The sequence below is a fragment of the Lotus japonicus genome, chromosome 4, assembly GCF_012489685.1.
Source record: "Lotus japonicus ecotype B-129 chromosome 4, LjGifu_v1.2".
Classification (NCBI taxonomy): Eukaryota; Viridiplantae; Streptophyta; class Magnoliopsida; order Fabales; family Fabaceae; genus Lotus; species Lotus japonicus.
Genome location: NC_080044.1, coordinates 635,216 through 776,451, shown reverse-complemented (window position 1 = coordinate 776,451; position 141,236 = coordinate 635,216). Strand labels below are relative to the sequence as shown.

The 141,236-nt window shown below is 35.8% G+C and overlaps 14 protein-coding genes, 1 long non-coding RNA gene and 2 pseudogenes across 31 annotated transcripts in view; 10 read left to right on the top strand and 7 right to left on the bottom strand.

Moving 5' to 3' along the window:
• LOC130711924 (uncharacterized) overlaps positions 1-1,477 on the bottom strand; it is a 1,589-nt gene extending 112 nt beyond the window's left edge. The window contains exons 1-5 of one of the 10 annotated variants that reach the window (XR_009010830.1): positions 1,262-1,474; positions 998-1,013; positions 774-896; positions 249-670; positions 1-106 (exon numbers count right to left, since the gene is read on the bottom strand). The exon at positions 1-106 is cut by the window's left edge and continues 112 nt beyond it. Coding sequence is in view for 5 of the 10 variants with exons in the window: in XM_057561708.1 (XP_057417691.1) it covers positions 1-106; positions 214-310; positions 1,262-1,439 (381 nt within the window). In the remaining 5 variants the exon portion in view is untranslated. The other 9 variants (XM_057561711.1, XM_057561709.1, XM_057561712.1 and 6 more) reach the window with 9 other exon arrangements.
• Positions 1,478-3,058: 1,581 nt separating this feature from the next.
• On the bottom strand, positions 3,059-12,804 carry LOC130713689 (glucan endo-1,3-beta-glucosidase 5-like). The gene is made up of 3 exons (XM_057563484.1): positions 12,189-12,804; positions 4,196-4,697; positions 3,059-3,891 (listed from the first exon to the last, which is right to left on the bottom strand). Exons 1-3 carry the CDS (start codon positions 12,530-12,532, stop codon positions 3,283-3,285), a joined length of 1,455 nt encoding a protein of 484 aa, XP_057419467.1. The 5' UTR covers positions 12,533-12,804; the 3' UTR covers positions 3,059-3,282.
• An 11,952-nt stretch (positions 12,805-24,756) lies between these two features.
• LOC130711561 (uncharacterized) lies at positions 24,757-28,689 on the bottom strand. Its single transcript, XM_057561241.1, has 2 exons — positions 25,422-28,689; positions 24,757-25,333 (listed from the first exon to the last, which is right to left on the bottom strand). The coding sequence occupies exons 1-2, from the start codon at positions 25,599-25,601 to the stop codon at positions 25,031-25,033; spliced, it is 483 nt and encodes a 160-aa protein (XP_057417224.1). The 5' UTR covers positions 25,602-28,689; the 3' UTR covers positions 24,757-25,030.
• Positions 28,690-28,814: 125 nt separating this feature from the next.
• LOC130711559 (ATP-dependent 6-phosphofructokinase 2) lies at positions 28,815-30,888 on the bottom strand. The gene is made up of 2 exons (XM_057561240.1): positions 30,276-30,888; positions 28,815-29,862 (listed from the first exon to the last, which is right to left on the bottom strand). The coding sequence occupies exons 1-2, from the start codon at positions 30,840-30,842 to the stop codon at positions 29,041-29,043; spliced, it is 1,389 nt and encodes a 462-aa protein (XP_057417223.1). The 5' UTR covers positions 30,843-30,888; the 3' UTR covers positions 28,815-29,040.
• Positions 30,889-39,762: 8,874 nt separating this feature from the next.
• LOC130710596 (uncharacterized) lies at positions 39,763-43,212 on the top strand. The gene is made up of 6 exons (XM_057559923.1): positions 39,763-40,189; positions 40,778-41,222; positions 41,323-41,524; positions 41,652-42,261; positions 42,352-43,060; positions 43,155-43,212. Exons 1-6 carry the CDS (start codon positions 39,763-39,765, stop codon positions 43,210-43,212), a joined length of 2,451 nt encoding a protein of 816 aa, XP_057415906.1.
• Positions 43,213-47,204: 3,992 nt separating this feature from the next.
• LOC130713624 (uncharacterized) lies at positions 47,205-48,074 on the top strand. Its single transcript, XR_009010941.1, has 3 exons — positions 47,205-47,327; positions 47,544-47,726; positions 48,020-48,074. It is a non-coding gene; the product is annotated as an uncharacterized LOC130713624 (long non-coding RNA).
• Positions 48,075-49,753: 1,679 nt separating this feature from the next.
• On the top strand, positions 49,754-54,656 carry LOC130710588 (subtilisin-like protease SBT5.4). The gene is made up of 11 exons (XM_057559910.1): positions 49,754-49,840; positions 50,049-50,158; positions 50,241-50,338; positions 50,435-50,599; positions 51,410-51,515; positions 51,676-52,225; positions 52,553-52,647; positions 52,781-53,026; positions 53,114-53,228; positions 53,411-53,624; positions 53,877-54,656. Exons 1-11 carry the CDS (start codon positions 49,754-49,756, stop codon positions 54,410-54,412), a joined length of 2,322 nt encoding a protein of 773 aa, XP_057415893.1. The 3' UTR covers positions 54,413-54,656.
• Positions 54,657-61,193: 6,537 nt separating this feature from the next.
• Positions 61,194-68,990, top strand: LOC130711031 (probable galacturonosyltransferase 4). The gene is made up of 10 exons (XM_057560465.1): positions 61,194-61,353; positions 61,470-61,649; positions 61,763-61,797; positions 61,905-61,949; positions 62,067-62,145; positions 62,283-62,518; positions 66,529-66,785; positions 66,969-67,326; positions 67,568-68,143; positions 68,360-68,990. The coding sequence occupies exons 2-10, from the start codon at positions 61,547-61,549 to the stop codon at positions 68,633-68,635; spliced, it is 1,965 nt and encodes a 654-aa protein (XP_057416448.1). The 5' UTR covers positions 61,194-61,353; positions 61,470-61,546; the 3' UTR covers positions 68,636-68,990.
• Positions 68,991-70,079: 1,089 nt separating this feature from the next.
• Positions 70,080-74,722, bottom strand: LOC130714950 (snRNA-activating protein complex subunit-like). 2 transcript variants are annotated; one of them, XM_057564935.1, is made up of 12 exons: positions 74,521-74,722; positions 73,905-74,057; positions 73,761-73,816; positions 73,620-73,686; positions 73,479-73,531; positions 72,959-73,019; positions 72,419-72,507; positions 72,254-72,341; positions 71,663-71,758; positions 71,390-71,515; positions 71,047-71,307; positions 70,080-70,520 (listed from the first exon to the last, which is right to left on the bottom strand). In XM_057564935.1, exons 1-12 carry the CDS (start codon positions 74,536-74,538, stop codon positions 70,236-70,238), a joined length of 1,353 nt encoding a protein of 450 aa, XP_057420918.1. In that variant the 5' UTR covers positions 74,539-74,722; the 3' UTR covers positions 70,080-70,235. The 2 variants fall into 2 exon arrangements, with proteins under 2 accessions (XP_057420918.1, XP_057420919.1); XM_057564936.1 differs by having other exon boundaries at positions 72,959-73,016; positions 74,521-74,721.
• Positions 74,723-80,536: 5,814 nt separating this feature from the next.
• On the top strand, positions 80,537-85,143 carry LOC130714660 (myb family transcription factor PHL7-like; annotated as a pseudogene).
• Positions 85,144-86,604: 1,461 nt separating this feature from the next.
• LOC130711427 (uncharacterized) lies at positions 86,605-95,344 on the bottom strand. Of its 3 annotated transcripts, none has more exons than XM_057561038.1 (14): positions 95,209-95,344; positions 94,491-94,669; positions 93,629-93,710; positions 93,403-93,506; positions 93,099-93,225; positions 92,328-92,422; positions 91,589-91,712; positions 90,241-90,321; positions 89,922-90,020; positions 89,642-89,821; positions 88,945-89,079; positions 88,793-88,864; positions 87,541-87,678; positions 86,605-87,089 (listed from the first exon to the last, which is right to left on the bottom strand). In XM_057561038.1, the coding sequence occupies exons 2-14, from the start codon at positions 94,529-94,531 to the stop codon at positions 86,835-86,837; spliced, it is 1,533 nt and encodes a 510-aa protein (XP_057417021.1). In that variant the 5' UTR covers positions 94,532-94,669; positions 95,209-95,344; the 3' UTR covers positions 86,605-86,834. The 3 variants fall into 3 exon arrangements, with proteins under 3 accessions (XP_057417021.1, XP_057417020.1, XP_057417022.1); XM_057561037.1 differs by having other exon boundaries at positions 94,491-94,690; positions 95,209-95,334; XM_057561039.1 differs by lacking the exon at positions 95,209-95,344 and adding an exon at positions 95,089-95,204.
• A 3,447-nt stretch (positions 95,345-98,791) lies between these two features.
• LOC130710358 (uncharacterized WD repeat-containing protein C2A9.03-like) lies at positions 98,792-102,364 on the top strand. Its single transcript, XM_057559579.1, has 10 exons — positions 98,792-98,948; positions 99,357-99,524; positions 99,762-99,929; positions 100,020-100,106; positions 100,317-100,451; positions 100,533-100,643; positions 101,014-101,105; positions 101,253-101,358; positions 101,589-101,675; positions 101,768-102,364. The coding sequence occupies exons 2-10, from the start codon at positions 99,381-99,383 to the stop codon at positions 102,176-102,178; spliced, it is 1,341 nt and encodes a 446-aa protein (XP_057415562.1). The 5' UTR covers positions 98,792-98,948; positions 99,357-99,380; the 3' UTR covers positions 102,179-102,364.
• A 1,313-nt stretch (positions 102,365-103,677) lies between these two features.
• On the top strand, positions 103,678-107,524 carry LOC130710359 (glutathione S-transferase zeta class). Of its 2 annotated transcripts, none has more exons than XM_057559581.1 (11): positions 103,678-103,838; positions 103,942-104,053; positions 104,220-104,276; positions 104,399-104,484; positions 104,556-104,627; positions 104,872-104,925; positions 105,037-105,112; positions 106,070-106,131; positions 106,361-106,420; positions 107,068-107,188; positions 107,329-107,524. In XM_057559581.1, the coding sequence occupies exons 1-10, from the start codon at positions 103,836-103,838 to the stop codon at positions 107,164-107,166; spliced, it is 681 nt and encodes a 226-aa protein (XP_057415564.1). In that variant the 5' UTR covers positions 103,678-103,835; the 3' UTR covers positions 107,167-107,188; positions 107,329-107,524. The 2 variants fall into 2 exon arrangements, with proteins under 2 accessions (XP_057415564.1, XP_057415563.1); XM_057559580.1 differs by having other exon boundaries at positions 107,065-107,188.
• Positions 107,525-109,493: 1,969 nt separating this feature from the next.
• On the top strand, positions 109,494-111,887 carry LOC130714299 (pentatricopeptide repeat-containing protein At5g11310, mitochondrial). Its single transcript, XM_057564202.1, has 2 exons — positions 109,494-110,146; positions 110,344-111,887. The coding sequence occupies exons 1-2, from the start codon at positions 109,552-109,554 to the stop codon at positions 111,573-111,575; spliced, it is 1,827 nt and encodes a 608-aa protein (XP_057420185.1). The 5' UTR covers positions 109,494-109,551; the 3' UTR covers positions 111,576-111,887.
• A 2,870-nt stretch (positions 111,888-114,757) lies between these two features.
• On the top strand, positions 114,758-121,443 carry LOC130712122 (transcriptional corepressor LEUNIG-like; annotated as a pseudogene).
• Positions 121,444-136,850: 15,407 nt separating this feature from the next.
• On the top strand, positions 136,851-139,206 carry LOC130714348 (F-box protein At5g42460-like). Its single transcript, XM_057564244.1, has 2 exons — positions 136,851-137,069; positions 137,664-139,206. The coding sequence occupies exons 1-2, from the start codon at positions 137,061-137,063 to the stop codon at positions 138,837-138,839; spliced, it is 1,185 nt and encodes a 394-aa protein (XP_057420227.1). The 5' UTR covers positions 136,851-137,060; the 3' UTR covers positions 138,840-139,206.
• A 1,175-nt stretch (positions 139,207-140,381) lies between these two features.
• LOC130716091 (uncharacterized) overlaps positions 140,382-141,236 on the bottom strand; it is a 2,495-nt gene continuing 1,640 nt past the window's right edge. For 3 of the 4 annotated variants that reach the window (XM_057566282.1, XM_057566283.1, XM_057566281.1), the window contains 3 exons: positions 140,996-141,154; positions 140,748-140,894; positions 140,382-140,652 (listed from right to left, as the gene is read on the bottom strand). In XM_057566282.1, the coding sequence (XP_057422265.1) occupies positions 140,530-140,652; positions 140,748-140,894; positions 140,996-141,154 (429 nt within the window). In that variant the 3' untranslated portion in view covers positions 140,382-140,529. Of the gene's footprint in view, positions 140,653-140,747; positions 140,895-140,995; positions 141,159-141,236 lie in introns of all 4 variants that reach the window. The other variant, XM_057566284.1, reaches the window with a different exon arrangement.

Genomic DNA, 141,236 nt, shown 5'->3' with positions numbered 1-141,236 from the left:
TTTTGCAAGTTCAACAACCACTACAGGCTTTCCATCGAAGTGAGATGATAAGTAGTCATTTATAACAGCAACGTATTCACCGGATACAGTCAACTTAACCTTTCCCCTGTAGATATGGTCAAAGTTCAAATAAGTCAGACATCAAGTTAAAAATTTAAACTACATCAAGTAAACCATATAATATACAAACAAATATTATGTTGTAAAGAATACTTGTCATCTGTTAGCTCTAAGGTCAAAATCTTCACCTCCTTCCCTTCCTTCATGTAGGAACGCTCAGTAGAGGCAGCAGACACCAATCCAACCATGTCTGCTCAATAGGATGACACTTGATTAACAAAATAAACTTTGAGCCTATGCACACACTGTCGTAACCACAAAGACAGATAATTAGATGTTGAACTAACAACCTAAATAATCAGTTTGGACATCCGGAGCATGAACTTGTTCATAAGTCTTCAGAGTTAGCCCCCACATGGGGATTGAGCTACTTTCTGAAGGCACAACCTTCGTTTTCCCAGTAAATATCATCTTGTATGGATGCTCAGGGGTATGAACCTAGATTGGGAATCAGGTGACAAGTAGTTATTTTGTACACAATGCCCTCCATGAACTTGCCTGACCATCTTTGATACATTCCTTTCCTTAGTGATGCTTGAATCTTACCCCCCTACAAATATAATATCAGCTATTAGTCAACAATCAATACATAAACATCTGTCGATTTTAAAATATGTAAAAACAAACCAAATAATGAAAACTGCAAAAAGTACCTGTTGGTCCAAGAAGATTAACTCTAAAGATGATGGAGTATCAGTTCCATCAAATGATGGAGAAGTCCACATTCGTATCACCCGCACCTTAATGCTCCAATTCCTACTTGGGGGGCAGAGATCCTTCACATTGTTGATTGCAGCAGATGAATTAGCCATTCAAAATGATTCAGCAATTCTTAGTTGGTCACCGTGGTATGAATTGATTGAAATGTGTTACTAACCATTACCACTATCTGACTTTTATAGACCCCATTGGGTGGGAATATTGAAGTTTGAATCAATATTGAGTGGTGATAACGGGTACAATTGGTACAAAAGTAACAAAAAGAACACCCAAGTGTAAGTTATATCCAGTTCAATTGTCTAAGTGCTTTATTCCACTTTGCAGAAACTTTCAATTAACCAGAAAAGCAAGAATTGAAGGTACAGAAGCCCTACACGCATAATTACATATAAAGTTTAGAAAATGGTTGAGTATCTGTTACCTAATATTTGACAGATCTTGTGAAGTTCAGGAAGAAAGCAAGTAGATCCCATGGCATATCGACAACGCATACAATGAGGACAACAATCAACTTTATTATCTCTGATTGAAACGCTGGTCCTTCCATTTGTTACGGGGTTGAACACGAAGACGACATTGCTTGACCAGACTACACGCATCCATTTTATCAATACCACCAAAACCCTATATGTGTAACCATGACTTTTTGGCCCAAATTAGCCATTTCGAATATAAGTCCAAACAAATATAAAATTTTGTTATTTCAGATAATGTCTCAATGTCAATTTTTTAATTTTGAAAGTCTCAATGTCAAAAACAAAAGACCTCAGCACCTACCTTACCAATTTTTTACTCTCTTCGTTCTAAAACTATTGTAGTTTTAGTTTTTTCACAAAGTTTAAGAGTTCATTAATTGATGTTATAATATGACTGAAACACCCTTATTTAATATCAGATATATGAAAGAGAGAGAATGAAAATCTTGGCCAACTAATTGGTGAGAGTTGTGATTGATGGAAATAAGATATGATACTTGGAAGATACAATATTAAATAAGAGCATGAATGGAAGAGAATGAGATAAAGAGTCTTGATTATGTAAAACAACAATGGTTTTGGAACAAAACAAAAAAGCTAAAACTACAATAGTTTTGAAACGGAGAGAATATTTCGTTAAAAACAATTGACTATCTATCTGTTAAAGTCTAATGATATTTCTTAATTTTTTTTTGAAATGATTTTTCTTAAAGTTATCCGTGGAATCTTTTGTGGTCTAATTTTGTATACAAAAATCATTTGCATATCAACAAAGTTATAAGACATTTCAAAAAAAAAAGTTATAATAACTACTTTCTTTTCGTTCCTTCGGAAAATAAGTTTTTTTTTGAACCTGGAAAATAAGTTATAATAACTACTAATTAAACAATCATTTGTTTTTCTTTTTATCTTATTTTCTTAACACGTTACTAAATAAGAAAATGTATTTTAATATATGAAAGAGAAACCATCACAAAATTAATTCTGTGACCAATTTCAGATTTTGTTTATGTCGTAGAATCAAGAATTTCAACCCCTTACTTATCAGATGATATTTCCATGACATTCCAATGATGTGTTTAACCTTATATTTCCAAATGATATAAGGATCAAAAGTAATGACATATACACATATCAACCGCTTTTTCACATTTAATTTCTACCTATTTATTTCTTTTTTATAAAAAAGTTATTTATCACATCTTTATTTTTTTTCTTCTTTTTTTCTATCTCTTTTTTCTTCCACCTATCCACACCTAAAAATTAAGTGTGGAAATATTATTATTTAAGGATCAATTATGTGTACATGGCCTGCAATTTTTTCTCCATCTATCGATACACCTTTGTCCTAAATTTTTTTTAAGGTTACACGTGTACAGTCCTATATACCAATCCTTACCGTAGTCCCGCGTTCCACCAAATAAAATCCCTTAGCTACAATACTAAATAGTAACCTTGGGCCTTCCCTTGATGTAGTTGTTATTGATGATTAGTTTCCTTTTCTTTGGACTTCGGCCTTGACATTAATACAAAAAGGATTGTGTACATCTATAAGTTTATTGACTTGGAAATCACTTGACTAATATTCATTTATGTGTCTTTCATGTTTATATGTTGTGATTGCCAAATGGTGATATAGATCAGACAATCAACCAAGGTCATAATAAAAAGAGACACATACAAATTTATGAAATAGCGATTCAAAATTTGGGATCATATCCATAAAATATGAGGTTAAAGAACTATGATTTTATAATTCAACATAGGTCAACAGAACAAACATAAATGATAAATCATGCAATAATTTCATATGATCCCCTTCTATTATGATACATAGACTAAATCATATGCTGGGTTAACGTTTTTCTGAATATCTTCTAATATATTATCACATATATCACCACGTATTCTTTACCTTCACTTTCTTGCTACATCTACTTCAGCCATTCTACTTATGAAACCTGAGTCACATTGAGTGTGAAAAGATCGTCTGTATAACTAAAAATGCTGCTAGCACCCACCAATGATATACTATTTGAGAACCAGATGAACCCGAGCCTTTATCTGTAACTCCCACAACAAAACGACAATTACCAACTGAAGGGTCTCGAGAAGTAACCACACCAAGTCCATCAAAATTGCAGCTTCTAGAATCTTGCATTTGTAGTTGATAGTAACTGTTAAAAGCATATGAGACATTACCCTGCACCCCAATTTCATTACATGAACCACCATAGTCAAGGGTCGTGCAATCCGCAACACTACATGCAATTCTTATATGGTTTGCTACATTATTCAAATCACTGGAAGGGCTCGCCACACACCATCTAGATGGAAGATACTCAACATTCTTTGCATTCTTCAGCTCCTTGTTTCCAAGGCCAAGGTTTAATGGATACTTAGCTTTCCCATCAAAGTAGAATATCCCCCAGTGTCTTTCGAAGCCTCCTGGAAGTGTGCTCTTTGCTCCTTCATCAAGCAAACTGAAGAGATAGATATCCAAAGGAGAAGAACCTGGCCTCAAGGGGGTCCCTTTGTTGTTAAGAACATGGTTGATGAGACCTTGATTGAAAACCTGTTAATGAGTTTCTATCAGTAAATCACATTCTATCTTTATATTTCATATGAATATACACGTACAAACCCAAAAATGCTATTCACAATTACTCTACAAATATTCCTAAAATGTTTTCATAGATTTTCATGCCTAAATTACCTCCTATATCAATCCCAATAGTTTGGATATATGGTTGTATAAATATCTGATAAATATAATATCCAATAATATCACAGCTGCATCAATATCTCAGTAATATACCACAAAAATCTCATTAATACATGCACTAATATCTCAGTATTATGTCACAAAATCTCATTACCTTTGCTGCAGTGATATTTGCACCAATGGCTCCATCTGAGGGCCAACCAATTTCCCCAATAACTATAGGCATCTGGCCATAACCAAGTTTACTGAGGGCTGCAACTAAGGTGTCATAGTTTCCATCAAATGCATTGGTATAAACATTGGAACCATCTGTGACAGGATGAGTAGTTCCCTCAAAGAGTGCGTAGTCTTGTGGGAAGTCTCCATCACCATACAGGCTGAGGAAAGGGTAGATATTGACCATGAATGGGGCACCATTTGAGTTGAGGAACTGAACTATCTGAGTCATGATTTCAGTCAGTTCCGGACGGAATGCGCCTTGTGAAGGAACTGTGGCCTCGTAGGCGTCTGCATTGCACGGGACAACAAGTTTAATGGAACCAGCAAGATTTGCTTTCACTAGAGACTGCTGCAGAATTTGTATAGCAGGCATGACTAAGTTCTCAAATTGACCATTATAACTCTTGAGAAATGGCTCATTTCCAACAGCAACATACCTATAACAAAAACACCAAAAGGAATTAGAAAATCAAATCTGTATGTTCTGTATACTACCAAATATATAGCTATAACACACATGGTATGATGGATTGATGGTACTATCATGTAAAAGGTCAATCAGACACCAAGACTTAAGTAGTACCTTGCCCCTTCTAAAATTTCACTCACATGAATATATGATAATTTTTGTTAAGAGAAACATGCAAACAAAAATACTCTTCAGGCTAGCTATCCTGGCACAAATACTTGAAACTATAGCAGTCTTCTACTTAGCAGTTAGCATCAATGCAGAGAGCAAATTCAACAAATAGCAAGGCTATAGTAAATACTTACCACTGATGAATATTTTGAATTGTACATAATAACTCCTACTAAAGAAAAATACATGTTGCAGACTTGCAGTATTCAGAAAGAAAATAAAATTTATACAGTGGCCATTTGGTTGATACATCAGTGATAACTGAAAGAAAAAAAAAAAAAAAATAGTAAGTGGAACATAATAAAGTATGGGTTGCTACAGTGACCATTTGGTTGTACTAAAAGATTAAAATATGAGTAATGTTACTTGCACACCTCTCTTTTGAGGTGGAAGAGGTGGAATGATGAGAGAGATAGGAAGAAAAGGAAAAGTAAGAGAGGGAAAATATGAGATGTGATAAATGGTAAGAGGAGAGAGATAGAAATAAAAAGAGGTGGAAATGAAGTGTTTTAAAAATGAGGTTTGTATATATCATTACTGCTAAAAGATAGCTTTACTTATACAGAAAACTTTTCTCCATGTTAAATTGATGCTACACATTCTTAAGGTTGATCTTGAAAGAGGAAGAAGGAGATAGAAGCACAGCCAGATTAAATGTTCCAACAAGTTTGTTTAAAGTTTAAACCAATCCAAGACATGTTTGTTAGAATTTTGGATCACAAATGTAACTTTTAATTGTGTTAGGGTCATTATTTAATTAGCCAAAACTAAAGTGGTCTATTTAATATTGATCTTATGGCTAAGGGCATATGTGTTATGAAAAGGTATTGTGCGGATACCATAAGGCAATATTCTAATTTGATGAGGGGCCAAATTAGAAATATTGAAAACATAATTGTAACTGATGCAGTTACTTATAGGGTTATGCTCCCCAATTGTAGAAATAACAACGTAAAAAGTTTCTCCTCATCCCCATCAGAGGAGAACATCAGGAAACCCTAAGGGTGATCTACAATTGGAAGATCACAACCCCAGATCCTTCAGCGATTCCCATGGCTCATTCAGGTACGCTTCCGCTCTAGATCTTCATCATGTTTTTCGGGTATGGGTTAATCAAGTGTGGTTTAGGATTATGCTCCTATTTTCTATATGGGTAGAAAAGCATGTGGTTAGGAACAAATCCTTATTTATTAGAAACCTACAAGTGGTATCAGAGCCACCCATGCCTGATTCATGTATGACTTTGGTAATTCTAAAAAATTAGGGTTTCAATTTTTGGTTATTAAATCATGTCTGCAGTTTCGGTTTTTATGGATTCACGTATATTTTTTTTTTTCGCCATGGGTCATCACATGTTTCGTTGATGAAGTATTGGGTTTAAAGAAACGAAATTGGTAACAATTTTGTATTAGCATTCACATCATATTCATGCTTCAGTGGCAACTTCCATTGATGTTTCAATATCTAGTTTCAAATTCAGTTTCGTTTATATATATATATATACATATATATTCACGGATTATATATATGCAAGTGGTTTTTTTTTAATGTATAAATTCAGTTTCGGTTTCTGTAATTTATTCATACTGTTCACACAGTATATGATTTAAGCTGCAAAATTTGGTTGAATACATGCCATCGTTCTCTTGTTAAGAATGAATTCTGGGCTAAAGAAAAGTAAAATTTTTAGTATGTTTTCAAATTTTGGTTATGGTTTGTATTTTTATACAATTGTTTGATATTTTAAATGAGTCAATTAAAATAAGAAAGTCACAAAAGTGACCTCTTTTTATGGAGATTACTCATAAGAAATATTAAAAGTTTGTGAGTGTGTATGTTTATCCATGCGAGTATTAATGGACCCCAAAGGAAAAGTTAATGCTTGGCCGGATTTCATACACACCTGTGATGATAAACATGTGATAATTTTAAGGGTTTACATGTGAATGATAAATCAATCCAAAGAAGGGTTTGTTATTTGACATGATTTATTATCAATGTTTGATCATTACAACAAGAGTACCACTAGCAATTAGTATTACTGTCAAAAGACATGATATTGATGGTGCACTAGGTATCTTGAGATGGGTTATGCCATTATTTGAACGTATTGATGATTCAATTTTTCTTAATGTGAGTATATTTATAGCATTTGTTTTTGTTCTATTTTCAGCTACTATCGGTTCGATATCTGCTAATCTGAATTCGGTTCCGATCCTTGATGGAACAAATTTTAAGGATTGGAAAGAGAACATGGAAATTGTTCTTGGCTGCATGGATCTTGACCTTGCACTAAGGGTGGAGAAACCCGCTTCTCCTACGGAATCTAGTACCTCTGAACAGAGGAAAGATTATGAGAAGTGGGATCGCTCCAATCGCATGAGTCTTCTGATCATTAAGCGCGGCATTCCTGAGGTCTTTAGGGGTACTATCTCGGAAGAGATAAAAGGTGCCAAAGATTTCCTTGCTGAAATTGAAAAGCGCTTTGCAAAAAGCGATAAGGCGGAAACAAGTACTCTTCTTCAGAACTTGATTTCCATGAAATATCAGGGCAAAGGAAATATAAGGGAATACATTATGGGCATGTCAAATATTGCTTCAAAACTTAAGGCGCTAAAGCTTGATCTGTCGGATGACTTGCTCATTCATTTAGTATTGCTTTCTCTTCCTGCACAATTCAGTCAGTTTAAGATATCTTATAACTGTCAAAAAGAGAAATGGTCTCTTAACGAGCTCATTTCATTTTGTGTGCAAGAAGAGGAAAGGTTGAAGCAAGAAAGGAAAGAAAGTGCTCATTTTGTTAGCACCTCTAAAGACAAGGGCAAAAGAAAGAAAACTGTTGAGCCCAAGAATGAAGCTGCAGATGCTCCAGCACAAAAGAAACAGAAAGAGGATGATACCTGTTACTTTTGCAATGTGTCTGGGCATATGAAAAAGAAATGTACTAAATATCACGCTTGGCGTGCAAGGAAAGGTACATTTTTTGCTTTGGTCTGTTCTGAGGTCAATTTAGCTTCAGTACCTAGAAACACTTGGTGGTTAGACTCTGGTGCAACTACTAACATCAGTGTTTCAATGCAGGGTTGCCTAAGCTACCGGAAGCCAAATGATGTTGAAAGATACATCTATGTTGGAGATGGCAAGACGGTGGAGGTGGAAGCTATAGGGCATTTTAGATTATTATTGTGTACTGAATTTTATTTGGATTTGAAAGACACTTTTGTGGTACCGTCATTTAGACGGAATTTAATTTCAGTTTCTAATTTGGACAAATCAGGTTATTCATGTTCATTTGGAAACAGTAAAGCCGAGTTGTCTTTTAATTCAAATATTGTTGGAACCGGTTCACTTATTGGATATGATAATCTGTATTTGCTGAGCACTGTAGCCACCTATAGTGAATCCCTGAATGTGGAATCACGTGGTACTAAGCGTAAAATTGATAATAACAATTCAGGAGCATTATGGCACAAGCGCCTAGGTCACATCTCTAAAAATAGAGTTGAGCGGCTAGTGTCAGATGGAATTTTGGATTCCATTGACTTCACAAACTTTGATGTTTGTGTTGAATGCGTTAAAGGTAAACAGACCAAAACAAAGAAATTTGGTGCATATAGAGCTACAGGCGTCTTGGAATTGATACATACGGATATTTGTGGACCATTTCCAACACCTTCTTGGAATGGTCAACAATATTTTATATCATTCATAGATGATTATTCGAGATATGCATACTTATTTCTTATACATGAAAAGTCTCAATCATTGGATGTGTTCAAATCATTTAAGGCTGAAGTTGAGAACCAACTCAACAAAAGAATTAAGAGTATCAAATCTGACCGTGGTGGTGAATATTACGGTAGATATGATGGTTCAGGTGAACAACGTCCAGGGCCTTTTGCCAAATACCTAGAGGAATGCGGAATCGTCCCACAGTACACCATGCCAGGGTCACCTAGCATGAATGGTGTGGCTGAAAGACGAAACCGGACTCTTAAGGTTATGGTAAGGAGTATGATTTGTCATTCTACTTTGCCAGAGTCACTCTGGGGAGAGGCACTAAAGACTGCAGCTTACATTCTAAATAGAGTGCCAACTAAAGCAGCTGCCAAAACACCTTATGAGCTTTGGACTGGGCGAAAGCCTAGTTTGAAACATTTTCATGTATGGGGATGTCCAGCTGAGGCAAGGCCTTATAGGCCAAATGAAAAGAAATTGGAATCCCGAACAGTGAGCAGCTACTTTATTGGTTATTCTGAAAGATCCAGGGGCTATAAATTTTATGATCCCAAATTAAAGACAATTTTTGAGACGGGAACAGCCATGTTCTTTGAGGAAATTGAGTTTGGAGGGGAGAACAAGATTAGGGACTTTGCTTTAGAGGAAGAGTCGGTAACAATTCCAAAACTGATTCATACAGTTGCTTCTGATGAAGCAAGTACGGAACCTCTACAAGACATTGTTGTTGAATCTCCTCCTACTCAAGATGATATGGTGGTTCATGAAGAACAAACTCAAGATCCTCAAGAACAAGTGTTACAAGAACCAATACCTTTGCGGAGATCCACTAGAGAAAAGAGAAATGCTATTCCAGATGATTACATAGTCTTTCTCCAAGAACATGAGGAAAATAATGGTATGATGGAAGCTGATCCAATCAACTTCCAGCAAGCCAAGCAGGATTCCAACTCTGAAAAATGGATTGAAGCAATGAAGGAAGAGTATAAGTCCATGCAAGACAATAAGGTTTGGGAACTTGTCCCATTACCGGAAGGTGTGAAACCTATTGGTTGCAAATGGATATTCAAGACCAAGCGGGATTCTAATGGTAATGTGGAGAGGTATAAGGCTCGTCTTGTGGCTAAGGGTTATCCTCAAAAGGAAGGGATTGACTTTAAAGAGACTTTCTCTCCGGTTTCATCGAAAGACTCTTTTAGGACAATCATGGCTCTTGTTGCACATTATGATTTGGAACTCCTTCAAATGGATGTCAAGACAGCGTTTCTCAATGGAAACATTGATGAGACAATCTATATGGTGCAACCAGAAAACTTTGTGTCAGGAGACCCAAAGAATACGGTTTGCAAATTGACAAAATCCATTTATGGACTAAAGCAGGCATCTCGTCAGTGGTACCACAAATTTCATGAAGTAATTCTCTCATTCGGTTTTGAGGTGAATGTTGTTGAAGATTGTGTGTATCACAAATTCAGTGGGAGCAAATATATTTTCCTGGTTCTGTATGTTGATGACATACTGCTTGCCACTAATGATATAGGCATGTTGCACAAAACCAAGAGATTTCTATCAAGAAAATTTGAAATGAAAGATCTTGGTGACGCTTCCTTTGTATTAGGAATTCAGATACACCGAGACCGATCTCGGGGTATTCTGGGATTGTCACAAAGGAGCTATATCGAAAAGGTACTTAAAAGGTTTGGCATGCAGAATTGTACATCAGGGGATACTCCAGTTGCTAAGGGAGACAAATTTAGTCTCAGTCAATGCCCAAAAGGAAACTTAGAAATTCAGGAAATGCAAAAGATTCCTTATGCATCAGCTGTAGGGAGTCTTATGTATGCTCAAGTTTGTACGCGTCCAGATATAGCGTTCATAGTTGGGATGTTAGGCAGATATTTGAGCAATCCAGGAATGGATCATTGGAAAGCAGCCAAAAGGGTTATGAGGTATTTACAGAGAACAAAAGATTATATGCTCACATATAGGAGGTCAGACCAATTGGAGATCATTGGATATTCTGACTCTGATTTTGCTGGATGCCAAGATAGTAAGAGATCCACTTCAGGCTATATCTACATGTTGGCTGGTGGTGCAGTTTCTTGGCGTAGTGCCAAGCAAACTCTCATAGCTTCATCCACCATGGCAGCAGAATTTGTAGCATGTTTTGAGGCATCTAACCATGGGATTTGGCTGAGGAATCTTGTCACTGGGCTGCGAATTGTGGAAGGAATTGAAAGACCGCTTAAGTTATACTGTGACAATAAATCAGCCGTCTTATTTTCCAACAATAATAGGAGCTCGACCAAGTCAAAACATATTGACATCAAGTTCCTAGTTGTTAAGGAAAGGGTACAAAGTGGACAGATTTCTATAGAACACATAGGGACAAACTCCATGATAGCGGATCCTCTTACAAAAGGTCTTCCGCCTAAGGTCTTTCATGAGCACACTGCTCACATGGGTGTTTTGCAGTGTGAGGAATGCTTAGTTTAGTGGGAGTTACTCATATATAAATTTTGTGTTCTATGTTTGGTATTATGCATGCATACTCTAGTATTTGGATATTTTTTGGTTAATTATAAAGTTTGATATTTTGTTATTTATGCTTTGTACAATAAGGTTATTGAATGATCTCACTAAAGTAAAGTAGGACCAGTTGAAAATTGACAAGTACAGGCCACCTTCTTGTGATTTTCATGCTGCACATTTCATAATGAATCTATGTCATTTAGTTATGTCAGTACTAGTAATCATTGATGGGTTTAGTTATGATTGATATAACGAAAATCACTTTGGTTCTATGTACTGGCATGGCTAATGGACGAGATTATTTAGATATGCTTAAGGTATATAATGGCATTTTTGAGCTCATAAAGTCTAACACATGTGTAGAGTTACATATGTGACCAGTGGGAGATTGTTAGAATTTTGGGTCACAAATGTAACTTTTAATTGTGTTAGGGTCATTATTTAGTTAGCCAAAACTAAAGTGGTCTATTTAATATTGATCTTATGGCTAAGGGCATATGTGTTATGAAAAGGTATTGTGCGGATACCATAAGGCAATATTCTAATTTGATGAGGGGCCAAATTAGAAATATTGAAAACATAATTGTAACTGATGCAGTTACTTATAGGGTTATGGTCCCCAATTGTAGACATAACAACGTAACAACGTAAAAAGTTTCTCCTCATCCCCATCAGAGGAGAACATCAGGAAACCCTAAGGGTGATCTACAATTGGAAGATCACAACCTCAGATCCTTCAGCGATTCCCATGGCTCATTCAGGTACGCTTCCGCTCTAGATCTTCATCATGTTTTTCGGGTATGGGTTAATCAAGTGTGGTTTAGGATTATGCTCCTATTTTCTATATGGGTAGAAAAGCATGTGGTTAGGAAGAAATCCTTATTTATTAGAAACCTACAATGTTTCCTCAGAAATTCATGTAACTTACATAACTAAACAAGCTATAATACTTATAGCTTCTAACTAGAAATGATTGGAGAACAAAACATGGTAGAAGAAGGAAAGGAAGCAAATTAACCTGATATCAGCACCGCCTTTACCCATGTAAGCAGAAACATTCTGGCGAACCCAGGAATCAGAAGCAGAAGAGGAAGAACTCAAGAGGGGCAACATCTCATTGGGAATCCCAAGCATGACTTGAATCCCACTCCCCATGAGGGCCTTCAGAACACCATGCTCTGTCTCAAACAGCTTCACTTTTGGAATCTTGTTATCTCTCAACAGATCAACCACAGTGGAAGGTTTCAACTTGCGGAAAGAAACGGTGCCCCAGTTGACTCCTATTGCTGATTCCGCCATTGGAACACAGTTCCATGCCAACATCAACAGAAAAACAGCACCACCCAACCTGGGCTCTAACATTGCTCTGCCACTGAAGAAAATGCTTATTCGTTGGTTGGTTAACAAAGTTAGAGACTTTGCGCAGTTTTCAGAGATTTTGCAGTGCAGTGTTATAAGGCAGAACCAGTAAGGAGTAGCACATGCAGTGATTGTGATCAGTGAAGGAAGAAAATTAGAAAATGAAAGTGAATGAATAAGAAAAGCATTGTCAGAACGAACAAAGATTTGTTTTTAGTGAGATTTATTATTACCAAAGGGTCCCTGTCACATTGTACATGAGAATGTTGCCAGATTTTTTTACTCCTTTTATGTCGGCATTAGTAGATGGTCAATATCCTATTTGAATTACTGTTATTGATATGTTCAAAAAACCTTACTTCCATTTTCAAATGAGTAATGATATTGATGTATATACTTTTCACTTTCTCTTTCATTTTATTTTTTCACACATTTTTCTCCTTATTTCTTTCAGCATTTCCTGTGACATCACAAATTATATACTCATTTTTATCATATCTCATAAGATGGAGGTGGATTGGTTTATAAACTAAACATCAGTGGCGGACCCACATAGGAGTGAGGGGGTTCAGTTGAACCCCCTGAAAAAATAAAAAATTCTACTTACCCCCTGTATTAATTTTTTTTTGAACCCCCTGAGATTTTTAATTTGCACCCATAACCCCACTTGTACCTCTCTCTCTCTCACAAACAGACAGGCTACTCACGCAGTCACGCCCCTCACCCAGTCTTTCTCTTGCTCTCTCACAATCTCATTAGATCTGGCCGTCAACAAGCACTGAAGCACACACGCAGCCCACCACCGGCCACCAGCCCACCACCACGCCATGCCACCACCGCCGCGCGCCTCTCAAGTGAGTGAGGGGGAGGGATGCTTCAGATCTGAAAGGAGGGCACAGAAAGCAGAAAGGGATGCTTCAGATCTGAAAGGGACTGAAAAAAAGAATGGAATTCCTTGACCTGGACCGTCGTTATTCTCTCACTCATCCTTCACCTCCCATTGCAAATATTATAGCACCTGTTCGGCTGTTCTTAAGTTATTTTGTTTATTTTTCCATGCTATTGTTAGCTTTCATGGGAAGGATGAACGTTGTTGAAATTTCTTGTGTATTATTACTAATAATTTATTAGCCTGAGGAATCAATATACATTCATTTTCTTCTCCAAAAAAAATAAAAGGCTTAAAAGCATTTCATGCCCCTCATGTATTACATTTGTGCAAATGTCGACCCTATTCTTTTTTCGTCTATGTTTGTACCCTTCATGTTTCGTAAACGTGCATCGTTTGCCCCTCCGTTAAAAAAAGGTGTCCTTCCGTTAAAAAAAAGACGACGTGGCTGTTAAATGCCACGTCAGCATCCTACATGTCACGCCATGTCATTAAATAAAAATTTAGAACTTGAAAAAGGAGAGAGCAAGATTCGAACCCAAGATGTTGGACGGGCAAAACACACACATTACCAGTTGAGCTACCAAATCAATTGGAAAAATAATAACATAATATTATTAATATCATACTTATTCTTTATCTTCTTCAAATTCATCATCTTCACGTTTCTGGGTTTCCAACTCTAAATCTTGTGTTTTCTTCTCCCCCACTCTCCACAACCTTCCAACTCTCTCCAAACTACAATGAATGAATCAAACCCGTACTATTCTTCAATTCTCTTATCCTTATACACCAATTCCATGTTAACCAAAACAGAGGCCTCTTCTCGCTCCTTTGCTTCCCGCTCTCCCTCGCCGCCGTCGTATCATCCGTCCACGCCACGATCTCATCTTTCAACGGCAAGCACGCCTCTGTTTCCTCCGCCGCCGCCGCTGCTGTTGAGCTTCACAACTACAGGAGGGAAGCGAATGGATTTGAGGAAATATGCAGGGATTTTCGTGGTTCTAGATCCTTTCTATGCTCCTTTGTTCCAGAATCTCAACACCCAAACACCTTCAAATCGATTCGGCGAGGGAGAATCCGGGCGTGATGAAGCACTGTGGCAGTAGCAGCTTATGGGAATTGGGAACAGAGAGTGACTGAGTGAGTGAAGGGTTTGAATGTTGAAGAAGGAATTAGGGTTTCCGGATACGCAATTAAGGGTTAAATACCAAAATCTTGAACCCCGAGAGTTCCTATTCTATGGAAGTGGTGGACTTGCAGCGAGTGGATTGATAGTTGGAGGAAGGATTTGTGGGTTTGGATCTGTGGGTATGGAAAACTGGGGAAGATAATTTTGAAGAAGATGAAAAATAAGTGTGCTATTAATAATATTATGGTCATTAATTTACCAATTGATTTGGTAGCTTAACTGGTAGTGTGTGTGTTTTGCCAGTCCAATATCTTGGGTTCGAATCCTGCTCCCTCCTTTCCTAAGTTCTAAATTTTTATTTAATGACATGGCGTGACATGTAGGATGCTAACGTGACATTTTTTTTAACGAAAGGGCACCTTTTTTTAACGGAGGGGCAAACGGTGCACGTTTATGAAACATGAAGGGTACAAACATAGACGAAAAAAGAATAGGGTCGACATTTGCACAAACGTAATATATCAGGGGCATGAAATGCTTTTAAGCCAAAATAAAAATAAACGTGAGAGTGATTTTTCAAGTGATTTTTGGCAGAAATGCAATAGGTGGCTAGGCATACTATCGGTAATACCGGAATCGTGTTGAGCACATTTCCTACAGTTTAGGGGAGAATTTTGGACAGCAAATCAAAGGAGGGGTGCAAAATCTGTGTGGCATGCACTGGTTTGGATTCTATGGCTCTCAAGAAACAAAATCATTTTCAGAAACGGTGATAAGGATGTAGAAAAGATTTTTGACTTGGCACAAATGAGAAGAGGTTTGTTTTCTCAACATATGATTGGATGTCTAACCCAAGATATTGTTTGGGTCGATGCTTGTGAAATTTGCCAAATCTGCACCCTTGGCTTTGATTTCTTAATTGCTGATGCTGTTAGACAACTACTATTATGTATTTATGTGTTATGTCTTGTGCCTAAAGTGATAGAGTTTTATTGACTTTTGCATAGGCAGGGGAAGGTGAGATTTAGAATGCAGGGAGCTTTTTGTGTCTGCATAATTCACTGGTTGTAGGATCGATTTTTGCTTTCTGTACTGATCTTGGACCTGCTTGTTCTGTTTTTTTTCTTTCTATTTACCTTTCCTTCCCTTGTAATTATTCTCTTGTATCCCTTAAGTTAGAGTACCCCTAATACTCTTATTTAATACAATTTTGCTTACAAAAAAAAACCACATGTTTTTAATTATATTTTTATCAATGTGCTCATTTGAAAAAAAAAATTGAACCCCCTGACCCCGGGTCCTGGATCCGCCACTGCTAAACATTATTCCTTATTTACTCTTATATCAATCCTATTTTAGCTGTTTGTGAAAATTTATGTGGGATGCACTAAACTATATAAAAGAGCAATAAAATTATACGGGTTACATTTCTAATTTCTAATTTAGTGGTCCTACTCCTACATGAAATATATTCTTGTAGCTTGAATTGAACATTGATGTGGTTGTAAAGGATGATCAACACGAAATCAAAATGTGATCATAGAGTTTGAAAGGATGATGTTTTCATTTCATTTCAACAGTGTAATGAGTACCAGAAGGATCAAATTCAGATCGTTGATCACTTGGGAATAGGGTATGCCCTTAGATTTATATATGGAGGTAAATGAATGATAGATAGAATAAAATAGAAAGGGTGCAGAGCGTATAATTGTAATTTTAAAGGCAAGAGAGCCTAAACAAAACAAAAAAAAGCGTGGCTTGGATAATGTTGTTATTTGTCGTTTAGTAGAGAGAGTCAGACAGATGGAGAGAAATAGTCGGAGAAAGTGAACACCTGTGTTTTTCAGTAACCGACCTCAACTCGCGGGACCTACTCAGTTCCATATACTGTCAATATACATGATGATGATGATATCAGATCTTTGTTCATTATATAAGATAACTTACTTTTAATGTTTTGAAAGGCCTTGCAGTAAAGCCAGTTTATAATAGGGAGGAGAACATGTTAAAAATGAATAGGCTTGATCGTGATGAAATCATTTTCCTTAAAGTATTTCAAGCACTTTTTAATTTCGTCTTAGAGTTTGGATGCAAGAATACTCAGGATAATCAGCCTTGCTTCGAGTTTGCACAAGACTAATGAAAACTCGAAATGAAGGGAAGTGGTTTTCTGGAAAATCAGAGGATATAATTGTGTATGGAATTCTGAACATGCACTGTATTTATAAGTAAAAAATAGAACAATATATAAGGTTGCGACCCTTCATATATTGTGTCTGTTACCAACAGATATGTCTGTTCCCAACAGTCGCAAAGTTCAAATTCAAAACGAGCAAAAAACAAACGGACGTTACGACAACCGTGTTGCCGTCGCCGTCGATGCGTCGTGCTAAAGTGCCTCAAGCGTCGTTGCTCCACTTTCTATGTGGGACTTCATTCAAATCCATTCAATGCAACACATTTGTCATTTTGGAACACTATGTAATTATTACTACTTGAGTAATTATTACAACAATCCCCCACTTGTTCCATAAATGATAATGCCAATTCCGGAAATAGAAACACCTGAGTGTTAATACAGTTTAGTATCTTTCGATTTGAACTAAACCTTAGTAAATATTGTGCAAAATATAATCGAAATATTAGGTAGCTGTGCTTTGAACCTATATTCCTAATGATCATACCGGCATAAAAAATACACACACTCGTTTGTGATCCTTCGCCTACATTTTCCTCGCCTAGCACTTTTTATGGCCATGTGCTTTCCTGTTTTCGTGAATTTTTATGAGAGAAACTCCAACTCTCATTTGAGACGGCACCATCTCGAAATTCATATAGGTGAAGTTCATATCGTATGTGATTTTCGCAAAAACACATATTTCGATCATGAAGTTCATTAAGAGTATATTGATACTCAACCCTCAATATCTAATAGTCAACATTGTTGCTTAATGTTGCATTGTCATCCAAATCAACGATTTGTTGTTACCCGTTGAATCTTAGGTTAAGGTTTTCTTAACTTCAGATTGGGTTGCTACCGTTGTTGGAACTCTTACTCAAGGAGTTTTAATCCCATACCTCTCGAGGTATTCTTTACTGAGTCTCTGGCCAGTGGCTTAGTAAAAAGATCTGCTAGATTATAGCTTGTTCGTATATAAGTCAGTGAGATAATTCCATCTTTAATCATCTTTCTCACAAGAGAATGTCTCAGACCTATGTGTCTAGATTTCCCATTATATACTTCACTGTATGCTCTGGCTAGGGTGGCTTGGCTATCACAATGTATCAACACTTTTGAAACATTTTCTTTAGCCAATGGAATTTCCAATAGGAGATCTCTTAGCCATTCAGCTTCTTGTCCTGCAGAAGCTAGAGCCACGAATTCTGATTCCATGGTGGAGAGGGTAATACACGTCTGTTTCTTGCTCTTCCAAGAAATTGCTCCTCCAGCCAATGTGAATATCCACCCAGTGGTGGATTTATGATCTCCAGCACTCGATATTCAACTAGCATCATTATATCCTTCTAGTATTGCTGGAAACCTATCATAATGAAGTCCAAGATCTTTGGTTTTTGAAAGATAACCAAATATCCTTGTAACTGCCTTCCAATGCTCACCATTTGGATTGCTAGTGTATCTACTCATCTTACCAACAGAGAATGCAATGTCGGGTCTGGTGCATTGCATTAGATACATTAGACATCCAATAGCGCTTGCATATTCCAACTGGGCCACTGCCCTTCCTTTATTCTTTTCAAGTTTGACGCTAGGATCAAAGGGAGTATTTACTTCCTTAAATCGTAGGTGTTTGAACTTATCTAACATTTTCTCAATGTAATGTGTTTGACTAAGTTCATAACCCCCACTATTTCTTTTAACTTTAATCCCTAAAATGGTATCAACTTGTCCAAGATCTTTCATCTTGAAAGAGGACTTTAGAAAATTCTTTGTTTCTAGAATTCCATCCATGGTATTGCTCATGATCAACATATCATCCACATAAAGACAAAGAAATATTGCAGTATCGTTCTGCACCTTTGTGTATAGACATTTGTCGCAAGAATTCGGAATGAATCCATTTGAAATTATGACCGAGTCAAATTTCTGATGCCACTGTTTTAGCGCCTGTTTTAGGCCATACAAAGATTTTACTAGTTTGCACGCTTTCTGTTCATTTCCAGGAAGTATGTAACCATCTGGTTGTTCCATGTAAATTTCCTCATCTAGATCTCCATTTAAAAATGCAGTTTTAACATCCATTTGATGTACTGCAAGATCATTTATTGAGGCTAATGCAAACAATACTCTAATTGTGGTTGTTCTTGCAACTGGTGCATATGTGTCAAAGTAATCAATACCTTCTTTTTGTCTAAATCCTTTGGCTACTAATCTAGCCTTATAGGTGTTTAATGTTCCATCAGTATAAGCTTTTTCCTAAACACCCATTTACATCCAATAGGACTTGAACCTTTTGGAAGATCAACTAGTTCCCAGGTTTGATTAGACAAGATTGAATCCATTTCATCTCGGATTGCATCTTTCCAAAAGGAGGAATCCCTTGAAGCCATGGCTTCCTTATATGTTTTAGGATCATCCTCTAATTGTAGAATAATAGGAATTTTATGCACATCATTCTTACAATTACCTTCAACAAGGTAAAAGGAAATGAGTTGAGAATCGATTTCATCTGAACCTAAGTTCTTAGTCTTTCGAATCCTCTTACTTTTTCTAGGTTCAGGTTGTATTTCTACAACTTCTTGAGAATCTATATCTCGAGATTCCTCATTAGTGTGCGTTTCATAGTCTTTATTCTTTGTTATAAGATTTTCAAAGAATTCCACATCTCTGGCTTCGACTATGACATTAGACTCAAGATTTAGAAGTCTATATGCCTTACTGTTTGTGGCATATCCGATGAACGCACATCTAATTCCACGGGGACCCAATTTTGTTCTCTTTGGATCCATATTTTTGTAATATGCTACCCACCCCCACACTCTAAAATAACCAATATTGGGTGATCTACCCTTCCATATTTCATGTGGAGATATTCCGGTCATTTTTAGGGGTATCCGGTTCATTATATGACATGCGGATAAAAGTGCCTCGCCCCATAAATTAAATGATAATTCAGAATGCATTAGCATGCAGTTTATCATTTCTTGATAGGTTCGATTCTTTCTTTCAGCGAGACCATTTTGTTGTGGTGTACGCGGTGCAGAACATTCATGTATAATGCCATGTTCTTCACAAAAAGAATCGAATTATGTAGAGAAATATTCTCCACGCCTATCACTTCTCAAAACTTTGATAGTTTTATTTAATTGATTTTCTACTTCTGCTTTGTATGATTTAAAGGCATTGAAGGCACCATCATTATGCTTCAATAGGTAAACATGAGTGTACCTAGAACAATCGTCTATGACTGTTATGAAATATCTATTTCCCCCACGGGTTAGCATGCCATTAAATTCACATAAGTCAGAATGTACAAGATCAAGTAAATTAGATTTTCTTTCAACACTTTTGAAAGGTTTCTTGATCATTTTAGATTTAACACATATCTCGCATTTTTCAAATTCATGAATGTTACATGAGATTAATTTGAATTTAATTAGTCGGCTTAATACATCAGAAGGCCCCTGTAATTGTAAAGGGAATCAAATCCAGGGCCTAGAAAATTTTTGCATCAAATTGGGTCCCTAGAAAAAAATTTTTAATTCAATTAAGGCCAAAGTGTGCCAGCTCTCAATTTTATCCCAGTCAGCATTTCCACGTGGCTTTTATTATTATTTTTTAATTTAAAAAAATAATTAAAAATTATTTTTAATTCCATCTCAGTTAAGTAATCAGAAAAAAAAATTAAAAAACTTAATAAATAACCTAATCTAATAATCTAACTAATAAACTAATCTAACCTATTCTAATCCCAAATCTAATAATCTAACCTAATCTAATCTAATAATCTAACCTAAAACAAAGCATCAAATTGAACCCAATCCCAAATTCCCAATTGAACCCTAACTGAGGAGAACCAAGAACACGACTGAGAGAGAGAGAGCGAAGAACACCTTGATAACATCGAAGAACAACCATCACCATCACGATCGAAGAAGGCAAAGAAAACGAACTCCAACCGAGAGAGCGAAGAAGAAGGTGAAGATCAACAAACTCGAAGAAGCTGGTGCTGTATTTAGAAAGGTCGAACCAGGTATTACGAATATAGTTGTTGATTTGCGTATTTAAAATGTTGTCTTACTTCTTGGTTTGAATACTTGCTTAGTTGTTATGGGTTTGACTACTTGCTTACTTGCTATGAGTTTGAATACTTACAAGTTAGGTTTTCTTTTGCAGGAATGGCAGAAGGTTTGATCAAAACCAGAATCCACCATAAGGGTCATTTCAGAGGCATACCTTTGAGATATGTTGGGGGAGAGTCCATTGAAATTGATGGGGATGTTGATTTATTCTGTTACTTTTCCATCAAATCTACTGTGAAGGGACTTCTGGGATATCCTGATGATGAGTACAAATTGTGGTGGTCCTCAGAAGTGAATTTAGCAAAGGGCTTGAAGAAGATACTTGATGATAAGGATGCTATGGAAGTTGCTAGGTATGCAATGGATACTGGGGGGGTGGTTGATATATACCTGGAACATACTGTGGAATTGCCTGAAGTTGTTAGGAATGAGATGCAAAAAGAAGATGATGTGTTGGATGATGAAGATGATGTGTTTGTGGAAGTGACTGAAGTGGAAGTGATTCCTATGACTCAGGAAGCTCCTACTGTTGCAGTGCCTGAAGTGGAAGTGCCTGAAGTGGAAGTGACTGAAGTGGGAGTGATTCCTATGACTCAGGAAGCTCCTCTTACTGTGCCTGAAGTGGAAGTAAATCCTGCCACTAAAGAAGCAAAGGGAAAATGTCTTGCTGACAGTGATTCTGATGACATTAGGATAGTATACTCTAGTGACAGTGACATTGAATGGAGCGGTGCTAGCAACATAGACAGTGAGGATGAAATCTGTAAAAACCTGGCCAATGATGGGTTTGATGATGTGGATGAACCATTTGATGTACAACAGGATGGTGATGGAAGAGATGATGTGAACAGAAACAGTGGGCCCAACAATGGTGTTCAAGATGGTGATGAAAGTGATAATAATGTTGGTTTCATTCCCTCTGAGGTTGCAGCCCAACATAACATTGATATGGAGTATGAGAGTGATGACCTTCTGAGTGATTATTCTTGTGATGAGGAAGATAATGGTTCCAGGGTCAGATACCAGAGGTTCAGGCAAGAGGACTTTGACAAAGACTATAAGTTCAGACTGGGAATGGAGTTTGCTTCCACAGAAGAGTTTAAGAAAGCTATCCTTGCACACTCTGTGATGAATGGGAAGGCTGTGATATACAAGAAGAATGACAAGAATAGGGTGAGGTTTGCTTGCAAACAAGAAGAATGTAGGTTCATTGCATACTGTGCCAATATAAAAGGGACTTCAACATACAGGATTAAGACACTTAATCCTGATCACACATGTGGAAGAACATTCAAGAATAGGGCAGCAACAGCTAAGTGGATTGCAAAGGTCATTGAGGACAGAATGAGGAACTCTAATGGGGTAATGCAAGTCAAGGAGATTATTCATGAGATGAGGACAAGGTACAGTGTTGGTGTCAGTTGGGGGACTGCTTGGAATGCAAGAAAAATTGCTAAGGAGGCTGTTGAGGGAGATGCCCTAAAGCAGTTCACCTTGATAACATCTTATGCAGCTGAGCTCATGAGGGTGAATCATGAAAACACAGCAGCTATCATTCTGAGATATATTCCCACCACACTTCAGCCTAGATTTGGTTGTTTTTATATGTGTTTGGAGGGATGCAAATCTGCTTTTAAGCTCGCTTGCAGACCATTTATTGGGATTGATGGATGTCACCTCAAAACCAAATATGGTGGCATCCTTCTCATTGCTGTGGGAAGGGACCCAAATGATCAATACTTCCCACTGGCATTTGCAGTGGTTGAAGCTGAGTGCAAAGAATCTTGGAGATGGTTTTTGAACCATTTGATGCGGGATATTGGGGATAATGGTGAGAAAAAATGGGTGTTCATCAGTGATAAGCAAAAGGTAACCTAAATTAACATATTATATTTACAGCCTATATTAAACCCGAGTCATCATGCCTTACTTAACTTACATTACAATCTGATTGTGTTGGCTAGGGGTTGCTACAAGTGTTTGCTGAGGACTTTCCTGGTATAGAGCACCGCTATTGTGTGAGACATTTGTACGCAAACTTCAAGCAGAAGTTTGGTGGAGGAACTGAGGTTAGAGACCTGCTGATGTGGGCATCCAAAGCAACATATAAGGAGCTGTGGGAGGAGAAAATGCAAGAAATCAAAAAAATCAATGAAGCTGCTTACTGGTGGCTGATGGCAATCCCTACAATACATTGGTGCAGGCATGCTTTTTCTTATTTCCCTAAATGTGATGTAACCATGAATAATTTGGCTGAGGCTTTCAACTGTACCATTTTAGTTGCTAGGGACAAACCCCTTATCACAATGTTTGAATGGATTAGGAAGTATTTAATGACCAGATTTGCTACTTTGAGAGAAAAAAGTAAAAAATGGAAGGGTAATGTGATGCCTAAACCTAGGAAGAGGCTAGATAGAGAGATAAAGTATAGTGGTAATTGGGTAGCAACTTGGGTTGCTCAAGGTCTATTCCAAGTTGAGCATGCTGGTTTTGAAGACCAGTTTATAGTTGATATAGATAAGCAATCATGTACCTGCAACTATTGGGAATTAAATGGAATTCCCTGTAGACATGCTGTGGCTTGCTTCAATGATAAGGGTCTTAAGCCTGAGAATTATGTGCATCAATATTACCTTAGAGCAACTTATGAAATTTGCTATGGGCACATGATTTCCCCAATTAATGGTGAGAATAAATGGCCAAAGATGAGTCAAGATGACATCCTTCCTCCTGAGATTAAAAGAGGGCCAGGAAGGCCCAAAAAATTAAGGAGAAGGGAACCTGATGAACCAGATAAGAAGAATCCAACCAAATTAAAAAGGGGAGGCAGTTCTTACACATGTGGTAGGTGCCACCAAAAAGGACACAACCAGAGGAAGTGCCCTTTGCCTCCGTCATCTCCACCACTTGATGATGAGCACATTGAAGAAGAGAATGAACCACAAAGAGAGGATCTCTCACAGGTAATAAAATTAAGCCATGTTGCATCTGATTGTTCTTTTGTTGTGTAAAAATGTCTAAGTATGGTCTTTGTTTCTGTACAGGTCTTTGGCTCTATTACATCACAAGATGTGTCTGCTTCTGCTCCATCAACTCAAGAAGCTCCACCACCTCCACTGCTAGTGCAACCTGATTCAAGGGCAAAAAAACAAGCTCCACCACCTGCCACTGGAAAAGCCAAAAAACAACCAACACCATCTCAGCCTGCTGCAGCTGCCATAGCTACAAATCAAGCACCACAACCTCCACCATCTCCAGCTGCAGCTGCCAGAGCTAGACATCAAGCACCACCACCACCTCCAGCATCTCCAGCTGCAGCTGCCAGAGCTAGACATCAAGCACCACAACCACCTCCACCATCTCCAGCTGCAGCTGCTAGGGCAAGACATGAAGGAGAACCTGCTGCTAGATCTGCATCACAACCAAAGAAGCCTGCTGTCCAGCCCTCAAAGCCTGCTGCTCAGCCCACCAAAAAGCCTGCTACTAAGCCCTCCAAGCCTGCTGCTCAGCCCTCAAAGCCTGCAACACAACCCAAGAAACCTGTTGTTGCTGCTCCTAATCAAAGGGGAAAAAAGAGAGGGCCAGACAATGAGATTGGTCATTGGATTCCAGGAGACCAAGGAAAGAAGAGAGTTATCAAAAGGAGAAGATGGATCTGAAGAAAAAGAGGAGCACATGATGCTGCAGGACAACAAAAGATGCTCATATCTGTCTTTTTTTGTAATAGTTATGTTAGATATAGTTATTTAGTGGAACATGGGACCACATCACCAACTATTGTAATGAAATGCTTGGATGACATTACTTTGGCTCCATTACTTTTGTATTAGCTTTATGGCTCACATTTGCTATGTTCAAGACTCACATGTTTTGAGGTTGTGTTTTCTATAACAATTTGGCTTTTGTTTATTAAGCATTTACTTTACAATTATGCATCATGTGCATATACTGCCAAAACAGGGCAGCAAGTATACTTTATTGTGTGCATGAGTTATGGAACATTGCAGGGGAAAACATAACAAAATTGAAGACCATACTTTATGTTCAAAACAACCAGAACACATTGCATTTAATCATGCTGGATGTTGCATTCATTACATAGGACCTTTTGCATTCAATTCAATCCTGGCAAAATACAAAAGCCATACAATGCAGACAAAAGAAGTTCAACTTGGACAACACATAAGAACCTAAGCCCTAAATCCACCACACCCCATTCCTAGAAAAACTTTGACACTGCTACAGCCAAAGTAATGCCTAAAAAGAACAAGAGCACATTAATCTTCAATCCCTCTGTTTCCAGCTTCATCTTCATCATCTCAATTTTGTTGTCCTTCTCATTCATGTCTTCACATAACTTAATAATTGCCCTGTGCACTATTTCCTTAACATCTTCCCTCAAACTAGCAATCCTTTTTTCCATAATGTCATTTATGTCTTCATTCAGATTTGAAGAACCCTGCATACCATCTTCAGCAGCAACACCTTTATCCCATTCGAAAAAACCACAAGTCCCTTTCTCCTGGAACAATTGAAAAGTCAAACATTACAAGCAGAACCACAGCCAATCAGATGAATAATTATACATGAATCAGTAGAGAAGAAATTACCTTCCAATCAGGGCACCTCCAAAATAGCTTTCCTGGGTTATTCTTGGAATTGGATCGGTAGAGAATTACCTCTTTCCCACAGCCACAGGTCTTGCATGAAAGTGAGGGTGAAGGACAAGATGTGGATGAACGACCACTGAGCCTTGGGTTCTTCGATGCTTCGTGGTTCTGAGAATTCATCTCAGTCGACCCAACAAGCTTCGTTCGCTTCTCTTCTTGTCGTTCTTCACCCTTCGCTCAGCTCCTTCCTCCCTCCTGCAACTCTCTCGTTCGTGGAGCTGTCTCTCAATCGTGTTCTTCGTTCTCCTCAGTTAGGGTTCAATTGGGAATTTGGGATTGGGTTCAATTTGATGCTTTGTTTTAGGTTAGATTATTAGATTAGATTAGGTTAGATTATTAGATTTGGGATTAGAATAGGTTAGATTAGTTTATTAGTTAGATTATTAGATTAGGTTATTTATTAAGTTTTTTAATTTTTTTTTCTGATTACTTAACTGAGATGGAATTAAAAATAATTTTTAATTATTTTTTAAATTAAAAAATAATAATAAAAGCCACGTGGAAATGCTGACTGGGATAAAATTGAGAGCTGGCACACTTTGGCCTTAATTGAATTAAAAAATTTTTTCTAGGGACCCAATTTGATGCAAAAATTTTCTAGGCCCTGGATTTGATTCCCTTTACAATTACAGGGGCCTTCTGATGTATTAAGCCTAATTAGTCTATTCATAGTACTAATACCAATATGTGCTAATCTAGAATGCCATAAGGAAACAGAACAGGAAAAATGAAAACTTCACAATAAGACTGTCAAGTAAATAAATACATAACGTTTCCCAAACATCACAATAGTTTCCAACTGTCACAATGGTCCGTAAGCAATCTTGTTCCCAAAATGTAAGCCTCTTAGGATTCGGACACACAACATACAGGAAATACATAACTTCCCCAACCGTTGGGCTAAAGTAACCGTTGGAAAATTTACTGACAATCATTATATTTAATTTAAACTAATCATCCCTAAAAGGAACGCATAGGATCAGACATTACATATCTAACATGAATTTGAACATCAATTATTCACATTCACATGTAACAATTACATTGAATTAAATAAGGTAGAATATCAATCTAATAACCTGCTTCTCTATGCTTATAAATACAATTGAATGAAAGGAAGACAAATAGATTTTCATACACTAATTGGTTTCATAGAATTTGACTAAGACGAATACATGTCACCAATTCACATAGAGGACAAGAATGAAAACAGTACGCATGTAAACCAAATTCAATTTGGAAAACGGAACAAATAGAGGTATATATATGTACCACACTGCATGTCTAACCAGTCACACAACAAATAGCGAGTGTGCATCCAAAAACAGAGAAATGATTTGAAACAACTTTTCCACAAACATTTCATGCTAGGACACTCTAATCTGTTTAACTCAGATATCGCAACCAGACAAGTGAAATATATAATTTAAACACAAAACTCATGCTCTGATACCAATTGAAAGAACTTTAATGGTGTTCACAACACGCACAGCGAAATAAACTTAGATCTATTTGTGTTCAAGATTATATATGTCATTGAAAATTGCAAATAAATTGCGTACCCGGTTGTAGTTACTGAACCTTGAAAGTTTTCTTCAAATTTATGAAGATTCTACGCGTGTATCCACACCGAGACCAACCTTTGCTATCAACCCTTCTTCCTCAGCCTTGAATTTGAATTCCAATGCTTTCTATATTTCCACTGCGGACTGAGTGTCTATGTATAAATCATAGAGGCGGTCGGAGAGAGTGTTCAGAATATGTCCACGGCACAACAACTCTTCCTCTCTGCGCTTCTTTCTTTCGGTCTTAAGTTCATTAGAATCATCATCTTGTCTTGCCAGCGAGTGAAATTTGTTCCAACGAAGCGATCAAGTTTTACCAGATCTTGGTTCATGACTTTGATACTGGAGACAGAAGCATCAGTAGCCATTTGTAAATACTTTAAGATTGTTAAAAATGAATAGGCTTGATCGTGATGAAATCACTTTCCTTAAAGTATTTCAAGCACTCTTTGATTTCGTCTTAGAGTTTGGATGCAAGAATACCCAGGATAATCAGCCTTGCTTCGAGTTTGCACAAGACTAATGAAAACTCGAAATGAAGGGAAGTGGTTTTCTGGAAAATCAGAGGATATAATTGTGTATGGAATTCTGAACATGCACTGTATTTATAAGTAAAAAATAGAACAATATATAAGGTTGCGACCTTTCATATATTGTGTCTGTTACCAACAGATATGTCTGTTCCCAACAGTCGCAAAGTTCAAATTCAAAACGAGCAAAAAACAAACGGACGTTACGGCAACCGCGTTGCCGTCGCCGTCGATGCGTCGTGCTAAAGTGCCTCAAGCGCCGTTGCTCCACTTTCTATGTGGGACTTCATTCAAATTCATTCAATGCAACACATTTGTCATTTTGGAACACTATGTAATTATTACTGCTCGAGTAATTATTACAACAGAACAAAGTTAAAAATGTAAAACTTACAGCAGCAAAATGAATCAAACAGATTTCATTTTTAAGTAATCCAAACAAAGAAACACCCTGCACAATGAGTAATGGTACTGGTACATATACACCTCATTTTTTCTTCTATTTTTTTCGTAACACATTTTTATTGTCATATCATAAATCATATTACTTATTTCTCTCTCATTTCTACCTTATCTCATAAAATGGAGGTCTCTAATAAAGTGGAGGTGGAAAAATAGTGTACACAACATTATTCGAGTCAAATTATTAGAAAACTTTCATACACCAGTAACTATTGGTGATTCCTCATTAATATAACCTTAATCCTAATATTCTCTTCCCTCAGCTTTCTCACCACTTTGGGAGAATCGAATATGAATTTGGCATCTATGCATATTAGCCTAGAATGTTGAAAGCTTAAGAAATGCTCATTGTTGAGTAAGTTATCTGCCCACTAGAAAGCGAGACCTAAAAGCAGTAGTTGCATTTTGAAGCTTATCACTTTCTGCAGGCACTAACATAACATCTAGAACTATACAACTTTCCAAGATTCACAAATGCTAAAGATATCTACGTCCTTTATAAGTTATTCTGATTGAACCGGCCCTGACCCCTAGAACTATACAACTTTCCAAGATTCACAAATGCTAAAGATATCTACGTCCTTTATAAGTTATTCTGATTGAACCGGCCCTGACCCTTTTACTTAAGAGAATCAATATGATAACTTTTAAATTTGGATGGACCTAGAATAAAGTCAAAACCAAGGAATGCCAAATTTCCATTGTATGTATGTATGACTAGTGGGCACTGTGATTCAATGGCCTCTGCATCTGATTCTAGGAAAACTGGAAAAGTATTGGAGGATAGAAATACTAATAAAACTCAACTCGAAAAATACGTTTAAGGAAGTTGATTTATACATAATTATAATAGCCAGCCTAAAATTTGTGTCACAAAATATACACAAGTTGGTACATCTGCATCATCATCTGCATATACCAAGACCCTTCAGAGTTTTGTGTTCCAAGAAAGATAATTGGAATTTCTGATACTTGAAGAAAGTCTAGCTGAAGAAAGTCTAGCTAGCTCCTTACAAAATCAGGCTGATTGGTGACAGATCTCACCCATGACCACCTATGATCTTTAGTATTGACAGGGTTATTTGCACATGCTACATCTTCTAATGGGATGTATGCATAGTTCCCATTGATAGGACCAGCAACAAACCCAGTATACCCTGCCATGACACCATGAATTGCAGAGTGCGCTACGAGTGTACAGTACAAGTTATCAGTAGCATTTGCATGAACCGCACGAATCATGTATGTAGGATCAATGTACTTCACAGTGAACAACTCACCAGGGTGGTCCCTATCCCACCAGTCCTTCAGCTCAGACTTCAACCACGCACCAACATCTAAAAACACCATGTTACCAGACTCATCCCGGTCTTGCTTCTGTGATTCGCTTCTGGGTATAAGGTCCTGGCCGGCGCCCTCGGCAACTACAAGCACTGCATGCCCATTTGACTTCAGTCGTTGTTCAAGAAACTCAAAGAGCCCTCCTTTTCCTTCCAAGTAAAAATCCATCTCAGGAATCAAGCAGCAATCGACGTCGCGGCTGCTGAGTGTTGCATGAAGAGCAATGTGACCCGTGCTTCGACCCATCAACTTCACCAGGCCTATGCCATTAACTGCACTCTCGGCCTCCACATGAGCAGCACTGATTGCCTGCTGAGCCATTTCAACTGCTGTTTGGAATCCAAAAGATCTGTCAATTATTCCAACATCATTGTCCACAGTTTTAGGAATTCCAACGACTGCAACATTCAGTTTGCGGTTCCGTATTTCGTTGAATATCTTCACAGCCCCTCTCATACTCCCATCTCCACCTATAATGTACAACTGTGGATGTGCACAAGATATATGCATAAAGAACCCAATAATGTATTTGTATGATTTTTTCTAGTCAGGTGTTAGTCACAGGCACACAAAAGAAACAGAGCTCTAAAAAAATTACATGATTCCAGCTATAGACCTGGCTTACAGGATATCTCTGAATTTTTGATTGCATTTTAGAAGAAAAGTCAAACACAGGGATAATAAGCAATTCCAGTCTAAAAGCTCAATCAGATTACACCTAATTTACCAATCACAGTACACTAAACAGTCCTTTTAACCATATATATTTCCCCTTATTACACATGATATATATACTGATACCATATTCATGTAACTCAATCAATTATCTACCAAAAAAAAAATATGTAACTCAATGAATTAAAGCAAGAACAGCATTAAAAATGATGATTAACTACCTGATTGAAGCGGCGATTTTGGATAGCATCAACGATCTTGTGGAGATCAAAACCGCCTCTAGAAGTTTGAAGAACGGTGCCACCCTTGTTGTGCCAATCGCGAACAACGTTTGGGTTAAGAGGAACGGGCTCGGTGGAGTAAAAACCTCTGTACCCAGCGGTGATGCCGGAAATTTGACGCACACCATAGAGGTCCCACAGGCCAACGACGAGTTCCCTGATGACGGTGTTGAGACCGGGGCAGAGTCCCCCGCAGGTGACAATAGCAACCCTGACATCGCGCGGGTCGAAGTAGACTTGTTTGCGGGGACCGGCGCGGTGGTAGGCGAAGCGAGGAAGGTGGTCGGAGTAGGAGATCTGGCGGAGAACGACGTCGGATTGTGTGAAGTAGAAGCCTTCAACTTGGTGGGCGTCGAAGTATGGATTCTGGTCGAGTGGATTGGGAAGGGATTGGAGGTTAGGGATGAAGTCAGTGAGGTGAGGAAGCTCCTTCAGGTTTATGGGTTCGAACAATTTGGTTATGTCTGAAACTGAATCTGAATCTGAAACTGAATCAGCCATGGCCATCACATTCACAGTGTGTGTGTGTGTGTGTGTTGTGTGTTCCGTTCTGTATTTCAAACATCAAGTGCCGCAAACGTGGCGCTCACTACGTTTGACATGTCTGACTCTAGTGTGTCGTGTCGTTTGTTTATTGCACCAAAATGTACCAACTCTTGGACACGTATGTATATCATACATACACGCACGCAAACACTATATCTATATGTAAGGTTCCATAGAAATATTATTACCTTAAATACACTTTTGATCTCCTAGTAGTATTAGTATCATGTTAAGGTGATTTAAGTCCCCCTAATAATTTTCCTCCTTTAATTTTGTTAATCAATTAATTGTATCTTTCCGTTAAAATATAAACCGTCAACGTCTCTCATTGTCCGCTTGTTAAGGGTAACATTGATTGTTAATATTTTAACGGAAAGATAATTGTTGGACTAAAATTCATTGATCAAAAAGATAGAGGAGCCAAGTTGACCAAAACAAAATTAGATGACCAAAATCACCCAAATATGATATTAGGAGGATCAAAAGTGTATTTAAGTTTATTTGTAAGACCCGTGATTAGAAAGTGAAATAAACTCGGTTGATTTCTCGGGTTAGTGTTTAATGTTTGTTTTAATGTGATCTTTAAGTTTAACCTTGTGTGATGGATTTAATCCAATAAAAATAATATTTTGATTATTAATATCGAAGTTATTCTCCAAGTGTTTCAGTCTTCGTTCGTCGAAGAATTCGGCTGCACTTCGAAAAGCGGTCGAACCGACGCGTTTTCGCCATCGAATTATAATTCGAGTGTAAAGGGGGAAAAACTAAAAATCTCTTTTGAGTTGTTATTCAGAGGATGGTATGTGAAGAAGATGAGAAATTGAGAAGATGACAGATTATAAATTAGGGATTAGATGGATTTTTGGAATTTTGATTTTCCTCTTTTTAGTAAAAAGGGGGGGAATATTTATGTAGTTCTTTTGATTGGCTGCATTTTGCTCAAAACATGATGTGCAACCATATGTTCCAACATCTGGAACAACATGGTGTGTTTACGTATGTTGGTGGTTCAATCGCTGAAATCAAGTTATTTGTTGGGCTGCTGACTGTAAGGGGATTCAGAAGATTTATCCTATGCTATGCGTTTTATCTTCTGAAGGCGTGTTTGTTTTAATCTTGGCTGAAGTAACAAGATTGATAACGTGTGAACCAAGTATATCTCAAAGTTTGAATTTAAACTTACTTGGTTCTGTTATTTTATTCTGGTAAGAGTTGATTCCTTGAAGATTCTTTCCAGAAGTGCTGTTGTGGACTCTATGACGTTCGGCCCATTGAAGATCCAAGCCTCACGTGAACGTCTATATAAAGGAGTTTATAAACCCTAGCAAAACAGGGATTCTGAGGGTGATATACTGATCTTAGGGTTTATTATTTGAGTCCTGTTGTGAGTATTGTAACAACTTAGTGATTCCTGTGCTATTGCAAGTACTAAGTTGATATGTTTAGTTGAGTTGTAATCTCATCAAACTTGTTTATTGATAAACATGTCTTGATCGCTGTGGCAGTGGTCTTTAGGGGTTAGAGAAAGTTTTCTCATAGCTTAGAGGAGAAGGGCTAAGCTAGATTCACTTGTTGTAATAGTGGTAGACATTGAAGAGGCTCTATACTAAGGGGGAGTACTTAGGTATAGGAGGGACTTTCATGTATGACCTGAGAGCTATTACTAAGATAGTGGATTGACTCCTGGATTGGTATCCTCCAGATGTAGGTGATGTTGCACCGAACTGGGTTAACAATTCCCTGTGTTTTTTTTTTCGTTGATTTAATTTATGTACTGTTGTGCAATTGTCGAACCGATTGTCCCAACATCGCGTTCGACATCTGTCCTTTGCGAGAACCAGAATTTCAATTTAGTAAACTAAAATTTGACTAAGGTCATAATGTAAAATAGTGTAAAAAAGCATCCAATCTGAGACTCCACATGGCACTTCACGTGCCACATAGACACTTTTGTGAAGTCTAACTAGCTAATGAAAGTGGTGTTAGAGATTGACGTGCCTAATGATTGAACATTTAGGTCTTTTTCATACCATTTCCTTCTTTAAGAGACGAAAGTGTTAGCAAGTATAACTTTCAGGGACGATTGATGGTTTACTTAAATAATAGTCCAGACTAAAAATGACATAAGATTCACAACATTCTCATATTCTTATCTTTCTTAAGAGAATCATAGGCTTCAAAGTTTTTTGGCTAAGTATAAAATTTATTCTCTTTGGTTTCGTTTTACTTATATCGCAATAGATCCAAAATTTGTGCCCTAATAAACATGTTGTAAATAAACAAGCACCTCACTCCCAGTTGTAAATAATCAAACACCTCACGACTCACTCCCAGTTGTAAATAAACAAGCTCCTCACTCCCAATCAGCATGACATATTTTACCCTCCAAATGTACACAATTCAATGAAAAATTGAAAAGTAATTTTCAATGGGAGTCTTGGAACAGATTATAGACATTCAGATTAATAGTTCCAAGACTAGCAACAATTAATCATGGTGATAATCATACTCTAAGCTAGTACTCAGTATACAATGGAGACCCATCCTTTGCTAGGTGAAGTAGGGCAAAACAGTCATCACAAATATAAGAAGGGTTTTATGATGTCCATCTGTCATCAACTGTGACCTTTGTTGCTCTGAATCTATATACTTTATAAAAGAGAATCATTATCCAGAACAAAAACTGAGGTGGCGTTCCAAGATTGTCTCTCACCCACCCCCCTCATTTCATGACAAGTGTCTCCCTTTTATTAATTTGGACCAGAATTTTCGAAGCCCATTTTTAATAGCATGTGGTAATGAGGCCCATTCGAAATCGGTTTTAATGCAATAATTTTGATTGAAAGTTATTGCAATATTAATACGGTGACTTTTAGTAGCCATGATTGCAATAATAAATTGACTCACCTTGATTTGAATATATATGCTTGACTTTAGGAATTCATGATTATTAGTTATTGCAATTTAAAACGGTCGTGATTGCTTTAACTTCGAGATCATTCCACTCTTGGCAAGGTTTATTGTCACTCAAAATCTGAATTAACAAGCATTAAAAATTATAATTTGACTTTTTTAAATTCAGAAAACAAAATCACATGTAAGTTGGCTTATGTTAATAATTTATGGGCTATATTCAATTTCCTTTTTATTCTTTTTATTTCCTATTCAGACAAAATTTAATATGGACATTAATTATGAGTTATTGATTTTATTTATTTGATTTTATTCATTAAAAATGAAAATACATAAATTGATTCGTAAATGAATATTCATTTGTTGATGAATATTTTGAATAAAAACTTACAATTGTGTAACACTGATTCTGCCATTAAGAGTTGAAATAATAAAACGGAAATTGTGGATGAATTTCGAAATAATAAAAATTCAAATTTGAATGAAAAAATTAAATTAAAATTGATTCCATTTAATGCTTGACATTTATTTATACCGATATTAATTGCGAGGGATTTGATTTGATTTATTTGATTAAATATTTTTTAATTCTCTAAAATAAAAATTCAAATTTGAATGAAAAGGTCAAATTAGCATTGATTCTATTTAATGATGTCGAATTTGAGCATGTTTGAATGGAAGAAAAAAAAACGGGCCTTGATATTTATGTAAAACGGACATTCTATGTAAAAATATGGCATTGATGAAAAAAACGGGCATTTATATTTATTTTGAAAAATTCAAATAAATTCGGTTTAGAAATTAGAATAAAAAAAATATCCGAATCAAATTTGAATGAAAAAGTCAAATTAACATTGATTCTAATTAAGGCTGTTGAATTAAAGCATTTTCAAATGTAAAAAAAAAAATTAAATTTGAATGGAATATTCTTTTCATCTTTTCTCATCATTAACCCTAATTCCAACTCAACTATATATACTCCCTTAAGTTGCACCTCTCCTCCATCATTCCAGATATGATGGAATATTGTTGTGCTTCCCTCGACTGAGAAATGCTATTCAATTTGATACATCTTTATCTCTTATTTTAATTTATAAATATTGCAATCTTTTAACCTACATGAACTTTAGAACTCTAAACTGCAATTTGTTCACACTTATCTATCTTTTTTATGAATTGAATTTAAGTTCAATGTACAATGATGATATCATTGTATTATTTTGCTTTACATTGATCTGTGACCCATGGTACTCTTATTGCAGATTGTAATTGGAGCTGCGAGTTTATATGGAAGATTCTACAAGTGTGAAAAACAACATGTGAGGTTTTCCCCTCATTACTTTCTCATAGATTTTGCTGTAATTTTTTTGTTTTGATGGTTATCACGACCATTACATTTTTATTTTTTCTTGCTGTATTTTTCTGACATGAAAACATTTGGATTATGTTCTGCAGTTCAAGAAGTCATGGTCAAGGAGAATGTTCACATTTACATTTTCGACATTCAAGGTGCCCCTTTATTTTATCAATGGGTATGTTACTTTCATTAAGCATCAAATTTGATTGGATAAAAAATGGTAATGTTCATGGAGTGTTGTGCTTGAGTGGGGAGTTTTTTATTCAGGTTCAATGTGAAAATTTCTTATGATTTTTATTCTCTTTAGATTGTTATTACTTCAGTTGTATTGGACATTATTGATTATGATATCAGTTTGGAATATATCAGTTTCTATGTTGTCATCATGTTAAATTCAGACATAAAAAATTAATCGGGTTATGTTTACTTTTTTAAAATATGAATTAAAAAAAGTCATGATCCCATAGATTAAGGAGTAGATATTCAATTTTAGTCAACATTTTTATTATTTTTAAAAATGTCAAAATAATATAGAGATTTGATTTTGAAATTTAAAATTTAAATTTGGCATTAAATATTAGTAATTAATGTAAACTTTTAGTAAGAATTATGATGTTTTTTTGTTTTTGTTTAAAGAAACTCATGACGTTGACCTGAATAAATTATTAATTCAATTATGCTTTTGCATTTATTTTACATGCATTTAAAATTGAATTTTTCCCTAAATCATGTTTAAATTGTTTTCCGAGTTTAATTTTGATGCACCGACGGTGTAAAGTTTTTTTACACCGTCAACCAATCAGATTTCAAGGATGTGACATGTCAATTAAAGAAATTAAATGAAAAGAGAGATTTGCTCACATCCTTGAAATCTGATTGGTTGACGGTGTAAAAAAACTTTACACCGTCGGTGCATCAAACTTTTTCTCTTCTCATTGTTTTCCATCATATTCAAATCAGTTTTAAATGTTTAAAACACATTTTTTTAGTAAAATTGAAATCATATTCAATCGAGAAAGAAACAAATTAGTGGGTTACGTTTACTTTTTAAAAAAAAAAAAAATTAAAAAAAGTCATGATCTCATAAATTAATGAGTAGGTATTCAATTTTAGTTAATGCTTTTATTATTTTGAAAATTGTAAAAGTACAATAGAGATTTGAGTTTTAAATTTAAAATTTAAATTTAGTATTAAATATTAGTAATTAAGGCCAACTTTCAGACAGAATTTATGACATTTTTTTTTGTTGAAAGAAACTTATGACGTTAAACTTATTAAATTATTGATTAAATTATGCTTTTGTATTTATTTATATGCATTTAAAATTGGAAGTTTTTTTCCCCCTAAATCACGTTTAAATTATTTATCATTATATTCAAATCAGTTTTAAATTTTAAAAACACGTTTCTTTAGAAAAAAATGAAATCAATATTCAACCTATACATAAAAAAATTAATGGGGTTACGTTTACTTTTTTTTTTTGGTAATTTCAAAAAAAAAACTTTTTGGAAAAATAAATTAAAAAAGTCATGGTCTCATAGATTAATGAGTAGATATTCAATTTTAGTAAATGCTTTTATTATTTTAAAAAATGTAAAAATAATATAGAGATACTATAGTCAACTATATTATTGTTGATTTGCATGCCCTTAGAGTAAGTAATTTAATTTAAACTTTTTTATTTTTCAAATTGAATAACTACCTATTTACTCTAGCGATTAAATTCCAGCGGAAGTGAAATCTTGCGGTATACACTATGGGAAGATTTCGCTCAACAATTTTTACATTATGTTGCCGAAGGACACGACGGTCCAGTGGTTTCTTATTCTGCAATTGGCTAAAATGAAAATATACAAAGGTATTATGTTGTAATTACAAAATACTACGTATTTTTCAAATGAAAACTAATATAAAAATGATTTTTCATATGACTTAAGTATTTTTAAAAAATTTAAGAGTAAATATAAGTAATGGTATGATAAATTAAAAGAGAAAATATGATTATATATATAGGGAAAAACATTTTACATAAAAAACTTCATGTAAAATCCAAAAATTTTTACTAACTATTCATTTCCCTCCAACTCTTATGTCGTCTTTCTCTTACCAATTTTGCTAACTCTCGGGAACATATATTTAGGATTAAATATATATGAGGTTGTTGTCAAATTTTGTAAGTTTTGTGACACTTATTGTGATTTTGTTTGGTTGAATGCTCATTTTTTTATATTCTAATTTATTAATAAATGTCTAAATAATGAGATCAATATTCACCGTGCAACGCATGGGGTAAAAACGCTAGTATCTTGCAAAGGTAAATAACTTTTTTATCAATTCAATTAATTATTACATATCCACCATGTTATCTAATAATTTTGAGACCTCACTCTGGAAAGTGAGGCACTCAAAACCCACACCTTCCTCCACAAATTTCCACGTCATCTTTTCCACAAAAATATATACTCTCTCTCTTCAACTGTTAAGTCGTGTTCCTCACGCGCACAAAACTGCTTCACTTATGTCCACTTCTCACTTTCGACATTCACTCCTCTTCCTCTCCTGAAATTTCTCCCTTCTAAATCTGTTATTCCTCACTCCTCACATCTGCTCCAAAATCACATATTATGGATTTGAAATTGAATTTCAATTTCAATTTCAATTTTCCAAAAACAGCGCTCTCTACAAAAAATTGGTGTTTTTTTTGGGAGAAATTTACGGCTTTCAAATTCATGTGCGTAGGGTTATCGCTGCCGAAACTTACGGGTATCAAATTCATCTGCTTAGGTTACCGCTACCTACTATCATTCTGCAGTTCTTCATCACATAGGTATGAAAGTGTTTTTCCAATTGTTATTTTTGCAGAAGATATCAGCTATTATCTTTATGGTTTCAAATTCCCATTCAAATTTCTTTCATGTACAGATTTGACAAGTTGGAGGGGAGGCCCTTTTCAACATCAGATTCTTCCTTGAGGTTCCATATAACAAGGTAGCCTAAGCATTGTGGTTTAGTTCTTTATGCATGCTTTTTATTTGCTTATTTGCTTATATGACCTGAATATCAATGCCAAGTTTGAGGGGGATTTATGGGTTTTACCTGTTTGCCAAGCTTTACTGTGTTATAAAGTTCCAAACTTGAAGGTTGTGTTGTAAAGGACCTAACTTCCCAAAATTGCAGGCTGGTTATAATAAGTAGTAGTTTTAAGGTTCAGCACCAATATTACTTTTGAAGAGACTCAGTGAGCACCAGTTTTACTTTAGAGTTCAATGTTTATGGGTTTTACCTGTTTGCCAAGCTTTACTGTGTTATAAAGTTCCAAACTTGAAGGCTGTGTTGTAAAGGACCTAACTTCCCAAAATTGCAGGCTGGTTATAATAATAAGTAGTTTTAAGGTTCAGCACCAATATTACTTTTGAAGAGACTCAGTGAGCACCAGTTTTACTTTAGAGTTCAATGTTACTTTTGTATGGTTCATTCTTTAGTGTTTAAATTTTCATTTGCTTGGCCAATTTTAATTGAGAAGCACATTCTATTTTGCAGACTTACAAATCTGGTCCAACACATGTAAGTTAATTTACTGTTAGTCGAAACAAGCAATATAATTTGAATGAAATATGTAGTGCTTCCTTCTCCAAGGCATCATATCAGTGTGATAACCAGAACTATAACCCAAACTGTGTATACTTTTTAGTGCTGAATGTGGCTTATTAATTTTCTCTTCTTTACAATCAAAGTAAATCTTTGCCATATTTATTCTCTTCTTTATCAGGAAAACATGTCTTTTGTTTATATTTATTCACTTCTTTACAAGCAAAGCATGTCTTTTTCTTTTTTTACTTTAAGAAGTCATGTTTGCCAAAATCATCTTTATAACTGAATTTTCTTTTTTCTGGTTCTCATCAATCCATAATTTTAATATCTTTTATAATATGGGTTACCTCGCTTTGTTTGTTGTAGCACAGAGAAAAGCTTGCTGCGTTCTTTGTTATCTGCGACGTAGAGAAAAGCTCATAGAGTGGAGTTGACTTCAACCGAGTAAGCTCCATTCATTATCTCTATTCCCTTGAAATATTTACTTGATTTGACAAATATGATATTCTCCATTTCATGCTATTGTTTTAAGTGCCTGCTTTCTATGTCTATTTGTATGTTTTGCAAACGAAACAAAAAAGGGGCCTAAAGAAAAACTATATAGTATACATTATGCTAATTACCTTTTTTATATTTTTTAACAGTTTTACACAATTTGTTTAGTGCTTTGATGTATAAAAGAAGATGTGAAATTTATTGTTCTTACTGTCACTTATTGCATGAGGAACCAGCTATGCTTATAGTAATGCATGGATACTACTTCCTAATTTTTATACCATATTTATTTCGAAAATTTATCTCAAATATGTTATAACTTGATGATATTCATCTTTGTAATTTTTAGTAAGTTTAGTTGTAATACCCATGAACTCTACTATAGAGTTCGTGCAATTTCAATATTGACTTTTTAGAAATACTAACCTATTATATAACTTTACTTAAGTACCTAATGGTTAACCATCAAATGATGATCAATGAGTGTCATTATAAAAATGATGATTTATGGATATCTACACAGCCATGAGTTTTAGCAGTGGAAACGGATCACATGACAAAACTCATCACGATATTGCCGAACAAGAGAGTGCTAAAATTAGAAGGCTTAAAAGGAGATTGGTACTTGCCGAGAGAAGACCAAATAAGGCACATAAAGTTCTTACACCATGTAGTGGTTCACAAAGTAATATTCTTCAAACTAGCTTTTCATGTGATAAGGACTACAACGGATATGGCAAAAGATCACTAGACGCGCAAGGGAGTACAATAGTAGGGAGAAACTTTGTTGGCAAAGAGAACATATATGGTAGAGCCATCAATGATTGTGTTGTAAACTTAATGTCCTCATTTGATGATGTTGCAAGTCCTGTTCTGGAGTTCATGGAATCTACCCAATCTCATGTCTCAAATTTGACTCAATCTACACCTCTAAATGGTCATATGTCTAGAGGTATGAGTATGAACTATTTTTTGTTATTGGACATGAGTAATATAAGGTACATGATAAATATTTAAAATATATCATGACACCAATCTTGCAGAGAAATCTACTACTTTGGATAACAATCAACAAAAACATAGGGAGGCACGACTGAGAAGAAAAATATTAGTATCCCAAAAAAGACGAGAACGACAAATGGGATCTCCCAGCACCAATGTCTCCCATTCTACCCTTCTAATAGATCATTCGACAATGGGTAAGAAATCTTCTTAATTATTTAGCATTACAAAGATTTTACCATGCTAAATATAAATATTTATAACTCAAACCAATATTGCAGAGCAACCTACCCCTTTTGGGATTCATAATAATCGACCTCAGCCGATGGAGGCAAGTCAAACCGATTCAATACATGTCAATGAAGCCAACATGAGACACAATGAGCAAAAGCAAGCAAGGCTAAGAAGAAGAGTGATCTTATGGAGGAAGAGAAATGGGCTGCCTCCCTTAGGTATCAATCACGTTCATATCTTTTAGGAAGTTTCTTCATATATATTAGTCGCGCCCTTCTTTACTAATTTCACATATTTGTTGTAGTTGAGTACTTGGATATAGGGGATCCTACGTGGAAGTGTGAATATTGTGGAGCATTAATGTGGTATGACGAAAGGACTGTTAAAGCAAAAAGACCTGATGAGCCTGAATTCAGCCTATGTTGCTCATCTGGAAAAGTACAATTGCCTCTTATGTTGGATCCTCCACTAACATTGCGTCACCTTCTTTTTTATAAGGATACGAAACAGAGTAAGCATTTCAGAGAAAATATCAGGGCTTACAATGCAGCCTTCAACTTCACATCTATGGGTGCTAAAGTGGATAGGGAAGTCAATACCGGTCGTGGTCCACGTGTGTTTAAAATTTCTGGCCAAAATTATCATAGTATTGGTGATCTAACTCCTCCAGAAGGTCATCGTCCAAAATTTGCACAATTATACATATATGATACAGCCAATGAAGTTGAGAATAGACGAGCATTATTCAGGTATCATATAAATGTATAGCATATTCAAATACAACTTCACTATTCTATATAGTTCAACCTATTTATTCATTTGAAACATCTCTTTTTTAATAATTTATAGGACAAGTGACTCTGAATTTATGTTGCACTCCAACATAATTCAAATGTTGAAAGATATGCTTGACAAGGATAATGTTTGGGCTGAAGCATTTCGGATGGCAAGAGATGTTTTTGATGTACATGAAGATGAAAATTTCAGCTTGAAGTTAATCTTTGACAGGCAATCTGATGGGAGAACCTACAATATGCCTACTGTTTTAGAGGTAGCTGCCCTTATTGTTGGAGATTTTGATACTTCTTTTAATAGAAGAGACATAGTGGTTCAGAAAAAAAAAAAATGGAAGACTAAAGTTTGTTAGTGAGCTTCATCCAGCCTACCTTCCATTGCAGTACCCATTGTTGTTTGCTTATGGAGAGGATGGTTATCGAAGTGGTGTTTTACATAGAGGTCTTGATCTTGAAGAATGGATATCCAAACCTGCCTACAACACTGTTACTATAAGGGAGTTTTTTGCTTTTAGACTACAAACGAGGGAGAATGAACCTGAAACCCTTTTACATGCAGGAAAATTATTCCAACAATTTATTGTTGATGGTTACACAATGATTGAGGCTCATAGAATGTGTTACTACAGAAGGAATCAAAAAAAATTTAGGGCTGGTTCATATAAAGATGTTAACTCTGCTGTTGATCATGGCATCACTGAATCATCATCTTCTGGAACCCGGATCTTGCTTCCATCTTCATTTATTGGTGGTAGGAGATATATGAATCAACATTATTATGATGCAATGGCTATTTGTCATAAGCTGGGCTATCCAGATTTATTCATAACTTTTACGTGCAACCAGAACTGGGTTGAGATTAACAGATTCTTGACGAAGAAAAGATTGAGGCCAGAAGATCGCCCTGACGTTGTAACTAGGGTATTCAAAATAAAGTTACAACAACTAATGGAAGAATTAAAGAGCGGAACTTTGTTTGGTGACGTGATTGCCGGTAAGTCAACTCTCATCATTATAATATATCAAAATGGTTTGGGTACTCACTAAATTACAGACTAATATGTTGTCATTCATTTTCTTTCAGTTGTGTATACCATTGAATTTCAGAAGAGAGGTCTCCCTCACGCGCATATATTGTTATTTCTTCGGAATAAGTCTCCAAATCATTCTCATATTGACAAAATAATTAGTGCGGAAATACCAGATCCCAATCAACAACCGCTACTTTATGAAAGAGTGAAGACATCCATGATGCATGGTCCTTGTGGCTCAGATAATGTAAAATCTCCATGCATGAAAGATGGGAAGTGCTCCAAATTTTTTCCAAAGCCTTATGTGGAAAGCACTACACTTGATGAAGAAGGATTTCCGGTGTATAGAAGACGTAATGATGGGAGAACCGTCAAAAAAGGAAACATAGAGTTGGATAATCGATATGTAGGTCCTTATAATCCCACATTGTTGCTGAAATATGACTCACATATAAATGTGGAATGGTGTAATCAATCAGGGTCTATAAAGTATCTTTTCAAGTACATAAGCAAGGGCCATGACCGTATTATAGCTGGGATACATGACAAGAACAAGGAAGTAGATGAGATCAAAATGTATTATGATTGTCGTTACTTATCACCGTGTGAATCAGTTTGGAGGACTTTTGGCTTCGAGATTGTGCATAGGGAGCCGGCTGTTGAGAGATTATCATTTCATCTCCCTGGTGAACAAAGTGTGTTATATGAGGATGATGAGCCTCTTGATGTTGTCTTAGACAAAGTTGGATCTAAGGGAACAATGTTTACCGCATGGCTAGAAGCAAATAAAAAGTATCCTGAAGCGAAAAATCTAACATATGCTGAATTTCCGTCTATGTTTGTCCTTAATAAAAAGGCAAATAAATGGGAGCCAAGGAAGTCCGGTAGAAGCATTGGCAGAATGCATTATGTAAAGCCTACATGTGGAGAGCTTTTTTACATGAGAATATTGCTCAATGTTGTAAAAGGGCCTCAGAATTTTGCAGATATTCGAACAATTGATAATGTAGTTCATGAAACATATAGAGATGCATGTGCCAAATTGGGATTTCTAGAAGATGATGGACAATATGTTCGAGCAATCAAAGATGCTTCTTTTACATCCTCAGGACATCGTCTAAGGTTATTGTTTTGTGAGATGTTAATTGCAAATAGCTTGACAATGCCGTGCAATGTTTGGAACGAAACATGGGAATATCTTTCTGAAGGAATTTTAAGAAGGGAACGACAAGTTTTAAATTTTCCAGGTATCATTCTATACTTTCAGATTAAGCTTAATACCTTCATTATTTGAAGATACGTTTTAAGTCATTACTCTATTATTTAAATTACAGGTTTGGAACTGAGTGTTGAACAACTACGTGCCAAGACTTTATTGGAAATTGAAAAGATACTCAAGGGTCATAGTAGAAGTTTGGCAGATTTTCATGGAATGCCATGTCCTGATGAAATCTTTGTTCGTGAGGCAGAGAATATTCTTATTCATAATGAAATGAGTTACGATGTAGAAGTGCTTAGATCTGATTTACAAGGTCTAATTTCTTCTCTCACGGATGAGCAAATGAAAGCTTATAGTAAAATCATGGAAGCTGTAGATGGAAACAAGGGTGGTGTTTTTTTCCTTAATGGTTATGGAGGAACCGGAAAGACATTTGTATGGAGAACACTCACCACTGCTTTGCGTGCTAGAGGTGATATTGTTCTTATTGTGGCTTCTAGCGGAATTGCAGCGATCCTTCTCCCAGGTGGAAAGACTGCACATTCAAGATTTGGCATTCCCATAGATGTGGATCAACATTCGACATGTAAAATCAAACAAGGGTCAGACTTAGCTGAGTTAATGATTGTGGCTAAATTGATAATTTGGGATAAAGCTCCTATGACGCATAAGTACTGCTTTGAAGCATTTGATAGGTCTCTTCGTGATATTATGAGTAGTTCCAACCCGAATAGTCTGAACGAAGTATTTGGTGGAAAAACTATTGTGTTTGGTGGAGATTTTCGGCAAATTCTCCCGATTATCCCGGGAGGGGGGCGCTCCGAAGTTATTTTTGCAACAATTAATTCATCCTACATATGGGATAGTTGTCATGTTTTGTCCCTAACAAAGAACATGAGATTGAAATCAAGCACCATGGGGCAGGATGTTGATCAGTTAAGAGAATTTGGCGAGTGGATCCTAAAGATAGGTGATGGTCTAGCTGGTGGTCCTAATCATGGTGAAGCTGAAATTGACATCCCAAAAGATTTGATGATAGACAATTATGATGACCCTATTCATGCTATTGTTGAGAGCACATATCCTGACTTGATGAGATATTACAAGGATAAGGAATATTTGGAAGATAGGGCTATCCTTTGTCCTACGTTGCGCATTGTGAGGAAGATCAATGATTACATGTTGTCTTTGATTCCTGGTGAAGAAAGAATTTATTACAGTGCAAAAAGAATTTGCCCTACTCAAAGACAACATCATACATTGCAACATTTGAATCAGTCTGAATTTTTAAATGGCTTGGAGAGCTCTGGACTGCCAAATCACGAGTTGAAGCTCAAAGAAGGAGTCCCTATCATGTTACTTAGAAATATAGACCAGACACAAGGTCTTTGTAATGGGACTAGGTTAATAGTGACTCAGATGTATGATACTGTTATTGAAGCCAAGGTGATTACAGGAGCATATAGTGGTAAAAAGCACTGGATTACTAGAATGTTGATGGTTCCGTCCCAAAGCAAATGGCCATTTAAACTTCAAAGAAGGCAATTTCCTATCGCCGTGTGTTATGCAATGACCATAAATAAAAGTCAAGGTCAATCATTGAATAACGTTGGGTTATATCTTCCAAAACCTCCTTTCATTCATGGACAATTATATGTTGTTGTATCGCGAGTAAAGAGCAGAAAGGGATTGAAGATATTAGCTCACGATAAAGATGGTGAAGTATCCAGCAAGACAACCAATGTTGTATGGAAAGAAGTATTCCAGAATGTCCATTAGATATCTATTTTTTTCAAGTCCAATGCAAACTTTTCTATAGAAAGCATTGAGTCGTGATTAGAATTCACCTATTAGTCATATTTATGCATTTATGCACTTCTGATTGTAGGGAAAATTACGTGTTCCCTTATATGACTTCAATTAATAAATTCAGTTTTAAAGCTCAAAAAATTTATATGATTGAGATGACATTGTTATGTAGTTGTTGTTATCGTTGTGTTTTTTTTGTTCTAATTGTGATTTTGCAGATATTACCATGGCACGTAGGGTGAACATGATCTCGGAAATAAATGATAGTATATCAACTTTGAAGCTACAAGTCAGAGTAATGAGTCTTTGGGAAGTCATGAAGTTCGAAAATAATGCTGAAGTCCAATCTCTCGAGATGCTGCTCATTGATGAAGAGGTTTATATTTAATTTTTAATCTATCTTTATCCTATTTTTGTGCACTAACTCAGCTGGTATTAACTTTAATCAGGGAGATAAAATTCAAGCAACTGCTAATGACTCACACATTAACAAGTATCGGTCAAGCATCATTGAAGGAAATTGTTACCTGATTGGAAACCTGACAGTTTCGAAGAACAATGGAAGATATAAGGTTACTAGACACAACTTCAGACTGTTTTTCCAGAATACCACAGCCATGAAGGAAGTCAACTCTGAAAAGATTCCCAAGAGTAAATTCGATTGGGCTTCATTCACCGATATTGGGAGTGGAGCCATTAATAGAGACTGGATTATAGGTACTGTAAACCTCTCAATTCACTTTCAATTACGCTGTAATTTAATATATGTATATCTAATATTAACATTGATGTTTTCCTTGATAGACATCATTGCAAGAGTGGTGAATATTAACAATGATAAGTATGTTCATCGAAGTGGAAATCCAACAAGAAAGATAGAAGTTGAATTAGAAGATGAAAGGTAAATTCTAAAAAGAAGTGTGTTCATGTTCATTTTTTAGATGATAGTTTGTATTTTACTAAATATTCTTTTGTTTAATGCATATGCCATGACACAGAAAATCTAGAATGAATTGCACATTATGGGGGAGATATGCTGAGGATATATGTTCAGAGTTGGATAAAAGTGTAGATAATTGCTTGGTTATTGCATTACATCTCGCTATCATACGAGATGTGAAGGGTGAGTTTGTTGCTAAGTACTTATGCCTACATTGTTATATATTTTTTTCCAATTATTTTCCAAGTTTAAAGATAAAATATGTATACTCTATTGCTATGCAGGGAACCTTGAGTTATCCAACTCCATGTACGGAACTAAGTTGTACATAAATCCTGATTGGGAGGAAGCGAAGGAGTTGAAAAATAGGTACTTGACCTACATTATTTTCCTTAAGTTTTTCAGTTTATTTAATCTTAAAGATGCATCATTACATGTTAAAATATTTGTCTCATTTTTCTTCATTATAGAACATATCCTGTAGATGGGGCTCTATCTCTTAAATCCACACAACTTTCTGCAAGCTCTAAACAAACACCTGAAGAAGATTGGTTGAGCCTAACTAATAGAAAGACCATTGCAGATCTTAAAACAACAAGAGAGGTTTAACAGCTTTTTTGATATCTAAAATTTAACATATTTCATCTTGTGTTTAAAGTAATTGTGATAAATTCAATATTGTCATAGGTTGGAACTTGGAATGTTCTAGGAACAGTTCATAAACTGGTGACAAATTATGGCTGGTCATATTCAGGGTGCTCTAAATGCACCAAGAAAATTGACTGAGAATAATATTGCCAAGTGTAAAAACTGCAAAGGAACTGTTTTTGCCGTTCCAAGGTGAGAATACTCATTTTCAAATAAAATAACAGATTATATGTTCCTTAATTCAACATTCCATATTGTAAAGTTGCAAATTAATTCACTTGAAAAACAATAGGTATCGTGTCCAAGTTGATGTGCGAGATGATACCGATAGTGCTGAATTTGTGATATGGGACCGAGAAGCTTCTTTGTGGATCAAAAAGTCAGCTGCAATTGTTCAAAAGGAAGCAGATGAGGTTTAAGATCATGAATTAGTTTTATATTATTGTGTTCTTATGATTTATTAAGTTTACAATTCATGAACTTTATGATTTGAGTGTATTGTGTGTTCTACCTTTTTAATGGACATACTGTTGTGGTCCTTTTTCCATTGTGTATAACAATGAGTGTTGCTAAAAATATGTGTAACGGTAACCAGAATTCTGTATGCTGAATTGTTTTGTTTTATGTAGGCTGATGAGTTGCCGGGTATGCCTCCTGTTGCATTGGATATTTTTGTTGGGAAAACTTTCATATTCAAGATAAAAACTGATGATAGTAAGAATGGAAAATATGCGAAGAGTTATTCTGTGTACACAATGACTGATGCTCCTGATATGATCAAACTTTTTACCTCAAATGATGACACAGTACAGGTATGTCTTAGTCCTTTCATGTTATTCTTTTTTTAATGTCCTTAAATGTTATTATTATTTTAATTAGAACATGTAAACTCAATTCCAATTAAACTAATATACACCAAATGAAAAACTGAAAAATTTAGAACTCAGACTTACTTCAAAAGGTCAATGTCAAGGATCACTGTATAAAGGCTAACATCTAAATAGAAATCGAATTTAGTCAACCCAAATATTATCTTAAATGTCATTATTAACGCTAACTGTCATTTTATAGCCTTCTACTCCTTACATGTGGTTTTCTTTTTTAGGATTCGTTGCAAATTGGTAGTATTGATGCAAATAGTGAGCTATCTATTCAAAAGCCTAAATCTGATGATACTGTAAGTTTTTTTTTTCATTGATTGAACATATATACTTCATTTCAGAATAATAATTATTTGAAAAAAAAAACACTGACAATATGTGGTTTGTACTTGCAGGGTGACATTTCTATTACAAGTGAAAATGAACTTGAATCATATTCTCAGCAGAATGTTACTCCTATGAAAAGAATGTCACATCAAAATCTTGATTATTCTGACATAGCGGAAAACTCTCCAGCACAAGCTTCCTCAACTAAGGAGATAAAACGTGTTAAGATAGAGAAGTGAAATAAGAACTTGATTACAATGAGACTTCTACTACGTTAGTATATGTTGCAAGTTTGGCTATTTATGGTGTTTTAAAGAGTTCATTACATTGTTTGGTTTGGTATTAAGTAAACTCGGATGACCAATTTTAATATTATTCATGTGTCTATTTTGATTTTACTTCTAGCATTTTTTTTAACTTCGAGATGTGACTAAAATACATTCCTAAATATTATGACAGGTTTTAAATATTTATTATTCTCATAAAATCACTTAAAAATTACTAAAATAAAAATAATATAAAGAAATTACCCGTGCATTGCACGGGCTACATACTAGTAACAATTTATTGCAAAATCGATCCATAAAAGGATGTGATATTTGGTCTAAATTGATTGTGTTGTTTGTTGTTGTGCAATTGGATGCATTAATATTTCCTCTATAATAATCTATGAGGGTCTGATACTTGCTTCAATACACTAACCTGGTAGCATGCGGTTGACAGGGTTAAGAGTGAAGTTGTTCCTCTTCTCTTCAAATCAAGGTTAAGATGAGTTAGCGACCACCAACGTTGTAGTAGTTTCTAGCTCCATACACCTCAAGTAGAAGAAATAATGCAATACTTGACCCAAATTGATCATATTTTTTTGTTTAGAAATTTAATGTGCTACTTGATCCAAATGACCTATAAAAGTCATATTCTTTCTTATTCGGTTGTAGTAGCTTCACTATACATTCATAGTAGAAGAATGGTGCACTAGGATGAACTACTTTGTTGGTTTGTCCAAACTGATCATATTTTTTTTTGTGAGTTTTGATACGTAACTCAGTCCAAAATGATCTATAAAGAAAATCTTCTTTCTTATTCGGTAATAGCAGCTTCGCTATACACCCTAAGTAGCAGAAATGATGCACTACTTGGTCCAAAATGATTTATAATTGTCATGTTGTTCTTTCTTATTGGACCTGTTACCTGTAGTTCGTTTTCAAATCAAATGTTGGAATAAAACTACCGATTTTTTTGTTCTCAAGAGAGCATTGATCACTAAGGTAGGAAGAGCTTCTTTTTTTCTCCAATTTTGTGTGTGTAATTAACAGGATATTTATGAGCAATTTGAATACCTTATATCAAAAAGTTCCTGATATATATGCTATCACTTACACGGTTTAGCAGTTAAATTTGGCTAAATCACCTCAATTATCTTAAACTGAAAATCATGATCACAATGAAATTCCCTCCATTTGCGGCATGTTATTGAGTAGCTCATCTTATAAGAGGAACTTTTGTTGCAACATATCAAATATCATTCTACTTCAAAACCACCCCACCATTGCTTGTTTTCTCTCTTCACATTCTCTCTATCTTTTTCAATAATATCTACATTTCACCATCACTACCTTTATGAGACCAGAATGTGGTCTCAAAAGCATGCAATTCTACTCTTGTTTTCAGTCACACTTTTTTCTCTGTTCCATTTCCATGTTTCTGCGGTGAAAAAGGTAAAACCTTTATGTCACTACTATCATCTCTTTCTCATATAGTTAAATGGGTTAATTCCAAATTTTTAATGCAAGCGTCACACACTGATGTTATTTTCATTTTCTCTTCAATTTACTTCCAATTTTTTAAACTGTGTTTGCATCAATAACATGTATGTAACTACTAACTAGTAACAACATCTTCAATTTTCTTTGTAAAAATTAACAGTCTTACATAGTGTACTTGGGATCACACGACCATGGTGAAGGAGTTACCAATGCTGATTTTGAACGAGTGTCAGACACTCACCATGAATTCCTTCAATCCTATTTGGGAAGGTACACATTAACACTATTTGAATGCACTAGTAAAACTTGACTTGCAATTTGGTATCTGTGAATTAACGTTGTAATAATGCAGTTTGGAGAAAGCGAAAGATTCAATGATATATTCATACACAAGGAACATCAATGGCTTCGCTGCAAACCTCGAAGAACATGAGGCTGCTGACATTGCAGGTGAGGATACAGCAAAAACATTGTTTTCAGACTGATATGAATAAACAAAGTTCCAAATTAAACCTTACTAAATTTATTGGTTGGTGTTTGGTGCAGATCATCCAAACGTTGTGTCAGTGTTCTTAAACAAAGGAAGAAAACTACACACTACACATTCATGGGAATTCATGTCGCTGGAACAGAATGGTGTTGCTCCCTCTAGTTCGCTCTTTAGAAAAGCCAGATTTGGTGAAGATACTATTATTGGGAATCTTGACACTGGTAATTATGATTTTGATTCTGTAGTTTAAAGTCTCTGTAATCAATTTTGAGGATAAGCTATATAAAGTGTATGTTATGAAATTACTGTCCTATAGGTGATAGGTATATATATTTTGTTTCTTACTACCAATTTTTGTACCAAAAAGCTACTTCCAAAAATTTGAAAGCACCACTTGTCAAAAGCATAAAATACTCTAATGTCTTGTTTGCAGCCGTGTAAATCACTTTGGGGTGGACCCTCTTCATGGTGACAAATTACCTGCGAGTGTGACACGTCATGTTTTTCTATAACCTATTTCAAATAGCAATTTGTGTCATTTTTTCCCAGTGAACTCCTAAACTGTTAGTTCTCTCACATTGTTGGGATACACCTTGTTTTTTCCTGCAATGTTTTGGGGTCTTAAGTTCTATCATTGATGTTTCATAAACACCAAATTTTAACCTCCATTAGAGTAAGAAAGGAATTAAAGAGAAGTTAGAGATAAGAGGAGTGACTGATATGAAAAGATAAGAAGAAAATAGAGCTGAAATGAAATTGGGATGTAATAAAAAGCAGAGTGTAAATATATTGAAGTTAGAATCCTTCTGTATCATATCTTTTATATTTTATCTTCTTCTTTCTTACCCTTTTAAGGTGACACCCATTTTTTTCATCTTTACACAAAGTAACACAAATATTGTCTATTTTATGACAACTATTTTCAATGATCCATATCCCTCCTATGAAGTTTCACTGCACTTAAATCATGTGCAAGAGACATTTCTGTTATTTGTTTTCATTGAAAATTGATTAAAATCTATGTTCTGTAGGTGTATGGCCAGAATCTCCTAGCTTTAGAGATGAGGGGATAGGACCCATTCCTTCAAGGTGGAAAGGAACTTGCCAGAATGAGATCACTGGCTTTCCTTGCAACAGGTGATTAATCTTTTTCCTCAAAATCAATTCTGAAACTCAATAGCTATATAACATGTTTTGATCAACTTATTTTTACTTAGAATTAAATAAGACTAAATCCAACATTTATTTAATTTAAATTTGAAATGTCTAACTCTTGCACCTTTTGACAATTGATTAGGAAGCTCATAGGAGCAAGGTACTTCAACAAAGGTTATGCAGCCAATGCAGGGCCAGCAGCATTGACAAACATTACACTTAACACTGCAAGAGACTATGAAGGTCATGGATCTCACACGCTATCGACTTTGGGAGGAAACTTTGTTCGTGATGCAAGTGTCTTTGGCTTGGGTAATGGAACTGCCAAAGGTGGTTCTCCTAAAGCCAGGGTTGCCGCTTACAAGGTGTGCTGGCCACCATTAGTTGATGGCGGCGGTGGGTGTTTTGATGCAGATATCTTGGCAGCATTTGACATGGCTATCCATGATGGTGTTGATGTTCTGTCCCTCTCTCTTGGAGACACTCCTTCTGATTACTTTGATGATGGTGTTTCAATTGGAGCATTTCATGCTGTGAACAAGGGCATCACTGTGTTGTGCTCAGCTGGGAACTCTGGACCAATACCAGGAACTGTTACAAATAATGCACCTTGGATATTAACAGTCGCTGCAAGCACCTTGGATAGAGAGATTGATACTGTTGTTGAACTCCAGAATGGACACCAATTCAGGGTATGTTTCTTTCCATCTATCCATTGTCCAATTTTTCTTCACAAAAGTCAATCTTTATCCATGATAAAGATCATTGATAAGGTCAATTTTGTTACAAGTAAAATATAAGATTATTCATGTATATATACAAGTTAAGCTTTTGGGATAGTTGATTCATAACACTCGTATCAGATCCTTAAATAGGAACTTGCGGGGAAATATAATTTAAGATCATTTATGTGTCTCATCCAAGATCTTAAACTTCTGTGATAGTTTATTCATACCAATTTTTTCTCTTTTTTTCTCCACTTCCACTGTCTGATCTAATATTTCATTCTTGAATATCAGGGAGCAAGCCTTTCTGAAGCTTTGCCAGAAGACAAGCTTTACCCTCTCATTAGTGCTGCACAAGCAAAAGTAGCAAACGCATCAGTTGAAAATGCGTATGAATTGCTTGCAGTTTATTTTGTTTGAATATCTCATTTAATGAAGTGTTAAAACTTTTCCACTGATTTATTATATTAAGTGATTTTGAATGAACAACATGGTAACATAACATGCGTGCCCTTTGTGTAGTACTCTCTGTATGGTTGGATCAATTGACCCACGGAAGGTGAAGGGCCAAATATTGGTTTGTCTGAGAGGTATATCTCCAAGAGTGGAAAAGAGCCTTGTTGCTTTTGAGGCTGGTGCAGCAGGAATGATTCTTTGCAATGATGAGCTTAGTGGTAATGAGCTCATTGCTGATCCTCATTTCCTGCCTTCATCCCAAATCAGTTATGAAGATGGTCTTGTTGTCTTTGCCTACATCAATTCAACCAAGTAACTCTTTTTGCTCTCTCATAAGCATTTATCTGATAATGTGTGTATTGCTCCCTCAACATCTTTAATGGGGATATCATATAACAGGAATCCACTAGGATATATTCATCCACCCACAACCAAGTTGCAAATAAAGCCTGCTCCATCCATGGCAAGCTTCTCTTCTAGAGGCCCCAACACAATCACACCAGAGATCCTCAAGGTTTGCCTTTCCATCCATTATTGCTTTGAAATATTGTGTTTAATTTATTTGCTCTATTGCAACTCATGAGTCGCTTTTTCTGTTTTGTTTCTTTGTATAACAAGGATTTTATTCTTTCAAATGCTCCATACTAATTTGTGGTTTTTGATGAATTCATGGTTTCTTGTTTTTGACGTGTTCAGCCTGATATCACTGCTCCTGGTGTGAACATCATTGCTGCATACACAGGAGCGGCTAGCCCGACAGAGTTGGATTATGATACGCGTAGGGTTCCTTTTATCACCATGTCCGGAACATCCATGTCCTGCCCTCATGTGGCTGGAGTTGTTGGCCTTCTCAAGACCCTCCACCCTCACTGGAGTCCATCAGCTATTAAGTCTGCAATAATGACAACTGGTAACAGCTTTATCTCGGATTCAAGTCTTGTGTATTGAAAGAAAAAAATTGCTAGGAGAACTAGAACCACCTGGACGTGGATATTACTGGCTCAAACAAGATTGCATCTTGTAGAGTATACCTGTGCTCAAACTAAAAAATATCGTACATAGTAGTACTTTTGGTGCATCTAAGCATGTTTCCTAGTTTTTGTGTTTGGTTGTTACACTACATATGACTACAATTTTTGTTTTGGTGTATGTTGTATTTCAGCTAGGATAAGGGACAACACTGGAAAGCCAATTCTTGATGGCAATAATGCAAAGGCAACACCATTTGCATATGGCTCTGGTCACATTAGACCAAACCGTGCCATGGATCCTGGCTTGGTCTATGACTTAACCATCAATGATTACCTGAACTTCCTTTGTTATCGTGGTTATAACCAGACACAGATAAAGATGTTCTATGGTACTCCTCATCACTGTCCTGATAGAATCAACATCCTGGATTTCAACTACCCTACCATAACAATACCAAAAATTTATAGCCCAATTACATTGACCAGAAAGCTGAAAAATGTTGGTGCACCAGGGAATTACACTGCTAGCCTCCGTGTACCTGCAGGCCTAGCAATATCTGTGGAGCCTAATGTCTTGAAATTTGACAAGATTGATGAAGAGAAGAGCTTCAAGTTGAGTGTTGAAGTTACAAGACCAGGTGCGGCTACAGTGTTTGGAGGGTTAACTTGGTCAGATGGTAAACACTATGTTAGGAGTCCAATTGTAGTTGGAGGTGTTAGAGGTTAGGTCATTAGATGTGGATTAATTGGAAGCAACTAGGGATGAGAATTTTTTATTTTTTATTTTTATTGTTGAGAGATTGGGAAAAAGATAAGTAAGTGCATGGCTTGGAGATGTTGATTTTGTAATTTTCTTCTTATTAGACATAAATTCCTGCTCAGGAAATTGTAATTTGTGATTTTTGGTCCTTTTACTTTGGACTACGAGTGATTTGGTCCTCCTATTTGTTTTTCGAGTTGATAAAGTCCTTTATTTTTAAAATTAAGTAAATGTGATCATTAACTTCATTTTTCTAAGTTTAAAATCATGAAATCTTCGTAGCAAGATTAGTGGTAAAAGGACTTCAAAATTAAGGTTTTGATTATTCTGAGAAAATTTCACCAGTTGTTGAACCCTGATGTTAATTCTTTCTTTAGCTATTTCTAGTGGTTGGCCTTTTCCACATTTAGATGTAAATAATGTCTTATGTCTTATTTCATGGGCATTTGAAAGAAGAAGTGTATATGACACACAACCTCATGAGTTTGAAGTTGTTGATAAAACTCTAGTTTGTAAACTCCACAAGGCTTTATATGGCCTACCTCACAAGCATGGTTTCTAAGGTCAAAGGCTGATCTACTTCAGTTTGGGTTTCAAGCTAGAAAGTGTGATCATTCACTATTTACTCTTTATACATATTGATGACCATATACATATATATATATATATATATATATATATATATATATATATATATCTCTGATTTCTGTTGATGATCTTATAATCACTAGTGGATCTATGAGCCTTATTCAACAACTTGTAGACAAATTGCATTGTACTTTTGCTCTTGAGCAGCTTGGCAAGTCTAATTTGTTTTTAGTTGTTAAAGTTCATTACTCAGAATAAAGTGGGTCAATTTTTTGCTCAACCCCTTTAAGATCACTAGAAAGCAGTAACAAGAATCTTAAGATATCTCAAAGGAACTATCAATCATGGTTTACTTCTAAAGCCATGTTCATTTAATAGACCTTTTTCTCTTCAACCATTCTGTGATGCAGATTCAGGATCAGATCCAAATGACATGAGATCCAACTCTAGATCATGTGTATTTTTGGACCTAATGTAGTTTCTTGGACAACTAAGAAACATAGATTGGTGACAAGATCTAGTACTGAAGGAGGAGAGTATAGAAATTATGTAAATACTATACTACTGAGTTGCTATAGATTATATATCTCCTTACTTACAGAACTTAAAACCCAATTTTAGATTCCAACAATTTACTGTGTGACATGAGCACAATTGCATTGGCACACAAATGACACAATCCAATTTTGCAAACAAGGACAAAAGCAGAGTTAGATATCTTCTTTGTTAGAGAAAAAAAATATTGAACAAAAGATTGATTCTTCAGCATAATACCATCATTGGACCAAAGAGCAAATATTTTCACTAAATCCCTTTCATCATTTCGGTTCAGTTGTCTAAGAGGCAAACTCAATGCTGCTGATAAATTTTCATTTCCCACACCACCTTGAGTTTGAGGGTGAATGTTAGTGTATATATGTTCAGCTGTTATGTTTCTGTTAATTAGAATGAATAGCTTGTATCAATTTGTTGTGCTAGTTATATAGATAGAGCCAGCTACACACAATTGTAATTTTCCTTAGAGGTAGTTATTGTAGTTTCCTAAAAGATTAGTTAGCTTCTCTTGTAGGCAATTCATTCAGCTCTTCTTTATACATAAGAGCTACACCTAGTAAATACGAACAACAATGAAAAGAGGTAAGATTTGTTCATTTCTCCAAATCTATTTCTCTCTCCTTTTCTCTTTATACCTATCATCTTAACTGACATGATAACATGATTCTCTCGTGGTTTAACGAAAAAAAAAAAGTTCAAGCCAATGCTAATCTGATGAACATTCTCTATTTATTTTGGTGTCTCATTTTATGTCACACCAATAAAAAAAAATTTAAGTTAATTAGATGCGTGTATGACAATCATAAACTTAGTTGAGTTATGACGTATCAGAATTTTATTAGTGAAATGGTCATAGAATTTAGGTCATCCGTATTTAATCAAATAATAACCTCAAAATTTGTAACTTATTAATAAAGTCTAACAAGCTGTTATATATTTGAACTTTTAAAACATTTAGCTCACATATCGATCTGGCGATATGTATGGAGAATTATTTGTTGGTAAATGTCTACCCATTTAATGTGATCTTAGAAACTCGATGAAATTAGTTTCATGTCAAGTCTGCCGCGGATACAAAACCATACAAAAAAACATAAAATGTATAAAATAAAAGAAGTAACTCCAAAAAGTGGGTAGCCTCAAATGATAGTCACTTTCCAGTTTCCACGGCTAAAATAACTGTAAAACCATAAGATCGAAGGCAGAGTTGGTTGCGTTAGAAGGCACAACACACCACAATTTCGTGATTTAGGAGTCTAGAGCAGCAAGCAAAAAGTGCAAAACCCCTTTAATTCACGTTCTTTGTTAAACCAAATTAAAACCAGAGACGCAAATTAACCTCCATCTATCTATCTCAAATTCCTTTCCTTTAATTTGTTGGTGTGAGAGACAAGCTAGCTACATGCATGTCATTATATTGCCACGAGAGAGATCAGAGGACGGTGGTGGATGCCATGAAAATATTGTGACACACTCTGCGTGTTTCTTGTGTGACGATCGACTTGAGAAACAAGCGTGGCGTGCCTGGAAGAACGATCACCATTTCTAATCTTTTTTCACAACATAGAGATTTATTATATATACGTAACATGCCTAAGCCCCTCTACACCACAACACTCTCAAAGGTAAGTTCTCAAACATGAATCAACAATTTCTATAATCTATTACATTGTTTTTCACTTCTATAGTAATTAAATTCTCTTCATCCCATGTGCATACTCTTTAAATGTTCTATATTGCATGTGTTCAATTTTAGTCCCTCTTACTATTTTTTCTGGTCTGATCGCGATGATATGATTTCGCGATGATAAATTGTTTGTGAATATTTGGCAGAAAAATTTATAAATGGAGCAGGACAAGAAGAAGAAGAGAGTTAGAGGAGAGGGTGAAACTCAGAAGCAAGATTTTGAGAATGAGAATGCGAAGAGGAGAGATGTCAATGGCGTTAACTTGGAGAAGGAGTTGGAAGAGAAAGAGGGTTGTTCTTCAAGTTCAGAACCAGAGGAGGCACTTGGGGTGTTTGATTTCCCATGGCTGAAAGATGGTGTCATGTTCAAAACAGAGGAGTATTTGTTGGGTTTTGAAGACAGTTTCTCATCATCTTTAGAAAAAGAACATGTTGCTGCTGCTGCTGCTGCTAGTGTTGATTTCTGCAACGAATATGGCTTGAATGAGATTCCAGAGGCATCCATGATTCATGTTCCAGAAGCCAAGTTGGAGGATAATGCATGGCACCCAATTGAAGATGCAGGTACGTTGGAGCTGAAAGCAGAGGATGTGGATTGCATTTGGAGCTCTCTGCTCAATCACCCTCTTTAGTTAATTAACATTGATGCATGTAATGGTGTGTATAATTGCTTCAGGTTAATAGTTCATCTCAGATGGACTTTGCAGGATGGTAAATTTGGCTTAGATGTTTAGTATTTCAATTTCAATTATGGTCCCAAGCTTAGTTCATGATTTTCTTCTTTATTTTCCATTATCCGCCTGTTTGGATTAGTGTTCTCATAATTGATTTTGCATAAAAGAAAAATGAGTTTAACAGAGCCAAAAATAAAATAATTTATGTTTGAATATAATTATGAAAACAAATTATTATTTTAGGATTATATTGTAAAATAATTATTTCAAAATTAATTATATTTAACATAGAAGTTATTCTCTAACTTCCATGCATAATTAAGTTGGTAAATTCTGTGGCGCCTCTAGATTTTTGTGGGTGTGGTACTTCCATGCTATCTTCAAATAAAAATATGACATGTGTATTATTTTTTCCAGTTTTTTCATTTTCTCTATTTTTAATTTAGGGAAGGGTTTTTTAGCAAATGTTTGAAAGTTATTTGTTTTTTACCATGAGTGAGATTTTTAGTTTGAAGGTTGAAAGTATGAAACAGACAATGCTGATTCATATTCTCTTTGGTTCATCTTCAACCTACCAGGAACCCTAACTTCACACTTCTTCATCTTTGATTCTTCAAAGGGAGGATGAATCCAAATATCACCTTCTTTCTTCTTCAATTTTCCCTTCCTCTCATACCCGTGGCAAAACCCACTAGAGGAAGCTTCCATATAACCACCAGAAATCGACCTGTGTGACCGATCTAAAGAACGCACTGTCGTCGGAGAACTACCGTGAAACCATTAACGCGACCACGACCCATAAACACCGGGAATCCACCGCTGAAACAATGGAAGCGTCAATTTGTGGTACGAGGTTGCACAAAACACTTACATCAAACTCGTTCTCTGCCGTCAACGACATCTTAATTGGCCGCATCTCCCCTTCCAACGACACCGTCGAATTCGCCGACGCCGTCCCTCTCTTCTATTCTCACATCCCTCTAAGGATTCCCGTCAAAACCAGAGGACCCAAACTCTAGGGTTTTGTGGGCAGAAATTTGGGTTTGTTCTTCTGGTAAAATTTTGGGGTTAACTTCCCTTTTTGAATCTGGATCTTTCTCAACTTGTGCTTTTCTTCTCTGTGTTTTTTGAAAAATGAGTTTGGGTTTCAATTTGCGTTTTTTGATCGTGCGGCGTTGAACCTTAAAGCTTGCTCGCAGTCTCGGGTTCATGGCCGAACACAGTGATTTCTGGGTTTGGGTTCATATATTCTGGGTTTGGGTTAAGGAGGAGGAGGGAGGAGATGGATATGCATAAATCCCAGAAGAAAAGTGGGAGAAGAAGAAGAACAAATATAATTTCCAATTGAGAGAGAAGATCGATGGACAACTTTTTTTGACGTTGATGGACACTAACTTTAACAGTTACCAAGGTTAAACTCTTATATTTAGGTGAAGGGACTAATTAGCAAAAAAAATAATAACTATATTTTCAAAAAAAATATTATAAAAAAAATATTATAGGAAAAATATACTTGCTGACTCATATAAAACATGGTACTTTTCTACTGGTCCAACTAAGCGGCAGCACCATACCTGCATCTGGGAGGAGGCACCACAGCAAGCACCAATTAAGTTTGAGGCCAATATGAGATTATTCCCACATCTATAGGTTACCAAAGTAATTTTGCATTCCCAAGAGTTAGCTCAAGTGTAAGAGCTATAGGACATAAGGGTTTGAGAGGATAAAAGGTGAAGGGTCCAGGGTTCGAACTCTAAGATGACTAATTTACTAACATTACTAACAACTAACATTTACCTATAAAAAAACCAAAGTGATTTTGCTAGATGAGAACTTATTTACGCTTTCTAAAAAAAAAAAAACAAATACACACCATATATATCATCTACGTTCTGGCTCAACTCTTTTTTGTGCTTAAAGCCACCACCGATTTTGTCACACCTTTTCATTGATTGTCCAAACTAACTCACATATACTAACTTGTACTAACTTGTAGTCTTGTACGGTGATCAATGAAACTTGTGTTAAGGGTGCTAGTTCTCTTTTTGGTTTAATTTGGTTTTATGAAGAAAAAAAAATTACTTGTCCATTTCTGCTATTTTATAGGAGTTGGTGTCTGTTTGTTTTGTTATTATGCTAGTTGATGTATTATATGGTGCTGGGTAGAATATGTCTATCTTGATTATATTAATCTCATCCCCGAGAAATGTTCTCATAAATTATATTTTAATAGTCTCATTTTTTTCAAAAAAAGAACTTGGGTAAAGGGTGTTGTCTAAAAGTGGACATTCTGGTTTAGTTAAAATACAATCTTAAATATAATGATTTAAAACTAAAGGATTGATTGCGATAGAAGTTTAAATTTACTAAATTATCCTTCAATCTAGTTAGCTCCTCAACCACACTGACCATGTTGTCATCGACTCTCCGCTGTCGTTACCAACCACCATCACCGCGTCTCCCTTCTCCCAAGCCTTTTGTTACCCCTCACCACTCATCACTTTCCTCAACCTCTCTTATTGGAAACAATACTTGGGAAGGGGAAGGTTCTCGACAATTAAATTTTGGGGTTTGGTTGGATCGGTGGATGGTCAAGAGTGGGGGCTGATATGGTGGTTAACGGTGTAGTGTGGTAGCTGGCGTGACAGTGGCTATGTATGGTCAGAGGTTGGGTCGAGAGTGAGGGCCGGTAGAGTGGTTGACGATACCCCGAAGGTTTGGTACGGTTGTGGTTGGGTAAGAGGAGAGAAGTGTATTTGTCTCATCTATAAGAATTTAAGGGCATTTTTGTCTTATGACTTACAAATTTGAAATGCATCATTGTTGTTTACTTGTTTAGAAACATATGATAGACGTCGCATGAGCTAATACAAATGTGAAATTTAACAAGCTGGAGAATAATCAAACTATTATCGACCAAGTTTAACAGAATTTCTGAGCCTAAAGTTCTCCGATACTTGATCGCAATTTTCAACCAATACCGCCACAATTTACAAGGCCTACTGACTACTGAGTATTTATTTGGTTATACTTTAAATTTTGGTTAAAAAATATTTTGTGACAATCATGGTTAAAAAAAAACCTACTCCCCCCACCAAGAGCAATATGAGTGAAGAGCGAATATAGTCCCTTTCTCTTAACAATCATGGTTAGAATTTAATGTAAATAATAATAATGGCACTAAATAGTGATTGACCAGACAAAGTAACAAATGATAAATGCCAAAACTAAAATAGATTTGGTATGGTTTGATTTGATTATCTCTCTCTTGGTGCTTCTCTGTCTGTCTTTTATAGCAAGTACAGTCACTACCACAACCACAAGTAGTGTTTTTCTAGAAACGTTCAAATAGGGATTCTGTAGATTTCAGGCCACATTTCTTCACTACAATCGCGTTCTTCCATGTAAGTGATTCATTCAGATTCGCTTCTCCACCTTTTCTGTATGTATTTCTCGGATTTCTAAGAAAATTAAATGGGTTTGTTTCTCTGCTGAAAAAGTTTGTTTCTTTTTTTTATAGAATCTGCACGGCCTCGTGGCTTTTTCTGGAGAAAGTGGTCGGTCATACAAATTTGAAGCATTGTGTATTCACTGGATATGGCTGCTACCAGAAATACTGTTCTTTTGTTGCTTTGTGTTACTGTTGTTGCTCCAATTCTGCTCTACACTCATCCTCTTAGCACCTTCAACTACTCCTCTGGTGTGTTTCTCCTTTTAAATTTTAATGATTGTTCATCATGTATCTCCTAGAGACCTTTGCAGTGAGCTAAATTCTTTGTTTGTTTGGTTTTTCTTTTACTTGCAAAATTGCAGCTGAGCAAGAGTTTGTTGAAGATGTAACTGCTTTTGTAAGTAATAGTATATCATTGAGTGAGAATTGTTTTGATTCTTCATTTCTAAAGAAAGAGATTTCTGAATCAGTGTGTTTTATTTTCTCATGGTTTTTTTTTGTCAGACTGTCAGTGCAGCAGATTCTGCCCATCTAAATCTTCTACCCCAGGTAAATTTTCCAGCTTTCCCCTTTTCTGCCTATGAACAAGTTTCCCTTTCTAGCTGCATATTCTTATGAACTAAATCCTTGATAATTTTTTGCTGAAATTTCTGATTTTGAGAGTAGGAAACTTCTATGATCCTTAAGGAACCAATTGGGGTTGTATATACAGATGACTCTTTGAACACAAAAAAATTGCCTCAAGGTAGTTTGTTTGGTCTTTTCTTGTCTGTTGTTCAACAAGATTTCCACCCCTTTCCTTTCTGGGATCCTGTTTATTACACACTTTTAATTACTATTCTAATTGTTTGGTTGACCTAGTCTTGCTCTTTGTCGAATTAGGGAAGCATGTATCTGCCAGGGTGTTGTCGGCTACAAATGAGGAAGGTCGAGCTAAAGGGGAGAACCCCATCAAACTGGTGACAGATGGAATTAAGCAAGGAAATCATAGCCGCTACTTGGAGAAAGCTGATATAACTGGTGATAGTGCAAATGGGGAAGATGCTATTGATGTTGATGACAACGATGGTAGACTTTCTAAATCATCTCATGCTTCTGATCAAGCATCAGAAACTGTCGTAAGTCGTCATAAACTGCCTCTTGATTTTTCTTCCTGTTACTTTGTTCATTTTGGGTGCAAAACTTTCTTTAGGTTTCTGGTCATGTTTGAAAATTTTTAAGTAGGTAATACTTAGTATTGTTAAATGGTTCTGGTGCTTGAATTGGTAAGTCCTATACGGAATTGAAGTTTAAGATCTGACCGTTCGCATAGATAGTTCTGGCACACTTCCTTCTTAATTGCAACTGAAATTTGGTTCATGTTTTATTGTCCAACTTCAAAACCACAATCCAGAGGATGCCTAACTCGAACAACAAGCCACCATGCTTGCAAACCCCAATTAGGCCCACTGTCGTGAGTCTCGTGACACCACCTCAACTCTATGCTTCATCTATCAACACAATTCTCAAACATGCCTCATTTCCAGAATGTTACTGGCTAATTTCCAAGTTTGATTCCTGAAAGGGCCACCAACCTCTGCTGAGGTGCGCCACACCATCAACTGACCACCACAGCAACGCTATCTACCGGAAAAACCAAACCGTATCCACCGGCCAGAACCATCTGTTGAATATCTATTAAGATTTAGTTTATTATTAGTCTTATCTCATAGAGATATTGTTAAGATTTGTTTATCTATTTTAGATTAGTATCTATTTAAATAGAGATGATATCTATTTAATTAGAGATAGGTTTAGATAGATTTAGTTTGTTTTTATCTCTTTGTTAGTCTATATATATTGTAGTCTATAGTCAAGTATTAATCAATGAAATACAAGTATTATTTTATCAAATTCAAGTTGGTATCAGAGCTAGTTTTGATCCCTCCGCTGTGAGGGGGCTCCTCCCCCGTGAGCCCCCTCATGGTGACTTTCCAAATCTCTTTGGATTTATTTTTTTTTACTTTGCTTCCGCTTGTTAATTCTAGCCGTTTTCTTACGGCCTCGTTTCTTTCTAATTATGGCTCCCTTTCTCTTGGAACCCTAATAATGTTCAACCACTATCAAATCAACAGTCGGTTCGCTGTGCCGCCTTCCCAGCCATCGTTCGTGATGCCGCTTCCACAGAAAGGTTCACCATGCTCTCTTGATTCTGTTCCAGCGGTCGGTTTCTCCATATCTGCCCTTCTTGCGTGTCGTTTGTGGCCGTGACTCGTGTTAAAGTGTCTGAACCATGCTACTGTGGAATTCTGTTACTGTGGTTTTTGCTTCTTTGGGTTTCGTTTGCAAGTTGTTGATGGAGCAGTGGTTAGGTGGACAGTAGTTATCACTTTTAGTTACTCTTGGTAGTCTAAACTAGGACTTAAAACTACAATTGGTGTAGTTGTGGCAAGACACATGGTGCCCTCACGCTTGTTCGCTTTCCTTTTTGCCCACATGTTTTCCAGATTCTTAGGCATAAGAATTTCAGTTCTCGGTTTTTGGCGGTTCTTGGCTAGAACCGGTCTTCCTCTCTTCCCTGTTCCATTCCAGAAGTCCATTGGTCCAGATTGGCAGCAAGGAAGTATGCTCGTATTACTCAAAAACTTGTTTCAACGCTAAATTTAAGGATCTCAAGATTCAGAACATGGTTGGCTCTAGTTTCTTGTTTTGGTTTCTTGCTTTTTTTTTTATGGCACAGTGTGGTTTTGGAGTTGGAAAAGATTTTTGCTCTCTATTAAAGTGGAGAATTGGTTTTGCATTGTGTGGTTTGTTGGTGTATAAATTTTGGACTATTATTGGGAATATCTCTCTCCGGCAGCAGCGACTTCTCAAGTTAATTATATTTGTTACAAGCTATGCATATGACATATATGCTCTAGCTTGAGGGGAGGATCTGGATATTGTTAAATCTTAATTATATTTGTTACAAGCTATGCATATGACATATATGCTATAGCTTGAGGGGAAGTGTTATTAGAGACTACGGTCAGCCACCACCGTCGGATTTCAAGCCACGCGCCCTCACGTGCCTCCCATCTCTCTGCGTGTGAAGTCCACGCGCCGCTCTCTCCGCTGCTTTGTTCTAGCTGGTCCTCTTTGTGTATCAGCCAGGTTTGGTTTTAAGGATCCTTCCTCTGTTTTGACGTGTGTTGTGCCGTCACAGTTGTGATCATCCGGTCGTCCTCTCCCTGTTTGGTTTGTGGGTTTGCTATTTTGACCCTGTTTGGACGTTTCTCGTGCCATCTCTCATTGTTGGCCAAGTTTGGTTTAGTTTGGTTTGGTTTGGTTTAGTTTGTTTTAGTTTGGTTTGGTTTGGTTTAGAGTTTTAACTCCGTTTTGACGCTCAGGTTCCGCATTGGATTTTGAGACTTGAGTTGTTGTTTGCGTCTCATTGATCGAGATGCTCTTATAATACCGCTCCTGGCTGACTTTATGCAATTTGGTTTTGAAGGTGACAATGTCACCTTCGTTTGTTTCGTCTCGATTGTTTGGTTTTCTAGTTGTTTGGTTTTCTGGTTTAGGGCTTCAGCTGCGAGTTGCGCTGGCCCACTCTCTAATGTTTGAGAGTTGTCTGTGTCAAAGTTGACACTATTGTTTGTCTTAGAAGCCATCAATCGATCGACCTCAAGTATGTTTTATTTCTGTGTGGTTGTTGTTGGTGAGTTGTTGCTTCAGCCTTGTTTTGTTTTCGGGCGTATTGTTGCTGGTTTTTTTCGCCCTTGTTTGTTGGCTCAGCTACCCTACGACACTCCAGAAGAATTGGTTTTTGTCTTGCATCAATTTCAGCCAGATCAAGTATGAGAAGTTGTCTTTTGCCTGCCCATGAATTTAGCAGAAGTTCAAAAGATTATTCAATTTGAAGTATGAGAAGTTGTCTTTTGCTGCCATGGATTTACTAGAAGTTTGAAAAGTTATTCAATTCAGAGATTCGCCAAGACTGTCATTATTAAGGGATATCTATTAAGATAATTTTCTTCTTGGGTTCGATTTGTTACAAGCTTAAAGCTAAGTAAGCTTTAACTTGAGGGGGAGTGTTGAATATCTATTAAGATTTAGTTTATTATTAGTCTTATCTCATAGAGATATTGTTAAGATTTGTTTATCTATTTTAGATTAGTATCTATTTAAATAGAGATGATATCTATTTAATTAGAGATAGGTTTAGATAGATTTAGTTTGTTTTTATCTCTTTGTTAGTCTATATATATTGTAGTCTATAGTCAAGTATTAATCAATGAAATACAAGTATTATTTTATCAAATTCAAGTCCATCCAATACACCGTACCGCGATCAGCGGACGTGGCCATCCACCATCATCTCCGCCGTTCAACTGAGAAATCTATGTCAAGGACCAAACCTGATTTGATACCGTGTTAAAAGAAGAGAAGTAATGCAAAGAGAAAGGAGGGAGAAAAGAAGAGAGAAGAGAAAGCAGAATTCTATTAGGGTTACATTGTGACGGCTTGTGTTACAATAGAAAACAAATATAAATAGTAAATAGACAATTAGTAAAAGACTACACTACCCATAAGACCTAAATAATAAAATAAAACTGTATTATCTAACACTTTTCATTATCTCAAGTTGGTGACATAACTCCATGGTAATCTAAACGAGTAGGTTTGTGGCTCCATGATGAACACATCTTGGACCAGACTCGCATGCATTTTTGATTGAGAGTTGAGACACCAGAATATTTTATGTAGGTTGTGATTCCAGCAGTGTGAATACATAGCATGCATGTTTGTTGGGTTCTTCTTCTCTTTATTGTTTAGCTTCCGTACTTATGTTTTCTTGTAGTGTCTCAAATAAAGAGTTGGAGTCTGAGACAATCAAATTGAATAGAAGTTATATATGCTGCTAAATTGTATTTTATTTTATTGGAACTCTATACTATGGTCATGTTTCCAGGACTATCTGCTTACGTATAATTTCAATAATTCACTGTCCTAGCCCTCTGAACAAGGAAAAGGAACAAATAAGTGTTGCCAACATATATTACTTACATACTTATCACTATATTATTAAGTTATATAAATATAATGAAAAATCGACTCCATTGCAGATTGAGACCTTCCTCTTTACATTTGGTTCATCTTCTTTCAGGCTAGTAAGCAGGAGCAACAACCTACTGAATCATCTAGCAAAGTAAACAAGAAAGGATCCATATTATCAGAAACCAATAAAACACCATCTGATGTTCGGGTGCAGCAACTGAAAGATCAGCTTATCCAGGCTAAGGTATTCCTTTCCCTTCAGGCAATAAAGAACATCCCCCATCTCACTCGGGAACTCCGTCTAAGGGTAAAGGAAGTTTCGCGAGTACTTGGAGATGCAAGCAAAGATTCTGACTTGCCTAGGAAGTGAGTGCACCTTTAGGAATTCTCTAATACATGTCATCAGGTTTTCCTGTTCTGTTTTAACTCTCAAGTCAGTTCATCTGTAAGTTTATTCTGTAGCTGCAAGTAAACATGTTGCATAGCTCAATCCTGCACCAAACTACATTCTCTTCAGTTTTCAATTTACATTTAAATTATGCAATGCAGTGCAAATGAGAAAATGAAGGCAATGGAGCAATCATTGATGAAGGGAAGGCAAATTCAAGATGATTGTGCTACTGCTGTGAAAAAGCTTAGGGCTATGCTCCACTCAACAGAGGAACAGCTTCGTGTGCACAAGAAGCAGTCCTTGTTCTTGACACAATTGACAGCAAAAACGTTGCCTAAAGGTCTCCACTGTCTTCCATTGCGCCTCACAACTGAGTATTATAACTTGAATACGGATCAACAACAGTTCCCTAATCAAGAGAAGTTAGAAGACCCTCGGCTATATCATTATGCAATATTCTCGAATAACATAATGGCAACAGCTGTTGTTGTGAATTCTACCGTTGCCAATGCAAAGGTAAATTATTTTCAGAGAATTTTCTTTAGATATTCTGTCTGCCAAAATTATAAACACCAAAGCAAATTTGGTGTGTGCAGTTATATTATATTTTGATTCAAACAAATTTGTTTCTATTTCATTTTGTTACAGAGTTAGTGAAGAATTACAAATGAAAAATAAACTAGAATGTTTCAATATCAAAGGTGTCACTTTAATTTATTATTGACATTGCTAATAATGTTATTTAATAAATTTGCAGCACGCCTCAAAGCATGTTTTCCACATTGTTACTGATAGGCTCAATTATGCGGCAATGAGGATGTGGTTCTTGGTTAATCCACCGGGGAAGGCAACCATTCAAGTTCAGAACATTGAAGACTTTACATGGTTGAATTCAAGTTACAGTCCAGTTCTCAAGCAGTTGGGTTCTCCTTCTATGATAGATTATTACTTTAAGGCTCATCGAGCAACTTCTGATTCAAACTTAAAGTTTCGGAATCCAAAGTATTTATCTATATTGAACCACCTCCGCTTCTACCTACCTGAGATCTTTCCAAAGCTCAACAAAGTGCTGTTCTTGGATGATGATATAGTTGTGCAGAAGGATCTGACTGGTCTTTGGTCAACTGATTTAAAGGGCAATGTAAATGGTGCTGTAGAAACTTGTGGAGAAAGTTTCCACCGTTTTGATCGCTATCTCAACTTCTCAAATCCACTTATTGCAAAGAATTTTGACCCCCGTGCATGTGGATGGGCATATGGTATGAATGTTTTTGATTTAGTTGAATGGAAGAGGCAAAACATCACAGAGGTGTACCACAACTGGCAGAAACTGGTAAGTGACACACTTAAGATTTTTTCTCTCTTAGAAACGTAACAAAGTGCGTATATACTGTGTTCCCATTTTTGTGCTTATATAAATGGTTATATTGCTGTACAAGTCCTTCCAATATGAAGTGACGTGCACCTGTTCTTCACTCCTCCTGTTTCTTTCTGATTTGAAGTTTGAACTCTGAACTGATTTTTCTTTTCCAATTAAACTGAAATACAGAATCATGATAGACAATTGTGGAAGTTAGGAACACTGCCGCCTGGTCTTATAACATTCTGGAAACGCACTTTCCCACTGAACCGGTATTGGCATGTCTTGGGTCTTGGCTACAACCCCAATGTCAACCAAAAAGATATTGAACGGGCTGCTGTTATACACTACAATGGAAACATGAAGCCTTGGCTTGAGATAAGTATTCCCAAGTTTCGAGGTTATTGGACAAAGTATGTTGACTTTGATATCGTGTATTTGCGAGAATGCAACATCAATCAATAGATGGGCCTCGCGGAAGTTTTCTTGGGATGTTAGCTATGTTGCATTTCACCTTATAAGCTGCAATTCCATCTGTGTAGTGCTTCTATTTTTATAAAGCTTTATATTCTTTTTGTACACATTTTCCTGTTGTGACCAGTCATTTTTGGATTTGGGCATGGAAGGTTCAAAGGCAAAGTCAGTATCATTTTGCAATCTTTGATCACATACCTGCAGAGATGCTATCTGTACATGTAAATGTAATGAGTCTAGATTTGTATCCTTTGGCTTTGTTTGTAAGATGTATTCTCTTTAACAGCGTCCAGCTTGTATGACACTCAATTAAGTGATTTTATTTTGAGATATATTCTCTTGAATACCTTCTGCGATTAATCATTCTCTTAACCAAGACATTTTCTCACACTGCTTCCTGAAGTGTACGATGTATGATTATTTAGGTGCAACTCTAGCAGATAAATTTTTTTTAGCATGTCTGTTTGACCGTTTCTCAGCTAAGACTAAGAGGATGATATTATGTAAAACAAAGGCTAGTTGTGCATTGTGGTTGGCTTCACCGACAAATTAGTACCACTTCACTGTGTCTCAGCTTGTGTTTGAAGCAAGTAATTAAGAAATGTTACGTAAGCACATCAAACTGAAGATAAAAAAAAAAAAAATTGTGAAGTCATGCTTGTGAATCCATATTAATATGAATACAATGGAAGTAGAGTAAGTGAAGTTGCATCATATTCAAGGTATGGTCCCATTGACAGGCTGTTTGTTACACACAATAGAGACGTGTACTGTGAATAAATACTCAAATCTAAGCATACCAATTAATGCATTTGTATCACGTGGTGGTGGAAACTATTTAGTTCTTCTCAATTAGTTTTAGGGGGTGATTCATCAGAATTATATTTAACTGGAAAATGATGGTTTGTCGTGAATAGAACACTATTCAACCACAATAATTCTCTCCTCAAAATACCATTATAATTTGAAAAGATCTTATACACCTTTTTCTAGAATTATTAGTTTTGGTGAGGAAGGGTGGGGACCAAATTGATGGTTTACTTGTTTTTATCATTTCAACTAGACCCAGGGATTAAATTGATGGACGATACATTCAAGCAGGACTTATGCCATGTAGGATCACCAACTCAGACTCTACATGGCACTTAACGTGCCTAACTAACAAACGGAAGTGGCATCAAAGCTTCGTGTGCCTAATGCTTGAACATTCAAGTCTTTTTCATACCATTTCCTTCTTTAAGGGACGAAACTGTTAGCAAGTATAACTTTCAGGGACGGTTGATGGTTTACTCAAATAATAAGTCCAACATTCTCATATTCTTATCTTTCTTAAGAGAATCATAGGCTTTGAAGTTTTTTTGCGAAGTATAAAATCAATTCTCTTTCGTTTAACTTCTATCGCAATAGATCCAAAATTTGTGCCCTAATAAACATGTTGTAAATAAACAAGCACCTCACTTCCAGTCAGCATCTGACATATGTTACCCTCCAAATGTACACAATTCAATGAAAAATTGAAAAGTAATTTTCAATGGGAGTCTTGGAAAGAGATTATAGACATTCAGATTAATAGTTCCAAGACTAGCAACAATTAATCATGGTGATAATCATACTCTAAGTACTCAGTATACAATGGAGAGCCATCCTCTGCTAAGTGAAGTAGGGCAAAACAGTCATCACAAAAATAACAAGGGTTTTCTGATGTCCATCTGTCATCAACTGTGACCTTTGTAGCTCTGAATATCTTGCAAACCCTACATTTCTGAAAACGCAGTTTTAGTTGAAAAGTGACTCTTGGATAAACAGCCCGATTGTTCACATCATCAGGATGCATTAACCTCATATCTCGTACCACTAAGGTATGGCTGCATTCACCCTGCAGGTACAGAGAACATACCACATCAAACATTCCAAAGTTCTGACAACTAGGAGTGAATCACACTCAAATTTTACGCACATGAAAAAAACAATAATCTATCTTGATCCTTTTACTCTTATATACCAATCATTGATGGTTTCATGCTTTTGTAATTGAATCAAGTTCATGTAGATCCTCTACCAGTGAAAATAGTGCAGATAAATAGGCACAGGGTTTAGAAATTCTTCCACTGTTAACACAACACTAGGACTTAAAATCAATTATTTCCTTGTATCACCTTAATCCATCTTTGCATAGTAACAATAGCTACTCACTTAAGGAAACCTATATCTATTATCTAGCATTGGTCATGGAGGCCAAATCAAACTATTTTAAGTTTTCTCTTTAAATTTGAAAGGCATTCTACTGTTGTAAAAATTAGACAAACTCGCCCAACTTCCCCTTGAAAGAAAAATTAAACAAAAAGTGACAAATATATAGGTAACAACCAAACCATAAATAAAAGACATGAAAAAATAAGTACCTGATGACAATACAGGTATCCAGCACCAAGTCGAAAGCTTAAGTCACAAAAACGTATCTTGTGCATCTCAATGGAACTGAAATGAGGCATGCGTGGTGTAGATACTGTGCCCATGATTGCTTTTTGTTTCTGCTTTAGTTCCCCGGTTATAATATATTCCCATTTCTTTTGCGCCTCCTCGTTGGAGTTTTGGACCCAATCTAGTATAGGTCTAGTTAAATCAATAGCAGATGGATCCCTCAAATCAGTGTAAAATATATCCTACAAGAAGAAAGAAGAAGCATTTTGTCAGATTTGATGAAGGAATAATCACCTCAATACAGGAGCAAGCAATAATGCATACCTCAATGAGAAAAAAACCAGAAGGATCATGCTGCCCTGCTTTTTGCATCACCTGGTCCGTTGAGCAAAAGATCTTGTCCCTCAAAGAAGTTAAGGTCTGCCTTCCAAGAACTAACAACTCTTGGGTCTACCCAAAAAAAAAGGGGGAAAAGAAAAAATAAATGAGAGGTCCCACTTGTAAATCGCCTATTTGATGGTAGTTGTTATACAAGATACATTTTAGAAACTAGATATTGAAATATATTCTCATTAGCATCAGCACATCATTGAATACCTTGAGACCCTTTCGAACATTATGGTAAATCTCCACAGATAGAACAACTTCTGGGTATTGCACAGGTGTGTGTTCGTGAAGGCCCCCAGAGTTGACCTGCCAAACATTACATAAGAATAATGATTTCGATTATAGACATGAAAGAGAGAGGAAATGCATACAATTTCAATTCTGGTCTGAAAATATCTATAACAGAGAGTGGTGAGAGAATCCTGAAAATCCCATTACCAACGTTGCACAAAACCAACTAATGGTAGTAGACTAGTAGTCAACAACATGAAAGTTCATATGGATACAAAAAGAAGAAACAATTGTGCATTCCCAATAGAAGGAGCCCTTAAGTAACTCCTGAATAATTTCAAATGTCAATTGTCTTCACTTCAAAAGAATTTTCAAATAAATGTTTAATCAAACTAAGAAAGTGATGTAGACAAGCAATGCAGAAAGCCAAATTCAGAAGGCATACATAAAAAGGCTAAAACCGTAATAATTGCTTTAACTTATCGAAAAGTAGGATAAATCATTGAAGTGCTTCAAATAGAATCATACGATTTTTTATGCAGCAATAATCAGATAACAAGTTCAGGAAACCTTTCTGGTAGAACTTGTAGACCTTAGAGCCATCATCCTTTCAGTACGTAATGATTTGCCCGAAGATTCATTGGTCCTGCAAACAGGACTAAACCAAAGACAATATACTTGAATCAGATCATATATATAAAATAGAATAATCACAAAAATATTTATAATACCAACTTAAATGAATGAAGTCTAGCTGCTGCCATGTCTTCTTCCTGGTTTCGTTTGATTGTCACAATTTGCTCCACCTTGTCCAGACAATCACTCTGGAAATTTATCAAATATAAGAGAAATAAGAGAAATGTAACCACCAAAAAAACTACAAGGATGGTATCCATAAAATTTGACAACACATTTAACGCTAAACATGATTTAGGAATTTTTCAATAGCTGAATGGTCTAAACAGGTTAAGGTACACATTCATCTCAAAGTCTTTTGTGACACAGCTTCTAACTGTTCACACCATCAAAATAACCTAGTGTAACAGCCAACTCGGTCATGTGACAGAATGATTTATTTTGTACTTGAACAATATAGTTTTCTTCATAAACCTAGATAAACTGTTAAAACTCATATTTTAGAAAGGTCAATTTTCAAGTTTTAAGACATGTAATAAACCTTCATGTCTGAGGTATTAACTGACAAGGAGGAAGATAATGAATGTATGCATTAAATATTTACAGGGAAACATAAATGTTTATACACAGTTGCATTACATCAAGAATGGCATTATTTTTTCCCCTTTTCTTTTTCCTGGAGTTCTTCACATGACACCTGCTACCAAATCAAAACAGAATTTCGTCAGTTAATTTGTTCATAGCAAAGGGAAGTTGAGATAGAGTAAGAGAGTGAAAGGGATGCACTAACTTCCTCATTGTTCGCCCCCATTAAATGCATTAACAATGATGAATTTAAAACAAGCATAGTGCAACTATAAAACTCTCTTAACATTTAATAAAAGTTCATCTGTACATATAATCACAACCACATCTGAAAAGTTTCTAGGAGAGAATAGAAACAAAATAAGTGAAGCAGCTAAATAAAATTGACATGAGATGTTTACATTTTGCTACATACTTTTCATATTGTTATGAGCAATATGGCTTGACTGACTCATAGTTGAGACAGCTATAGAGCCTTTTGCATTGAAAAAAACTCAGATAACAGGGGGCAAGGGCAATTCAATTTCCGAGTAAATAGTCTAAGGAAAATAAAAACAAAAAAATGGTGACTGACCCTGTATTGGGGTGGTTCAAAAGTGGTGGATGATTTTCGTTGTTCTCCCTACCCTGTAATAACAAGTTGATTTAAGTTAAGAAAAAAGAGTAAAAATCAAAGAACTACCCAAAAAAAAATAAAAGAATAAGAAGATGATACCTCAAATACTTGTTTGAAAGCCATATCCATTAACTCATTTTCTGAAAATACTTTAAGGTCGTCAACACTGTAGAGGCATCAATTAGTGAGTTGTGAAAGAGAAAGATATAATAATAACATATATGAAGAAAGAAGGCATACGAGATATCATGATGAGAGAGTTGAGATGAATCTTGACATAATTCAGCCTCCAGATTCTGCACATAAATTTAAATTATAAATGAAAAAGGTGGATAAAACGGACGGGGGGGGGGGGGGGGGGGGGAAAGAGAGAGAGATGCATACCTGAAGTTCAGAGAGAAAAGAAGCCTCAAAACAAGGAACCGTAGTCGAGGGGCCAACCATATTGGAAACATAAATGGGACCTCCCCTAGGAATTAGTACTGAAAGATCGCATTCTGCTGTGTCTGGAAAAGAAGAATCTATTGGGTCCATTTCCTGTCAACAGAACAGAACAGAACTGAAGCAATCAGCAAAGATAATGGAGAGGAAGATCATGATTCATGAATGTGAAGAAACAACAATGACTATACTGTTTAAATAAAAAGTTGTATAGGAAGGAAGGAGAAGGTGATTCTTCCTATCTGGAGCGTTGATTTTGCAATTTGAGAAAACAGAAATGGTTTCAGTGATGGAAGGTGTGGAACAAGGGATTTATTTCACTACAACCAGAACCAGACCGCAGGCATACATTTAGTTAATATGTGTAACAAAATTCCAACAACAAGAAGCAAAAATTATACTGGAAATGCTACCTTAATTATTTATACACAGACAGACATTGATGCAGTCAAAATGAAGAGACTAAACAGATGGCTCTCTATTAGCTCATGTTTTCCCAACAAATTTACACATAAGAATAAGATAGAACAGAACTCTACGGTGAAAGTTTCCTGTATACCTCTTGTGGTGAAGTCATGGAGGTTCTTCAGCCCGCGCGGTTGCATTCGAATAGGAGAGGATTCTCGTTCTCGAGGTACCAACTCAGAGGAAGGAAGAATCGAGAGTGTTGTCAACGAGTCCCAGATCGCTCAGGACAGGAGACACAATGGATTGGAGAATGTTATTTTCTTCCTTTTTCCCATAAAATCACTCACTCGACCTAATCTCACTTCTTTTTCTACGTTCCTAATGGGCCCAAAATTTGTTACTTTCCAAAAACATTATATTATTTACCCATCAAATTTTCCTTACTTTTTTAATTCCACAACCTCCATCATTATCATTATTGTTTCATCATTATCTCTATTATTATTATTTTCACAACACTAAGAACTAGATTGCTCACTATGAAATGTGCTCAATTCTCAAGGGAAATGATCAAAATCTCAATCTCATAGTTGAGGAACGATGTGAGCAACTGTAGGTAGAAACATTATCTTTCAAATGCCACAAAATTCATACAAAACAGACACCTAGAACTTTAGATATGAGTCCTTAAATACACCTCATAAACATGTGTACACCTTGGTTTTGCCTTATGAGTAAAAAATGACTTAAGCACTCAAATACACAATATTACAAATTACAATACAATAATCAAAATAAAAAAGAACTAAACCAAACGAAGGAAGAAACTCATAAACCTAGATTGACTCTATTTCTATTTCTTTGGTAAGATGATCAGGTAATTTTGTTGCAGACTTTTTAGCTAAACATGTCTCAGTCTATGCTGACTGACTTAGTTTGAATTGAGGAGATTTTTTTAGTTGTTGTCCCATTAGTGAACTCGTAATGACTTCGATGCATTTTTTGTTTTTAATTCATAAGTTTATTTAAAAAAAATCATACAATTTAACTATGAAATAACAAAAATATATCTTATCTCATTCCAAAATTATAAAAGAAAAAATGTGGTTGAATAAGATTGAATTCTTACCATTTTTTTAGTTGATTCTTACCATTATTATGACATCCGAGTTGAATAAGTTTGTGATAATGAGAGGTTAATGTTTCTCTATTATAAGAGTGAATTAAGCAATGTGGGTGTTGGATCTGGTCTGGTCTGGGTATGTAGCTTTTCCTTCTAATTATTATTCTCTTTATCAGTTGAGTTCTGTTCCACTTGCTCTCTGCATTTTCTTCTCCTTTCTCTGTCGCACTTTTTCTCTCTTTCCTAAACATGTCTGCAAAGTGCCAAAAATCATAAATTTCTGTCTAAAACATGAAATTTTTTGAATTTTTCTGCTCCTTGTCGGGTTATCCGTCATGTGGGTCCACAACCCTAATGGTTACTGCTTATTAGTCGTTACATACCATACCATACCATACCATGACTTGCCTCTTTTCTTCTCTTTTTGTCTTATGTCATTTTAAGTGGAAAAATATGTATTTGTAAATGCAGGGAAGAAATAGTGAAGACATCATTTCTAAACTTCGTAATGGTTCAGCAGCTGAAAGTAGTGCGGTAGCAAAAATGCAAGAGAAAGGTCTAATGAGAACATGTGCATAGAATTTGCATGATCTAAAACCTCATATAAATGACTAAGTACACAAGAAATTGGGCTTAGCTTTTAGTATGAGAGAATTGCTTATGTGAGGAATCAATAAGTGAGTAACTAGACTATATCATCAAGGAGAGATCCATGAGAACATGTGCATAGAATGATGTGCTTAAATTGACTAGTTGAACAAGAACCCAAAGCATGTTATTTTCTGAATTGTCTTTTTATTTTCCTTTTTCCTTATTACTACTTCAACATATCTCATATGTTTGCCTCAATAAAACAAACCTTCAAACTCGAGGCTTAAACCGAATCTATTCACTCACAATCCCTGTGGTTCGATATTTAAAACCGGGTGGATTCCGTACACTTGCGGATTTACCAACATATATTCAGTTAGACACAATCGCTTTGCTCATTTACACTGCTAATTCAGATTGTGGATTATTATTTGGCTCAATCCAGCATATGACATGGCATGATTTGTTGAAATAAACATAAAATTACTTGAGTATCATTGAAATAAACATAAAATTTCTTGAGTATCATTGAAATAAACATTGCAGTTTAGTCTTTACCATTGCTTATCATTGTGTTGTAAATTGAAACACCCTTTGTGTTTCCTAAGTGGATTCCATCAGTGTTGGGGCTGAGTTTCGGCGCAGAAATCGACACCTCGTCGATCCGCACTCCTTGGCAGCCATCAAACTTCACATGGAACATGGGACTGTTTTGAATCTTCACCCCCTCATCAGCAAGTTGGAGCTCAGGAAGAACCTTATCATCTATCAAGTATCAACAAAGAAAGAAACATTGTTCAGACAATTCAGAACAGAAAAAAGAAGAAGAAAGAGTACATTATAAAGTATAAACAGTTATGCAATAGTTGAGCTGAATTATGAAGAGTTTACTCACTGTTGGACTCCCACATGGTCCTGATATAGTTTTTCCATCTGGACCCTGAAATGTCATTTTTTTGCTAGCATTTAGTTTGATGGAATTGAACATCAAATAAATATACATCAATAATGAGGAGAAAGTTAGTAATGGTATCAGTGTTATTTCTGGTCAATGTGAAACTTCTATGTTTTTTTTTTGATAAGCCAAAATTATATTGAAGAGAAGTACAAGGGGTACTTCAACCCAATACAAAGAATAGGGATCAAGAAAGAGAATGTAAATACATACAAAAACCTCAAAGAACAACCCAACGCGAAGGAGTAAGACTTGATAAGGTATGCCTCATTAAAACCTTACTAGGAAAACCCCATTGGGAAAAACCTAGAAGGAAAAAGAGTACATACAGTATCAAACCAAAAAGTCTCCACAAAAAATAAATACAAAAACCACTGATTGTGCTCCACAAAAGCTCCACCTCCACATAACATACCAGTAGCAATAGCACCCAATTTAAGGCCAAGCTAACCAATTCATCTCTTGGACACATGAACTAAAACTCCACCAAAGCAAAATATAATGAAGAAGGATTGTGCCCTATGTGAAATGATTATTACTCTGTGAGGTTTGCAAGGAAGATCCCACCATTGTTCCCCATTGCCTTCAATGATTCCTGTCCCATTGAGAGTGAATTGATCAAGTCTATAAAACACAAGTCATTGACTTCGGCTATCTGCTTTAGGCCAAGAATCTGGTCCATCTGGTGCCATGAGAGTACCTTCCACCTGCATAAATTTGAACCATGTAAGTAAACTATATAGTAATGTAGGAAAGAAAACTCTACATGTTCATTTGATGTAGGAAATTGGAGAAGCATTCTTACTTGAAATACAAGTCCTGGCTTGCATGGACCAGAAAAAATTGTAGAAGTGATCATAAAACAGTAGTTTTCTGGAGCCATAACAACCCCGGACTCTACTACACAAGCTAAATGCAGGGAAGAAATAGTGAAGACATCATTTATTTTGTAAATGCAGGGAAGAAATAGTGAAGACATCATTTCTAAACTTCGTAATGGTTCAGCAGCTGAAAGTGCGGTAGCAAAAATGCAAGAGAAAGGTCTAATAGACAGTGGATTCAATTGTGCCAATGTAACAAGTGGCAATTTGAAGCCTGACCTAAACTCAAAGGAGAGCAACATGCACCTCACCCAACAATCTTGAATCCTGTGATCAAACAGTGTAAATTGAACATTTGTAATGAGCAAAAGTGCATAAAAAATTTCATTTGCAGCACAAAACCACTAGCATAGGCCAAACTACTCACATAGTCATGAAATGCTTGTACAAGCTCATCAAGAGTAAAAGGTCATAACTAAAGAACAAGTGAAACTAAAAGGCAAAAAACAAGAAAGCTGATAGGTCTATTACAAAAATAAAACATGCTCAGAAAGCATTAAACATAAACATTTTCTTCTCGGGCTTATCGCTCACACATATCAGCCAGTCCCAAACATATCAGTCAGTCTCTTAGAGACTATGTCTCTCTTCTTCCTGACTTCCATTTTCTGGCTTTGAAGGCCAACCTTCGCTACTTTAAGGGCAGCCAATTGGACATCAATTTGATTTTCTTGTTCAAGAAGACTCTCCAATTCAACTTTTAAACCAGAAATTTCATCGGTTAATTTCTCACATAAAGCCAAGGGATCCTCACATAAAGCCAAGGGATCTGCCTGAACCAGCTTACTTTCACCCACACGAGCTTTCTTCTTTGAGGCATTCTCTTCTTCTTTTTTCCGCGACTTTTCTTTGGAGGCTGAGGATGCGGAGGAAGAAGAGACCATTTCCATATATGTCATTTCCGTATCTGTTTCCTTTGGCTTCTCCTTGGTAAAAAATGACCCTAATATAGCACGAGTACTCGGGTGTATGGGACAAGAGGCACTAGAAGGGTGAAAGTAATCAAACTTGAGTTGAGAGAACGTCTTTTGGCATTATCGTGCAGACTTTTTTATACCGTAACCAGCGAGAATGGCGGCAATTTTTTGCCATTTGCCAGGTACACGGGTGTCCCCCATCTTTTTCTTTTCTTTTGCTAAGTAGAAACGAAGACGCTGAGGACTACTTACACCTATAAAAAAGAAACATTAGCGTGCTAAATATTAATCCTAAACCTAGCTTAAATAAAATAAAATAAAATATTAATCCTAAAATTTGCTTAAATAAAAAAAGGGGTTTGTTAACTTACTCCCACTTGTTTTTTAGAAGGAGTAAGTTAACAAGTAACACCTTTTATACATGGACAAAAAAACCAAATCATGAATTCTTAAAAGTTAAAAATAACAACACACAATTAAGGGCTTCATTGTAATTTGCATTTCAGTTTTTTTAAATTAATTTTAAAAATATAATGTCCTCAAAGCCACGTTCTGTCATTCACCAAAAAACAAAGCCACGTTTTTTTTTTCTTTCTTTCCTAAAGTTACATTCTTACATTCTGTTAACGTAATATGATATTGCTTGCTGAGTTAAAAAAAATATGATATTGCTTGCTGGGATTGAGAGAAATTTTAAGCTATTGAATTAATGTTGCAGAGGGTTTTTTTTTTTTTTTAAAAGAGTTGCAGAGGTAAAAGACGGAGGAGAGGAGGAAAGAAGAAAGAGAAAAAACTCAAAAAAAAACTACTTTAATTTGAAATTAATGAGAGATTATGAGGAGAGAGAAATTGTTAATTTTAAAATTGAAATAAAATTGAATTACATGAATAGCCCTGAAGTTAGTTATCTTTAAGAACAAATTGGGGAGTTTTTTGTCCAACAAAAAAGGTGTTGCATGTTAACTTACTCCTTCTAAAAAACAAGTGGGAGTAGGTTAACAAACCCCATAAAAAAAATATTAATCCTAAACCTAGCATAAATAAAAAAATAAAATATTAATCCTAAACCTAGCATAAATAAAAAAAAATATTAATCCTAAACCTAGCATAAATAAAAAAAATAAAATATTAATCCTAAACCTAGCTTAAATAAAAAAATTAAAAAAATTAAAATATCTTTTGGGCTCGGGATCTGATCCACATCGACAGCTGGAACCGGATTAAATTCTTCCACGACAGGTGGCAGCGGGTCCTCCACAAATGGCAGAGAATCAGGAGCTGGCAGCGTGTCCTCCACAAATGGCAGAGAGAGAATCAGGAAGCTTTTCACCGTCCATTTTTACTTTCTGCTTTTATCACGGTAAGGAATGTTTTATACGGTAAGAAATAGGATTCCTACTCCTGTTTTGTCAATGTGGGACTTGTGATATTTCCTCGCAAGTTCCGCATTGCAAAGTTGCTTTTGTGTTGGAGTGTATAATCAGTTAGACACAATCGCTTTGCTCATTTACACTGCTAATTCAGATTGTGGATTATTATTTGGCTCAATCAGCATATGACATGACATAATTTGTTGAAATAAACATAAAATTACTTAAGTATCATTGAAATAAACATAAAATTTCTTGAGTATCATTGAAATAAACATAGCCGCTTTTCCTTCTAATTATTATTCTCTTTATCAGTTCCGTTCCACTTGCTCTCTGCATTTTCTTCTCCTTTCTCTGTTGCACTTTTTCTCTCTTTCCTAAACATTTCTGCAAAGTGCCAAAAATCATAAATTTCTGTCTAAAACATGAAATTTTTTGAATTTTTCTGCTCCTTGTCGGGTTATCCGTCATGTGGGTCCACAACCCTAATCGTTACTGCTTATTAGTCGTTACATACCATGACTTGCCTCTTTTCTTCTCTTCTCCTCCATATCCAATCTTTTAGCTCACTGAGAATCACATTCACAGGTAAGGTAGATAGTATAGATGACATTCATTCATTCATTCAACTCTTACCACTGTGTCCTAATTTCCCTTCCAAAATTACCAACCTACAATACAATAATGTTCATTTTCTCTATTTAATTTCTTTTCTTTTTATTTCATTGCTGCTGTCAGATAATCACTGCTGCTTTCATAGCCCAGTGCAAGTGTAGTTGGAAGCAACTCATTAGTTCATGATCAGCACCATATAGATTATAGATTGTGGTGCCACTAGCAAGCAGCACTATGGATCCTGTCAATGAGCCCAACAACCCTAATTTTGCTTCCAAGCAGCGTTTACGCTGGACACATGAGCTACATGGACGCTTTGTTGATGCTGTGGCACAACTTGGAGGCCCAGATCGTGAGTTTTTTCCTTGTTCTTCCACCCCAAACATCAAACCTATGTTTGTTTTGTGCTTGTCCAATGTCTTTGAACTGGAAACAAAATAAAATCTTGGGGTAGTAGTTGACACTGAAAATGTGTTTAGAGGGCTTTCCAATGATATTCCAAACATACAGTGAAACATCTACTGACAATGGGGATGGCAACCTCATAACTCCTTGTAATATCAAATGAGAATTTCCTTTGTTTGAGATAAACAAAAAACCACTGTCTGAGGATTTGGTTGTGAATTGTTAGTCAGAACTCAAGTACTTCTGTTGGCTGGCCTGGATCTCCTAATGTTATTGTTAGATGAGGAATTAATCAAGTTTCTGTGCTTTTCTAATTTATAAATTTGTTAGGATCAGGGTAGACTTGTCAATAGCGCGCTATAGCACCGAAGCGGTGCGTAGCGGCCCTTGGCCACTCCTAGTTGTAGTTGTTCTGTAGCTGTGCGTTTAGTGTAGCGGCTGTTGCGGCCGCTAAAGCAGAGGAAATAATAGCCACAGCGGTGCTATTTGGCATAATTGGTAAGAACCCTAAAAACAACCCTCAAAAGTTCATGTTAGGGCATTTTGGGGATGTATTTCAGGGTTTTTGTATCGTAAACTTACTGAAAATGGTCTATTTTGAGGAGGATGGGGGGGGGGGGGGGGAAGAGATATAGAGCTTCCTTGTTTTTGAGGCAGTTTAGTTTAGAAAATAGAGATTTAAACCTCTTGGTTACCTTGACTTTTGTTGGTAGTGGTACTATATGTTTTGTTTAAGACACCTATGACTTGTTAGGCAGTATTGTCAATCTCGGATAGCAGCGCGTTGCGGCCGACCACAAAAGTGCTATTGCCTTATAGCGCACAGCAGGGTGGCCGCTATGCTGATTTTTTCGTAAAGTTTATATAATTTAACTATATACATATAATTGATAATAAATAATCAAAATTCACGGCACTCATAATTAACATTAAAAAGTATTTTAAATTTCAAATAAACCTTTTTGCAGGTGCCACACCTAAAGGTGTCCTTAGAGTTATGGGTGTAGAAGGCTTAACAATATACCATGTCAAAAGCCATTTGCAGGTAAACTTTAATTTTTGAGCCACTTAACTAGATATTCATAATTGACATTCGTTAATCGTTATTCTATTTGCTTTTTTGTTGCATCCAGAAATATCGACTAGCAAAGTACATACATGACTCCTCATTAGATGGTATGTATATAGGATTTTCATAGTTTTAAATGTTCTTGTATATATAATTCTGGCTTGCTAATTTGTTGATCCATGTCCATAGAGCAGATTCCTTTACTTTTTATTACTGATTCAATTTGTTTGGTGATACCTTTTTATGTTGTTGATGGAAGGGGAAATAGCCGACAAGAAAGAAACAACAGATATGCTTTCCAATCAAGATGGTTCATCGTAAGTATAGCTGCCAAATTTTTGTTTTCAGGCTTGAAAAAAGTGGAGATATTTACATTAGGATTGCAGCTTGTGTGAAAAGTAAAAACACACAGTAGGGTTACTAATGATTTTCTTATAAACAAAGGATTACACAAGGGTCGATTTTAAGCCTCTTTCTTTTTAACCTAGTCTTGAATGTGCTTTCTGAACATGTCTCAGTGGTGGTTCCGTGATTTATGCTTTATGCAGAATTGCAGATATGTAGTCTTAGTTGGAATCTCAATACATGAAATAAATGGGAAGCTAAAGATGTGGAGACAAGTTTTGCAAGCACTTGACTTTTATTTAAGTAGAAGTAAAATGGTCTACATGAAATCTAAGTTTAATAGGAGGCACACTAATCCTAACTTTAAGGTGAAAATTGGAGACTATAGCTGACAAGAAGTCACCTGGTATAAGTATTTTGAGTCTATCATACAAAAAGATGAGGAAATAGAGCCATAGGTTTCAAAGTCAAACAGCTAGGATGAAATGAAAAATGCCTCATTGGTTATCTTCTTTCAGGGCCTCAAAACTGTATAAGTGGGGTGAGCAAAAATGAATTTTGCACAAAAAGATCTTGATTGTTTTATGAGGTTTGGTGGTATAAATGACTTAAGTAATTAATGGGGGTTTTTCCCTGTCTGTAGTGGGATGCAAATCACTGAAGCACTTAAGCTTCAAATGGAGGTGCAGAAGCGACTTCATGAGCAATTAGAGGTATGGTTTTTATTTTGAACTGATTGAATCACTAAATTAGTTGGCACTTGGAAGACTTTATAATTTGCTATGATTCATGTTGCATTTAATCATGTGAGATGAAGTGCTGTGATGAAATTTCTTATGATTTTTGTCTTTCAAACAAATTGGTTAGTTTTTGTACATTTCTTCTTATTTTTTGTACATCTTTCAAACAAATTGGTTTAGTTATATAAATCATCAAAGTGTAAGTTTTACCATTCATGTTCTATATCTCATTATTAATTATGAGTGGTAATGGTTTTACTGGTGCAAAAATTGATAACAATAATCCCGACTATAGTTGCCCCAAGCTAATTGCATAATAGGTGGTATACAATGTCTACTTGCTGTTGGATAATATAAACCACATGTGTGAATTTCTGAGAACATCAAGTACAAGTTTTATACTCCCCCTCTTGTGTGTTATATGCAGCAGTCGAAGTTAATTATAATCAAAGAAGAAAAGGGTAAATTAACATGAATCCATTTACAGGGCAACGTTTAACATAGAGATAACAGTCATTGTTATTTTTGCATGAATATTTATTTGTAAACCAAATTTTCACTTTTTCTCATGATTTATTTAAACATTTGTGCAAATCATCTCATATTAAATAGCACAGCTCATAACATATTAACGAGATGTTTTCTGGAGATCGTTTTAATTTACCCCTTCATTAGATAGTAAACTAGTTTCTCTGCAAGGAATTATTTAGTAGATAAGGTTATATTTCGTTTTAACAAATACTGCACAGATAATTCTCTTACAGGAACAGATAATAAGCACACTAGTCATCATCATATACCAATCCTCCTTTAGGAAATTGTTTAAACATTGTATGTGTTTGTGTGCAAATCTAGAGTATACCAGTGACATTTCTGGATGCTTCTTAGCACTTAGCAGCATTTTGGAAAAATAAAAAATCTATCTTCTTGTAAATACAAATAAACACTCCCCCTCCTTTGAAGTTCCTTGAATAAAAACAAAAGCAGAACACATAGAATGTTGAATTATGGGCGAGGTGGGAAGATTGCAAGTAAATTTTTTTTTCTTTTCTATTTTGTAAAATATGTGAAATAGGTGCAAAGACAGCTGCAATTACGGATAGAAGCTCAGGGTAATTACTTGAAGAAGATTATTGAAGAGCAACAGCGTCTCAGTGGAGTTCTTTCAGAAAGACTTGACTCTGGGATTTCACCTCTGGTTCCAGGAGACATGTGCCAAAAAGATGGTAACAAGACTGACCCAACAACGCCTGCCCCATCCTCTGAGTGCCCCCTTCTGGAAAAAGCTGCTAAAGAGCGTGCACCAGCTGAGAGCCTGTCCATCGGTGAATCTTTTTCATCTCACCATGAACCAAGGACACCTGATTCCTGTTGCCATGGTGGTTCCTCTGTTTCCAGCCCTGAAGGGGAGATGTCAGCAAAGAAGCAACGGGTGAGCTTATTATAAACCGGACACGGTGCTTCCGCATCAGGTACTTGTGTCAAGTGTGTCATATCAGTAACCATGAAGTAGTTGGGAATTGGATCAGGCTGGTTGCTGTGATCTGCGATTTATTGTAATTTCCAGCTTGTGTACTAGGACTGATTTTTTTTTTCACCGTTTAAGTGTTATTTTATTGGGTATAGCCTATATATGTATGTAATCTTGTAAGTTATGGAACCTGATCATGTTTAGATTCCTCAGATTGTTAGTTTTCAGCTCAATACTTCACCAAATACCCCAGATTTTAAATGCATTCAGTACTCTGCTTGAATTGGGTTAATATTGGGTCATTTAGAAGTATATTGTCAGCTGTTCCATAAAGCTATAAAAAGCACAACAACCCCAGAAGCCAGAAAAACGATTATGTGGCTCCCAACAGCAGAAATAAATTATATAAAAAAGGGTAAAGTATACTATTGTTCCCGGTCAAATTATAAATATTTTTAGTCTTTTAAAATGTTTATTCAGTTTTTTTAGTAGTCTCACTTTAATCCTCCAAGAATACAACTAAAAAGGATGATATACAATACCAAACATTGCAATATAACATGAGTTTTGATTAACCCACTTCATTTTGTCTTCCATCTTATTTACATTCACTTCTTCCTATTTCTCACTTCTTTTTCTAATACATCATTATATGTCTCATTTCTCTCTTCTCTTCTTATTCTCACTTTGGTGTGTTTGATAGAAGTGTGACATTATTCTATAACACTTGGGGCAATTATGTGATGACATGTGATAAAACGTGAAAACTTATTCATGAACCATATTTTTACTACTAATATTCAGTACATGTTATTTACGATATGTCATTTATGTACTAAAACTGCTACCTGTTATGAAGAATTTAAAATATAAGAATAGGTTATTATATGTCCTTCTAATGGTTCAATACAACTAATTAGTGAACAGAGCCAAATTTTGATTTTTTCTCTACAACAAATGTTAATTCTTGCATTTCGTGGTTTTATGCTTCATACTAAATATAATTCCTCTTGTGGTTTTATGCATCAGACTAAATACAATTGCTCAAAATTAATTTGCAATCAAACATTTTTAACTTGTGAACTCGATTTTTCTTGGTCCCCGTAGACAAAGCCTAACATTTGTCTTCAACGTTTAACAATTTGTTCTAAAACTCAAGATAATAAAAAAGCATAAGTTGACTCGTTAAGTACTAAAGTGGGATTATTTATAGAAATAAAAGAAAAATGAAACATTATAAAAATAATGAATTAAGATTAAATATTGACTATTTTACCCATGTTTTTTAAGGGTATTTTACAGATCTTAAAAACATACTTTCTTAAATAATTTGTTAAATGTAAGTGATATATATGAATAATTCTATATCCTCTTACAAATCCCCTTAATTACTAAATGGAGGAAGCATTGAATATTTTTTCATATTTCCAAGACCCCAAATGCATTTGTTTTCTTAGTTAGACATTCTTTATATAGAAGTATTAGGAGGATTTGTCGGAGGATGTAGCAATGCTCGAGTGATATTCAACTTGGACTACTACGAGCACTTAGGTGTCAAGGACATCTTTTCCAGGGTAAGTACCTAGCATTCCTAACACTTTTGAAAGACAAAGGAACATAGTCCATTAGAATGGGCCATGTATATCGGCCTAGCTCGAGCAACAAAATACTGTTTGCTGAGCAAAACATACTTTGCTGGATAAATGCTTTTTAATCACATTTTGAGTTGCTCAAAGCAGTTAACAGTTAACACTGCAAAAGTGTAAAGCTACACCAAGGATATTTGCAACACTCAATAATGGGGTGTGATTCACATTCATAATCATAGCAGCGCAAAGAAAGCCAATAAGAAACCAATTTTTAACAGCTCCTAAAATAAAACCTCCTAAGTCACAATCTAAAACCATGTTGAATTTCAAGGACTACCTAGACCTAGTTCTAATAGTACTAACTGAACTATACGATGATATGATACAAAAGAGGTCAAGAGGACTTGTGTCTTCGATGGGATGATCCATTTAGAAGGCAAAGCCGCAAGCGTCTGCTAAGGGCCTCTAGCTTCTCAAACCTGTCACTCTTTGGTTTCTTAGCATTACTTTCAGCTTTCTTCTTTTTCTTCTTCTTTTTATTGTTCTTATCCGTCTTGTCATCTTCTTTCGAGTCTGACAATTTTTCTTTCATGTCTGACAATTTTTCTTTCATGCTTCGCATAGGTGTTGCAAACACCTTCACAGTATTCTGACAATATTTACAAAGGAAGCATGTCAAAAAATGAATAGCCATAAATATGTTTCATATGTATGCATTAGACAACAAAACGCCTTGGAACAAACCTATAGGCTAATAACTGTGACATTAGTATCTAATGACTTACAACACCATATTCAATATTAGCCTGCTACTAGTATAGTTAGTTATTCAATATTTTTCTGAAATAAGAAAGGAACTTAACTATGCATGTGGAAGAGTGAGTTCAAAGTCTTTAGTCTTCAGTGCTACAGCAGCATGAACCACATTACTACCTATTCTTGTATGGCTAGTTCTTCCTTTTTTAGTTATTTTTTGAAATAATAATTTAAATAACTGGGTGAATGTGAGAGAGGGAACATTGAGTCTTTACACTTACTACAGAAATATTGAAGATTTGCCCCATCAATGAATGTGTATGTGGCGCAAGAGAAAGAAATACCTGAGAGAGTTTATCATCGGCCCTTAAATCTGCGGAAGATTCTTCATCACTGCCACCTAAAGACGAACATCTGCCCCAACTTTCTCTATTTGAGCTTGTATATGAGCAACAATCTTCAATCTGGCCATTTAGCTTTTCCTGTAAAGTCATTAATGACACATTTCAAGTAAAGGAATGTAAAAATTATAAATTAAAGAGAATCTCCGCATTTATCAGCTTTGGCTCCAAATAGATGTCACCAACCACATAAGAAAGTCAGGTTTACATAAAGCTCACAAAGATGTGGAAGATTCTGTGGTAAAAGTAAAACAACACACAATCTCATCACAAAATCTCTAGAGAAAAAAATAGTAATTCTAGCCAAGTGTAGTCAACAAATGAAATAATTCACTTCTAACTGAGTTAAACTCAACGAAAGCACCAATTTGGTAGGAAAAGAATTCTTCTTACCAACAGTAGTATCGCAATAAGAAGGCAATAGCCAAATTAATAAATAAAAAAAACAACCAAGATGGAGAGCAAAGGCCCAATTTTTTTGTACCCTTTTCTCATGGATTCAACACAATATGTTGTTCAAAAATAACTCCAAAAGATGAGGAATGCCTAACAAGTGGCAAAATCCTATCATGTGGAAAGTTCTAGAATGGGAATAAAATAAAACGAAAAAAAAATTCAAATGTAATTATTTAACCATTCAGGCTTATGAGTTTTTCTCTTGGGCCTTCCAGCAATTCATGTGCTGGGCTCCTTACTATCATTAAGTCTCACTACTCAAGTGGCTAACTAAGTCAACAAGTGGCTAAAAGATTACCTACTACTTGAACATTAAAGAAAACATTACCTCAAAAAGTAATTCTACATTAAACCATTTTAGATGAAAATAATAATAATAATAATAATAATCACTCACTACTCAAGTGGCTGATTAAGTCAACAAGTAGTAAAACCATTAACCACTATTTGAACATTGTCAATCAATTGAGTATACAATTGTTCCTAAAGTGAAAGTAACTTTATTTAAATCACCTTTTGCAATTTTTTCAAAAATTTGTGATTAATGAAAATTTAATGCAGTATGTAAGCGCTACCAAAGATATCCTATGTAGCCGTTTTTCTTTATGTTCTAAAACATGCTCACATGGCCAAGAGCACAATTTATGTGTGGATTTAAGAATATTCAAAAGTGAAACCTAGAGGTGAAAAGGAATTCCTGAACAATTTCTCAATTTCAGACAAATCTTGATGAGATCACCTGCACTTCTGTGGGCTCATCCTGGCCAGTTTCATGATTGTCGTGTGTATTATCTTCTTTCAACATAGACTCCTGCATTACAAGTAACTAACGAATTAATAGAGTAAATTGTTTGGAAGAAAAAATACAGACAGAAGGTCAAGGCTAGCTACATCAGTCAAGGGGGCAACTGCTGAAAGAAGTTCGCTAACAGATTTTGTGGTAGAAGTTGTTGGAAGCGCAGAAGATGAACTTGCAGCATCAGTAGTTACAGACCGCAAACTCGAGAGAATCTCATATAATAGGCTCTATCATGAAAGCAAGAGAAAATTAGTTCATCAAATGACATACCACATAATAAAGCTGAATCAAGTGACCGTATTAAATATTTTACTATATGACCACATAATAAATATTTATGGTAATATTTCCAAAAAGTGAACTGACGGTTGAAACAGTGAATACTAATTATGATCAGAACACCCCAAATATGTTTTAGAGGTTTTGGGTTAAGGTGCGGCGGTCCTTTATCGCTATACCACCTTTCTTTTGTTTTCCCATTTTGTTGATTTTGAATACGGTGAAATTGAGGTTGGAAAAAAGTGTTACCTAGTCTCTAAAAGGATGGAAAATAGGATCTTAAGGATTGTCATTTGCAGCATGTTGCTGTATAATTTTGAAAGTTCATAAGCAGCATTTGAGGCACAACGTACAAGTTTAGGTATATTTCTTGTTGATCAGACTTCAGTACAAATAAACACAATCATTTTTAATTGCACAAAATGACAAGTAGAAGTGGCCATAGGCTATGATGAAGAGAGAATTCAATTTAGCAGAAACTCAAGACACATAATTCCAAATGCTAAATACCTCATCCACACCAGAACCAAGTTTCAAATCCCCAAAATCATAATATTTCTCAAGCTTATGAGCACTAGAAACATGAGGAGGGCGGAGGACATTGTAGAAAAAAATGGAAACTGAATCATAAAAGAACTGGGGTCGAGAGGAGTTATGATCACCATCGAACTTTATGATATTTTTATCACCCTACAAATTAAGAGACAAAAGTTAGATAAGTTATCAAGGGAAAAAATTGCTAATTATTTTGAGATAATCTCAAGCTCAAAGATTTGAAATAATTTAATACTGCATAGGATTCAGAGATGCGATCAGAGTGGTGTGGTTGAATGAATTTGTCATCACTTCCATGTCCAAATAAAACAGGAATGAATGTCTTCGATGCAACCTGTATGATTTAAAAGCATTAATTTAAGATAGACATCAAAAAGAAATAATTCTAAATTTCTAATTCCATCAATAATTTTTTTATTTCAATAAACATGATCGATGAAGTTTACATAATTCCATCAATAATTTTTTTATTTCAATAAGGTGGAAAAGGTCAAAATATGGCTCGCAGTTCTCCTAAAGAAACCAAAAAACAGAACTGTACAACTAATACATACCGGCAAACAGTTCAGATTCATAATATCAAACTTTGCCTTCTTCGCAATAACCCGTCGCATGTATTGCACAGCCATTTTAACCTAATTGAAGAGAAAATGCAGCAAAAAATCAAACTTGACAAACATACTTGACAGGATGTGTTAAAAACATGCCTTAACAGCTGGGACTTGGAATGGGGGCATCTGAATTTTCTGCTTACTCTAGCTCTATTTATAGAGTGAAGCAATAAGAGTTTATGATCCTCTAACATCCTATCCTTTATTCTAAACAACAGTACATAGACTTTACCGACTTCGCAGATCCAGTCCACTCTATCAAACAAAACCAGGACATAAAGTCTATAAATACCATAGGAAACACAGAAAAATCTATAAGCAAACCCAAAGCATAAAAAGCTAAAAATCAATATATGTTGGATCTAGTAGACCCACATTCCAAAGAAGTATTCATAAACTGCAACTGCAAGCATGAGAAAGAGTTTAAGAATTCAGTGTGTATGGGTGTGTTCCTTCGCTCAGCAGCAGCTTTTGAGAGTGTTACAATGATTATAAAGTTCTGTGGCAATGTAGGTTTATCCAATTCGTAGTTGGATTTGGTTTGAGCAGAATGCTTCAATTTTTCAGGTGTCTTTGTCCATAAACTTGTCATGGGGATAGCATCATGTTTATGAAATTCTTTGATTTACTTATGATTGTCAAAGTATTTGTCATTTATAATATGCAGCCAACCCATCTCTCTTCATTGCAGAGGCATCTTGTGACAATCCCCAATACACAAACAATTTAAAAATATACAAATATACTGATAATCAAGGCCAAATAAATTCAATATTTAAACATTTCCAAAAAGAACTTAATTAAAGCAAGTAACCCTAGATCCAAATAAAATCTTTATCAAAATTTAACTCTATTCTTTAACCCCATGGGTTCCTTTTCCTTTTTATCCATCTTAACGTGAAAGGAAAATTTTAAATTAAGTCACATATATCAAAGGCACAATGATTGTTGCTCAGGTGGGTCAACGAAATCAATTGTTAACTGGTACAGCCTCACCAGATTCAAATAAGTCGATAGACCTAGTAGAATGGATGGAAAAGCAAAGCCAAGATAGATACACCAGAACCTAGAAATAAGAACTAGTAAACCTTTTCGAGCAACAACTTATGAAAAATGTTTACATTTTAACAATGCATGATGCAAATATAACAATGTAATAGTTTTTAAGTCTTTGGCAGTCTGAACAACTCAGAATGGCAGATATCATGCACTGCAGGTTCATATCACTAGGTCTACAACTGTTTCAAAGGAACCATGCAATTGAGCATTTATTGAGAGAGAGAGAGAGTACAGTGAACTTTGGGAGCCGAATCTTATAAACATCCACAAGCTCCATCATGAGATCATATAAGTTTGAAAAGGCACTATCCAACACCATTCCAGCAATTGAAGGGTCTTCAGCTCCATAAAGAAGGCTACATAGCAAAGCAAAATTGTTAGAATATGAAAAAAGTATCTTTTTCATATCTTAGATTATTCCTTTTTTTAAATAGATTACGAATCTAATTAAATAAATATCCAATTACATTAGAGATTCTTTGCACAAGGTTGGCTCATAAGTCATATCATAATTACATGTATCTGTACGGAGTAAAGGTAGGAACGAACGCAAGATAATTCAACATCATAATTACATGTATCTATACGGAGTAAAGGTAGGAACGCAAAATAATTCAACACCCAGTATCTTGAGCTACCAAAACATCAAAAATATGTATTAAGTAGTACAAAGAAAAAAAGAAAATCAGCCTTGTCCCCCCCCCCCCACAATTCATCAAATAACTGAAAAAACTGCTTTTTCACACAGGAAGGTCGAAGGCCTCAACTGTTTTATCCACAGACCTGCATAGAGAGAGAGATAGAAATAACCCCACCCATGACAAAAACCAAACTCATGAAATCATATTAGACCAATATGTCAAAATCACCGTCTTTGACATTTTTTTCCTCATCTGGAGTACATCTAGAAAATAAGATCCCAAAAAAAGTCAATACTAATTACTTAAAAAGAAAATTGGAAGATGCTATACCTAGTAACAGCACCCATTGATCGTCCCCAGAGACCTACACGAGATATTTGTTGGTTGCTTCTCAAATACGACACCACAATCTTGAGATCATCTTTCTACAAACAAAGGAATGGACAAGAAGTGTTTATAAATATATATTATGCATAAAACCAGTAACAGGAAGCATTAATCTTGACATAATATTAACAGAAAACTACAGAAATAAGTATGGAAGTATTTAAGAGCTTACCCCCCCCCCCCCAACCAACACAGGCCCCGAAAAAAGGCAAGGAAAAGATTAACGTATAAAAAAAGGATGTCCTATTGGTAGTGCTGTAAAATATGTAATTTACAAAAAAAGGGGAGAGATCAACTTACGTAGTCTTACACTGTTAAATAACTTTAGCCAGATAATCGTATTATGAAATCAACCATTGGATTGAAAGCCACTATTACATAGATCATATATATATAATTGTACTTTAATCCTAAGTCTTTAACTAAATCATCAAGATATGCTAAGATTAGTGTCATATAAACATTTCAAAATATATGAAAATAAGGACCGTTTGATTATAAGCTTATAGTAACTTAAATTTTACGAAAAGTTGTTCTAAATGATCAGTGCGATGAATAGTTATGATTCAAAAGTTGAATTCACAAAAGAAAAATCTATTTGAAGTTATTGATGGTGTAAGCTTACTAAAGTCTTACACCGGTGTAAGTTGACCCCTCCCCTACAAAAATCAATTAAAAAATAAAGAAATATATATTCATCAAGAGGCAACTTACTTCATGCCAACCAAGACTAACATAATCTCCATCAGATAAGCCTGACCCCGAGAAGTCAAGAGTAAAAACAGTAATATTTGATGGAAGAAGAATTACAGCAGCTTCATTGGCATCTGCCCTACATCCACTGCATGATTGAACATATGCACACATATCAAAAAGGGAGAAGCTATATCATTCTGAAAAAATAACTGTTTCATGATCATAACTCTGAACCGTAGAGAATCCTTTATGAGCAGCAATAGCAGTACCCTTGTACCAAAAAAAAAGAAGCAATAGCAGTACCCGTAAAAGTAACATATACCTATTTCCATGGCAATATACAACACAAGGAAGAGAAGTGTCTTCAGGGAAAGGAGAAGGAAGATAATGACTGCACTTCAAGGTATAGCCTCGGGTATTCTTGAGCTGCACAATTAGAAAACATATAATATAGCAGTATGCAAATAATTGGAATCATGATGTAGCTTCTATATATATAGACAATAATTAATGTCAGCAACCATCAAACAAATAATGTCCACACTTGCCTCCAAATCCTGCCTTTGATATGTTTTACCTGCAAGGGAGAATTCCTTTTCCCACAGATACTGATCTGGGTTATACTCCGCCCTGTATATGTGGCAAAAGTAGAAACACTGAAACTGTAACTCAATTTGCTGAAAAAATGATGATCACATGTTGAGCAATGGATGATGAGGCACCTAAATAGCTATTTACTTTAGTTGAATACAGGGTACAAAAATAAACACGAGTAGTTGAAGTCTATGATGAGGGCAAGTTTAATATTCGAAGATAATAGACAGATACTCAACAACCAAAGCCTTTTCCGGCAAGGTAGAGTCGATTACATAGATCCAATGAAGCACAATGGTTGAAATTAATATATATATATATATATATATAGTTTGAAAACAAAGTCCAGGAAAAAGAGAATTTCATTAAATGAAAAGAGGGAAAATCTACTAGTTCAAACACTTACGTCCTCTTCAAGAGGTTAACAAGGAAATAACTAGTACATTAAATGCATAAGGACAAACTTAGTATAGTATATATCAAGTTCTTTACTCCATAATTCTCAACCGCTAAGATGACATGGCCATGAAAATTTAATACTACTATGATTTTCCTATAAGTAGAAACAGGTGAGGAAGTCAAAGATGAGAGAAACATCAAAACAAAACAAAATATATATATATATATATATATATATATATATATAGGAGCACACTTAATTAATAGGGTGAGGAACAAACTAAGGATCCTCTTGTGAGGGGAAAGAGCCATTAACAATGTATGACAATTAGGTTTGTCTGTCCTAGTAACCATCTCAACAGTGCCTGCTTACTTGATTAGTATCAAACCACCAACCAGTAAAGCAAGAATTAATACCTGGGAGGCCGAATAACGAAATTGATGAACTGCTCAATCATCTTGCTTCTCTACTTGTATCTCACAGCAACTCCGCGTCATGAGCTTACAAGTAGAGTGGAGGTCAATTCTTCAAATGCCAGACAGCATTTATGAAGGCATGTTAGTCCAAAACAAGCTAAGCTATCAATGCCCAATTCCTGAGAAACAACAGCAACTAGCTGCTAAGAAGGAGAAGCTTTGCATCAAAAATATAATATAATAAAAAGAAGCACTTCCAGATCCAAAATCAAAACACAAATAATTGTTGAGACCCCTTGTACAGTTGTACTAGTTCCATAATTGCAGCAAGCAAGCAACTTTAACCAATGTGAAAAAAATTCAAACTTGGGTTACTGGGCACACGTCAATTTCAAGATAAGTGTCCCCAAATGCAAAACAAGGAAAAAAGTGTTAAAATGAAAAAGGCACGAATTTCTAGAGTCTGATGAGATCCCACATCCAAACTAAAGTAGCGCATTGATGCCTGTGAATCCATTTCTTACTTTCGCAACAAAAGGAAGAAGCTGCTGAAAATGGGGAGAGAAAAGAGAAGAGAGGAAAAGCAGGAAAACTTTACCGAATGGAAAAAGTGGGTGTGAGCTACCAGGCAAAAGCAAAAGCAAATGTTTGTCTGAAGAATAAGAAGAAAATTGAAAATGGATGCAGATGAAAGGAAAGGAAAGGAAAGGAAATGAACCTTTGATGTTGTTCTGTGTAGAGGAAGGAACTCGGTGGAGGAAGATGAAGATGAAGATGATGATGGATGAATCAGAATGAAGAGCCAGCTGTATTGTATTTTATTTCTGTCTCTTGTTCATCAAATATTGCTTTTAATTGGCTAAATTAAATTAAATAATACTATAACACTGTACTTCTCCCCTTTCTTTTTTTATTCTAAACTATACTCAAGTTAGTGGGTGCTACTACTAATATAACACTCTACTTCTTTAATGCTACTTGATACATTTCTATTTATATCTCATTTTTATCTAATTTTCATTAAGATTGAACCACACATATGTTATGTTATATTCCTAATATCATAATATAATGATAATTACAAAGTTTTCTAATAGCATATATTTAATTTGGGTAGAGTTAAAATTTCTTAGGTCGAATAAGTTTTTAGAGTATGTAAAATATGGGTGAATTAAAATTAGTTCATCCAAACAATGTTAATGAAATATAGAAAATCAGTCTTTAACGTTAGTAACTTCTGCTAAGTGCTGAGTTTTCTAATTAAAATCATCTCTGAGCACCTTACATATCATGGGGTGTCACTTTATAGTTTGAAGAGCATTTTTTTTAATTCCCTTGCATAATCTTTTTCTTTCTCACTTCTTTCCATAACCCAGCACTCATCTGATTTCCTTCATCTTCATCCTCCTCCACTCCCTCAGCTCCCTTTATTCTCTCATCATTTCCTCCATTATTCTCCTTCCGCCATATACCTCTTCCATTTCTCCTTCTTTGTTTTCATCTCTCGTTCTGTCTTGCACCGATTCAAATCCTAATTTGCAAACATCTCATTACATCTTCTCTAACTGGATGATTTTCTACATAAAATATGTGCTATTTTACTTTTCAAATCATCTGCTTTGGACAAAGGTGAAAAGAAAAAAAGATATCAGAGCTTGCAGATGGAGAAATAGACAAAGAAAAGGGAGGCGACTCATTCAGGAACTTCTTCAACAATGTTAACATCGTACTTTACATATATGTCAACTTCACCTCCACTACTCAATGCATAGTATGATGCTTCAAGAGCATGACTATTTAGAGTACATGGCTACACCCATTAGTTTTAGACCATAACTTCACATTCTCATCATATCCACAAAAATTCCTTCATAATATATTTGCCCTTAACCCCTCCTCAAACCTACATGGATATACCCATTGGTTTCCACCATAACTTCACATTCTCATCCATTCAAGAAATTCCTTCATAATATATTTGCCTTCAAAGCAGTGTTATTAGACTCGACCCAAAGATCAACTTGGTCAGGGCACTGGGTCAATGGGTCACTGGTATGACCACTGAGTCACTGGTTGAACCGTTTGACTCGGTTGACACTAAAAAAAATTAACAAAATTCATAATCCAAACACAAGCTTTTAGCATCTTTGTCTATCTCAAATCCAAAGTTTCAGAAAAATGAATTTCAAAAGCTTAATTGAAAGTTAGAGCTACAATTTTTTTTTGGTTCGAAATTAGAGCTACAATTTGTATCCTATGTATGTGTCTAACGTGAGCCCACACACAATGCAACATATATATTATTTTTAATAAATACAAATGGGCCATGATGGAAACTCTTGACCCAACTTTTTTTTTACTCAACTTATACCAACCCTAATATTTTCCTTTACCCTCATTTACACTTCTCCATTATCTAACAAAAGAAGCAGCAGCCGCACAACAGATTTGAGACATTGATGTTGCAAGGTGAGAAAGGGGCCAAAACCGATTCATGAAATCCAAAGAAGAATCAACACACTCCGCTTTGCTTCTGTAACTTTCAACAACTTAGTAGCCTTATCCTTGGTACTCTCCCCACAACCCACTTGAAGAAGAACGAGTAGCTTCTGAAACACCCCAACTTGAAGCGCCTCAACCAACACCCATTCTTTAGTTTTGGAATTTTGACCAACACCCCTCCGATCTGTTCTTCGTTTTGGAGTTTTTTTTTTTAAAGAATACCGGTCCAACCGTAGCTCCGGGTCGCCGATTTTTATACTGACCCGGTCGGTTCAATCCGGTTCAAGGCGAGTCGATTGCATCCCCGATCCGATGCTCGACTCGAACCGGTCAGTGGTCCGGTTTCAGACTCAACCGGTCGAACCGGCCGGTTCGACCCGAGTCTGATAACACTGCTTCAAAGTACAACATGGACCTTTTCCTATTTATACCTTAATGTTGGTTGTCCCACAAATTTCTCCATATCATGGATTTGTATTGAAAATGTCATTCATGTGAGAGAGAATAAATCAACACATAAGCAAATCAAAATCAAGAGAAAGTAAAACCCTAAGCTATTTGAACATTAACCAAAAAAATAGAACACTAAATAGTTATGATACAATAGTATAAACAATAAGCAACAACAAAAACAATAGGGCCTTAAATTATTTTCAAACATTGGATCTACACACAAATCTTTGTTCTCATTCACAGCGATACCAACAATGCCTTAGTTCTCCTTCACGCGGGCAGAGCCTTCACTCTCTTATGCGATGGTCGTAAATGTGGTCGCATGCTCGCAACAATGTATTCATTATTGATGTTCAAAAAACGATGTATTCAATCTCCTTTTTAGTGATCACAACACATGCTTGCAATAATGTGTTCATTTTCCTTTACGGTGGTGGCAGCAATGCCTTCCTTGTCCTTTGAGGTGGTTGTAATCGTTGACGCAATAATGCACTATGACACCCGGGGCTGACGGGGGCGGGGAGTGATCGTTGATGTAGTGAGGCACGGACAAGGAGCGGCTCCTAGCGGGCTTCTAGGCGGAGAGACACATGAATGAATCGATATCGCACCCGAACAAGAGGTATTCCGAGACTGTATAGGTATGAGACTATACAATTGAGGAGCACATAAAAGATTTGATTGATACAACTCATAACGACAAGATGCTTCTTCTTTTCAGGAGTCCAACTCATAAAAACTCCAAGATTAAGTGTGTTTGCCTTGAAGCAATATTGGGATGGGTGACATCCTACGAAGTTTTCTCGAGAAGTGCGCGAGTGAGGACAAATCACACTGAAAAGACTCGTGTTGTTTTGTGGGGTCAGTCATCAGATCAGGATGTTACATGCACTAAGTTCTTGTTCTCTCTTCAAAGTATTGTATTGTGTTTCTTTCACTAGTGATAATAAGATACAATTTAGAGCTCAAAGATTAAAGTATTACTAAGAGTGCGACTCCTAAAAGTTGAACTTTTGACTCATGGTTTCAAACATAACTTTTTGTTACATGCCCTGTCATCAACATTCGTTAGGTTTAATCCACCTTATAATACAAATATTCTCTACCGGAGGCAATATTGTTCGAGTGAGAAACATCCACATCATGATGAAGTTAACTCTCTCAGCTGAGTTTTGTCAATCAACAAAACTTGAACCTAAGATATTGTTTAAAGGATATCAAATACGTATACTTGAACCAAGTACCCCGTCGTCGGTTATAATATTAACATGGATAGTGATAATGATAACAGGAAGGATATTAATTAATAATTAATAATAATATAATATATCTATGAAAAAAAGAAGAAGAAAAGATCTGAAGTGTTGACGCGCAGTGCCAGTTAGGGAGAGGGGAGAAGAAGGATATAAAAGTGAGGGAAGGTGGTTTAATCACAGACGCAGATCAGGTTCCCCACCGCATCAAGGAGCTGCTCTGCCCTTCTCCTCTCCGATCCATATCTAGGTACCAATTTTCAATTTTATGCATGTACGCCGCAGATTTATTTTCCCTCAATTATTTATTGATTTATCACTTTCGTGTGTTTTCGATGTCTGGTTTTGGCTCTGAATTCATCGGTTTTTTAATCTTACAAGTTCAATTTTGTTCCTGCTAGTGGCTTCCTGGTGTAAATGTAATTGAAATTGCCCCAATTGATGCATTCAACTTGTTTATCTTCATGTTTTATAGTTTTTGCTAACTCAGTGTCGGTTAATTATAAAAAGTGTCTTGTTCTAGGGTTTGATTGCTGCTATTACTTTTCCATGATATGATAGCCTGATCATTTTTCCAGAGGGATTTGATCTTCTTTACATACAAGTTAAATTGAACTATCTGCAGTTTCAACTTTTTATTACTCCCTTTATGGACCAGGTATCATTAGGCCAGGGAAGAAACATGTCTCAACACCAGGGGGACGATATGGAGTATGCTGCAGACGATAATGAAATGGCCGAAGAAGTAGAAGATGACGCGTATTTCCGTGGCCAAGTTTTTGTTGATTCAGAATCGGATGATGATGATGATGAATATGAGTCTTTGGTTTGTTTCAAACTCAACTCCCTTTGTTATCATTTCATGTTTCACTTGTTGTCTGGTGTTTGTTCTTCCCCTTTGCAATTTTATTTATTTATTTGCTATTTGTTCATTTATTTTCACACTTTTATAGCACATGCCTCCTGGTCTGTCTCCCATACCAATAGGATGTTGTCTTAGGTTTGCAATTACATAACTGATAGTTGCTTGCATGTACTGCCATTAACACAATCTTTGTTGCAGGAAAACCGGATAACAGATACTACTGCGGCAGAAGCTAGAAAGGGGAAGGATATCCAAGGTATACCTTGGGATAGACTGAGCATCAGTCGCGAGAAGTATAGACAAACTAGACTAGAGCAGTACAAGAATTATGAAAATATACCGCAATCAGGGGAACAGTCAGAGAAGGTAAAATATGTTTGACTTTGAGTCTTTGTTGCATTTGGATAATGACTTTAAGGGGATGATTTGACCTTCCACTTTATTCATTGTCTACAGGAATGCAAACCAACAGATAAAGGAGGAGTGTATTATGATTTCTGGCAAAATACAAGATCTGTGAAATCAACAATACTTCATTTTCAAGTACGTAAATATTTTTATTAATTACTTCTAGTGATTTCAGAGAGATAGTATTTATCTCATCTCAGGCTGTGTTCTATTGTCTCTGAAATCGTATTTTCCTGCTCATACATCTTATAGAAATAAGTTGACTTACTATGTCCTTCTGGAAATTCAAAATATGTGATTATCAATAACTAACAATGATGTGAGCCTCTAATCTGTCATATGCAGTTGAGGAACTTGGTTTGGTCAACGTCAAAGCATGATGCATATCTTGTTTCAAATTACTCAATTATCCACTGGTCTTCTTTAAGTTCCAAGAGATCAGAAATCTTGAATGTTTCAGGGCATGTAGCTCCATGCGAGGTAATATTTTTGTTACTGCTTTGTTGTCATAAGGAACACTTAGACAGAGCATCTAAGCTTTTGAATACCTGTTGCTAATAGAAACATCCTGGAAGCCTTTTGGAAGGATTCACTCAGACACAGATTAGTACATTGGCTGTGCGGGATAGATTGTTGATTGCTGGGGGTTTTCAAGGAGAACTTATTTGCAAGGTACTTCAGTTGTCCTTATAACTTCTCTTCTCTGTTATAGCTAGTATTTTTTACTTATCATCATTATTTAAGAGGTCTACTAATGCTGTGGATTCATCATGGTACATTCACTGTGATTTATCGCGCTCAATATTTTTTTTTGCTTCTGCTGCTCAAATTAGTTTGTGAATTTTATAATCATACTATCATAGTATATTTTAGATATTTACCCTGTTTTAGAGATGCTTCAGAGATTATTTTGCCTTCTTATATTGAATGGAAAGTTGCTGATTAGCCAAATTGAAAGAATCTGAAGTCATTCTTAATTATGTTTATTTGGCAACATTGTCCTGTTTTGCCTGATTAATTATTCATACATCTCATTTTGCAGTACATAGATCGACCTGGGGTTAGCTTTTGTTCTAGAACTACATTTGATGACAATGCAATCACAAATGCTGTCGAGATCTATGACCATCCAAGGTCTCTCTTCTTTGCTTTTAATCTTATCAATTTCATTTTCTCTATTTATTTAGGGGCTCTAATGGTTGATCGATGTTAAAAAAATTTACTGTTTACAACCCTCAATTCTATATTTTATGGCATACTAACAATCAATTACTGTAACAGTGGAGCTGTTCATTTCATGGCTTCAAATAATGACTGTGTAGTTAGAGACTTTGACTTGGAGAGATTTCAGCTTTCCAAACATTTCTTCTTTTCCTGGCCAGTAAATGTATGTAATTTTATTTTTATTTGGTATCAATTTTTAATTAGGTAAAAATTCTTGTGTTAATTTGGGCCGTTAATTTGTTTTTCATTATTGAAAATTCTTGTGTTAATTAGGCATTTAATTCTTTGAATGCCTATTACTTTTCCCTGCGACTAGCGTGATAAAATATAATATCAATATCTTGTAGAAAGTAAAAGAAATGATTGTTTGTGTTCTTTCTTTTCTATCTGCAGCACACTTCATTGAGCCCTGATGGTAAATTACTTGTAATTGTTGGAGACAACCCTGAAGGGATGCTAGTGGATTCTCAAACTGGAAAGGTTGGTGTAATTCCTTTTTTTCTGTGACAGTTCCTTATGTGCTGTATGCTGAAAAACTATGAATATCTAACTTCAATTTTGGTTCATTGTAGACTGTCATGCCTTTATGTGGACATTTGGATTACTCATTTGCATCTGCATGGCATCCTGATGGCCGCATATTTGCCACCGGGAACCAAGACAAAACATGCCGTGTTTGGGATGTTAGGAACTTGTCAAAGTCTGTTGCTGTGCTTAAGGGCAATCTTGGAGCTATTCGATCTATACGATTCTCATCTGATGGGCAGTTCATGGCAACAGCTGAGCCGGCTGACTTTGTGCATGTCTATGATGCAAAGAATGGGTTTCAGAAGGAGCAGGAGATAGATTTTTTTGGGGAGATCTCTGGTGTATCTTTTAGCCCTGACACAGAATCACTTTTCATAGGCGTGTGGGATCGCACCTATGGAAGCCTTCTTCAGTACAATAGGCGAAGAAGCTGCATGTATCTTGACTCGTTGTAAATTTGTAACTGCACACACCTTGTATTTTTAAGCAACTGCAGTTTATGTTCTTCTGTCTTAGGAATTTGAGAACTGTGGCAGTGTCCAAAGGAAGCAAAACTGGTTTGCCTCATCACACAATGTAGGAGCTGTTTGTACTTTGTACCCTGTTGTGTTGAAATAACATTGACTGCAATCTCTTGAACATTTTTTTTTGTTGGTTAAAAAGCTTGTGCTAAAGATTGTATTCGAAGTTTGTACAGCGGCTATGGCTCATATATGCATTGTTGCCGTTCTGATCTTATTGCTTTGATGGGCATGACATTTGTTGCAGAGTTGTCAATAGCGGGCGATTATGGCGCAATCACGGCGGTATGTGGTGGAATGGCGATTGGGGGCGATGCCGGAGGCCGTAGCGGGGCGGAAGTCACATCACGGTGGTAGCGGGCGATCGCAGTGGAAATTGCAGTTGGTTAAGCGTGATAGCGACTCGATGAGTGAATGGTAAAGTGAACACGAGGCAAAATTTCATTTTTACCCCTACTTTAGACATTAGGTTAAAAATTTGAAAGTAAAATGGTATTTTCGCCTCGGGTTAATGAAATCCTGCCTAGAAGAGGCTTTCTTCACACTGCTCTTCAGTCTTCACCGCTCTTCAGTCTTCACCGTACAAAGGTCTTGTCTTTTACTTTCCACTTTTGTTTCTTCTTCCTCTTCACATATCTTCTCCTCCTCCACGCCCACACCATTTTCGACAAATTTGTTGGCGACGGGAGGTTCAAGATCTTTCCAGACTCTTCCTTTCCCACACTCGCGGGAAAGGGTTGTGTTTTTTAGGTTTTATTTCATTCCTCATTTTTCCTTGTTATTCTCTCCCTTACTATTCTCTCATTTTTCTCATTTTCTCTATTCTCCGTCTCATATTCCTTTGTTCTCCATCGTATTTCTCTTTTTTCTCTTTCTCTGTTCTTATTTTTCTTTGTTCTTTTGTTCTCCATTTCTATTCTTATATAAGTTAGAACATGTTGTCTTTTTGTGTGCTAGAAGCTTGTATGAGCTTTCATTGGATGTTTTATGTTATAGAAGTTAGAAATTAGAACTTAAGAGCAGAGCAGAATACTACATTGTTTCATTTGGTATATTCATACTCATGGATACTCACTCGATGTAACTCTTTCTTTCCATCCCTTGAGTTTCTTCCGGACTCTTTCCTTCACCAAACTAAAAAACTGTGATTTTGATTTTCTTACAACGGTAGGAAATCCAAGGTATTTATCAAAGCTCTCAATTTGTTTTCGGTCAATTTCTTTGGTAAATTGTTTTATTTTCATATTATTAAAAAAAACACCTTATTTTGATATATTGAATTCGAGAACTTTTTACTGTAACAAAAATGATAGATGTTATTATTAATCCTTCCTAAAATTAAGTTTTTTAAAAGACTAAAATATAAATTATGTGTGTATTTATAATTACTATAATTACTAGAGTTGAGACTTGAGTCTTTCTCCGGTGGCAATAAAAAGAGAAAGAGAAAAGGACAAGTACTAGTAGTGTAGTGTAGTGTAGTGTTGTGTTGTGTTGTGTTGGTATCTCGCCACGCCTCATTTTGTTTCAAGTTGGAAGTATCAGCACGCCATTGCTCTTCTCCGAGCAGACGCAGAGCATTCCAATTCCAATGGTATGATTGATTTGCTCTCTGTAAGCACGTGTTTGATTTGATGATCACAACAACAAGTCAAATTGTTTGATTGAGTGATTATGATTTTGATTTGATTGAATAGGCAACAAGTCAAAGTGTTGTTGGCGAAGAACAACAAGATAACAAGCTCAAGCTTTATTCATATTGGAGGAGCTCTTGTTCCTTCCGAGTCCGAATTGCTCTCAACCTCAAAGGTACTGGTACTAGACTAGTAGCATATTTGGATTAGACTTTATTTTCCGCATAATCATTTCTAACACTCAAAAACTAGATTTATATTTGGAAATCATTCTACAATTAATTAATTCTCAAGTCAAAATCAATTATAGCTTGAGTTTGCTGCATCCATTTTGATTTCAGGGCTCAAATATGAGTACAAACCAGTCAATCTGTTGAAGGGAGAACAATCTAACCCTGGTTTGTTTTCTTTCTTCTACCTTAACCTAATGTAACCATTCTAATCCTGATTCCTGAATAAATAAATATAACTAATCTCACCATCATTCATTTCATTTTCATTTTCATTTTCATGTCTTCAGAGTTTCTCAAGCTCAACCCTGTTGGCTGTGTTCCTGTTCTGGTCGATGGCCCTGCTGTCATCTTTGATTCGTTCGCCATTATTATGGTTCGTCATTTCTTCAAAATGCTTGCTTTCCCTTTCAAACAAATCATCATTTTCATGTTTTCTGTTTGCAGTATTTGGAGGACAAGTATCCGAACCATCCTTTGCTTCCTCGTGATATTAATCAAAGAGCAATCAATTTCCAGGTACCAAAAAACAACAATCAAACTAATCAACTAATGCTGGCTCAATTGTCCAATGCAGTGCTATTGGGATCCATGTCTTTTGACACAAGTCATCATATTCCTGTTCAAATAAAAATTTAATCCTGCTCTGCTATGTTAATTGACTCTCCTGATTCTCTCTTACTCAAATTAAGTTGGGCGTTTCTTTTTTGGGGTCCTGGCCCTAACTAAGATATGGGTTCTCTTTTATTGACTTGATCCACAGGCTACCAGTATTGTTTTCTCAGCAATACAACCTCTTCATAACTTGGGTATTCTGGTATGCATGCCACTTCTTCTTTCCTTAAAAAGTTTTAGGATTAGTGTACCAATTTCTGGATACTTGAGTGGATATGATTTGTTCATTGTTATTTTGCTTTTCCATTTGTAGAATTACGTTGGGGAAAAAGGTGGCCCTGATGCAAAAATTCCTTGGGTCCAGAGTGTAATTAGAAAAGGCTTCACAGGTGAGATTCGAGTCATTTGATTAACCTGCTCACTGAGCACCATAAAATAGCAGGAAAAGAGGTTGTTCCATAGTTAAGGGTTGTACATTTATTCAAAGTTAAGCAGTTTACTTTGATATACTTGCTTATTGCATATGATAGCAGGTCATTTATAGAATAAGGTTTACTTTTTCAATCTTAGTTCTATAGATCCCATTTTTGCGAAAGTGAAGAGCCAAATTTCATATCTACATGACCTGGAAAGGGTATGACCCCCCATTAATCAATTTTTTCTTCCTGTAATCTGTGTCCTACTATCGTTCATCCTTATCTGTGTTTTCTCCAATATTGTAAGCTGAACTTGACTATCATACTGACAACATTAACAACAAAATAATATTGAACTGGTAACTGAACAATTGAAACTCCGCTTGTTGAGCACTGCATCTCTTGATAATGATTCAAACTTGAAGATGAATGTATGAAATGGACAGAAAAAAAAGAGAGGAACATATGATGATATTCACTTTCTATTCAAGGTTTGAAATTTTCCCTATGTTAGTAGTTCATGAGACTGTTATCAACCAGCTGTATTGGTGATAGTTGGTGTCTACCACACCATCAGAACCTCAACTGTTTTGAGCTGAGTGCTTCTATAGGTTTTGAAACTTAACTGCTCATAAAAGACGTTGTAAACTGTAAAGGTACAAATCTGATCTGAACCAAATATAGTGAAGTGGATATTTTGAGTGGTCAAAGGAAAAGCTAATATCCCTGGTGGAAATAACATATTTTAGCTTGAGAGCTCTGGTCTTGGATATCTTTTAAAGGACTAGTAGCATGTTATGTTAATGGTTGAAGAAAATATTAGTGTGGTATCTTGTCCTCCCTCTTCATGTTATGTCCTTCCTTACCAAATACAGATTTCAGTTTGTTTTTAGCTTAATCTAATACTATTTACAAATACATGTGTTTCAGCACTTGAAAAGCTATTGAAAGAACATGCTGGAAGATATGCAACTGGAGATGAAGTTTTCATGGTGTGTGGATAACCATTGGAGTTCAGTCATTTGAAAATTAATAATATGAATAGATATATTCTTTTCAAGGGTCCAGTAGCCTGAAAATCTTGGCTACCAAGTTCAAACATTTCGATGTGTGACCATGGAGTATAATCTAATAAATGAATTTAGGATCTGATATTTTGGAGCACACTTTGAGTGCGATTCAACTCCAAAGTCAATGACCTTGTATCTTTATCATTTGCAGGCGGATATATTTTTAGCGCCTCAGTTGCATGCTGCATATAACAGGTTCAACATTCAAATGGTAGTATTCTATCTTTGGTCTCCTGTATATCTTTGATATGGGGAAATAAATGATTGTAATGAAATGTGTGGCTTGCATTGATATGGTGCCATTACTAGAGCCTCTTTGATCGAGGATGTGATCTTCATTGTCTTCCTTACTAATAAAACTTTGCTAGGCATTTATAGCCTTGCCGGTGTCCTCACACCGAAACAATTACGCTGTTGCCTAAATGCCTTTGGTCATTGCCTATTAGCTCTTAACTTTTAGTTTATTCAGATTTTAATAGTTGGGTCAACCCTTTCTTTTGCTTATAATATTAATATGAATGTGTATGATGAGTTAATCTTGGTCCTAGTTCAGATGTTTTTGCAAGTAGGGTTTCACATAAAGATAGAAATACATGACTTTCTGGCTTTTAATACTAGTTGACTGCTGACAAAGTACTTGCAATAAAACTGGTCATTGAATCCGAAGGAGGATAGAACCTTTCACTCAAGGAGTCTTGCTTTTAGAACTATAAGAAATATGTGAAGTTATCTGTGTATCTTTAATATATGTTGGAACCTTGTGTTTTATTTAGTTTTTAAAATCTTTTCTCGGATATCACATTGCATTGCCCAAAAATATCAGATGACAAGTTACTTTTCCCTTTATTGTCCAAGCAGGATGAGTTTCCTATTCTAGCAAGGTTACATGAGACATATTATGAGATCCCAGCATTCCGGGAGGCTTTGCCAGAGAACCAGCCAGATGCAGCACGCTAGCTGAACCAATGATTTGGGACTGGTAAGTGACCTCTGAAGATTTTTTTGGAGCCGCCATTTATGATTTGCTTAGCTTTTGAATGTGTCAACAATGTACATCATGCCAATTTAGTTGGCTTTGGTTATCTTTGGCACAGTTTTTAATTTTCAAATTGATTACAGAAATGCGACCGCATGTTAAGTTGGAGGAATTGCAGCTGGGAGTATTGATTTACCGTGTGGTTGAATTTGTACTAATGTAAGATACTCTATGTAGCAATAAGGTTGCCACCTGCAACATTGGATTGCATGCTTCATGTACAATACAAGTGGATAACTTATTTGGGTTATTAGTCTAATATCCTATGTTTGGTTTGCACCTGATTCCCGATCCATGTAGCTTGACGGATGGTTCTTAATGATGTTGTCCCTACATCTAGTGCATGTTTGGATACACGGCGAAAAACTATGGTGAGCCAACTATATAAGATATGTGTAAAAAACTATATTGGTATAAATAAAATTGTTCTTCCTTGGCTGAAAAAAAAATTGTCTTACTTTAAATACATGCATAGTTGTAAAAGAACCAGCTAGGATTGCAAGTTCTTTCCCATCCACAGCATGTTCCTATCCTACCAAGCATATATGTATGCTTTTGTTTTAGATTAGTCCAAAGAGGTAAAGACATCTAAATGGTACTTATATAATCTTGATTTTCTCCTTTTTTTCGGTAAGGGAATTAGAACTTAATATGGGAAAGGAATGCAAATGAAATGTCAAGATTAGAAATTCAGATAGTGTAACAAATAAAAGAAATGGAATTGTTGTGTGCGTGTTTTTTTTAGAGTGAAATTAATTACATCGATCTCTCATGACAAATCTTTCTCTATAAACATTGGTTAGAGATCAAGAATAATGATTCATAGACATAGGAATAGTAGAAACACCCCTTTTTCCTGCGAATTTGGCTAAATAATACACTGAACTAACCACCTAAATACACATGACTAACCATAAAGCACTTTATGGTTAGTCATGTGTATTTTAGGTGGTTAGTTCAGTGTATTATTTGGCCAAATCCCTAATTTAGGAATTTCAATTTTACACGGTTCTGTGCTTTATGGTTAGTCATGTGTATTTAGGTGGTTAGTTCAGTGTATTATTTGGCCAAATCCCTAATTTAGGAATTTCAACTTTACACGGTTATGTGCTTTATGGTTAGTCATGTGTATTTAGGTGGTTAGTTCAGTGTATTATTTGACCAAATCTGCAGGAAAAAGGGGTGTTTGGGGTGTTTTTACTATTCCTATGTCTATGAATCATTATTCAGAGATCAAACGTTTTACTAACTGTGTACTAGAGAAATATTTTCTTTAATATAATAACAATACTCAAATGTTAGAGCATCTACATCCATCATACTCACTAAAATATCTACATTTCATTTTTTACAATTTCCCATAAGTCACATCATCTACAACATTTTACTAACTTTTTACTTCAACCCAACAACTCTTAAAAGTTTCTATAGTGGATCCCACCATCAACTTCACATTTATATATTTTATTATTTATATCCATTTTAATTAATTATATTTGCAACTTAAATATGATGGAGGTAGATGCTCTTAATGGTAAATATTTCTAATAAATACAAGCTCACTTTTCAAGTCTAGTGTGGAGTATCTATTCCCACATACTCATATTCGCCATGTTGGAATTGAATATGTACTCCAATGGTAATAGATACTCATATGCGTATGTATTTAACATTAGATACTATCATTGGAGATGCTCTTATATTTCTCCTCGTTATGCATTGGATTTTAAAACACAAAATAATATTTTTCTTGAGCTACCTTAAAAATATTAGCAAAATAGACATTTTTCAAATTTTTTATTGGTTTAAATACTCTGGAGGTCCCTAAAATTATCCGCCGTACGAAAATAAGTCCCTGAAATTTTTTTTCCCGATTCTGAATCCCTGGAATTTTTTTTTAATCAGAATAAGTCCTTACTTGTGTCTCCAGCCTATGTGGCTCAATTTTTGCTGAGTCATTTATTCCACGTGACTTTGCTATTTTTTTTAAATACACATGGATTAAAAAAATAAACTTAAACATTTAAATTTAATTTAAAATCTTATTAACCTAATTAACCCTAAATCCCTAAAAAGATATTAATTTAAAATTTAAATTTAAAATCTTATTAAAATAAAAATTCTAGGGATTCGAAATCGGAAAAAAAAATTTAGACACTTATTTTCGTACGGTAGACAATTTCAAGAACCTCGAGACTATTTAAGCATTTTTTATTTGTCGAAACCCTTTATGTTGATTCGCCTCAAAATGTTGATGTTGTTTACTTCATGTCTTCATCTTCTTCTTCTTCTTGTGCTTCCTTGCAATGAAGTTGCCTCACAAGACAACACTCTTGTTTTCTCTTCATTCATTCTTCAAACCAAACTCTCTTAATCTTATCATTATTCCTTCAACACTTCAACTCTCACTGCATCATCGTCTCTCTTCTTCTTCATCATGGTTATCCGTTCCCGGAAACCCAGTCATGAACTGGCCCACACTACCAAATCCCCAACCCGACCCGCCCAATCCGAAGCCCGACGCCGACGCCACTGACTTCTCCGTCATTGCCAATCTCTTCGCCGATCCTTCCATATCTCCCGGCCCGGTCCTCCACGCCGAACTCGACCGCTCCGGAATCCAACCGGATTCGCTCCTCCTTCGCGCCGTTTTCGACCGTTTCGGCTCTTCCCCCAAACTGCTCCACTCGCTCTTCCTCTGGGCACAGGACCGACCCGGGTTTAAGCCCGACCCGGCGCTCTTCGACTCCGTGGTAAACGTTCTCGCAAAGTGTAGGGACTTTGACTCCGCTTGGACCCTTGTTCTTGATCGCATCCGCCGTCAAGAGAAAGAAGAAGAAGCAGAAAGCTTGGTTTCCATTCGTACCTTTGCTACCATGATTCGACGCTATGCCCGCGCAGGTAACAAAACACAACACATTTGATTTTGGTTTTCAAATTTATATTTATATTTGGTGCTTGAATTAATTTTGGTGGAATCAATGTTGTTTAGATTTATTGATCAAAATTACATTTTAGAATATGTAAATACTAGTCAAGTAATCATGTAGGGTTAATATTCTTGTTCAACATATTCAGTTAGAATTTTCATTTTTCAGGTATGTCCAAACCTGCAATAAGAACATTTGAGTTTGCTAGAAGTAAAAAGTCAATTCTGGATTCTGCCTCAGAAATGAGTTTATTTGAGATCCTGATAGATTCACTTTGTAAAGAAGGGTCTGTGAGGGAAGCTTCAGAGTATTTCCTTAAGAGAAAGGAGATGGACCTGGGTTGGGTCCCTTCGGTTCGGGTTTATAACATAATGTTAAATGGATGGTTTCGAGCGAGGAAGCTCAAGCAGGGTGAGAGACTTTGGGCGGAGATGAAGAAGGAGAATGTGAGACCAACTGTTGTGACATATGGTACACTTGTGGAAGGATATTGCCGGATGCGCCGTGTTGAGAAGGCGCTTGAAATGGTTGGTGAGATGACCAAAGAAGGAATTGAACCAAATGCAATTGTGTATAACCCAATAATTGACGCATTAGCAGAGGCTGGGAGATTCAAAGAGGCTCTAAGTATGATGGAGCGTTTTCACGTTTTAGAAATAGGCCCTACTGATTCAACATACAATTCTCTGGTGAAGGGGTATTGTAAAGCAGCAGATCTTGTGGGTGCCAGTAAAATTCTGAAAATGATGATAAGTAGGGGTTCCATTCCAAGTCCCACCACCTACAATTACTTTTTTAGGTACTTTTCAAGATGTGGGAAAATTGAGGAGGGAATGAACCTCTATACCAAGATGATTGAATCTGGTCATAACCCGGACCGGCTAACTTACCATCTTTTGATGAAAATGTTATGTGAAGAAGAGAAGTTAGATTTGACAGTTCAAATGAGCAAGGAAATGAGGCTTAAAGGTTATGATATGGACTTGGCTACAAGTACCATGTTAATTCATTTGCTATGCAAAATGCATAAGTTGGAAGAGGCTTTTGCAGAATTTGAAGATATGATACGAAGGGGTATAGTTCCTCAGTATCTCACATTCCAGAGGCTGAATACTGAGTTAAAAAGACAAGGCATGACTGAAATGGCTAAAAAACTTTGCAAATTAATGTCTTCTGTTCCCCATTCAACCAACTTGCCAAATACTTATGGTGAAGAGAGAAATGAGGCACATGCAAGAAGAAAATCTATAATTGAGAAAGCCAAAGCATTTTCTGATATGCTGAAGAATTGTGAGGATCCTAGTGAACTTGGCAAGTGTAGAAGTTCATCAGAAAATGCTGTGGCAAGCGCAAACTGTTTGATAGAGGATGATATTAAGAAAAAGACAAGTTCAAGATGAACATCTGTCATGTTGGTACTTGGTATCAGCCGGGATCAATTAAGCTATTTGCAGGCAGGCATCACAGCACTAGTAAGTTCCTTCTGAGCTCGGAGGGGCATGATCCGCCGTGTCTTCCGCCTGAAGAGCCTGAAATGTAGGTGGCAGTGGAGGGCCGGTGTTGGTGCTAGGGGGAGGCTGTAGAGTTGCAGGAAGAAATAATGAACGGTAAGTCGGTATTCTAATGTTTACACCTAGCCTGTTTTCCAAGATATTGAATAACGGCTGTAACAGAAAACAGTATTAATGATTCTCTTGTTATGTTTGGAAAAATTAGCTGATAGTTGACTGCGAAAAAACTTTACCCCAAAGGTAAACATTGTTAAATTTAGTAAAGTTGGTGGTTTAATTAGCTGAAAAATATAAAGATAGGTGAAAATTCATTTTGATATATTTTTATATTTGGCATCAAGTTATTTACTCATTAATATTAATATGATATTTATTAAAAATAAAAATTATTTTAAATTATTTATCACCTTAGAATTCTAATATTTTATTCCTTAATTCAATTTTTATGTAATTTTGAATAGTAATATGTTTAGTTTTTTTTGGATAAGAGAGGGGCTGTTGAACATTTTAATTAAAATACCAAGGGTAAAAATGAGAATAAATATAATAAATGAAAAACTAGAAGTATATTTCTTTCAATCAAACAAACTTATAATTTAGTAAAAAATGTTTTAAATATCTTAAACTTATTGTCTACTATTTACCAAGACAATTTATATAGTGTACACCGACAATAATAATAATAATTTTTACATAAATATTCAATCATATCTTGAAGACAGATTGCTATAATTTGTTTGTTCAATGGAAAAAGAAGCATGTTAGCGCTTCTTATTTTGGAGTGTATTGCAGAACTTTTTCCTTTTATCTGCTTCTTTCTCCTTTGTTGATCTTTCTTTTGTTAGAAGGGGGAATAAGGTTGCAAATGACTTGGCAAAATTGGCTTTCTCTTCTCATGGTTATGTTTGGATCGAAGATTCTCCTATAGGGCTTGTTGCTCTGTTGTCTTCTGGCTTTTCTGATTAATGATATTTAGATGATGTAAATTCTTACTAACTTCAATTGATGCTTACATTGAAATATTCATCAGCATAGTTTTCTCATCTAATTTCTTCTTTAGACATCTCATTTTTTTCTGCCATTAAATCTTGAAACATAAAACAAGAGATAGAATTACTTTCGTCAGGCATAAAAATAGGATGCTTCTCCCTGAACCTGTTCCTTTAGAGTCCTCTGAGAACCCGTGCATCGAAATGTATTTATAAATTGTAAATCTGCTGCTCCACCTGTGCCTGACATTTTCCATTGACAAGAAACTTGATGAAATCAGAAGTTTTTCTTCGAAGATCCATCAAATGAGGAGGTGGTATTTTCTGTTAATATAGATGATGGTTTAGACTTTAGACCAATTATGAATTGTGTTGTTACTTTAATCTAGTAGTTATTGTTAATATTCTTTTAGTTTTTTGAAAAACACAAAAAGAGTCAACGTTATCCTTTGATTAATGGAGGCCTCGTTCCAAGGTCTCACGGCATAAACACCCTCTGGAACTACCAGCAACATGTCATCACCTTGTTTTTGGCCTGATTTTATGTGTTCCACGAAGTCGGAGATGGAGCAAGAAGTGGCACAGGCAGCCATGGTTTCTGGAAGATTCCTGAAGTTCACACCTCTGGTCTGGATTGGAAGTTGGAACTAAACTACACAGGGGTTAAGTAAAGCATTTCAAATGGAGCAGGGCTTAAATGCATTTTTGGTCCTACACGAATTCCAGTTTTGCATTTCTCGTCCTAAACAATTGGAAATAGCAGAATAAATCCTAAACCAATTGGTCCGTTAACATTCCTAGTCCTTCCATCAAGAGACTAACGTTTTTATCCTACATGGCTGTACATGTGAGTCTCACGTGATAATTTTTGATGAGTCAGATTAGTGTAGGACCAAAAATGCAAACAACAAATTCGTGAAGGACCAAAAATGCAAACAACAAATTAGATGAACCAAAAACCTTCTTCCTGGGTTCACGCCAGTCTTCGATGTCAACAACGGTGTCTCAACACCACACTTACAGAACTTCACCATTCTCCTCCTTCCATTCGCAGTACACACAGAAGCACAAGAAGTTTCGCTACCTTCCCTCTCCTCTTGCCTTCTGCGACGCAACTCCTCCATTCGTCGACGCGAATCAACCTCATCATCACCACGTTTGAATTGCATACGTGGCATTTTAAATATATTAAAAGCACAGTTTCAACCCCATCGCTCTCTGCTTTAGTGACTCACAAATCAAATATATAGACCTTGTCACCTTCCGCCATGAATTGTCTTCTCGTTTTCTAGAAATCTCCTGGTAACAAACAGAGATTCCGACCTACATGTCCTCCCAAATCTTGTTCCATTTGCTTTTCTCTCACCCACACACTTCAAGAAGCAACTCTATTCAAAACTAAGCTCCACCTTGCATAAATCAAATATGTGCGTTAGTTGGGGGAGGCAACCCAAGCTTTTTCCTTTCCAGCGATGGTGGCATGTAGATCTAAAGGAATCTGTGCACATTAGAAACGCGGGTGCTCGAAGGCGGACCCGTTGGTACCCGATTGCGTTGGTCCGGGTCTTTCGGGCACGAGCATGAACCTCGAGGCGACACTGGTGGCGGGGAGGTAGTTTCGGGGATCGCACGAGCGGAGTGAGAGATGCCGCTAAGAGGTTCATACGTTTCTTCTAATTTTTACCCGTGCCAATCATCATTTTCCATAAAAAAAAATACAAGAAAAAACTAGTAAAAATGAAATTTAACAGATAATGCAATGTAAAGTAGTATTTCCATACAATTTAAATGAGACTCGAAACAACTTAAAAAAATAATTAGCATTTTATTTTTCACTAAAAGCATGTGCATACAATTGAAATAACACATGGTGATTATTTTTTTTAAACTAAGTGATTAATTCATAAAATTAAATACCATATGTCAATTTCATTCCATGTTAGGGATTTTATTTTCATTTTTTTTGGGGAGAATAGAGAGATAATGAGATATTGTTAATCACTTTTTTTTTGTCTAAAGAGATTAGATTGAAAAAAATAAAAACACAAGAGAGAGAAAGTGAGATATTAGTATTAAACTATCATCTCTCTCTTCACCCCTTCTTCTGTTCATCCCTTGGATTTTCTTCTTCTCCTTCTCCTCATTCTTCTCTTTCTTTCTTCAGCCACTTTTTCCGTTATCCTTGTACAACAACTGTAGTAAAATCGAAGTCTTCAGCTCCTGCTACTCAACCCTAAAAGTCATTCATCAAGCACTTGTTCATATTCTCATCTTCAGCTTCACCACAACATGTCTCAGACTAACTGGGAAGCTGATAAGATGCAAGTTCCAATCTTTTATCATTTTTGCATATGGGTTTTGCTTTTTAAGCTCTGTTGCTTGTTTTGATTTGGGTTTTGGGTTGATAGGTTTTATCAGTTTCCTATTAAAACAAAATTATTTGGTGTTCAACTCGCTTAGCATTCAACCTTTTCTTTATTTATGGGTAATAATTTTGTTAGCACCAAATTTCTTGATTTCAGGCAAGTTTTGCATGCTGGGGGGATGTCTCCACAAGTTCAAGCTCGTAGTCAGCAATTACCAGGGTCTACACTGGTACACCTTACTTATCATGGATCTCGTGTTATTTCCTATATTTCATATGAGCTGTTTTCCCTGATTTGCCTTTTGGAATCAGGATATAAAGAGTGAGATAAATCCCGTCTTAAATCCCAGAGCCGCGGGTCCTGAAGGATCATTGCTAGCAATTCCTGGTATTTTTACATCATAATTTCCCCCCTACTGTAGCTGATCTTTAAATTAGCAATTCCTGAAGGATGGTTTTCTAATTTTTTTCTTTGTAATTTATTCATAACTGGATGAGTGTAGTTTAGATTTAATGTTAATTATTTTATGATGATGTGTTATTATTATTATTATGGAGTAAACAAGTGTTTTTCTTGTGTCAGGATCAAATCAAGGTAGCAACAATTTGACTCTTAAAGGGTGGCCGCTCACAGTAAGTAATCTTTTTGTTTTATATTTATTTTTGTTAATATTCTCCCTTCAAAACCTCCTGTCATCTGAGAAAATGGCAGCCTCTTTGCTGAAGTCTTTTGCGATCATCCTACTGAGTTTTGTGTCATCTCAATATTTTCTAATCGTTGGGCTTGAAGCTAAGCAATTCAGTAGTTAAGTTTCATTGTTGAGCTTTTTCTACCCTGTTATTAGGGTTTGGAGCAACTACGCTCTGGTATACTCTAGCAACAAAAGCCTTTCATGCAGGCTCCTCAGCCTTTTCATCAGCTTCAAATGTTGTCACCACAACCTCAGCAACAACTTATGCTTGCTCAACAAAATTTGTCATCACCATCTGCTAGTGAAGATATTAGAAGACTAAGAATGCTGTTGAATAATAGGAGCATTGGTATAAACAAGGATGGTCTTTCTAATCCTGTTGGTGATGTGTCGACGAATGTTGGATCACCTCTTCAAGGTGGTGGGCCTTCTTTTCCTCGTGGGGATACAGATATGTTAATGAAGGTGCTTGCTAGTTTTTTTTTTAATTATCTTTTCACCTCCAGCATGCTTGCATTACTTGTTGAATATTGTTAGTTATAAATCTATTCAGTTTCCCAAAGCCCATGTTTGCATTGTCTGAAAGTTTCTGTTTGTGTAGTTGAAACTCGCTCAGTTACAGCAGCAGCAGCAACATCAACAACAGCCAGGCGCCAATGCACAGCAGCATGCTCTTTCGAACCAACAATCTCAAACTTCAAATCATAGCATGCACCAGCAAGATAAAGTAGGGGGAGGTGGTAGCAGTGTCACCATGGACGGTAGCATGTCAAACTCATTTAGAGGAAATGATCAGGTCAGTCCTTTTACTGTTTTCGATGCCACATACATGCTCAAGCCATACTTAGTTTCTTGGCTCCTTTATTCTTATAGAGTCACTGGGCAATTATTTTCTTCTGATCTGTAGAAAAATGTTTATTGACATATAGTGGCTTATCAATTTCTGTTGTACAATTCATTTATTTATTTTTGCAAATGGTAAATTTTGACACCCAGTTGCATGATTTTTTTATTCCTTTTAATTTTACTAGTTGGTCTCAAATTTTGTTGTTGTGTTTTTCTAGCTTTGTCTTACTTTTTGTTACAACCATGCGTTTGAGATTTTATATGGTGGGACTGGGAAGCAATTTAGAATAAGGGATAGTGAATTTGTGTCCTTCACTCCTTTAGCATTTTCTTTCAAGTATTGCAAAACATAATCTCCCCAACCTCATGTTTTCCAGAACTGAGTAGTTGGAAGAGGCTTTTACTTCTTTCTTTTAAAACCCTCCAGAGAAGATATGTAATGATTCATTTGTAAAAGCTGCAATGGACGTAGCTATATTTTATTATTAATTTTTTCTGTAAAAGCTGTAAATAATGACTTTAACTACTTATTTGTTTATTTGGAATTGTTGACCATATAGATCCAAAAATGCTAATAACTTGCCACAAGGTTTTCACACTTATTTCTATCACTGTTAAGTCAGTACTCAGTACTATTATATTATAAATTTCTGTCCCTGAAGATGTCAAACATCTGATATATGTAACTTATTAAGAGTATGAATTCGGTTCCTTACATGGTTTTCTGAATGCACTCTAAGGTTTCAAAAAACCAGATGGGGGAGAAAGAGAAAGCAGCCTGTATCTTCTTCAGGTCCTGCCAATAGTTCTGGAACCGCGAATACGACAGGCCCATCTCCAAGTTCAGCTCCCTCAACTCCCTCAACCCATACGCCTGGAGATGTGATATCAATGCCTGCCATGCCCCATAATGGTAGTTCCTCAAAGCCTCTAATGATGTTTGGCACTGAAAGCACTGGAACACTTACATCACCTTCAAACCAGTTGGTGAGTGGCTTATTTGTGTAGTTCAATTAGTGGAAGGAATGATTGAGCTCGTTGCATGTAGACTCATTCATTGCCATTCCACTTTGGCAGTGGGATGATAAGGATCTTGAATTGCAGGCTGATGTGGATCGCTTTGTGGAGGATGGACTACTAGATGAAAACGTGGAGTCTTTTTTACGCCATGATGATACAGACCCTAGAGATACTGTTGGTCGTTGTATGGATGTAAGCAAAGGTGCAGTAAACACCATTTTATGTGGATCATAATATTCTGGCTTCACCTTTCCAAGAGTTTCTCAAGTGTATCACTAAGTGTCCCTCACACCGGTGCAAACAAATCATTGATTTTTTTTAAAAGATAACTCATTATACTAATGTGAATTACAATGAAATATGAACTTACAGTAGTTAAAGATAATTTAATGACTCATGTGATGTCATTTTTCTTTTCACCTCAAATGTGGTTTAGGATATAGTCTTATTATAAACACTTAATTTTTTATTTATTTTATGTTTTGATAAATATATATTGTTGGTTAAATTATATGCTTTATAAGTGACGTGTTTCTCTAGGTTTTAAGTGTAGAAATTTCGAAGCTAACGGCATGATTTATTTTCAGGCTTCACATTTTCGGATATAAACTCTGTACGCGCAAGCACAAGTAAAGTTGCTTGTTGCCATTTCTCATCTGATGGGAAATTACTTGCAAGTGGTGGCCATGATAAGAAGGTTGGTGAAAGCATTAGCCTTGAAATGAATATTTTATTTAGCAATTTTTATTGTTCAACCAACTTCACAAGATTTGCAGCCAACTTGTGCAGCTATCCTGTTGGAAGGAAATTGATAACCAAAATCAATTTCTTTTCTGTTTAGTTATGAAATAATATGACCTTTTCCTCTGATTATTTGTAATGCAGGCTGTTCTATGGTACACGGATTCTCTAAAACAAAAAGCTACTCTTGAAGAGCATTCATCCTTGATCACTGATGTTCGTTTCAGTCCAAGCATGCCACGTCTGGCAACATCTTCATTCGACAAAACTGTTAGGGTTTGGGATGTTGACAATGTTAGTAGATTTCTGTCTTGTTTTGCTCTATTAATATTCCACTTCAGGGAAATTGTTTGTTTCGATATACTCTTATGGATTTGAAGCAACTTGGTTATTCAGATCACTAATAGTTAAATTTTGCCATGACTTAAGTGTGTCAGACTAGGAAGTTAATTAAAGAGATGTGTAGATGGCTATCTTTCTCTCACTGAAAAGATTTCCATAGTGAGATAGGAAAAACTATTGATGTCCTTGTTTTATATGCAAGTATACACAAGAAAAGCACAATATGATAATTCCTTCTGTACTGAGTTCTGAGTTTGAAACATATTATGAGCTGTAGTTTCTGTTATAAGAATTCCTGCACGTGGTATGTTGCAATAAAAAAATTTCATTATTGAAAGGCTTCTCTGTAGAAAGGTTGTATTTTTCTTTAATGATGAAGACCATTTGTGTGCTGCAATAGAGCTAAAGAAGAAGGAATTCGTATACTAGTAACATTACTAGCAAATAGAAGTTTATAGAGCTAAGATTTGAACATTAGATCCAACTATATGCTGGGATGTTGTTACTGATTGTGTAGTCATGGATAGCTTGTTTGGCTTTGGTCTAGAAAAAGATGATTGCATATTTTTCTAATTGGTATTCTGCTTTAACTGAATACAAAATTAATATGCAGCCTGGGTATTCACTTCGCACCTTCACGGGACATTCTACATCCGTTATGTCTCTAGATTTTCATCCAAATAAAGACGACCTTATCTGCTCTTGTGACGGTGATGGTGAGATACGATATTGGAGCATAAACAATGGCAGTTGTGCTAGAGTCTCAAAGGTAGAATCTTGGTTATCTTACTTTATATGCTTATCTCAGTTACCAAGACCCCACAGTGGGTTCGATGCTTTACTGAACCCTGTAAAAGTAATATTTTTTTATAGCGCTAGCTGCTAGGATGGGCTATTTTTCTGCTTTAAAAAATTGTTTTGTGGTGTGTAATTAAGTGACAATATATATAGACAGTTTGTTTTGGATTCCCTTCATCATCATTTTAGGTTTTGACTTTGAGCACTTTTGTGGATTTTTTTCTTTCCAATTCTCCAAACTGCTGTTTTAGCTTCTTCAAATGGTAAAGGAAACATGCCTGTATTCATCTGTCTACTAACTGACAATTTTCTTCTTGTTTAGGGTGGCACTACCCAGATGAGATTTCAACCTCGTCTAGGGAGGTTTCTTGCTGCAGCTGCAGAGAACATCGTGTCTATACTTGATGTGGAGACACAGGCATGCCGATATTCATTAAAGGTTGGTTTGCATAATTTGTATGTATGTTTCTTTATTAGGCATTAAAAAAAAGGTTTATAATCCTGCTTGAGTTAGAGTCACGCATATGCACTCTGCGTATCAACAGAGATTCAGAAGTAAATCTAAAATATTAACCGTGACGAGTCATAGTTGCTAATTGTTAGAAGAACAAAATTCATCTATAACATGAACATTTTTATATATCCCATATAGACGTAACGATTTTGGAGCTTGTATTTCCATTTTCTTTGGTGAATTTGGTGATATATTTTTGCCTTCCTCATTTAGTAATTGTTTTCATTCTGTTTCACATTTATCACCAACTTTCTTTATTCTTATGTTGTACTATGATTGCAGGGACACACAAAGACCATCGATTCTGTATGTTGGGATCCATCTGGGGAGTTGCTGGCGTCTGTGAGTGAGGACTCCGTCAGGGTCTGGAACCTCGGAACAGGGAGTGATGGGGAATGTGTTCATGAGCTTAGCTGTAACGGCAGCAAATTTCACTCGTGTGTTTTCCACCCAACTTACCCTTCATTACTAGTCATTGGCTGTTACCAGGCAAGTCTGCATTCTCTCTTTATATTTTCATTTTCCCTATCGATATTGTTGATTATGGTTGAGGTTGTAATTTTTCTCCCTTTAATATACTCAACTAAGAAAAAAAGGAGATTTTGGAACAACGGTTTATGTGTGCAAGCCTGCAAGGCCATGCACATGTTGGATACACAGTAGAAACCATGGTGAGCCAAAATCACGGTCAACAGAATCAACTTTCCTTAACTTTTTTGGCTATTCACCGTGATTTTCTGTGCTTTTCCACCGTGTATCAAAACACATACTGCTATTCACTTCGAGGCAAAAAGTAGACATAATTTTTATGAATTGGGATGAAAGTCCATTCACATTGCACTGAACTAGTATCCAAACACACTAAGTCTCGAGCTTTACCATAAAGGAGTAGACTCCTAAAGGGAACTTGCTCCTTTTTAAGAGCACCTTCCCTGAGTGTCATTGATAATAGATGTTAGTTTGATTATTAAAGTTGCATTCATAGTATATACAAGAAGAGTCTCTTTTGTTATGATGTGTGTGCTTCCCATAAACTTGTGGTTGCCAATTTGACCTTACACTTGGTTACATATTTTGTTGCAGTCAATGGAGCTGTGGAACATGGCTGAGAACAAGACAATGACTCTGTCTGCTCATGATGGACTCATTACACTGCCTTGGCTGTTTCAACCGTAAACGGTTTGGTTGCTTCTGCCAGTCATGACAAGTTTATCAAGCTCTGGAAATGACTTGAATGAATGTGAAAGTAACTTGTGACAATACTGGTAATAGAATAGGTTTTTTTCTTCTTCCAGTGTTGGCAACCAAATGACTTATCACTAGTTTATTTGGCTTCTTGATCGAATCACTTACCTCCGTCTTTGTATTTGATTTTCTATGTATCTTTAACCACACTAACCTATGTAGTGCTGTGCAACTTTTCCCTGCTATCACATCTCCCCTTCCATCATGGGCTGGCTATATATTGTGTTTTTCTCTTTTATCAAGTTGGCAAGTTTTTCCTCCTCGGCCAGCCTTTCACAAGGGGAGAGGTACACAACCCTCCAAGCCCTTACGCGTGTGTTCTTATTCGGTTTTAAGATGGCTTCCTCCCCTTGACAGGTTATCGCCGGGAGGTACAAATCGTTCGCACGTTTTTCAGAAAAATTGAATCAGCATGTCTAGATGTTTGTTTTTGGCATTTTTATCATATATATATATATATATATATCTTGAAGTAATAACACAGTATGTACCTGTGAGTTGATAATAAGTTGAACACATTAACTTGAGAAGTCATCACTCTACTTGGTTTCTTTGCCCTGGATCAAATCTTCTGGCATCACTGGAACTTGAGAAGTGGCTAATCACCAATATGATCATTAAGATAGATGTTAGAGCCTTGAATATGGAATTGCCATGACTTAAGTCTTGCGAGAGAGACTGAAAATTCTAATTAAGCAACATAGTTCTTAGTTACAGCAAAGAGAAGGAGCTAGCTGAGTTTTTTGCCTTAATTATGTAAGATCAAGTGACAATTTAAGAGATGATACTATCGATCACTGGAAATTAAAGCGTTAATTAATTAAGCGTGACAAGTTTAATGATCGATGTAACTTGATATATACTCCCTCCGTTCCAATTTGTTTGTTGTTTTAGCATTTGCACACAGTTTAAGAGCTAATCATTAGATTAATATTTTCACCAAAATACCCCTATTTATTTTCATTCATGTCAATCATTTCTTCCTCATTTTTCACACTCACACTACTAATTTCACATCTTTACCAATACAATGTTAATTTTTTGACAGAACCAATACATTGCTAAGTGTGGGAGAGTTGATTTGTTTATGTTCTCTAAATAATCACATCAAGTATAGCCTTTTCAATTTCCGGTGCATTCTTTTATTCTATTTTTTAAAACTCTCAGTTTTTCCACTGGGAATTCGTACTCTTCCCTAAATATGTCAAAATTTTACATACTTCCAATTTTATTAACTATACCTGCTTCCCTCGCACCAAAAAACTATTCATGCTTCCCATCAAAATTTTACCTAAATTTGAACCACTAATCATCTTTCCACAATACTTAAATTTTCCCTCTTAATCTAAGTTTTAGTTTTCCTCCTTTGAATGTTTTTGTTTCCCCCCTTATATTTGCTTATAAATGTTTTGTTTCATGCTAATATTGCTGTAGTAAGAAAAATGGCAGCAACAAAAGTTTATCTTTTCCATTGAAAATATAAGAGAGAGAGTGTGAATTCAAAATTTGAGTTACTACTATAAAAGAGAAACTTGACCAGAATAATGACTTACATTTTCGTAAATAGGGATAGTAATTAATAGAGATAGTGGGGATAGTTAGTTTAGGTGGTAGGTTGGTTTATTGAGAAACTTTGAATTAATTATTCAACAAGGGTATAGAGGGAAGAAAATGGAAAAAAATGCATTAAATATATAAAACAACAACCATTTTGGAATTTCTAGCAAAAGCGAAAACAACAAACAAATTGGAACGGAGGGAGTAACTTACAATTGAGAGGATCTATTCCTACGTTGGCATGCTCTCATGCTCACGAATTCAGAATCAATCGGTGATTTTCTTTACACTTTGATTTCAATGAAAGAACATGCTTAATTAAGGATGCATGGAACATGCTCATAAAAGAAAGCATGTTATATGAGCATGTTATTTATACTTATGAAAATAGCTTATTGACAAAGAACATGCTTATGAACCAAGCTCATGAGAGCACGCAAACACATGACAATGGTTCAAAATATTTTTATGAAAAAAGTTTCTACTTGTTTATAATTAACTTATTTTTATTTTTAGTTTATTTCAATAAATTTCTTACAATAGCTTATGCTATGGTCTACCCTCGAAAAAGAAAAAAAAAATTATGGTCATCGTTGTTTAACTAAATTGTTTTACCCAACGCAGAATAAAAATAGATGACGCATTATTAGCATGGAAAATCAATTAGATCTCTAACAATTTACTATTTCTTTTCCAAGAACCTATTGTAAATGATTTTTTTCTATAGAAATCCAATTTGATCCATCTTTAATTTCTCATGGGCAAGATTTTCTTAAAATCTGCCTAAGGAAACCAAACAAGAGAACTTTGTCAAAAACATTCTAGAAGCTATATTATGTTCAGTGTTCTCACTTCTCATGCATGACTATCCTTTTTCTATATAATATTTTTGAGTCTTAAAAAAATGCTACATGAGCAAGTTATCTAATATTCCCTCTATTTCAAAATGATTGTTCAAATGGAGAAAAACACATTTATTAAGAAATGCAATTACTAATATTAATTTTTTAAAATATATTATTTGTTTTACTAGTTTAACCTTTAAAATGTGTTTTTATCTCCCCTTATTTATTGTTTTCATGGAGGCATTATATAGAAAAATATTATTTATTGCTTCCTTGGAATGCTAAGTGAGTGATTATTATGTAGTAATTTTTTTCTTTAAAATTGACTATACTTATTTTGAAGAGTTTAATTGTGATGCACAGACGGTATAAAACATTTTTTACACATTAATCCAATCATTCTTTCCAAGTAGGACTAATAGTTTTGTTTCTCTTATATTTTAATTTAATTAAATTCTTAATTGTTGATGTGATGGAAATTAATTAAATGTTTATGTAAAAAAAGTTTACACTAACGATGTATTGAAATTAAATTCTATTTTAGGACGAAGGGAATATTCACCGATGTGAAAGCTTTGTGATTGATGATGCTCCATATGCAAATTTTCAAGACATGATTTGTTTTTTATTGAGTACAGCTGTAGTGATCATGCATTATCAAATAATTTTTAAAATATTATTTTATATAGAGGAATTCCATGTAATACGTAACTTTCAATCCATAACATATGAGTTTCCAATTGTTTATTATCTAGTTATACATTTTCCTTTATTCCCTGCAGCAATTGTGGAACTAGCTGGCTATATATGTAGAACCTTGGGAAAGAACAACCCTCAGAGGTACATCAAAGGAGAGGAGAAAAAAGATGATCCCAAGTATGGATTTTCTTAGGGTTGGGCTGTCATCAGAAGAAGGGAGTGAGGAGTGGAAAAATATGAGCAAGGAAGTGAGAGAAGCATTTGAAAATCATGGATGCTTCTTATTTGTGTGTGATGAGATAATCTCAAAGGGTGTATTTGATGAAATATTCAAGGGCATGGAAGCATTGTTTGATCTGCCTGAAGAAACCAAACAAAAGCACATTTGCACCAAACCTTATAGGAGCTTTTTGAGCAAGTACTCCCCTATATGAATTGAAACTGGCTGTCAACTTGAACAGATTGACCCACAGAATTGCTACAACCACAACTTCAATTTTATTAACATCAAATGGCTACATTGGGATAGCAATCAACCTTTCTTCTACTGGTAATACTAAAACCAGAATAAAGATTGCAATTTTGTTTTCTACTAGTAACTACTTCTAATCATGCTACTGGATGTTTACCAATCCAAAAGTGTAGGCTTGATATTGGGGAAGGCAGGGAATTCAATTGTGAGAGATCAGCAGAAATCTATGGAAACCCAATAAAATCCCTTGCAAAATAAAACTCCCGGACAAAGCCTGCAAAAGCTCAGTTTGTGAAGCTTCATACTCATGACCTATACTTTCGAAAGATGCTTCCAACTTACTCACAGCAACGATGACATCATGCAATACATTGTAGTCAAGTTCCAAACGCGTGACCCTATTGGCAATTTTCAGATATTCAGCTGCCTTCAGTGCAGCATCATAACAGGGACGCAGCCAATCCAGTTCCAATTCATATTTTCTAGCGGCTTTCCAGGTTGCCTTCAACTCAGCACAAGCATTTTCATCAATATTGCTAAGCTCGGTTGTACTAAAAAAGTGCAACAGGGCCCCTAAGACGTGTAGAGCAACTAGCGCATAATTGTTGGAAACCTCACGGTTCGCCAGGCTTTCTAAAATAGAAGGTCGTGTGCTAAGAGCATAATGCAGAAGAGGAGCATAGGATGGGCAGAATTCACCAAACTGAAGAGGTTGGACATCAATCCCCACAAAATATCCAGTAAAGTCTGCAGAATCCCCAACCAGAAATCCATTAGCAGGATTCATAAAAACATCAAAACCAACCAGTTTAGGCACTGACCACTTGGCCTTTCTATGGACAAACCTAACACAATGGTCTGCAAAGAAACAAAAAAACAAATGTAACATTGCAGAAATCGTTCCTCTAATGAATTTAAAAGACAAAAGGAGGATAAGGTGAGAGGAATATACCAAATACAATTGGATTACTGGCATCAGTCTGTTTGTCCAGGGATATCACAGACCTCAGAAAACGGTCTCCAATGTGAGGCATTGTAACCTCAAAAGCAATGCTAAGGAATATTTGGTTTTGGGACTCAAATTTAGCAAAACATATCTTCCTGAAAAAACTAAAATAATCAAAATTTGTGAAACAACAATAGCAATGATGCAATTTCAAAGTTGAAAAAATTACCATAATTGTCCATGATGGTCGACTTCATGACCAAAACCAGTTTGAAAATTCCTCCCACTACACTCATCAACAGAAAAGTGAAGAACCGGAAAAGCCTCCATCTACCAACATACAAATGTAAATCACAATTAACAATCTTTCTCAACTTCTTACAATGTAAATGGTAAAATAAATCAAAAAAATCCAAAAAGGAAAACGCTATTCGAAAGCATTTATCAAGTAAAAATTGAAATTCCAGATATGGCATACATAAAAATCAGAAATTGAAACCCTAACTCGCTAATTTAGTTATTGAACCCTAATACGAGTGTGAAAATAGAACAGTGGAATTGATTATTGAACCTTACATTAACCGTGAAAGAGAAAAGAAAAGGGGCAATTGATTCTTAAACCCTAAATCAACAAATAAATCCTAAATCAAGAGAGTGCCAGATAAAAGAAAACCCAAGAACACGTAAGAAACTTGAACAAATCGTAGCTCTGATCAACAATTACATTAAAACTGAAATTCCAGATATATGCATACATGAAAATCAAAACTTGAAACCCTAACTCTAACGGAACATATGAACCATAAAATACGAGAGTACCTGGTAAAATATGAAGGTATGAAAAACGGTAGAAATGGGGGGTTTGAATAACGTTTTCAAAATAAAACTTTCACCTTAAAGATTTTAACAAATCTTTCGAGAACAAAGTGCTTAAGATAAGAGATAGAAAAGCACACAAGGATTTTATCCTGGTTCACTTGATGAATCCCTCAAGCTAATCCAGTCCACCCGTTAAGGTGATTTCTTCCTTCTTAGAATGAAGGCAATTCACTAATCAGGTAAATGTTACAACTGCACTTGAAACCTACAAGTGACTAACAATTACACTGACTTAGCTCACACTAAGATTCACTCTCTTAGTCTTCTCTAGGATCAAACTTGATCTCCTAAAGGTAACTAAACAACTGTTTAAGAAAGAATGTTTACAAGGAGTTTGCTTCTGAAAAGCTAATAGTAAACACAATGAATTCAGATGAAAGAATGGTTAGAAGGTTTTTGAATATAGCTTGCGCGTGTGAGATTCTTCCAACCGCATCTTTCAATCTTCAGCCTCTATTTATACTCCAAGGATTAGAGTTTGAACGCTGCATGGAAATGCTACCGTTGGAGGGCAGTTCTGGAAATTCCAGCTTCTGCTGTGGCTGAGAATGTTAGGTAGGTCATCAGGATAGTACATTTGCTTTTGTACTTGGATAGTGACTTGACCTTTAAACCTAATAGACTTCTGATCAGGGGAATGCTTCATGTTGGAACTTGTGAAGCCAGTTGATCAGAGTCAGAGGGAAGCACAGATCATCTGACCGTTGTATCTTCTGATTTTGAACTTAGAGGGAAGTACATGGTCTTCAGAGTCATCTTGCTTCTGGACATCAGAGTTTCCACTTTTCAGCTTCTGGATCTTCAGAGTCTTCTACACCATCAGAACATCTGAACCTTCAGAGTTTCTTGGTTGTCAGAACGTCTGGATCTTCAGAACTTCAAGTGACTGAGTCCATATCAGAGCTTGTGTGACTTCAGATCTTCTGAAGCGTTTCTACTATTCAGAGTGAACATAGATGTTGCGAAAGCGTTGCTTGAGTCACTCTTTATGCACAGTGCTTCTGATTTGTGTGAGATTGAATTGAGGTTAGAGCCTGTAAATAGCACACTCAGAAAAACACGTTAGAGTACCATAATTGTTCATACTAAAATGTTAACTTGTAATCATCAAAACATAGGGTTGTACTACTCGATCAAAACTTGATCTTACAAAAGAAAATCGTAAGAACACTAGAAAGAAAGCTCTGAGCTCACATCGCTTCAATCAAACCTTATAGGAGCTTTTTGAGCAAGTACTCCCCTATATGAATTGAAACTGGTTGTCAACTTGAACAGATTGACCCACAGAATTGCTACAACCACAACTTCAATTTTATTAACATCAAATGGCTACATTGGGATAACAATCAACCTTTCTTCTACTGATAATACTAAAACCAGAATAAAGATTGCAATTTTGTTTTCTACTAGTAACTACTTCTAATCATGCTACTGGATGTTTACCAATCCAAAAGTGTAGGCTTGATATTGGGGAAGGCAGGGAATTCAACTGTGAGAGATCAGCAGAAATCTATGGAAACCCAATAAAATCCCTTGCAAAATAAAACTCCCGGGCAAAGCCTGCAAGCTCAATTTGTGAAGCTTCATACTCATGACCTATACTTTCGAAAGATGCTTCCAACTTACTCACAGCAACGATGACATCATGCAATACATTGTAGTCAAGTTCCAAACGCGTGACCCTAGTGGCAATTTTCAGATATTCAGCTGCCTTCAGTGCAGCATCATAACAGGGACGCAACCAATCCAGTTCCAATTCATATTTTCTAGCGGCTTTCCAGGTTGCCTTCAACTCAGCACAAGCATTTTCATCAATATAGCTAAGCTCGGTTGTACTAATAAAGTGCAACAGGGCCCCTAAGACATGTAGAGCAACTAGCGCATAATTGTTGGAAACCTCACGGTTCGCCAGGCTTTCTAAAATAGAAGGTCGTGTGCTAAGAGCATAATGCAGAAGAGGAGCATAGGGTGGGCAGAATTCACCAAACTGAAGAGGTTGGACATCAATCCCCACAAAATATCCAGTAAAGTCTGCAGAATCCCCAACCAGAAATCCATTAGCAGGATTCATAAAAACATCAAAACCAACCAGTTTAGGCACTGACCACTTGGCCTTTCCATGGACAAACCTAACACAATGATCTGCAAAGAAACAAAAAAACAAATGTAACATTGCAGAAATCGTTCCTCTAATGAATTTAAAAGACAAAAGGAGGATAAGGTGAGAGGAATATACCAAATACAATTGGATTACTGGCATCAGTCTGTTTGTCCAGGGATATCACAGACCTCAGAAAACGGTCTCCAATGTGAGGCATTGTAACCTCAAAAGCAATGCTAAGGAATATTTGGTTTTGGGACTCAAATTTAGCAAAACATATCTTCCTGAAAAAACTAAAATAATCAAAATTTGTGAAACAACAATAGCAATGATGCAATTTCAAAGTTGAAAAAATTACCATAATTGTCCATGATGGTCGACTTCATGACCAAAACCAGTTTGAAAATTCCTCCCACTACACTCATCAACAGAAAAGTGAAGAACCGGAAAAGCCTCCATCTACCAACATACAAATGTAAATCACAATTAACAATCTTTCTCAACTTCTTACAATGTAAATGGTAAAATAAATCAAAAAAATCCAAAAAGGAAAACGCTATTCGAAAGCATTTATCAAGTAAAAATTGAAATTCCAGATATGGCATACATAAAAATCAGAAATTGAAACCCTAACTCGCTAATTTAGTTATTGAACCCTAATACGAGTGTGAAAAGAGAACAATGGAATTGATTATTGAACCTTACATTAACTGTGAAAGAGAAAAGAAAAGGGGCAATTGATTCTTAAACCCTAAATCAACAAATAAATCCTAAATCAAGAGAGTGCCAGATAAAAGAAAACCCAAGAACACGTAAGAAACTTGAACAAATCGTAGCTCTGATCAACAATTACATTAAAACTGAAATTCCAGATATATGCATACATGAAAATCAAAACTTGAAACCCTAACTCTAACGGAACATATGAACCAGAAAATACGAGAGTACCTGGTAAAAGAAAATCGCAAGAACACTAGAAAGAAAGCTCTGAGCTCTCACCACTTCAATCAAGCCGATCAATTCACCCGCAGTGAATCTAGGAATCGCTTTTCTGCACGCAGAAGAAAACACGATTGTGATTTCTGAAGCCAACGTGATTCTGGGTCAGTTACAGTGAGCTGTTAACTAACAGTGTGCCTTTTATATTTTATTTGGTCTTTACAACTAACTAACTTTAGTAAGTGCCAGCTTAACAATCTAACCACACTCTAATCACTTACTAACCACTCAGGTTAAGGACTTGGATTATACAATACTTACAATCTCAACAAAATAAAGTACGATTTTTGGACTCAATTTCTAAGCTAAGTGTCCTATTTATACAGTACGATTTGAAAGGAAGAGTGATGGTTGGATTAGGCATAGCTAAGGAAGAGAAGAGAGCTTAGATTAGGAGAGAGATGTCTCAGCAAGAAGAAGAAGAGGGCAAATGACACCAATGTATCACAAGTTATATAAATAAGGGTTAAATATGTTTATGGTCCCTGTGTATTGAGGACAGTTTGAGTTTGCCCCCTAATTTTTTCAAAGTGAAGTAACCATCCCTCCGATTACACTTTTCGTAACAAACCACCCTTAACTCCACCAGTCCTTGCCAAATACCATCACCTGAGGGGACGTGGCATTGCCACGTATTAAATGAGGTTGACCTGGAATTTATTTTTTAGTAAAAATTAAAAATGACGTTTTTTTAGTAAAAATAAAAAATTACAAACTTAACAAATTTAATCTAAACATGAAATAATCTGCACCCTAATTTAAACATTAAAAGTAAAGTAGACCCTCCATAAAAACCCATCAACTGAAGAACATGGTCTGAAAAAGCCCCAAATTGAAATCTAGGGTTCTTCCTTTCTTGAACCCATCTTCGAATCTTGTTCCTCTCTTCAATCCATCTTCTAATCGGTCTCTCATTCCAGCCATCAACTTCGTAGCGTTATGTCAAGCAGAAGATGAGAAGTAGTTCATCCTCTTCCTCGCGCCGTTTTGGCCCTGTGTCGCAAGCTCGATTATGTGCTTGTGGAGTTTCGGTTGTCATGTACACGTCGCATAAACCAGACAACCCCAATAGAAGGTTTTGGAGATGCAGGAATTGGAAGGTTTTTGCTCCCTCCTCTTTTATTCTCATCCTCTCCTCTCTTGACACTTATCGTTTTCACTCTCTGTTCATCTTTCCATCTACTCAACTTTTCTTGTCCTTTGTTTTGTTTGGTTAATTTGTTAAGACCTAGTTTTGTTTCCTCTCCTTAGACTGAAATGGGTTGCAATTATTTCAAATGGCTTGATGAAGATGGCATAGATGGTGAAATATTACGTCTTGAGGTTGAGTTGTTTAAGAAGGAACACGAGCTTGGGGGGATGAAGAAAAAGATGGAAGAAGTGAAGCAAAAGGTTACCAAGCTGCAGAAAAGGGTTGAAGTTGAAAGATTCTACAAGAAATTGTGTATTGTTGTTGCTGTGTTGTTATGTGTACTGACTATATGGGTGATGGGATATCCAGCAAAAGCTAATCGGGACATTCCCAGTGATATGTAATTTGTTGGTACCATCCTTAATGCTAGCAGCCTAATATGTACCATCTTTTTGTATCTTCTTGACAATTAATGAAGTTTTTTCCCTTGCAAGTTTTTGACAATAGAATTTGACAATTCAGGGTAAGCTTAAAATATGAAAAGCATTAAAGGATATCAACCCATGTTGATTGTGAGATTCTCTTCCTGTCCAATGACACTTAAAGACAAAAGGATCATTTTATATAAGCAAAAGCACCAATTTCAAAACAATGCCAGCATCCATAATGTGCAAAAGTGGTCCAACATCTACCATGATCCGATGTGTCTTCCGGCTGAATAGCCTGAAATGTAGGTGGCAGTGGAGGGCCGGTGTTGCCGTGTTGGTGTTGTGGGAAGGCTGTAGAGGTGCAGGAAGAAATAATGAATGGTCGGTATACTAATGTTTACAGCTAGGCTGTTTTCCAAAATATTGAATAACAGTTGTATTAGAAAACAGTATAAATGACTCTTGTTATGTTTGGAAAATTTAATTGACTGCTGAAAAACTTTACCTCTAAGGTAATAGTTGTTAAATTTAGTAAAATTAGTGTTTTAATTAGCTGAAAGTGTTGGTCTAATGGTAGACAAGCTAGATTCTTATAAGGATAAGGTCACAAGATCAAACTCAAGTGAATTTTTTGGGAGGGTCTGCCATCGTATCATGAACAGATTTGCCTTGGGTGAAAATTCATTTTTATATATTGATATATATGTCGTCAAAGTTATTTACTCGTTAATCTTTAAATGATATTTGACATATCTTTAATTTTCATTTCGCTTTATGAAAACTTAATTTAGTCATGCTGTGTCAAATTCGTGAGATTCATTATTGATGACTCAAATTTAATTCTTCTTACGAGAATGAGACTGAAAGAGTTCTCGTGAGCGTATGGCTTGGAGGGACACAACAAAGCTACTTAGTCATGGGGTGTGTGTGCTTGCAAAAGACACTAAAATGCTCAAGTAGGTGACAGAGTTTGTAAAAAATCTCAAAGTCTTTGAATAACTCAAAGGTTTGTAAGAAAGAATAGTGTGTTAAGTTAAGTAAATGAATGATCACAACTATATTTATAGGCTCCAGATATGTTGTCATCACCTTTGTAGGTTCATGTGAAGCTTCTATGAAGGGCCTTCCAAGTGCATGGTTGGCTCTAGACCACCTTGTTTGTTTGTTTTGGGGAGAGTCACGGCGAGGACCCAAGGGGCAAGGCCGAGGAGAGACACCAAGGAGATCTTGACACCACATCTTAACCCAAAACCTTAAGGCATTAGGTTTATGGGTTCATCTCCTTATAAACTCTCCCTCTTACCTTGGCTTCTCCGATGTGGGACTTGACTCTAACACTTGATTCCAACAATCTCCCCTCAAGTGTGAGTCCCTCAACCACATCACCCATGGTCCTCCCGTCTGCGGAAGCTATCCACCTTGCACCGTCGTTCGCTGCCAACGGAACCCGCCACCTAGCTTCACTGCTAGGAAGACTTTCGACACTAGGAGTCGTCATGGTCCCCACGAACCATCGGCTCTGATACCACTTGTTGGGGGAGACATGGGAGTCCATGGGCCACGGAGCAAGACACCAAGAGATCTTGGACACCACATCTTAACCCAAAACCTTAAGGCATTAGGTTTATGGGTCACATCTCTTATAAAGTCTTCTCCTCACCCAAACTTAACCAATGTGGGACTCCAACTCCGCACTTGAATTCTCAACAGTTTGCTATAATCCAAGTCCTCATTCGACCGCTTGGCCTCTAGCAGAAACAAATTGTTCCTTTACTGAGCCATATAGTTTGCCCTGATGGATTTTATTTAGCTGTATGTCTTTTAGTTCGACTGAAATGTTATTGACATATTTAGCCATTTGACCCGATATAAAAATTAAGGTGAATACTACCATACCACAATTGTATCATACCTGAGTGATGTGGACCAATAGGATTTGCTTTGACTGTAGACTTTGACTTCTTTATTTTTCTTTTTAAAAATTAACGAAAAACAAAAAAAAAGATTTGTATTAATTATGTTATGGTCCTAACATTTTTGTAATTTCATTAAGTGGTAAGTGGTAACCCAATTTCATGAAACTTCTTTTTTGTGCGTTTTAGGGTTTTCACATTTAGGAAAAGAGATTAAGCTTCATCTTAACCTAGAAATTCATCCTTCATCATCATCTTTCTCATCAACATCTCCCTTACCAAAGTCAAAACCTCATTTAACCTTCCATAATTCAGATTTGAAAAAAAAGAAAGACAAAAAATATGAACACCAAAACCCAACCACAACACAGATCTGAAAAAGAGAAAAAGAGAAATCAGAATCGGAAAATTGCTACCATGGAAAAAGGAAGCAACGCTCTCTCTCAAGCACGCTCCATGTTAGGGTTTCAGAGGTTGAATCCCCACCGCTCAACGACCACCTCCCCACCGATCCTCTTCCACCTTCTCCAGATCGCACTCAGAGGTTGAATCCCCACCACCGCCTAGCGACCTCGACCCTAAAAGCTTGACCCATATCCTTTGCAGATATAGATCTTGACCCACGTCGAAAACCCAGCTCGCCGGCCTTCTCACCCTCGTGATCACCGGTGCAATTCTGCTCCTCTTCACCGGCATCACCTTCGCTGAAAGCGTTCTCGCCTGATCTTCTTCTCGCCGTTGATCGTCGTTTTCAGCCCGATTTGGGTCTTGGCCGCCACGTTCCTCTTCCTCCTCATGGCGGGCGAGGCTTTTCCAGATCTATGTCGATCTGCGGCGTTGACGAGGGTTGGGAGGAGTTGGGTCAGGGTGAGAGAGTGTTCGACGTCAATCCATTTGGAATTGAAGAGAGAGTGTTATTTTGGATCCGGGTTGAAGGTGCTGTTTTGGACATTGAAGATCAATTTTTGGGGTTTTTCCAGATCTGTTAACTATCGATTTCTGTTTTTGGTGAAATTGAAGTTGAAGGTGTGGGGTTGAAGGTGTTATTTCTGGTGAAATTCTATGTTTGTTTCTGGTGGTGGTGGTGGTGGTCATTTTCAATTGATACATTAACTAAGGATTACTATGTAAATAATGAAATTTATAATAGCCTTTGTTTGATAGAAAAAATAATAAGAGAAAATGCTCAATTAATTACACTCTGGATTTATTTAATTGGTACACATTAACTCATATATCATACCCAAACTAAGTGTTGTGGTATGGTAGCAAACACCAAAAATTAAAATATAAAGAGTAGATTAGTGTCTTATTACTAAGATAAAATCCCGTGCGATGCATGGGTGCTTTTAAATTTAAATTTAAATTTTAACATAACCCTAGCTAATCCTTCCTCAAATATTTCCTTTCGTGGTTCTTCCCTCCTCCCCACACTTCAACAAGACCTCTCTTGTGTAGGTGACAGGTTACGCCATCAAAGTTTTCCCTTTTCCTGATTTGCTTTTGTCTTTTGTTCACTCTCCTCTCCCAAGGACCTGCCAGACCCCTTCCTTCCAAGGATGCTGCTGCTTGAATTACAGATAACAGAGGAATCTTTCCTCTTCTCGAATTGTCTTTTGAGCCTTTTCCTTATGAACATATTGACTCTTTTCCCATAGCTCAAATTTGTGATTTTTTTTGTTTTTAATGCTTGACCATTTTACTTTCAGCAGAGGTAAAACCCAAGTGGAAAGTCAAAACCCGAAGGACAAATTGGCAAAAAAATAGAAAAATAAGAAGATATTAGATATCACATGATGAGAAGGAAAAGAAAAGAAAAAATAGTCTGGAGCTCTTTACACTTGACTCGAGAGGGGAGCACCGAGCACGAAAATAATATTGCTTATTATGTTTTATTTAATAACTTTTTCTTACAAAAGGAAAACTAAACTTTTTAAAATTAGCAAAGAAAAAAATAAAAATTTCTTAATAGAAGTTTTAGTCCCCTTTTTACAATATGTGTACTGTAAACGAGGTTTTTAAACTTGGACGTTAATTTTTGTCAACAAATTTGGCCTCCTATTAATGCATTGGTTTATCTTCATCATACATCATTCCATGATCATGTTATTCAATTTTTTTGAGAAAGAAAGGAAAAGAAAAAGACGAAATCCAAAGCATCTATCTATATATATGTAAAGCTCACTTGAGCTATTAGTATTAAATGCATTAAATAATCAAGTTAAATAAATTAATTTCTTTTCAACTTTTAATATAATGTAACTTTTGAAACATGTCAATCTTTTTGTTTTTGACTTTACACATGCCAATATAACTTTTTGAAAAATACATATAGCCTCTATAATTGAAAAAATAAATAAAAATTAACTACATGCAATCTTTTTGTTTTTTGACATTACACGTGCCAATTTGTATCATATGACTTTGAGAGCAATCTTAACTGCATGTAGTATAATATGATGAATAATAATTTTATAAAGTTGTAAATGGTAACACCTCTCATTGTTATTGTAAAGTGCAAATTCCCTTAAACTAATGAGAAATTTGTCATTTTCAATTCATTTTCTCAAATTCACTTAATATTATCGGTTACTAATATGGATCAGTCTGATTTATTATGAGTGCATTACTCATTCATACTCTCTTCTAAAATTAGTGATACCTTACATATTCTTCAATGCTTAATCTTCAAATATAAATACACCTCACCTATTTGTGTTTTATGCAACTTTCATTCAACCCCAGCAAATCATGAGATATGGGTGCTACCTGTATTCCTTTTGTCATTTATTTTCATATCTTGCATCCAAACTTGCTCTGATAAATTCCTATTTGGGTTTTTAATTGGCGGAAACTACTATCATAACATTTGAATTAAATTATGTAATAATTTTTTATTTATTATGAAATCTTTAGGAAAATCAAATCTGATTTATCATAGAGACTACAAATATATTTAACCCGAATCATGAAAACAAATATCATGAATATTTATAATTTTACTTTTTAAAAATATTATTTGTGCTTTACTTTTTAAAGCTACGATTATAATAACTTTTAAAATTTCAGTCCTACTATTATCATTAGTGCATATTTTAAAGTTATTACCTTCCTTTAATATTTATTATTTTAAAATTATTTTCTTATAGCTTTCTTACCTTCATATAAATTTAAACATCACAACTAAAAAATATAACTCAAAAATTCTTTTAAAAAAAAATATAACTTAAAAACGAATCTGTGCAATGCACGGGTTTAATTTCTAGTTACTAAAGTAAAATAAGACAATGCTGTTGCTAAATTTATTTCCTTACAAGTTACTATGTTATTCAATATTCATACAAATAATTTCTGTAATAAATTTGTTTACATCAGTTTTGTACCGGATTAGTTTTCGGATCACCACATTGTATTTTTTAGACACGTTTTAAAGTAAATTAATCTAATCTCCACTCCACTCCACCGCGTAATGTAATACTAATACACCTTGTATTTATCTCAATCTTTACAAATATTATCCGTTTTGATGTAAAATAAATAAAAAATGAAAATTGTGTGTTTGTTTGTTTGTTTGTTACGTAGTGTACTAGAAATAGGCACTGAAACGTTTCCAGTGCCTTTCTACTTTTGCAACCTTGCATTCCATTTCGATCGCCATTTCCATTCTGTCTCATCTGTGCACTTTCTTTTGTTTTTGTTTTTGTTTTGTTCCAGAGAAAGAAAGATGTGTGACCAAAACCCTTGCCTTCTTCCTCTTCTCTCATTCAGAATTGTGTGACCTCCATTTCCTTTCATTTTCATTTTCATTTTGGTGTTGTTCTTCAAGATACTAGCTCGGATTTATCAAATCTATGCACCAGGTTCATTATTAGCTCTTTCAAACCATTAAATTCACTTTATCTTTCATTTTCTATCAAACAACAAATGCTTGATCAAGATCCATCATGCTTTTTTTCATTCCATTGGTTTGGTTTCAGCATTTAAACCTCCTCCATGCAACACTCACTCATAGACTCAAATCATATGCTATATTTTGTCTCTTGGTATCTGCACTGCTAAATATTTTGATATGGGTCTGTTATTCTGTTAGGCATTGCAACTAACATCTGTTATGCTAAGACTAACAAGACAACATTCACTCACTAGTTCTACACACTCAGCTCAGCTCAGCATTACACAATTTTTTATGGAGTGAGGGTGTTGTGTTAGGGTTCATGGAAACAGAGAATTTTTTTGGGGGTTTAATTGATGTTATGTTGGTACCAACTACCAAATCACCTTAGTATCATATTGCATAATGAATGCTTATTGTTGTCAGTATCTCTCTTCTCATCTTTGTTTTCTACAGGATTTTCCTTAGTTGTAAGGACCTGAGTTCCCTTTTTGTTGGATAATAACATACTTTTGAGCTTAGCAAGTGTTTGATTGATTCTTTTCTTCTACCGATTTTTCAGAAAATGAAGAAGGTTCAGACATGTTTGAATACTGACACTATCTTTGATATTATGACCCGGATTCATGCAAAGCCCTTGCTTGCTTTGAAGTGCATTTCCAGAGAGTGGCACCGCATCATTTCCAGCCGCTCCTTCGTCAAATCCCAGCTGGAAAACACAGACCTCGTCTTAACGGGCTTCATTGTTCAAGAGAAGTTTATGTGGTGCAAAGAAGATATTAAACCTGTTAATTACATTCCTGTGGAGTCAAAAGGTGCCAAAGTGCACAATGAGGTTTTCAATTTTCTTCCTGAAGATGTGGTTGTGTTGGCATCGTGCAAAGGGGTGGTGTGCTGCCGCAGCTGTTTACCTTCTCCAGAGCCAGCTATGTATGTATGCAATCCTTCAAATAGGGAGTGGATTAAATTGGAGTACCCTGAACCTTCCTGTGACAGAAAAGAAAGCATAGCACTGGCTTTTGATTTTGAACTATCCAAATGCTCCATTGACATCACTTCCAAATTCAAGTTGGTAAGAGTTAAGCAGGTTGAGAATGATGAGATGGAATTGTACCTAACATTTGAGTTATACTCATCAGAAACTGGACTGTGGAGGAAATCAAATGAAATCTGCCAATGTGATAGCAATTTGATCAAGAACAAAGGCATATACATCGGAGGTGTCCTGCATTGGCTCACAGATAGTGATCAAGTCCTGACTTTTGATACTGAGAAGGAGCTGTCTTGGTTGATTTCGATACCTGTCCCGTCGTTCGAGTTTAGGACTGTTCCTGAAGCATGTATTGGAGAATCTGAGGGAAAATTGCATTATGTCCAAGTATCTGAAGAGGGTCTTCATGTATGGTATCTTGAAGTTGAAGATTATTATGAGTTTAAATGGACACTGAAGCATTTTAAAACTTTGGAGGAGATTGAAGGAGAATATCCACACTTCTTCCTTAATTTAAAGAATCGAGTATCGGAGCGAGTGAGTTTGGATACAACCCCATGGATGAATCCTCTTGGCTTCAAAGATGGGGTTTTGCTAATGAAGGTGTCTATAAATCTGTACATTTATGACATTAAGAATAGCAAGATGGTCCAAGCTTGCTCCGTTCTGGATCTGAACCCAAAATCCATGTCCCATCCTACAGTACTTCCTCATTCCTTGAGCTTGGTTCCATTAAACAATGCATAGAAGGTAAGGTGCCTATTTCTTCCTATGAGATTTTGATACTACTAATAGAGCTTGCTGAATGTTTTGAGATATTAGGTAGGAGCTTGTTTTCTTTGAAGGTTCTTTCCCTCCCCTTCCACAATGGAGGAATGACTAACTGTTCCCTAGAGACTTAATATCTGGAGTCTGGACACTGCTGAGCATATTTGAGGGTGATGAAGTTACAATATTTCTAGTTAAAAGTTGTTATCATTTCAGTCAATACATTACCACTTTACCTTATATAGTTTTGCTTTAGTGAATCTGATGCTTAGTTTATAAGACACATACATCAGTACATGAACTGCTTATGCCTTATAGCACTCTTCTAGAACTTATACTCGAGAGTTGGGTCTTATGAATGGAATTTTGTTCTCTTTTATGCATTAGTACTGCTTCACTCTAGTTAGTAGATTTCTGTTTGAGTGTATTCTTTATCTCTTTGATGAGGAGTCTCTTTACATTGCTCATGGCTAGTTATATATGACATTATCACTGATTTCAAGTCTGATATTTTTCAACCTTTTGTTTGCCCTCTAATTTTCAAGCTTATGAGCATAAACATCTGATTGTCTTATTTCTTTCTCATAATAAATTCAAATTTTGATTTCATGAAGAGTTTTCAAGCCCTAATTTTGGAATGAAAGTAAGATAAGGTAATAAACCATTTAGGCTAGAAATTACCCTTTGGTTGAAATGTTAGATAAGTGGTCTATAATGGTTGGATGGCTGTCCCAGAAAGAGATAAGAGCGACGAGACATCTGTCGTGATAAAATTAACCAAATTTGAGGCAACCACAGAGAATGAAGTCAAGTGCAAAGATGAATAGATAGATAGCTGTAGAACTAAAAGAAGTAGAACAATTATGTAGGTGACTACAAGTCTCCTTTAAAAAATGATGAATTGCTTATCCTAAATGGGAGGGAGTTGGGACATTCAGCCCTCTTTTTTGCTTTGTCTTGTCATTGTTTCCAAAATTTGCGCCTTACGATCATTCCATAGCTGTGGTGGTTAGATAGGTAGAGTCTTTAAAACTAGCCCTTTACTTTGTACTTTTAATCATCTGTTTCTCAGTTTAATTGTACCAGAAATCTTCGTGTAAATGCATCAAGATCACAAATATTATCGGCTTGTTATATTTGTTAGCATAATCACACACTTTACTTTAGAATTCCCTCACAAATTATATGTATTAAGTGCAGCCGTGGAAGAAATCGCGGGAAATGATAACTATATGTATACAACTTTGGGTCTAAGAATACAATTAACAATGATTTAGCTTTATTATCTTTTCAAAAACCACATTAACATCAAAGGCCAATATCATTACAGGTGTTATTAGCTCATAAAATCTAGAAAAGACGTTCAACAGATAAAAACAACATAGTTAATAAGTGGATGACTATCATGTGTCTTGTGTAACTTTTCCAACTTAAATAGGGTGATTATTTAATTGGCTAACTTTTTCAACTTTTGAATAAAGGCCAAAGGCTTTCTAGCTTGCAGAGTGGTGACATGTACAATAACTACAAACTTAAAAATATCTGTATTGCAGTGCTGAAAAATTAGCTCAGTTGATTCTATTTATTATCTATAGTGGTAAATAAATATCATTGATGGACATTAATAGTATACTTAATTTGTTCCTCTCCCTCCAACTTTACAAAGTAATCAATTTTCACCTTCAACTGGACATGCAGTTTGGGCTAATTTTCTGAGATTTTCAATGATCATAACCAGTTTTGTGTTCAATCGATTGACAAAGCACTTGGGCAGCCACCCTGCAGGATCTAACTGAAAACAAAGAACAATGAGGAAAAGCAATATTGAGAAATGAGACATTAATGCATAAACCATTTCGCTTAATTCTATGAGTACTAATTAATTACCTGAACAACATAAGTGACCACACATGAATCATCTTCAAGCTTGTCTACTACCCATCCTGATTGTAGCAATAGTCCCCTGATTGCATTGTTTTGCTTTGGATGTAACCCAGCTGCTATTTCCTTTGGTAGTGAAGCAACTGCTACTACCTACAATACCAGTTAGCAAGATTATGCAAGTTTTGAGGAATTAAAGCAGTTAATCTAAGACATGCTATATGCTATAAGTTGTAATTTTAGTACTAACTTACCAAGGTGCCATCTTCCATGGTTTCACGCCTCTCATAGACAATGAATTCTCTATTCCTGAACAGAGGCTTGGAGTTATCTCCAAACCTAAGGCGAATTATGCTGAGGTTGTCTTCAATATCTTTTATGTACCTCGCTTCCACCAAATCAGAGTCCCATTGCTGGCTTAACAAAATAAATCAAAACTCAATATTAGAATGTGTTTGGTTTTACGATTTGCACAAACATCCAAACATGCTAGAA

Bases quoted from the DNA above. Each gene is read 5' to 3' on its own strand.
- LOC130713689 (XM_057563484.1), bottom strand. From the start codon at position 12,532: ATGTTAGAGCCCAGGTTGGGTGGTGCTGTTTTTCTGTTGATGTTGGCA. The intron at 4,698-12,188 runs GTTAATTTGCTT...TTTTTGTTATAG, and splicing joins AAAGGCGGTGCTGATATCAG to GTATGTTGCTGTTGGAAATG. The intron at 3,892-4,195 runs GTAATGAGATTT...ACTCATTAACAG, and splicing joins CAAATATCACTGCAGCAAAG to GTTTTCAATCAAGGTCTCAT.
- LOC130711561 (XM_057561241.1), bottom strand. From the start codon at position 25,601: ATGAATTCTCAGAACCACGAAGCATCGAAGAACCCAAGGCTCAGTGGT. The intron at 25,334-25,421 runs GTAATTTCTTCT...CAATTGTTCCAG, and splicing joins GGAGGTGCCCTGATTGGAAG to GAGAAAGGGACTTGTGGTTT.
- LOC130711559 (XM_057561240.1), bottom strand. From the start codon at position 30,842: ATGGCCATGGCTGATTCAGTTTCAGATTCAGATTCAGTTTCAGACATA. The intron at 29,863-30,275 runs GTAGTTAATCAT...GCACATCCACAG, and splicing joins AAAATCGCCGCTTCAATCAG to TTGTACATTATAGGTGGAGA.
- LOC130710596 (XM_057559923.1), top strand. From the start codon at position 39,763: ATGAGTTTTAGCAGTGGAAACGGATCACATGACAAAACTCATCACGAT. The intron at 41,223-41,322 runs GTATCATATAAA...AATAATTTATAG, and splicing joins AATAGACGAGCATTATTCAG to GACAAGTGACTCTGAATTTA. The intron at 41,525-41,651 runs GTAGCTGCCCTT...CTTCCATTGCAG, and splicing joins ATATGCCTACTGTTTTAGAG to TACCCATTGTTGTTTGCTTA.
- LOC130710588 (XM_057559910.1), top strand. From the start codon at position 49,754: ATGTGGTCTCAAAAGCATGCAATTCTACTCTTGTTTTCAGTCACACTT. The intron at 49,841-50,048 runs GTAAAACCTTTA...AAAAATTAACAG, and splicing joins ATGTTTCTGCGGTGAAAAAG to TCTTACATAGTGTACTTGGG. The intron at 53,229-53,410 runs GTTTGCCTTTCC...TGACGTGTTCAG, and splicing joins TCACACCAGAGATCCTCAAG to CCTGATATCACTGCTCCTGG.
- LOC130711031 (XM_057560465.1), top strand. From the start codon at position 61,547: ATGGCTGCTACCAGAAATACTGTTCTTTTGTTGCTTTGTGTTACTGTT. The intron at 61,950-62,066 runs GTAAATTTTCCA...TTTTGAGAGTAG, and splicing joins ATCTAAATCTTCTACCCCAG to GAAACTTCTATGATCCTTAA. The intron at 62,146-62,282 runs GTAGTTTGTTTG...TTGTCGAATTAG, and splicing joins CACAAAAAAATTGCCTCAAG to GGAAGCATGTATCTGCCAGG.
- LOC130714950 (XM_057564935.1), bottom strand. The intron at 73,532-73,619 runs GTATCATCTTCT...TTGTTATTACAG, and splicing joins CTTTCAAACAAGTATTTGAG to GGTAGGGAGAACAACGAAAA. The intron at 72,342-72,418 runs GTTGGTATTATA...TCTTTGGTTTAG, and splicing joins GCTAGACTTCATTCATTTAA to TCCTGTTTGCAGGACCAATG.
- LOC130711427 (XM_057561038.1), bottom strand. From the start codon at position 94,531: ATGATTGAGCAGTTCATCAATTTCGTTATTCGGCCTCCCAG. The intron at 92,423-93,098 runs GTAAGTTGCCTC...CTTTGTTTGTAG, and splicing joins TTAGTCTTGGTTGGCATGAA to AAAGATGATCTCAAGATTGT. The intron at 90,021-90,240 runs GTATGTATTAGT...TAAATCATACAG, and splicing joins TGAATCTGAACTGTTTGCCG to GTTGCATCGAAGACATTCAT.
- LOC130710358 (XM_057559579.1), top strand. From the start codon at position 99,381: ATGTCTCAACACCAGGGGGACGATATGGAGTATGCTGCAGACGATAAT. The intron at 101,359-101,588 runs GTATGTAATTTT...TTCTATCTGCAG, and splicing joins TCTTTTCCTGGCCAGTAAAT to CACACTTCATTGAGCCCTGA. The intron at 101,676-101,767 runs GTTGGTGTAATT...GGTTCATTGTAG, and splicing joins TGGATTCTCAAACTGGAAAG to ACTGTCATGCCTTTATGTGG.
- LOC130710359 (XM_057559580.1), top strand. The intron at 104,628-104,871 runs GTACCAAAAAAC...CTTGATCCACAG, and splicing joins AAAGAGCAATCAATTTCCAG to GCTACCAGTATTGTTTTCTC. The intron at 105,113-106,069 runs GTGAGATTCGAG...CATGTGTTTCAG, and splicing joins AATTAGAAAAGGCTTCACAG to CACTTGAAAAGCTATTGAAA.
- LOC130714299 (XM_057564202.1), top strand. From the start codon at position 109,552: ATGAAGTTGCCTCACAAGACAACACTCTTGTTTTCTCTTCATTCATTC. The intron at 110,147-110,343 runs GTAACAAAACAC...TTCATTTTTCAG, and splicing joins TCGACGCTATGCCCGCGCAG to GTATGTCCAAACCTGCAATA.